At 36.3% G+C, this 121,896-nt stretch overlaps 5 protein-coding genes and 1 long non-coding RNA gene across 14 annotated transcripts in view; 3 read left to right on the forward strand and 3 right to left on the reverse strand.

Moving 5' to 3' along the window:
- The window catches only part of gli1 (GLI family zinc finger 1), a 57,297-nt gene extending 54,476 nt beyond the window's left edge, over positions 1-2,821 (forward strand). For all 4 annotated transcript variants that reach the window (XM_048198681.1, XM_048198680.1, XM_048198683.1 and 1 more), the window contains one exon: positions 1-2,821. This exon is cut by the window's left edge. In XM_048198681.1, the coding sequence (XP_048054638.1) occupies positions 1-893 (893 nt within the window). In that variant the 3' untranslated portion in view covers positions 894-2,821.
- Positions 2,822-5,009: 2,188 nt separating this feature from the next.
- LOC125273392 lies at positions 5,010-7,415 on the reverse strand. Its single transcript, XR_007186064.1, has 5 exons — positions 7,282-7,415; positions 6,891-6,949; positions 6,389-6,516; positions 6,245-6,289; positions 5,010-5,681 (listed from the first exon to the last, which is right to left on the reverse strand). It is a non-coding gene; the product is annotated as an uncharacterized LOC125273392 (long non-coding RNA).
- LOC125273391 (zinc finger E-box-binding homeobox 2-like) lies at positions 7,326-52,479 on the forward strand. 3 transcript variants are annotated; one of them, XM_048198684.1, is made up of 9 exons: positions 7,326-7,438; positions 8,055-8,272; positions 37,357-37,584; positions 40,141-40,341; positions 40,461-40,678; positions 40,763-40,871; positions 44,787-45,841; positions 48,445-48,628; positions 50,514-52,479. In XM_048198684.1, exons 1-9 carry the CDS (start codon positions 7,431-7,433, stop codon positions 51,008-51,010), a joined length of 2,718 nt encoding a protein of 905 aa, XP_048054641.1. In that variant the 5' UTR covers positions 7,326-7,430; the 3' UTR covers positions 51,011-52,479. The 3 variants fall into 3 exon arrangements, with proteins under 3 accessions (XP_048054641.1, XP_048054643.1, XP_048054644.1); XM_048198686.1 differs by lacking the exon at positions 7,326-7,438 and adding an exon at positions 7,446-7,582; XM_048198687.1 differs by lacking the exons at positions 7,326-7,438; positions 8,055-8,272 and adding an exon at positions 32,998-33,354.
- Positions 52,480-59,459: 6,980 nt separating this feature from the next.
- Positions 59,460-95,518, reverse strand: arhgap9 (Rho GTPase activating protein 9). The gene is made up of 20 exons (XM_048198691.1): positions 95,338-95,518; positions 85,240-85,734; positions 82,893-83,218; positions 77,133-77,357; positions 76,963-77,037; positions 74,048-74,104; positions 72,231-72,386; positions 71,797-71,865; positions 69,994-70,055; positions 69,371-69,458; positions 69,192-69,287; positions 68,759-68,857; positions 68,052-68,169; positions 67,859-67,978; positions 66,072-66,170; positions 65,430-65,507; positions 64,861-64,914; positions 64,148-64,279; positions 63,960-64,065; positions 59,460-59,953 (listed from the first exon to the last, which is right to left on the reverse strand). The coding sequence occupies exons 1-20, from the start codon at positions 95,510-95,512 to the stop codon at positions 59,761-59,763; spliced, it is 2,823 nt and encodes a 940-aa protein (XP_048054648.1). The 5' UTR covers positions 95,513-95,518; the 3' UTR covers positions 59,460-59,760.
- A 692-nt stretch (positions 95,519-96,210) lies between these two features.
- Positions 96,211-116,955, forward strand: mars1 (methionyl-tRNA synthetase 1). 2 transcript variants are annotated; one of them, XM_048198692.1, is made up of 22 exons: positions 96,211-96,460; positions 96,669-96,759; positions 99,072-99,150; positions 100,064-100,195; positions 102,466-102,541; positions 102,613-102,779; positions 104,208-104,317; positions 104,401-104,517; positions 104,821-105,024; positions 107,061-107,262; positions 107,415-107,489; positions 107,561-107,731; positions 107,807-107,902; positions 108,787-108,904; positions 109,426-109,639; positions 109,745-109,876; positions 112,796-112,900; positions 113,231-113,426; positions 113,553-113,624; positions 114,820-114,846; positions 115,321-115,446; positions 116,608-116,955. In XM_048198692.1, exons 1-22 carry the CDS (start codon positions 96,358-96,360, stop codon positions 116,755-116,757), a joined length of 2,763 nt encoding a protein of 920 aa, XP_048054649.1. In that variant the 5' UTR covers positions 96,211-96,357; the 3' UTR covers positions 116,758-116,955. The 2 variants fall into 2 exon arrangements, with proteins under 2 accessions (XP_048054649.1, XP_048054652.1); XM_048198695.1 differs by lacking the exon at positions 114,820-114,846.
- Positions 116,956-116,967: 12 nt separating this feature from the next.
- On the reverse strand, positions 116,968-121,665 carry ddit3 (DNA-damage-inducible transcript 3). Of its 3 annotated transcripts, none has more exons than XM_048198699.1 (4): positions 121,442-121,663; positions 120,015-120,080; positions 119,430-119,656; positions 116,968-119,344 (listed from the first exon to the last, which is right to left on the reverse strand). In XM_048198699.1, exons 3-4 carry the CDS (start codon positions 119,568-119,570, stop codon positions 118,739-118,741), a joined length of 747 nt encoding a protein of 248 aa, XP_048054656.1. In that variant the 5' UTR covers positions 119,571-119,656; positions 120,015-120,080; positions 121,442-121,663; the 3' UTR covers positions 116,968-118,738. The 3 variants fall into 3 exon arrangements, with proteins under 3 accessions (XP_048054656.1, XP_048054655.1, XP_048054657.1); XM_048198698.1 differs by having other exon boundaries at positions 119,430-119,633; positions 121,442-121,657; XM_048198700.1 differs by lacking the exon at positions 120,015-120,080 and having other exon boundaries at positions 119,430-119,633; positions 121,442-121,665.
- Positions 121,666-121,896: the final 231 nt, after the last annotated feature.

Raw genomic sequence — 121,896 nt, forward strand, 5'->3', positions numbered from 1 at the left:
TGAGGAACTACGTGCAGTCACAGCAGGCTCTCCTATGGGAACAGCAGCAGGAGCAGAGGGTAGTCGATGGTCTCTCCGGGAAGCCTGACAGCATAGACATGGGAGGACAAACGGCGATGCTGCAGCACAGCCCACAGCATCAACAAGCTAACCAGAACCTTTACCCCGGTAACACTTATCAAGGCTTCCCGAATCAGAACTTGATGAGCCCACCACAAAATCGAGTTCCCAGTTCTGTCAAGGAGCATACAGCCGGGATGCAGGGCTCCTGCTACGGGCCAGACATGGTGCCACGACCACCTCAGGGACGGAAGCCTCTGAGTCGCCAGAACAGCCTCTCCCAGCAGGCAGGTGGGGCTTATCTGGGCAGCCCACCTCACCTCAGCCCGGTCCACTCCACCGCCAGTCCCAGAAGAGGAGTGCGGCTCCCACCGGTTCAACAGCAGCAGCAGCAGCATTCAGAAAACTTCACAAATAACAACAATCCCATGTATTACACAGGCCAGATACACATGCACCATGACATAGAGAAGACTCAGGATGGTCCATGTCTGGCCCAGCAACACCTGACAGGGATAGACCCTAGTACCAAATCCACATCGATGGCCTACTCGGACCCTGCACCCATGTCCAATGCCTTAGAAAACCTGGACTTGGAGAACGCTCAGATTGACTTTGCTTCCATCATCGATGACCCAGAGCCTTCATCTTACAGTCCAATAAACCCACCACTGGGACACCACCAGTGCTCCTCTCAGACCTCCTCCCGTCTCACCACACCCCAAACCTCCATCACCCTTCCAAGTGGCCTCTCTAATATGGCAATCGGGGACATGACCTCAATGTTGACGTCCCTAGCCGGGGAGAACAAGTACTTGAACACGTTATCTTAAAGTGTTTCTACATATAATTGGGCCAAAGTGAGCACGTGGACTCAGAAACTATTGCCCTCACAACACTAAAGGTTCCTCTGAACGTCCCTCTTCTTGTTTGCACGCCACGTACTGATGGTTCTGCTGGTGTCCTACATGGGATCTCGCAGATTTTGCGTAAGAGTTTTGTGTGTGAAATATGTTGCTAAACATTACCACAGAGGCCTAATGACTATTATTACTCAAGGGGCATTCCAGTCACTACTGTGAGACTGTTAAGATGGAAGTCTTTGTTTAAAATGTAAATATGAGCTTTGGACTGTAATTGGTGGGAAGATAGAATCAAAGAAAATTTACTTTTTGATACATATCTGGACTTGGACTGGCAAAAAAAGCCACATGAACACCACATAAGAAGACTGAAATACAAAGTGAGTGAATGTGTAAAGGAAGAAGCTAGTAGGCACATTCTCTAAAAGTATTGGTAAAGACAGGACTCAAGTGCCTTTGACAAATTGTGGCCTCTTATCTTTGATTCCTCACAGGTACGACAAGTTGGAGAAAACGAGATACATGGATAGATGGATAAACACAGCATAAAGCCCAAAGTATACTTCAGTTTTGACACAAACACCTAGCGTATGAGTACAGTCCAATGCATAGCCTTTCAAAGTATACTCCATTTGACAGTGAGCATGAACACAAGCGGTTGAAAGTTACATTTCGTCTGCGCTATTTCTTTCCAGAAGTTTTGAGCAATAAAAAACATTTTTGTACTCTTTTAAACTAGAGTTCTCTGTATCTCTGAACTCCCTCACACAAGCGGGAGTTTATTGTTTTTCCGTCTTTTGGAGTTTGATGTGCCGTCCATTTCTATTTCGACCATGAAAAGGCCAGGCCAGTGCCGCCTTGTGGACCAACTAATTAGTGCAAAAAAATTCAAGGCACATGCGCGAGCTAAGCGCGCAGACTACATGTGGTTAGAAAAAAGGGGCTATGATGATGATGAAATTTGCGTTATATGCACTGTGCACATGAGCGTAACACACACACACACACAAAAGTATACTTTGGGCTTAAGAGAAAGGGTTTTCTCATTAAAACTCATTGCTTACTGTCATAATGGCAGATTACAGAACAGTATTTTAAAGCCTTGTCAATTATCGCTCTAGGTCTAGACAAGTGGCTTTGAATCATAATATTCATTCAAAGTTGTAGTGTTTGTTTTCTGATTGTTTGACTAGTCTGATTTCAGACAGATACGTTAAAGGGCAACGGCACTGAGTTGTGTTTTTTTTTGTAATGTTTCTCTTAGTCTGCGCTGCGCCACATAACCCAAGCTAGCATGCATATGCATTGCACTGACAACAGCACTGAGCTGAGGAGAAGTGATGAATTTTTATTAAAGTTTCCACATAGTATGAAAGTTACAGTGCAGGTACTTGATGTTTGTCAAGCTTTTGGTTTTAAGTCCTCTGTTATTTCAACACATTGTGCCTAACTCATTTTAAGTATCTATTTGTCATTTAAGTGTTATCGAGGGGTGCGGTACGGACACAACCCTTTAAAAATCCCAGTGTTTCCACTTTCTGTGGGCATACCAAAGACGACTGGCACTGAGACGAGGCCACACTTGATACTTGCGAGAAACACCATCATGTGCTTCCATATTGCTGTGATAAAGAATGTTTCCTCTTTTTTAAAGAAAAAAACAAAAAAACATTTTGTGGTTTTTGCTTTTCTGTGTGTTTTTATATCTGTCACAGTTCACTCAAACCTTTTTGCTGGCAAAAGTTCATAAAGTAGTAACAGATTTATGATATTAGCATTTATCTCATCTATTTACAAGGAAACTAAGTGATATTTTTGCGTACCATTTTCTACATTTTTGTACAAAGGTACTATATTATACCAGTTTATAAATAAACAGAGCCTGTGATGGAAGAAGATGATGTGTTGTACTATAAAGTTTCTTTATTCTTATCCATGTACCATTCTGGAAAACACTGAAAATATTGGACAACAACATGACCAGTGTTGGCCACGTTACTTTAAAAAAGTAATTAGTTATAGTTACTAGTTACTTCTCACAAATAGTAACGGAGTTAGTAACTGAGTTACATCATTATAAAAGTAACTAATTACCAGGGAAAGTAACTATTGGGTTACTTTAAAAAAAAAAAAAAAGTCAAATAACTTGAATGCCCCCAATATTAAATATAAGTCTAAGAATAAATAATTCTTGATCCGACTCGTGCTTATGAAATTTCTCTGTACTGTCATTAAAGAAAATGTAGTTTCATATATATGTTTTAATAGTCCTTTGTTATGTTTTAAATTCATTTACTTGATTATGAAACATGAACAGCATGAGTAAGATCATAGATGCATCATAAGATGCGCAATATATCGGGAGTCATGGAGAGGGTCAGACATGATTTTGACCACTTCATTAAGTTTTGTTTTATAGAAAGCCTCTCTTTAAAGTGAATTTCGTTTGGTAAAAATTGTATCTTAATTTTAATCAATGTTTCATCAACCAATTGCCTGGATTTAATAAATAAGAAGCAAATATAGCAGGCAATATAATCATGGCAGGCGCAGGCGCGATCACTGGCGCGTGAACTGGAGCACGACTTATAGGCTAAATGAACCGAAACTCAGCGTATAGGCTGTTTGCCTCGCAGACATGAGAAATATATCTATAGAAAGCTTGAAATATCTAAAAACGAAAAGAAATAGGCTACTCTGATTATGTAGCCTAATCCGAATTAAATGTGCATTCTCTCTCTAGGCGCGTCCAGTATATGCGGAGATGATGAGAGTCAGCAATGTCAACTTCATCTTTGCAGCCGACACTGATTCAGAAAAACATTACTTTATTAATAAACAATTAAAATGTCTCCTTGCTGTTTTTTGTCATATTCATAATCATTACTTTTGCCGGTTCTTTATGGCAAGCATTATGCGTGCGCTTGAGTGCATATATTACATAAACGCTCATTATTAGTTTATTCTCTCCAGTATTTAAGAAATTAAATTAATATAAATGTGTTTAGTCAACTAATGGCTTAAATGAACAACTACTAGTCAACTAGAAAAACTTATTTCACATTTTCGATCCAGCATTTCACAAAGTGTATTCTGGCTTGAGCTCGCGCTCAGCTCGCATGCTCTGACACTGACACACAGTTTAAAATTTGTGTATGACTAACCGCAGCACACACCAGAGAAAAATCTTTGCAGGTCCTGTGGCTGAGAGAGAGCATATACTCTGATGAAAACCACTTCAGTGAGCTCAATTATAGTAACGCGGCATTTTTTTGCCAGTAACGGTAACGGCATTGTAACGGGAGAAAAAGTAATTCGCTTGATTACTTGTTACTGAAAAAAATAACTCCGTTATTCCCATCACTGAACATGACACACCTGAGTGCCTTTTTAATGCTTCAGGATTAGTTCACTTCAGAATTAAAATTTCCTGATAATTTACTCGCCCTCATGTTTGATGTTTATGTCTTTCTTTCTTCAGTGGAAAAGAAATGAAGGTTTTTGAGGAAAACATTCCAGGATTTTTTTCCATATAGTGGACTTCACTGGGGTTCAACGGGTTGAAGGTCCAAATGTCATTTTCAGTGCAGCTTCAAAGAGCTCTACATGATCCCAGACGAGGAATAAGAGTCTTATCTAGAGAAACCATCAGACATTTACTAAAAAAAATAAAAAATTATACACTTTTTAACCACAAATGCTCATCTTGCACTGCTCTGCGATGCTCCACGCATGACGTAATCATGTTGAAAGGTAGGTGGTAGTACCGCGGTAGGGCGAAAAACTCCATCTCATTTTCTCCTCCAACTTCAAAATCATCTGACATCGTTGTTTTACCTTTTTTTGACTTAGTCTTTGCACGTTCGCTTTGAAAACACTGGATCGGTACTTCCGCCTACGTCACGCGTGACCTTTCCTACGTGATTACGTCATGCGTGGAGCATCACAGAGCAGTGCAAGACGAGCATTTGTGGTTAAAAAGTATATAAATTTAAATTTTTTAGAAAATGGCCGATGGTTTCTCTAGATAAGACTCTTATTCCTCGTCTGGGATCATGTAGAGCTCTTTGAAGCTGCACTGAAACTGACATTTGGACCTTCAAGCCGTTGAACCCCAGTGAAGTCCACTATATGGAGAAAAATTACTTTCTTTTCGAATGAAGAACGAACATCTTGGATGTCACGGGTGTGAGTAAATTATCAGGAACTAATCCTTCAAGGTGAAAGCACGTCAGATGTCCTCTAGATGGCGGCAGCACTACAGCTCACGATCTTTGTTAAGTCTTGAGAGCCACACACAGGGTTTGTGTTACACTGGCATATTAGATCCCTCCTCCTTTAGTTACAAAGAGAACATTTTTGCTCACTCATACTGAAATCTCTGCGACAAAGCTAATCCTCTCCATACTTAGCCTTTCCCTGTCCCTGATTATAAGATCAAAAGAAAGATTTTCCTGGACTACATGCCAGTGTGTGTGTTTGAGTGTATAATGCTGTGGCTCTCAGTCCCTGGTACCCTGATTCGGCCCCACGGATCTAATACTGTGTGCGGCGTGTAACCAATGAAGACCTGCCCTCGACTGCCATCGCCAACTCCGCTGACTCAATTCTCCCTGTCTCCCATCTGTTTTTTGCTATATAACTGGCCGGTCCTCTTTTACCTTGCTCCCATCCTCATTTTCGTGACTTGACCACCGTTAGCCATCTCTCATCTTGCCCTCCTTCATCATTAGTGGTTTTTGCTGTCATTTTTCAAACCTGCAAAAAAAAAAGGTCTAGTTTGTGATTGCATCAAATTTAAAATCATTAAACAAAAATGTATGTTTATTTTGTGATGTCTACGAACTCTGACACAACAAAGATCAATGCAAACCCTTACATATGCACTCAATATATAGCAAATGTACTAGTTGTTTAAGATCTGCTGCATGTAGCTTTCAGAAGATTTCTAAAAAGAGAGTGCAGAGGTTTAGAAGATCTACTTAAGCCACAATCTACTGAGCTGAGGTTGCTGATACAAATGGAAATGGCAAAATAAGCGCTGAGGTTTTCACATGCAAAGAAGTGAAACCAGCATAATGACTTTTCTTTTCTTGGTTTGCCATTCAAGTCGAGGCTTTTTATTCTCTTTGTCACAAAGGTTGGCATATAATTAACTCCTGTTTAATATGCTGTTAAAGAAGACTCCTCCCTTTGCTCCCTCTCTGAACCCCTGCCAAACTCCTGCACGCAGGAAACCCCACGGGACACCCCACCCTAGGGCGTCCCTCAGTGCGTAAGAGGTGTTGGAGACCATTTGGTGCCCAGATTCTTGCACTTACCGGCTGTTTTTAGGCTCGCTGCACACAGCAAACTGCACTCTTTGTCTGCACGTAAAGAGACAACGTTTAACATTAATGTAAATAACACTTCCTTACTATCATCTACAGGGGCAGAGGTGAATGAGGCTTTCTTTGTGTCTTTACATCCACAGCAGGGTGTAGGTTTATGACCCATTCCATCTCCTTTCCTCTCCTGGACAAAAGGACTGTGACCTCTCATCCCTTCTCCTTTTCTCTGGCTTTCTCCACCTGAAACTCTCTACTTTATGTCCCTAAAAACAAATGTCCAGTAGAAACAACAAACACAAGCTTAGCATTTTAGCATTTTGCTCTTTATTCGCACAGGATCCAGTATTAAAAGGTACCATCATACAGTGTTAGTTTTAAGATTACTATGTAAATTAATATGGTAATCATGCTGTTTTTTTAATGGAAATTAAAGTACAGTTTCATCTGATATCACTGTACTGTGGTACAGTATTTTTTATAAGAGCTGTAAACACATCCTGTTGTCATGTTATGTAGAATAACTGCAAAAAAAAAAATCCTGATTATAAAGTAAATACAGGTCATGGATAAGGGTGAGTCTTACAACTTAATTTACGACGTTTATGCTAATCAAAATATCCAAGAAAACTATACAAACCGTTTTTCTTTGAAATCTCGGCCACTCTGTGGTAATATTTGTGGGATTTCTTGTAATGTCTGTAAGAAAAGTTTTTTTTCCGCTGTTGTAAAAACAACGATTAAGATAAAAAGATATTTTCCCCTCAGAATCCATCAAGTTCGTTGCCTTGCCGCGCTTTTTTCCTCAGGCGCGAGCCAGGAAAATAGACATGAATCAAAACAACATGAATATAATCGATAGTTTTCAAATAGAAGAAAATAATGTAATATATCACAGATGGCGTGTTATTTTTTATAGTAATTTTAAATTGTTGGCTAACGCAAGACAACAAAATTACATAATAATAATAATAATAATAATAAGCAAGCGGAAGAATAGCTATCATCAAATAGAAAGCAGAATTACTTACCATTAACATAATTTAAAGGGGAAAAATAATTTATTTCGAAGCTTTTAGGGATCAAGCCTCGCGCACCTCAGGAAGTATTGCGCGGGCATTATCATGACACTGCGCGCTCTGGCACCGCTGCGCGTTCAGGTGGGGGTTGGTGCGTGTGAATGCCAAGGTAGGGGTCCTAAAACGGTGTGTTTGAGTTTTCTGATGTTTTTCTTTTTCAGTTGCTAAACAGATTACCGTTCAATTACTCGCACAAAAGAGGTGACAATGCAAAACTTCCTACAGCGATCAACAGGAGGGGGTGCGAGAACAGGTGCGATTCGCTCATAATAAAACGTTTAGTTTTTTTTTTTACAGGTAAAATCGATCAAAAATGTAAAACTTTTGCGAACATAAAAAATTATGCAAATTTATTAAGAGTCTGACGATTTTTAAATCAAGCATATGCTTTATATTTTATTAAGTCAGATTTTTCGCGCGCATAATGAATTGATTTCAAAATGGCGAATATAACGGCCTAACCTTACTTAGGCTATTTATTAATCAAATCGCTTTATTGTCAAAACACAGCTGGTGAAATTCCTTACAATCTCCATATCATATAGTTTATGTCATCATATATATATATAATCTCCACATCATGACAGGATTTAACGGACCAGAAAAATAAGACATGAACATTAAATAAAACAAACAAACAAAAAAGTAGGAGCTGACACACTTTCTAAGTTGTACACAATTTCTCTTTTCTTACAACACACTTCACTGACACGGGCTGACACCAGACCTGCCTCCGATGACATCACCAAAGCCGCTGCTGATCGCGACGCGGGTTTGAGCGCTACTGCAGTCACGCGCTGTAGGGCGCGAGCGATGCGGAGCGACACTTCAGTCATTTATCCAACCGATCCGTACGCGCGATCCCCGGGCAAATACGGCGACGACATGGCAGAGAGGAGCCGAGGAAAGCGGAGGAAACAGGCGAACCCGCGGAGGAACCAAGGTCGGTACTGAACTGAACACAGTTTCCTTGAGAAGTTTGTAAATTGTCCAGGTTTATTTCTGCAGTCATTCAACTGGATTAATACGCCGTTTACAGACGTAGCGACAAAACAGCTAACTTGCTTCCCAAACTGTTATACATGGGAAACATGTTGCTTTACTTTAATACGTTTATTTTTCTTAGTTTGCAGAACTTGCGGTCCGCTTTGCATCATTTCTGCAGTCCTCAGCATCACATTTTCATGGACTTTACAACATTCAGCTGCACTATTTGTTGCACTTCCTCACAGGGTTAATATCCTCGTGTTTTGTATGTTTTTTTAACAATGGACAAAAATTGTTTCGATTTTTATTTGTCAGTTAAATTAAACGATTTTTAATAAGAGCATCGAGATTTTATTTAACCTAAATATTCTATTATATAGGCCATTGAGAAGACTTTGAAATTGACTTTTATGATTTATGTCATTCTTAGTCGCTTTGGATAAAAGCGTCTGCTAAATGACTAAATGTAAAAATGCAAAATGCAAAAACAACCCAAGTTGGGTTGAAAATGGACAAACCCAGCGATTGGGTTGTTTTAACCCAGTGGTTGGGTTAAATGTTTTACCAACCTGCTTGGTAGTTTTATTTAACTCAACTATTGTTTAAAAATGACTGTATTGCTTGCTTAAAATGAACCCAAAATATGTCAGAAATTAACAATGTTTAATTAACATTTACAGTAAGTTTAATTAATAATAATTAAACAGTAAGCATTTATTAAATTGCTTATTAATAAATGTTCACCTTTTGATTATTATTGTTGCCTCTAGTAATTATGTGTCTGATTTTTAATTTCCAGCCTATTTTGGGTTCAGTCATATAGTCATTTTTAAACAATAGTTGAGTTAAATAAAATTTAACCCAGTCGCTGGGTTTGTCCATTTTCAACCCAACTTGGGTTGTTTTTAACCCAGCATTTTTTAGAGTGTATTCAGATCTTATTTAAATTTGATTTTAATTAAATATGCATGCTTTAACGCATTACATTTTTGTATTAATGTCCTGTCCTTGAAGATCACCGCTGTGCACTCTAAAAAAATGCTTGGGTCAAATATGAATAAACCCAAAAATGTAATTGTGGTTGGGTTCGTCCATATTTGACCCAAACATGGGTTGAAACAACAGCATTTTTTAGAGTGTACCTTTGGCGTTCTTGAAGAAATATTGCTCTGTTTGGGCCTATAGTAACAGTTCCTTATCAAGTGAGAACAACACTGAACATCTTCAGATTGAGGCCTCTTTATTTCACGTTTCATCCACACAGCATTTGTTCGTAGATTGCGTGTAGATGCTCATGAATGCGAGACACTCGTTCTCAGCAGTGAGCTCCGATGCGTTTAGAAAAGGTGAAGAAGTGCGAATGTGCTTTGCAAACTATTGTGTATCTTAACAGCTGTAGCATTACAGATGATTTGAAGAGTTTTTGTGCGACTTGCACACAGGACGGTGTGTATTTGAGTACATGTGTGTGGTTAGAGAAGTTCCTCATTTGAATGCGGCACAAGTGTCAGTTTTGTCAAGCTCACACCCGTGTGTGATCCCCAGAGCTAACGGGTTAAAGACGACCCTGTCACCTCACATACACAAACACACTCGCCCTGTGTGTGTTCATGTATAGGTGAGAGATGTCTCCTACCCTTTATAAACTTGCTTCCTTAATTCTTCTATTAGCCGCTGATGCACAAAAATAAAGTACGATGGTTTTTGAGATTTCAGCTGCATTCGATGGTCAGTTTACAAACACTAGTATAAATACGACTTTTAAATATGCCAGTTCACAAACTATCAAAGTGTCATCTAATCAAGCTTCAGTCTGTGTGTTTGAATCAGGTGATTATAAAGTCATCTCTCCTCAAGTTCACACAGGTGTAGAGAATCACATTAATTATCAACATCATCCTCTTAAAAATAAAGAATTAAAAAGGTTTTTTTTGCAGCAATGCTGTACAAGAACCAATTTTAGTTCCCCAAAGAACCTTTCAGTATGGAAGCTTGTTTCTGTCATGAAAAAAAAATTAAAAAGGTAATTGCGACCTTTTATCTCACAATTCTGACTTTTTTTCTCGAAATTGTGAGATATAAAGTCAGAATTGCGAGTTTTAAAGTCGGATTTTGCAAGTTATAAAGTCGGATTTGCGAGTTATAAAGTCGGAATTGCGAGTTATAAAGTCAGAATTGCGAATTATAAAGTCGGAATTGCGAGTTATAAAGTCGGAATTGCGAGATATAAAGTGAGAATTGCGAGTTATAAAGTCGGAATTGCGAGTTATAAAGTCGGAATTGTGAGTTATAAAGTCGGATTTATGAGTTATAAAGTCAGAATTGCGAGTTATAAAGTCGGAATTGCGAGATATAAAGTCGGAATTGCGAGATATAAAGTCGGAATTGCGAGTTATAAAGTCGGAATTGCGAGTTATAAAGTCGGAATTGCGAGTTATAAAGTCGGAATTGCGAGTTATAAAGTCGGATTTATGAGTTATAAAGTCAGAATTGCGAGTTATAAAGTCAGAATTGCAAGTTATAAAGTCGGAATTGCGAGATATAAAGTCGGAATTGCGAGATATAAAGTCGGAATTGCGAGTTATAAAGTCGGAATTGCGAGTTATAAAGTCGGAATTGCGATATAAAGTCGGATTTATGAGTTATAAAGTCGGAATTCGAGTTATAAAGTCGGAAGTTTAAAGCGAGTTATAAAGTCAGAATTGCAAGTTATAAAGTCGGAATTGCGAGATATAAAGTCGGAATTGCGAGATATAAAGTCGGAATTGCGAGTTATAAAGTCGGAATTGCAAGTATAAAGTCGGATTTGTGAGTTATAAAGTCGGAATTGCGAGTTATAAAGTCGGAATTGCAAGTTATAAAGTCGGAATTGCAAGTTATAAAGTTGGATTTGTGAGTTATAAAGTCAGAATTGCGAGTTATAAAGCGGGAATTGCGAGATGTAAAGTCAGAATTGCGAGTTATAAAGTCGGATTTGTGAGTTATAAAATTTGATTTGTGAGTTATAAAGTCGGAATTGCGAGTTATAAAGTGGGAATTCCGAGATATAAAGTTGGAATTGTGAGTTATAAAGTCGGATTTGTGAGTTATAAAGTCAGAATTGCGAGATATAAAGTCGGAATTGCAAATTATAAAGTCAGAATTGCGAGTTATAAAGTCGGATTTGTGAGTTATAAAGTAAGAATTGCGAGATATAAAGTCGGAATTGCAAATTCTAAAGTCAGAATTATGAGTTATAAAGTCAGAATTGCGAGTTTATATCTCACAATATGAATTTTAACACACAATGCTGACATTTATATCACACAATTTTGTTAACTCACAATTGCGAGAGATAAAGTCACTTGTGAGAAAAAGTCACAATTTTTTTTTTTATATTTAGTGGCAGAAACAAGCTTCCATATTTCAGGGATCAGTTCTTAAAAGAACCATTTATTTCTCAGTGTGAAGAACTTTTTAAAAATCTAACTAACTTTTTTCACTATAAAAAGCCTTTAGTGGTTCCAAGGATGTTAAAGGTTCTACTTGAACCACCAATAAAGAACCGATTTTTAAGAGTGTAACTGCAAACAAACACAAAACTGACTGCCTTCATCTTCAGCTCTTCATCTGTTGATTTAGCAGGTCAGGTTTTTTTCTTTAAAAATAAATGACACATGCTTTTATATCTTACATCTAATGCAATGAAATTCACAAGTTTGAAGTGTGTCCAAATATCTCTTGGGTTCACTGTAGTATGAAACACTCGCACTGTCAAGAAATGTTGGAAAATAATGAACAATGATGTGCAAAACACTAGATAACAGCCTTACATTATCTCTCTCCTCCTTGTTCTTTAATAAAAGTGTGTGTGCATATGTAGAACAGATGATTGTGGTGAGAGAAAACACACAATTGTAACAAACACATCTCTGGAACGTGGCGCGTTCGTAGCTTGTTTCATGGCTCAACTGCACTTTTCTCCACTTTTAAGTGTTAAACTGCAGATTCAGATTAATTATGTAAGCGAGACCTACTGTTATCAGTGTGTGTGTGTGTGTGAGTGTGTAATGGGATTCCTGGCTGACAGGGGACAGTGGGATAGATTGCATCCGTCCTAAAACACAAAGATAAAAACGTTTAGTTTTGTGTCTTGCCGAACGCTTTCATCTGACCGGCTACATAAAACAAGCATGAGAAGTGCAGATGTTGTTCAGTCCGACGAGGAATCTACGGAGGAATCCTGTACGGATACTGTGACGTGGGTTCTATCGCTCGCTCTCGTTTTGTTTGTCACAACTAGAGCCAAGTTTGTGTTTGGATGATATCAGATTTCACAGTACGGACATCTAAACGCGAGATGTCATTTGATCTGAAACATCGTATTTTTGTTATCTGCGATTACGGCCTTCGATTTTGCACTTACAGTTCATTTCCTTGCCTATTGTCTCTCTGTGTTCACTCCCGCACGTTTTCTTTCTCTCTCTCGATTGCCTCTTTGCGTTTTCTTTTTTCAAGTGCCAATTTATTTAAACTCTTTTCCCTTTTTCTTCATTCGCCTTCATTGATTTCCAAACCCCAGCCTTTGTAGGCAGCTGGGGTCCAGCTGTGTGTCTGCTGTCGAGTGTGTGTGTGTGTGTGTGTTTCTCTGGCACAGTCTTGTCACAGTGGGCAGAATGCGAGAAAACGACAGACAGAGAGAGAGAGACTAAGAAAAAGTCGCTTGTCATTTTGGACAACAGAAGAGAACTGGGCAAGAAATCAGAGAGATTTGAGTGGAGAGAGAGAGACAGGGCGAGCGAGAGCGAGACAGCGAGGAGTCCAGGCTCCAAGGTTTATTAGTGGCGCTCCCCAAACGAGAGAGCTGAGGCGTCAGACGCAGCGGGAGAGAGAAAGAGGAGAAATAAAATAAAGGACCAGAGATTGGGACAGTAAAAGTGTCTCAGATGATGTGTCTGTTTCTCTGTGAGAAATTAATTAGGACCAAAATGCATTCTATTATTACATTTTAGATATTAAAAATGCATTCTATTTTTATATATTTTAGATATTGGGACAGTAAAAGTGTCTCAGAACTTGTGCATGTTTCATTGTGAGATCAAATTAATTACGACTAAAACATAAGTCATTTTAACACAATATATATCACTTATAATAGGAGTATAATCAAATCATATGAGTATGTTATAATATAAGTATGCAGTACATCACTATTATAACGCAGTATAAATCACTGTTTCTGCTGGAAATTGTATTAAAGAATTTGTTCCATTTTAAATTTTTAGATATTGGGACAGTAAAAGTATCTCAGAAGATGTGCACATTTTATTGTGACATCTCTGACGAAATTAATTAGAACCAAAATATAAGTAATGTTAACGCAGTATAACAGTATATATCACAATAAAGTTATTTCCGCTGGAGACTTTTATTAAAAATGCATTTTATTTTTAAATTTTAGATTTTGGGACAGTAAAAGTGTCTCAGATGATGTGCCTGTTACTTTGTGAGAAATTAATTAGGACCAAAATGCATTCTATTATTACATTTTAGATATTAAAAGCGCATTCTATTTTTATATTTTAAAGATTGGGACAGTAAAAGTGTCTCAGAACTTGTGCGTGTTTCATTGTGAGATCAAATTAATTACGACTAAAACATCATTTTAACACAATATATATCACTTATAATAGAAGTACGATCAAATCATATGAGTATGTTATAATATAAGTATGCAGTACATCACTATTATAATGCAGTATAAATCACTGTTTCTGCTGGAAATTGTATTAAAAAATGTGTTCTATTTTACATTTTTAGATATTGGGACAGTAAAAGTGTCTCAGAAGATGTGCACATTTTATTGTGACATCTCTGACGAAAATAATTAGGACCAAAATATAAGTAATTTTTAACGCAGTATAACAGTATATATCACAATAAAGTTATTTCCGCTGGAGACTTTTATTAAAAATGCATTTTATTTTTAAATTTTAGATTTTGGGACAGTAAAAGTGTCTCAGATGATGTGCCTGTTCCTTTGTGAGATATTAATTAGGACCAAAATGCATTCTATTATTACATTTTAGATATTAAAAATGCATTCTATTTTTATATATATTTAGATATTGGGACAGTAAAAGTGTCTCAGAACTTGTGCGTGTTTCATTGTGAGATCAAATTAATTATGACTAAAATATAACTAATTTTAACACAATATATATCGATAATAATTAAATGAGTATGTTATAATATAACTATACAGTATATCACTATTATAACGCAGTATAAATCACTGTTTCCGCTGGAAATTGTATTCATTTTTTTTTATATATATATTTTTAAATTTTAGAGATTGGGACAGTAAAAGTGTCTTAGAAAATGTGCACATTTTATTTGTGATATCGCTGAAGAAATTAATTAGAACCAAAATATAACACTGTACAACAGTATATATCACAATAAAGTTATTTCTACTGGAGACTGGAGACTTTATTAAAAATGCATTTTATTTTCAAATTTTAGATTTTGGGACTGTAAAAGTGTCTCAGATGATGTGCCTGTTCCTTTGTGAGATATTAATTAGGACAAACATATAAGTAATTTTAACACTGTATATGTCACAATATAGTTATTTTTACTGGATTTTTTTAAATTAAAAATTTGTTCTATTTTTAAATTTTAGAGATTGTGACAGTAAAAGTGTCTTAGAAAATGTGCATAATAACTGCATATGTCACAATATAGTTATTTTTGCTGGAATTATTTTATTAAAAATCTATTCTATTTTTAAATTTTAGATATTGGGACAGTAAAAGTGTCTCATTGTGAGATCACTGACAAAATTAAATTATGACTAAAATATAAGTAATTTTAACAGTATATATCACTTATAGGAGTATAATCAAATTATATGAGTATATATAATATAAGTATACAGTATATCACTATTATAATGCAGTATAAATCACTTTTTCTGCTGGAAATTATATTAAAAAATTTGTTCTATTTTAAATTTTTAGATATTGGGACAGTAAAAGTGTCTCAGAAGATTGTGAGATCACTGAAAAAATTAATTAGGACCAAAATATAAGTAATTTTAACGCTGTATAACGGTATATATCACAATAAAGTTATTTCTGCTGGAGACTTTTATTAAAAATACATTTTATTTTTTAATTTTAGATTTTGGGACAGTAAAAGTGTCTCAGATGATGTTTGTGAGATATTAATTAGGACAAAAATATAAGTAATTTTAACTGTATATACCACAATATAGTTATTTTTACTGGATTTTTTTAATTAAAAAAAATAGATATTGGGACAGTAAAAGTATTTTAGAACTTGTGCTTGTTTCATTTTGAGATCACTGACAAAATTAATTCCGACTAACATTAAAAAAAGTAATTTTAACACAGTATATATCACTTATAATAAGAGAATAATATAATTAAATGAGTATATTAGTATGCAGTATATCACTATTATAACACAGTATATATATATATATATATTAAATGTGTCCTATTTTAAACTTGTGGTTTATATATTTTATAAAAAAATATGCGATAAGTGATAATCATCTCATATTTTATTTTATCTGAAAGCAAAACATCAGATTATGGTAAAATCTTTACTGTTTGTCAGATTTGTATAGTTTATTGTTTCAAAGTATAACCTAACAGAAAATCCTGATGTTAATTGTCATAATATCTTAATGTCTTCATTTATAGCAGATCAGAGCTGGACGACAGATTCTCACGTGAAGCTCTCATATTCCTGATAGCGAATGTAAGCGTGTGTGTGAGAGGCTGCGGTTCATGTGTGTTTCCTCGGGTCACGTCTGTGTGTGGCCGCTCGTGTGACTCACATGTTGAGCTTTGGTCGCATTAAGTCCAGCGTCTTATAAAAAACAGACACAGTTAAAATGTCCTGCAGCATTAAATCGCTTTGGCATTTGCATTTGGTAGTTTTGAGACAGAAAAATCACACATTTGATCTCTTTAGGACAAGAATTCTTTCCAGTTCTATTTCTTTGGAGGAATTTTAGGAGAAACATCTGAGATGAACTTGATTCTTGCATTAAAGCTCCTTTGAGTCTCCTGAGGTTTGAAAGAGCAATAACATTTTCCTGTGCGTTTGTTCATTACTTTAAGTGAACCTTTCCAGAACGTTAGCTGGGATTGGCTCATAATGCCACTCAAACCTCGGATGCGTTTGCTGATATTCATGTTTGCTTGTCAGAGTAAGTCTAAACACACACACCTATGCAGGACTGAGCACTTTAAACATTCACACACATAGTTCGCCGGCGTGGTAAATACACAAACACACACACCCGTAAAGAGTTTTGTTTGTGTGTAATGTGTCGTGATGGACGGACGAGGCTGTAAACTGTGTATCTTTGCTGAGTGAGTCTGTTTGTCTGTTTGCATCTTGTGGTAGTGAGCTGCTACGCTCAATTTACACACACACACACACACACACACACACACACGGAGTGGTCGTACGAAATGGCAGACCTTGTCTCTTTTGGTTTTGTCCTGGATTGACTTGTTCTTATTGTAAAACATACAATGAGCGAAACATCATATTCCACTCGTTCTCTCGTGCCTGTTATTGGAAATAAACCTTTAGTTCATGAGATCAAAACTTTATTTACTCTCGTAATTCATGTTCCGGTGAATGATTCATCGGTGCATGTTATTTTTGTCTTCATAACTTGATTTTCAGCCACATCCTGGTCAGATACTGTGATACTAATTTAATAAGGGGAAGGTCATTTAATAGGTCGTCCTGCCCGTTTAATTTTAGTTGTATGACTTTTTTCTTTCTTCAGAAAAACATGCATTAATGAATCAATCACAATAAGATCAGGATCATGAATTAAGAGCGTAAATGTTTTAGGTTCACGCTCGTAAAGACCTTGAGCTTTGAGAGCGAAGGAGCGAGAAACACTCCCTAAACTCCCTCACACTGTACCTGCAGTCAACAGGTACAAACCAACACACACACACAAACAAACACACTCTCTCACACACACACAAACACATACACACACACTCTCTCACACACACACACTTTATGAAGTCAGTTATATTTGTGATATCCACCTGTAAATCTCAAATCAAGTCAATTTTATTTATACATCACATTTAAAAATAAAAATTTCAAAGCAAAAATCATCATGTTTTTGTTTGTAATTTAATATCTTCACCAGTTATCAGGGAATGTTCTGGCAAGGTTCTCTCAAAGTTATGAACAAACGTTCTTCCAGTGACATTAACTGAATGTTTGTTCAAGTTATCTGGTCTTTAATAATGTTCACAAAACTTTAGCAAAAGAAATGTGCGCATTTTATTTGTGAGATCGCTGAAGAAATTAATTAGAACCAAAATATAAGTATAGTTATTTTTACTGGATTTTTTAAATTAAAAATTTGTTCTATTTTTAAATTTACTGTCCCAATCTCTAAAAAGTGTCTTAGAAAATGTGTGCATTTTATTGTGACATCTCTGATGAAATTAGTTAAGACCAAAATGTAAGTCATTTTAATGCTGGATAACTGCATATGTCACAATATAGTTATTTTTGCTGGAATTTTTTTATTAAAAATCCATTCTATTTTTAAATTTTAGATATTGTGACAGTAAAAGTGTCTCAGAACTTGTGCGTGTTTCATTTGTGAGATCACTGGCAAAATTAATAAAATATAAGTAATTTTAACAGTATATATCACTTATAGGAGTATAATCAAATTATATGAGTATATATAAGTATACAGTATATCACTATTATAATGCAGTATAAATCACTATTTCTGCTGGAAATTGTATTAAAAAATGTTTATATTTTATATTTTTAGATATTGGGACAGTAAAAGTGTCTCAGAAGATTGTGAGATCACTGAAAAAATTAATTAGGACCAAAATATAAGTAATTTTAATGCTGGATAACTGCATATGTCACAATATAGTTATTTTTGCTGGAATTTTTTTTATTGAAAATTCATTCTATTTTTAAATTTTAGATATTGGGACAGTAAAAGTGTCTCAGAAGATTGTGAGATCACTGAAAAAATTAATTAGGACCAAAATATAAGTATTTTTAACGCAGTATAACAGTATATATCACAATAAAGTTATTTCTGCTGAAGACTTTTATTAAAAATGCATTTTATTCTTAAATTTTAGATTATGGGACAGTAAAAGTGTCTCAGATGATGTGCCTGTTCCTTTGTGAGATATTAATTAGGACAAAAATATAAGTAATTTTAACACTGTATATGTCACAATATAGTTATTTTTACTGGATTTTTTTAATTAAAAATTTGTTCTATTTTTAAATTTTAGAGATTGGGACAGTAAAAGTGTCTTAGAAAATGTGCACATTTTATTGAGACATCTCTGATGAAATTAATTAGGACCAAAATATAGGTAATTTTAATGCTGGATAACTGTATATGTCACAATATAGTTATTTTTGCTGGAATTTTTTTTATTAAAAATGCATTCTATTTTTAAATTTTAGATATTGTGACAGTAAAAGTGTCTCAGAACTTGTGCGTTTCATTGTGAGATCACTGGCAAAATTAATAAAATATAAGTAATTTTAACAGTATCTATCACTTATAGGAGTATAATCAAATTATATGAGTATATATAATATAAGTATACAGCATATCACTATTATAATGCAGTATAAATCACTATTTCTGCTGGAAATTGTATTAAAAAAATTGTTCTATTTTATATTTTTAGATATTGGGACAGTAAAAGTGTCTCAGAAGATTGTGAGATCACTGAAAAAATTAATTAGGACCAAAATATAAGTATTTTTAACGCAGTATAACAGTATATATCACATTAAAGTTATTTCTGCTGAAGACTTTTATTAAAAATTCATTTTATTCTTAAATTTTAGATTTTGGGACAGTAAAAGTGTCTCAGATGATGTTCCTGTTCCTTTGTGAGATATTAATTAGGATCAAAATATAAGTAATTTTAACACGGTATATATCACAATATAGTTATTTTTACTGGATTTTTTAAATTAAAAATTTGTTCTATTTTTAAATTTTAGAGATTAGGACAGTAAAAGTATCTTAGAAAATGTGCACATTTTATTGAGACATCTCTGATGAAATTAATTAGGACCAAAATATAGGTAATTTTAATGCTGGATAACTGCATATGTCACAATATAGTTATTTTTGCTGGAATTTTTTTTTAATTGAAAATCTATTCTATTTTTAAATTTGAGAGATTTGGACAGTAAAAGTGTCTTAGAAAATGTGCACATTTTATTGAGACATCTCTGACGAAATTAATTAGGACCAAAATATAAGTAATTTTAATGCTGGATAACTGCATATGTCACAATATAGTTATTTTTGCTGGAATTTTTTTTAATTAAAAATGCATTCTATTTTTAAATTTTAGATATTGGGACAGTAAAAGTGTCTCAGAACTTGTGTGCGTTTCATTGTGAGATCACTGACAAAATAGGAGTTAGGAATTAGTATAAATAAACATCATTCATGTAACGGTTTATTTCTGAAATGTTTCAGTTGGATGTTCATCTAATAACTTTTAAATATTACTTCTCGTTTCAGAACGTTCAGAGAACATTCAAAAGTAACGTTTGCAGAATGATAAAATGGAATGTTTTCTTAACGTTAGAAAAACATTTTTAACTTTGAATGTCCAGAGAACAATCAGAAATTAGTTTTCGTAACTTAATAAGAACGTTCAAAAAACATTCTCACTACGTGTTTTTGTTAGCTGGGTTCATCTCTCACAGTCGCGATAATATATTTACATTTTGTAACGATATAAACATGAGAATTGCTATATATAACTCTAAGTCCAGCTCACACGTGTGTCAGGTTTATCTGACTTTAGTGACACAGCAAAACAAGCCAATGCATCGTCATTAGAAGAGCAGATCAGAACGTCTGTGTCGCAATTCCTCCTGTACGTGTGATGAATATCTGCAGCGCTGCGGTCAGCACTGAGTGTAGATGATGTGATAATGGAGATGGTCAGATTTGATAAGTCCAGGGATCTGACGGGAGGAAGTCGGGTCGTGAGAAAGGAAGCCAGCGCTGAATCCGATTACATCAAACATCAAACACACTTCTGACGGATTCGCGAATCATCGGACACAAACTTAAAAGAGTGCCAGTGTTGTTTCTGATAGGAAAACTAGAAATGGACACAAATGAGAAGATCATTTGATGATAAATATTTCATATTAAGATCTTAGGATTACTGAGCTCTTTCTCAGGAGAAACAATTGTGATTTCCAGAGAGGATCGAAAAACATGTTTTTAATAGCTGCCAAACCAGAGAGACAAAACTGGGCCTTCCTAAAACACATAAATGTCTGTGGTTGATGGCTATGGAAGCTTGTTTCTGCCACGGAGTAAAAAAAAAAAAATCTAACTTTTGATCTCACAGAGTTTATATCTCAGAATTCTGACATTTTGAGGAAAAGGACAGAATTGCGAGAAAAAGTTCTCCGAATTATGATGTGAAAAATAATCAGAATTGTCAGATGTAATCCTGCAATTGTGAGAAAAAATCGCTATTACCTTTTTTATTTATTTATGTATTATTCCATAGCTTGGATAGATGGCAGAGCGACAACCAGAGAGGAAATATATGGATAATGATGAAGAAATTTGGCAGTGATTCACTGTAAATGAGCAGTAATGCATGACTGAGGTGTGATTGTCCATGTACCCGATCCACACACACACACACACACGTGTGATCGGAGGGAAGGAGACTCCTGAGCTCCGTTTGGGTCCCACTGACGCCACACACAGCTCCCTTCCCCCCGAAACCACATCACACACACATCAAACACACACACGGCCCACGAGCCCTTCTGCTTCGACTTACAGTAACACACACACACTCACACACACACAGTCCTCCAGTGATACACATCAAAGATTCTCTTAAAAACCCAGTTTGCCTTTTTAAACTTCCCATTTTTCCAACCCACTCAATTTCATTTTATTTAGTTCTTTTTCCACTTTTCTTTCTCTCTTTTTTTTTTTTTTTTTGGCAACAGAATCAGCAATCACACACACACACACACACACTTAGTTCCTTTAGGGTTTTTTGCCGTCTCTGCACTTTCAGTGACTTTAATTAGTGTTTTTAAGACTTTACTTTAGATTCACATTCACATGCAAATTAAATCAAATCAAATGAATGTGGACTGTGATATATATACACACACAGACGCAATTACTCACACAGTCTATCTAGACTTCTGTGTTTATTACAAATAGCTACTTTGTGGCTGACATGGATGGAGTATATATATATATATATGTATGTGACGGGTGAAGTGAATAACGCTGATCATCTCTTCATCACGGCACCTGTTAGTGGGTGGATATATTAGGCAGCAAGTGAACATTTTGTCCTCAAAGTTGATGTTAGAAGCAGGAAAAATGGGCAAGCGTAAGGATTTGAGCGAGTTTGACAAGAGCCAAATTGTGATGCTAGACGACTGGGTCAGAGCATCTCCAGAACTGCAGCTCTTGTGGGGTGTTCCCGGTCAGTATCTATCAAAAGTGCTCCAAGGAAGGAACAGTGGAGAACCGGCGACAGCGTCATGGGTGGCCGAGGCTCATTGATGCACGTGTGGTCCGATCCAACAGACGAGCTGCTGTAGCTCAAACTGCTCCAGAAGTTAATGCTGGTTCTGATAGAAAGGTGTCAGAATACACACAGTTTGTTGTGTATGGAGCTGCATATGCCCATGCTGACCCCTGTCCACCGCCGAAAGAGCCAACTGGACACGTGAGCATCAGAACTGGACCATGGAGCAATGGAAGAAGGTGGATGGCCGGGTGCATGTGCGTCGCTTACCTGGGGAACACATGGCACCATGATGCACTATGGGAAGAAGGCGAGCCAGTGTGATGCTTTGGGCAATGTTCTGCTGGGAAACCTTGGGTCCTGCCATCCATGTGGATGTTACTTTGACACGTACCACCTACCTAAGCATTGTTGCAGACCATGTACATCCTTTCATGGAAACGGTAGCCTATTTCCTGGTGGCTGTGGCCTCTTTCAGCAGGATAATGCTCCTGACACAAAGCAAAAATGGTTCAGGAATGGTTTGAGGTGTTGACTTGGCCTCCAAATTCCCCAGATCTCAATCCAATCGAGCATCTGTGGGATGTGCTAAACAAACAAGTCCGATCCATGGACTTAAAGGATCTGCTGCTAACATCTACAGATGCACACCTTCAGGGGTCTAGAGGAGTCCATGCCTCGATGTGTCAGGGCTGTCTTCAGTGTCACATGATCCTTCAGAAATCATTCTAACATGATTAATTGCTGCTCGGGAAACATTTATGATTATTATCAGTGTTGAAAGCAGTTTCATATTTTTGTGGAAACCGTGATACATTTTATTTTTAAGGATTCTTACATTTAAATTTTTTGCTTGACAAAAAAACCTTGTTTTCAGCTCTGAGATGATGTTTGTGTGCAATATCCAAACATTTCCACAAGGTGGCGCTCAGTCCTGAGTTATGCTGAACATGAGAGAACACAGAAACCTGCCCTGCAAAGATCAAACACGCTTGATGTTCTTCACGGAGCGAGTGGTTTGAACCCTCGCATTAAACTACACAAGCTGCACAACTGCAGATCCTGTAATGACTTGAGGTAGAAATGCCTTTTGAGTTTGTAAAAGCTCTCGCCACGGATAGCAGGCATATTTGTGAAACCCCAACACTAATTTCTCAGCGAATGTTGCAACTGATGTGCAGCAAACCGACGTTCACATTATTGCGCTCAAAGAGCTTTATTTAGCCCCCGCCCCGCCGTTAAAACTTCAAAACCCGCTTTTTCCCTCTCGCGCCGGGCCCTGAGAATGTTTTAATATTCACCCACCGCTATTGTGCGGTCTGAGCAAAAGTACAAAATAAAGAGCCACATCAGAAAGCCTGGAAGATGTTGCAAACATTTTCTTGCGTCGGGAGATTGGAAAAAAAGACGAGGAAAACAAATTTGGGGGGGAAGCAAAGGTATTTATAGTGTGGTGTGAGAGATTTGAGACAAGACAGTAATGACGAGGGATTGGTTTGAATCAGAATGTGGTGTGTATTTGCGATCATAGACTCGCTGCGACATTCCTGGACTGCAGCGCTAACCAGAGACACACACACATGCAACGCAGCTGCACACACACACACACATGTAAAACAAGCGCATACAGTACACACAGATACACTGTGCACGATTGCGGTTCAGATTGTCTCCGGTTTACAAAAATGAACATTTGAAAACAAAATTCACTTTGAAATCTCTATTGTTTCTCTGCAGTGAAATTAAATGCTTTCTCCTGCTTCTCGGATGTTTCTCAAACGTTTGTCTGCAAATCAAAAGCCAGAGATCTCAATGTGAACATTTCCTCATGACTAATGACCTGAGCTATGCATGGCAATAATTGACTCATCAAGTAAAGTCGAGCGACCTACATTCACACACTGAACGCATTTTTTACACATTGAGAGTTTGTGGCAAACTTAAATACTGATGCTTTATATTTAAAACCTGAGACCAGAGAGGCATGATATTTTCTATACACGTATATGTAGATGCAAAACCACAGAAATGCCAAATGAAAGTAAAAAACTGCCTTTGGCAAGTCAATAAAACAGTTGGCTCGTCAGCATTTTATTAATTGCAGCATAAAATACATGGTTTAAATTACAGTCCGAGAGCGATAGAATGATCCGCACGGAGGTCATTAAATGACGTGAGCTAATCAAATCAAAATCAAAGACACGAGCGGTTACTGAAGAAAACATCTGTCTTAAATTGTGTCTTCTTACTATTTTTACCTCATCATGTATCTTCAGTTTATCTACGGAGCCCAAAGTTTTTCTGTCCGAACTGCGACGACACATTCTTGACTTTGAGCCACCGGGACAAAAAATAAACATCTTAATTTTGTTTGCTTGTATTTTCCCAGCTAACAGGGACGTTCTCAAAGTTATGAACAAATGTTCTTCCTCTGACGTTAATAGAATGTTTGGTCTGGTCTTTAAAAAATGTTCTCAAAACGTTAGCACAAAAACATTATTTTTACATTGTTCATAGATCGTATGAGCGTTCGTCGTTTTTTTCCTGAAACGTTTCAGTTGGACATTCATCTTACACTCTAAAAAATTCTGGGTTAAAAACAAACCAAGTTGGGTTAAAATGGACAAACCCAGCGAATTGGAACTTTTAACCCAGCAAATGGGTTGTTTTTAACCCACTGAATTGGATCTTTTAACCCAGCAATTGGGATGTTTTAACCCAGTGAATGGGATGTTTTAACCCAGCGAATGGGATGTTTTAACCCAGCAAAAGGGATGTTTTAACCCAGCAAATGGGATGTTTTAACCCAGCGAATGGGTTGTTTTTAACCCAGTGAATGGGTTGTTTTTAACCCAGCGAATTGTATCTTTTAACCCAGCGAATGGGATGTTTTAACCCAGCAAAAGGGATGTTTTAACCCAGCGAATGGGATGTTTTAACCCAGCAAAAGGGATGTTTTAACCCAGCGAATGGGTTGTTTTAACCCAGCGAATGGGATGTTTTAACCCAGCAAATGGAATGTTTTAACCCAGCGAATTGGATCTTTTAACCCAGCGAATGGGATGTTTTAACCCAGCAAAAGGGATGTTTTAACCCAGCGAATGGGTTGTTTTAACCCAGCGAATGGGATGTTTTAACCCAGCAAAAGGGATGTTTTAACCCAGCGAATGGGTTGTTTTAACCCAGCGAATGGGATGTTTTAACCCAGCAAATGGAATGTTTTAACCCAGCGAATTGGATCTTTTAACCCAGCGAATGGGTTGTTTTAACCCAGCGAATGGGATGTTTTAACCCAGCGAATGGGTTGTTTTAACCCAGAGAATGGGTTGTTTTTAACCCAGCGAATGGGTTGTTTTTAACCCAGCGAATGGGTTGTTTTTAACCCAGCGAATGGGATGTTTTAACCCAGCAAAAGGGATGTTTTAACCCAGCGAATTGGATCTTTTAACCCAGCGAATGGGATGTTTTAACCCAGCAAAAGGGATGTTTTAACCCAGCGAATGGGTTGTTTTAACCCAGAGAATGGGTTGTTTTTAACCCAGCGAATGGGTTGTTTTTAACCCAGCGAATGGGTTGTTTTTAACCCACTGAATTGGATCTTTTAACCCAGCAATTGGGATGTTTTAACCCAGCGAATGGGTTGTTTTTAACCCAGTGGGGGTTTTTTTTTAACCCAGCAAATGGGATGTTTTAACCCAGCAAATGGAATGTTTTAACCCAGCGAATTGGAACTTTTAACCCAGCAATTGGGATGTTTTAACCCAGCGAATGGGTTGTTTTTAAACCAGTGAATGGGTTGTTTTTACCCACCGACTGGGATGTTTTAACCCAGCCAATGGGATGTTTTAAGGCAGTGAATGGGATGTTTTAACCCGCAAATGGGTTGTTTTTAACCCACTGAATTGGATCTTTTAACCCAGCAATTGGGATTTTTTAACCCAGCGAATTGGATCTTTTAACCCAGCGAATGGGATGTTTTAACCCAGCAAAAGGGATGTTTTAACCCAGCAAATGGGATGTTTTAACCCAGCGAATTGGATCTTTTAACCCAGCGAATGGGATGTTTTAACCCAGCAAAAGGGATGTTTTAACCCAGCTAATGGGTTGTTTTTAACCCACTGAATTGGATCTTTTAACCCAGCAATTGGGATGTTTTAACCCAGCGAATGGGTTGTTTTTAACCCAGTGAATGGGTTGTTTTTACCCACCGACTGGGATGTTTTAACCCAGCAAATGGGTTGCTTTTAAGCCAATGAATGGGTTGTTTTTAACCCAGCCAATGGGATGTTTTAACCCAGCAAAAGGGATGTTTTAACCCAGCAAATGGGATGTTTTAACCCAGCGAATTGGATCTTTTAACCCAGCGAATGGGATGTTTTAACCCAGCAAAAGGGATGTTTTAACCCAGCAAATGGGATGTTTTAACCCAGCGAATTGGATCTTTTAACCCAGCGAATGGGATGTTTTAACCCAGCAAAAGGGATGTTTTAACCCAGCGAATGGGTTGTTTTTAACCCACTGAATTGGATCTTTTAACCCAGCAATTGGGATGTTTTAACCCAGCGAATGGGTTGTTTTTAACCCAGTGAATGGGTTGTTTTTACCCACCGACTGGGATGTTTTAACCCAGCCAATGGGATGTTTTAAGGCAGTGAATGGGATGTTTTAACCCAGCATATGGGATGTTTTAACCCAGCAAATGGGTTGTTTTAACCCAGCAATTGGGATATTTTGTTTTAACCCAGCAATTTGGTCATTTTAACCCAGTGAATGGGATGTTTTAACCCAACATTTGCTGCTGGGTAGTTTTATTTAACTCAACTATTGTTTAAAATCACTATATTTGTTGCTTAAAATGAACCCAAAGTATGTTGGAAATTAACATTTATTAATGTTTGATAAATGATTTATGAATATGTTTAATGAATAATAATTAAACAATAAACATTTATTAAATTGCGTATTAATAAGTGTTCACCTTTTGGTTGTTATTGTTGCCTCTAGTAATTATGTGTGATTTTTAATTTCCAACCTATTTTGTGTTCATTTTACGCCAGCCATATAGTCATTTTTAAATAATAGTTGAGTTAAATAAAACTGACCAGCAGGTTGGGTCAAACATTTAACCCAGCATTTTTTAGAGTGTATGTTTTTTTTAAATGTTACACTTGTTACATTTGAATGTTCTTGGAACACTCTAAAACGTTTCCATAATGAATGATAAAATGGAATGTTCACTTAACGTTCGCATAACCAAGAAAAAACAGTAAACATTTAAAAATGTCGAACATTCAGAGAACATTTAGAACTAATGGTCACATGACGTTTGCCAAACATTCTTAGAACAAATTTTTGTCAGCTGGGTTTGTTTTGGTGGCTTGAAGTGGAAATAGTGACAGATATTTTCTTTTGTATCATGGCAATCATCCAAATGATTATCTTAAAAACCTTTTTCAGATCATCAGTTGTTCACTGGATTTTGAGTTGTCTGCATTAAAAAGTGAAGGCAGATCTGAATGCAGTGGATTATAAGATCAAAAATGAAACGTGCATGGATGAATCGTTCACAAAAAACATGTATTTACAAAATAGATTTGAATTTTACATGCAATCAGAGAAGTGACATGAAGAGAGATAAAATTCAACAAAAAAGTATTTATTAATGAAATAATACGAAATACACTTTCATGGCAAATGTTAAAATATTTCTTCTCCCTGTATGTGCACACACCATACATAAACTGCTGTATGATGTTGTTTTTTAATGATAAAATCTACTGATATCATTTCCTTTTTCACCCACAGCCCCAACAAGCCAAGTTAGGTCAGTTCTAACCAGTTTATTTCGAGCCATTTCACACTCCTGGTTTGAATGATCTCTATAGCAGAAAAAGAAGCCGAGATCTGCTCAATACGGCATGCTGTCATAAAGCACAGCGCCGTGTGCTGCGAAAAACTCTTTGTCATCGTGCTTCTGGCCAGATTTCAGCGCAGGGAATTTCCGCCGCTGTCGTTTGAATATCTCGCACCATCTGAGTCAGGGGTCGAGCGTCTCTCCCTTGTCATTTTCACTCACACACGCTCGTGACATACTAACATCCTACTCCTCTCATCTTCATGCAAACACTTTCTTAACAGCATGTTTTCAGGTTTTGGTTGTTGTTTTTTTTTGGTTTGCTAAATCACACCTTTGCAGTCTGTCGTTCTCTGCGCTCGCCGGGTCTGGTCAGAGCTGAAGGTGTTTCTTCCCGTGGCATTTACGGGAAACCCTGAAATATGTGATTCAGCGGGGCCAACCCTGATGGAGAGTGTTTTGCATTCTCAGTTCAGTACTTGCTGTCATCAAGTCACTGTGTAGAGTTGAGCGACGCAGCAGCAGATCCAGAATCGGGCTTTCTGTGTGGAAAAGGATTGGATAAAAAGTCACTTACTTCGCTTGTGTATGTTTAGGGCACTTCTTCAGTTCACTAAACCAGGGACTGCGAACACAGAGGTGTTTTACTGCACTTTACTGTAATCGAAGGCCTCATGTGATCATGCATAACTAATGAAAACGTGCATTTACACACCAGAAAATGTCCAAGTAGAATAAAATGAATATTGCGGCATCATTTAGTCATCCTCAAGTTGTTCCAGTGGATATTTTGAAAATATATTGGTGGGGTTTTTGTTTTTCATTCAATGTCAATATAAAAAATCAAATATACTTTACAAACAAAACTTTTCAGAAAAAGACATTAGTTGAGATTTAACTGTTTAAAACTGTTTAACTGCACACTTTAAAAATGAAACATATTTTATGGGTTTTGACTGCTGTTTAGTTTTAATAATTAACTTTAAACTATCAAATATCAAGTGTCAAAGAAAGATGCACAAACAAAACATTTCAGAAAAAGATTTAACTGTTAAAACACTAGAAAACTCTGGTTTGTGTTTGTTTGTTTGTTTGTTTGTTTGTGGCTGGTGTTGCTAGTGATTCTCTACACCTATGAACTGACTTTATACAGATACTAGAAATCACCTGATTTAAACGCACTGACACTTCAGACGTGAGGAAGAACTGTGATGTTTGTGAAGAGAAAAAATCATGTTAGACACTCGATCTGATGAATCACATTAACATTTACAAAACTGACAGATTTGATGACTGGGTATTTGTTTGTGTGGCTTTAAAAGAAAACAAACTGAGCATGAAGCGTCTATAATTATTGATGAGGCGAAAGAAAAACACTTGAGAAACAGCGGCGTGTGTGTGTGTTTAAGTAGAGCACATTTGAACTGGATTGCAGATTTCTTCTGAACACAAATGCACAGACGAACATCATTTCACTATTCCTAGAGTACAGATGTATTGCTCTTTCATGGAATTATATCTGTTATCTTTTACTGAAATATCAGTTTGGTTTCAGATGTTTCTCCTAAAATCCCAGAGGACAGAAAAAAACGCTGGGTTCGAAGAAAGAGAAACAGAAACATCATTCAGGACCAGCTTGATCTGAAACATTGGTTTCTGGGCAAACAAGAGCCTCGTTTGAGACATTGTTGAGATCTCTTCTGACAGACACACATGAGATTCATTGGCTCTCCATTAATCTACTGCTGTGCTGGAGATGAAGGGATGTCATGAGTGATTCATTGTTCTTACGGGTTTGGAACTCATCTGATGAAGCTTCACACACTCCCAATATCTCTGTCACAAGAAACAAATCTTTTTAATATCTCAGTTGTTTCTTTAAAACAAAAAAATTAATGGAAAACAAATGTGGTTATCAGCTTTTTGTCCTAATGAAAAGACCCCAGCAATCTCACACGTGTCTCAGGAGAGATCTCAATAATGTCCAGAAAAGTTTTGCTTTGCCAAGACGTCAAAGTCTGCCATTAAACGTCAGAGATCTCAAAACTAAACCACTAGATGGCAGAAGAACTTGCTGCACTTTCCAAAACATCCATTTTTTAAGATGAACGTGGAAATTTGGCCGATCTTTAACGTGATCGCGGACAGCAGATCGAGGGAACGAATTTACTAATTCGTTCCCTCGATTTGATAAATCATACACACAGTTTATAAATCAAGGAAACAAAATAGCAAATCATGCTCACAATTTAGCAAATTGAGGAAACGAAATAGAAATCATGGCCACGATTTAGGAAATCAAGGAAACAAAATAGAAATCATGCGCACGATTTAGGAAATCGAGGAAATAAAATAGAAATCATGCGCACGATTTAGGAAATCGAAGAAATGAAATAGAAATCATGGCCACGATTTAGGAAATCGAGGAAACGAAATAGAAATCATGTGCACGATTTAAGAATTCGAAAAAACTAAATAGAAATCATGCGCACGATTTAGCAAATCGAGGAAACGAAATAGAAATCATGCGCACGATTTAGCAAATTGAGGAAACGAAATAGAAATCATGCGTACGATTTAGCAAATCGAGGAAACGAAATAGAAATCGTGTGCACGATTTAGCAAATCGAGGAAACAAAATAGAAATCATGTGCACGATTTAGCAAATCGAGGAAACGAAATAGAAATCATGTGCACGATTTAGCAAATCGAGGAAACGAAATAGAAATCATGTGCACGATTTAAGAATTCGAGGAAACGAAATAGAAATCATGCGCACGATTTAAGAATTCGAGGAAACGAAATAGAAATCGTGTGCACGATTTAGCAAATCGAGGAAACGAAATAGAAATCATGCGCACGATTTAACAAATCGAGGAAACGAAATAGAAATCGTGTGCACGATTTAGCAAATCGAGGAAACGAAATAGAAATCGTGTGCACGATTTAGCAAATCGAGGAAACAAAATAGAAATCATGTGCACAATTTAGCAAATCGAGGAAACGAAATAGAAATCGTGTGCACGATTTAGCAAATCGAGGAAACGAAATAGAAATCGTATGCACGATTTAGCAAATCGAGGAAACAAAATAGAAATCATGTGCACGATTTAGCCAATCGAGGAAACGAAATAGAAATCATGTGCACGATTTAGCAAATCGAGGAAACGAAATAGAAATCATGTGCACGATTTAAGAATTCGAGGAAACGAAATAGAAATCATGAGCACGATTTAGCAAATCGAGGAAACGAAATAGAAATCATGTGCACGATTTAAGAAATCGAGGAAACGAAATAGAAATCATGTGCACGATTTAGGAAATCGAGGAAACGAAATAGAAATCATGTGCACGATTTAGGAAATCGAGGAAACGAAATAGAAATCATGTGCACGATTTAGGAAATCGAGGAAACGAAATAGAAATCATGTGCACGATTTAAGAAATCGAGGAAACGAAATAGAAATCATGTGCACGATTTAGGAAATCGAGGAAACGAAATAGAAATCATGTGCACGATTTAGGAAATCGAGGAAACGAAATAGAAATCATGTGCACGATTTAAGAATTCGAGGAAACGAAATAGAAATCGTGTGCACGATTTAAGAATTCGAGGAAACGAAATAGAAATCATGTGCACGATTTAGCAAATCGAGGAAACGAAATAGAAATCATGTGCACGATTTAGGAAATCGAGGAAACGAAATAGAAATCATGTGCACGATTTAAGAATTCGAGGAAACGAAATAGAAATCATGTGCACGATTTAGGAAATCGAGGAAACGAAATAGAAATCATGTGCACGATTTAAGAAATCGAGGAAACGAAATAGAAATCATGCGCACGATTTAAGAAATCGAGGAAACGAAATAGAAATCATGTGCACGATTTAGCAAATTGAGGAAACGAAATAGAAATCATGTGCACGATTTAAGAATTCGAAAAAATGAAATAGAAATCATGTGCACGATTTAAGAAATCGAGGAAACGAAATAGAAATCATGTGCACGATTTAGGAAATCGAGGAAACGAAATAGAAATCATGTGCACGATTTAGCAAATTGAGGAAACGAAATAGAAATCATGCGTACGATTTAGCAAATTGAGGAAATGAAATAGAAATCATGTGTACGATTTAAGAATTCGAAAAAACGAAATAGAAATCATGTGCACGATTTAAGAATTCGAGGAAACGAGATAGAAATCATGCGCACGATTTAGGAAATCATGGAAACAAAATAGTAAATTGTCCATGTGATTTAGCAAATTGAGGAAACTAAATAGTAAATTGTCGGCACGATTTAGAAAACCGAGGAAACGAAACAGTAAATCATGTGAACAATTTACTTTTTTCCTGCGTGTAATGTGCGTGGCTCCGTAAATATTTGATGTTTTTAAAAATGTCGTAGATTTATGTAGCAAATGAGAATTGCTGAAATAATTGACTATATTTTGAGACAAAGGTCTTGTTAATGGTTTTCAGTTTTGTTCAAGGTAATTAAAGCAACAGAAGAACATGTAAAAGTATGGTGTTTGGGGTAAACAGCGCCCCCGCTGTCAGGGCAAAAGACAATAATTAACATGATAATAAACAGCTGGATGAATTTTCTTTTATTTATCAAAAAAAAAAAAAAAAATAGTCCAAATGTTGCTAAAGTGATTTGATCAAGTATTAACTTAGACATTATTAAAAACATCATTTTAGCTGAAGTATTTTTATCAATACTGTGTCTGTGGGGTAAAAGGCCCTCGCCACCTCATACATTTATACGATTTCTAAACAAAACAAACCACTTTTATGATTCATTTTCACACAAAATCTGTTGCTCCATAAATTTTGTTTTGCAGTCATACACTATGGGAGTAATGAAAAGCAAATTTTTCTTAAGGTGTGCCTCTAGCCCCGTTGTACCATATATATACATATATATATATATATACATACATAATGAAATAAAGCAAAATACATTCTCATGTCCAATTGAATATTCAAGTCCTGTAAATTGTCTGTAAGCATGTTCACAACCCTTGAGCCATTTGTGTCTATTTTTATTTCTCTTAATGAATTTTAGGAGAAACATCTGAAACCGAGTCAGTACAGTAAGTGGAGTGTGAAGGAGAAATAAGCCCTCTCGCCCCGCACGTCCTGCGAGTGACACACACTGAAAGAAGGTGATGCTTGTCATAAGCGTCGGGCACCTGCGTTCAGCTGAGGAAGCAGGCTGTTATCAGACCTTATCAGAGCGTACGTGAAATGACTGACCTTCCCCATGACTTACAAGACACTCGTATGCAAACAGCAACAAACGATAAGTACGGTGTGTTTTGGCACATGTGACCCCGGCTTCTGGGACAAGCGGAGGCTGTGCCGTGGATTGTGCGGATGACGTTTCTATAGTATGAGAGCCGTGGGAGGCGTTGAAGCTGTGATGTGGTGTGTCTGTGACTCATTGTCATAATGTGAAAATAGCCGAGTCAGACAATTCACTGCGTGTTGTTGAACTTCTCCGAGACGTTCGAATTGTTGGATATTTTCTGAAAGGATACTAATCACGGATCGCGGCGCACGTGACCTCGCCGAAGGTAAAAGTACATGTGGTTTGGCTTTTAATGCAGATTGTGTCTGCTGTGACCTTTGCTATTTTCTGTGTGGCGAAGCTCTTGTTGCTCATCATAATATTTGCAACTTGACCTTTTAAACCAGCAGCTTGTTCTAGTAAGTTGCACGGGTTAAAATGACACATCTTCTTTTTGAACGCACTGCTTCCTTCTTGTGTTCTTCGCCTCACACTTTCATGCTCATAATTCATGTTTTGTCATTCAACGGCTGTTTTAGGTGAGTAAATAAATGAGAGTAGAATGAAATAGTGTGGATTTTGTGTTGGCAAGAAACGAAAGTTTTGAAACGCCTCCATCCAGCATCAAACGACACCGATACTCCTACTGCTGCTCGTTTCTAATTCCCGTCTGATGTTTTCACCTCAATGTAACCACATGCTTTTAAAAAGGAAAAGTAAAGGTGTGAAGTGCATACTGAACTGTTTCCTGAGATAAACTATAAACTCACTCAGATAAGAATATCTACTTCACTTTTTATTTTCCAGCTGAACACGTAAAATATAAGTGGATGTTTTGTAAATATCTTCAGAACATGGATCAGATAGAAACGCAGCAGTTCATGATTCAGATAAAATTACTAAAATAAGATGAGAGAAGAAAACACCTTGTTTTTTTTACATGCAATTTTCATTTAGTAAAGATTGGGACCAAAAAAAAGCATTAAACTTTAATTGGCAAAGAGAAATAAAAACATAAAGATATTTAAAAATTTCAATATTTTTTTATTATGTGACAGTTCAACTATCACCGATAACAAATATGCATATTTTCCATGACGTCTGCCATTAAACCATCATCTGAGAAGCGGTTCAGTGATTCACACACACACACACACACACGCAGTGAGGAATGTGTTTGAATCAGACAGATAATGTGAGCCGTCCTGATGGATGCGGCCGCTGTCACTCCAGCAAATTACTCTGTAATGCGGAGCAGGCCCGGTTCTGCTGCGCTCACAACCCCTGCTGCGCTGACAGGGAAACCCCTGCGCCATCGCTTATGATGACATATTCATTTAAAACACATTAATGCATGGAAATACTCAGATCAGACAGCCGAACAAAAAATGTATAAATAGTTCTGACACTAACAAAAACATTCTCAGGGCAAAAGCATGACATTGATCACTAGTTTAGATTCATCCATTTATTCTTTAATATTAATAATATACACAACTTTCTGAAAATTCTAAAATTATCACAAACGGGAATGATGTAGAAAACACGACACAAATGAAAACTCTCGTCTGTTTGAGCTTCTTCGTTGTTGTTCAGATTCCAGCTCTGATCGCTCATTCATCAGGTGCATCATGGGATATCTGAAACACGAGTGAAGACGAACAGAGATCTACAAAACTATATATATTAGTACATGTTACACACACACACACACACACACACACACACAAATATAATACAAAAATATATTAGTGCTGTCAAATTTATTAATCATGATTAATCACATTTAACATAAAAGTTTGTAAATGTGTGTGTGTGTGTGTGTATATATATATAATATACATACATATATACATATACCTATATAAACGAATATTTACAAACTTTTGTTAAATGTGATTAATTGTGATTAATTTGACAACACTATATATATATATATATATATATATATATATATATATATATATATATAGTACATTAAATATATATATATATATATATATATATAACTATAGTATATAATTATAATATATAAGTATATATATATATGTATACATATATATATATACATATATATATGTGTGTATATATATATATATATATATATATATATATATATATATATACAGCTATGGAAAAAATTAAGAGACCTCTTAACATTGATTTCTGAACTTGGAGTGGTCTCTTAATTTTTTCCATAGCTGTATATATATATATATATATATATATATATATATATATATATTAGTCCAAAGCTCTTTTTTGACCCATTTTTTCATCAGACCAAACGTTTGTTAAATTGAAAATAGTAGATAGTAGTGAACATACTCAGTGCAGTATTCAGGAAGTACACTTCATTCCAAACACATCAAAAAATAGGGTGAATTCAGTTCAACCTCATATGCATAGACACACACACACTCTCTCTCACACACACACATGCAATATATCATTGAGATCAACATGTTTTTAAGGTCATGACAAGCAAATTCCGTCATTGTGTCGATAACACACATACAAACATGTGTTTCCATATGAAATGAAAGCTGCTGGGTTCGATCGCCGCTGATTTGCACAGTCATAACTGGAAAGACCCTGATCAATATATGCAGTGTGTGTGTGTGTTTGCATGCTTCCGCAGCGAACCGGTGGGAACAGCACGTGTTTGACATATACGTTGAGCAGAGGTGTATTACTCATGCGTTAGCAGCAGTGGGTCTTCACACACACACACACACACACACTGCATGCGTCAGCACTGCATTGTTTGTTCCATTACAGTCGAATTGAAACTCTAGCTTCCTGCTCTGCAGTACCAACTGATTAGAGACACTAATAAACTCACACAGAATGATGAAAGATCGACCACAACACAGTCCTGCGCTGTTTTAACGCCACTGGTATTTTTACACTCGAGTGTACTTGAAAGTTCAGCTCTTTTACGTGAGTGCCAACAAGTATTTTATATGCATTAATCAAGTTCTTTACATTTGCATTTTTGACATTGAGGAAAATATTTATGTGCCACGATACCAGCAATATTTCAGAGATTTAATTAAACATTGAAAGCACAGATGCATCACAAAAACACTTTACTGCTGTTTATGGGAAACAAAAAAATAATGCTTATAAAAATGATAATTTTATAGTGAGTGATTGCAAAAATGAATTGATGATTAAATGTCATATTTACTAGTTAAAGTTGATCAAAGCATGAGAAATAATGTCCAGTTTCACGATGTGAAAGCGTTCGCTCTCGATTTCGCTTCGCCCACGGATGCTCAGTCATATGGTTCTTGATGAATATATAAAAACATTAAATAGGTTACGCGACTGAACTTTAAAAAGCTGCGATCTCGTGTCTCTTGCAGACTAAATAAAAATATGTCGTCCTCCTAACAGCTTTCAGGCCTTCGTTTTCTCAGGCGCTCTTCACCCAAAATACTGCACACCCCAATTCCCATTTGGGAAAATTATAATGCCGTGATTCTGCGGCTGCCAATCCATTCAAGTGTATTTATAAATGTATAAAAGCCAGCTGATGTAAATCACAGCCTGTTCTCTGTTTAATCAACTTCATGTTGCACATTTGTGACTTTTTACGAGGTTTAAGCGATTAGGCCGAATAAAAATTCAAACATTAAACACACATCTGTGTGTGTGTGTGTGAGGATTCATTCTTTTATCTAATGCTGAATCACTCAAAAAAGTCTTTACAGTCTCATTGCTCACATTTTCACTCATTTGCTTTAAAAACACGTTGCATTTGTGCTTTCTGAGAAGTTCACACTTGTCGTGCTTTTTCATCTATTCCGTTTTTTTTTCTCACAAGATCTTAATCTTCACAACTAGGGTTGAAACTGCTTATATTAAATTCCTGAAACTCTTTACATGTTGTGCATGAAGGTTAATTTTGTTATCATCATTACTTTTTTATAATAATTCAATAAATAATATAATAATAAATAATTATTTTCAAATAAATGAGTGAATACATAAATAAATACTGTGGCAAAACTTCCTTGGAATTGATCAATATATACTGTACCTTCATGAATTAATGCAATGCAAGTCAATTTGGATAAAATCATCAAAAGATTTGATAGATACTGAAACGAATGTATTGCTCATGTTAACTAATGAGACATTACCTGTTGATGTTACACTTATAAAAGTCATTCCTTAGATCGAATTTCTGCAATGCAATTTAATTTTTTTTGAATTGTAAAATGTTTGCATTCACACTGGATACTGAGCATTGCTGAAACGCTGTTGTCTGTGTCGTCAGGTGACATCGAGCGCTGTCTGGGCTCTGAAGGGGAGGATGAGGGCAGTGTTTGGGGGATGGAGGTTCTGGACAGCAGAGATGCTCAGGATAAAGTAAGCCTGACGGCCAGCGAGGGGACGGAGCCCGGCAGTCCCGCCCCGTGTGCCCTGAGTCCCCCGGCGGAGAGCTGGATCCACACCCAGAACACGCCCCGCAAAGACCCCGAGCGCTGCGACGGCAGCATGTTCAGTAAGTCTCTCTCTGGCCGACAGGAATTTGAGGTGAAACAAAGACTCCAATTAAAACCGAAAGGGTTTTTACAGTCTGTTGTTACACGAGAATCTTTTGAAGAACTTTTTATACTCCAGAATAAAAGATCTGAAGAAACTATAATGAAACATCAAGAACCATTTCAGGACGCTATACCGCATTAAAAATGGATGAAAACTCTTTCCCCACTCATTACTTGATCAGACCGAAAGTTTGTTTGCACAGATCAAAAATGCAAAATAATAAAAAACATTTCCACAGTGATGTCTGGATGCCACACATATGCTGCACGTCTAGGTCAAAGTCGCAAAAATAAAAGTGTTAAATGTTTCAGACGGCTTCATATCATTTCGAGGAAATATTAGTGTACATTTTCAGTGCAGCATTCAGGAAGTAGTACACTACACTCCAAACACAGTGGACAAGGATCAAAAAATATATTTTAATTTAATAAATATATTTATATATATATATATATATACCCATTCAAAGGTGAGAAAAACACTAATTTTTCTTTAAAATATTTTTAAAATTGGCATGATTCTTTATATATATATATATATATATTTATATAAAATTAAAATATATTTTTTTGATAATTGTCCACTGTGTTTGGAGTGTAGTGTACATACTCAGTGCAGCATTCAGGAAGTAGTACACTACACTCCAAACACAGTGGACAATTATCAAAAAATATATTTTATTTTAATAAATTTGCACCTTTGAATGGGTCTGTACAAAAATTAAAAATGCAAATAAAAAAGTATGTTAATAATAATGTCATGTAACAACAATGTGCTACATCAGTGACATGCATTTTTATTTCACATTTTTAATTTTGACAATGTCAAATATCAAGTTAAAAAATCACACACACACACATATATATATATATATATAATGCCAATTTTAAACACTTAAAAAAACTAAAGTGTTTTTCTCACCCTTGCACAGGTCAGTACTTTGTACAAAAATTAAAATATAATGTCATGTGACAACAATGTAGCATACTCAATGTAGCCTACACTCTAAAAAACTGGGTTAAAAACAACCCAAGTTGGGTTGAAAATGGACAAACCCAGCGATTGGGTTAAATGTTTTATTTAACTCAACTATTGTTTAAAATTACTGTATTTCTTGCTTAAAATGAACCCAAAATATGTTGGAAATGAACATTTATTAATAAATTTAATGAATAATAATTAAACAATAAACATTTATTAAATTGCGTATTAATAAATGTTCACCTTTTGATTATTACTGTTGCCTCTAGTAATTATGTGTCTGATTTTTAATTTCCAACACACTTCGGGTTCATTTGAAGTCAGCCATATAGTCATTTTTAAACTATAGTTGAGTTAAATAAAACATTTAACCCAACCACTGGGTTAAAACAACCCACTCGCAGGGTTTGTCCATTTATAACCCATCTTGGGTTGTTTTTAACCCAGCATTTTTTAGTGTAAAGTGATCTAAAGTGCCATTAAAACCCAGTTTTAATGAAGCGTTTTTCTCACTCTTGAACAGGTGTGCACTTTGCATGTGTTTTTTATTTAATCAGGGACTTTTAGAAGCATGTCAAAGACCAGTGCCCTACATTCATGTGAGCTTCCTGTGTGTGTAATCACACAATATGACATGACACATTTAAGAGTAATTATCATCATCATCGCTGTAATGACTCTCATTTCCACCGCCTCCGTGATTCTGACGATATTCGTGTCAGTGACGCTCAGATAAAGTTTAAACATAAAACTGCTGTGCTCATCAAGCTCCACGAGAACCGTCATAATATTTCCTCACATCAAACGAGGTGATGGTCCTCTCTTCTGAAATCAAAACTGAGCGTGTGAGCGTTTTCCCTTTTGTTCGACGGAGATCAAACGCTCGCGGAGTTCGCCTACAACAGCCTATTTACGGCGCTGAACCGCGCGGACTCTTCCACGGCCACATGAGAGAGAAACGCGATGCCAACATCTGCAAACATTTGACAAATCGTCCTCAGTCGCAGCGCTGGCATCCCTCCTCACGCCTTTCTGCTTGTATTTTAGTCTTATTGGTTTCAAGGGAGAATTTGTGCAACATTCGAGAGATTTTCTCTCAAGTTAAAGCATCTTTCATAACGAGAGTCACACAACCTCACAAACATCTAAATGAATGACAACAGGCTGATACGAGGACACAAATTACTGATAAAAGTACAAAACCGTGTTTAAATGCTTTCAAACAACCGTTCAGATTGTTGAATTCACTGCTCTGTTTATTTTATTTTATTATTTTTTTAGGGGGTAAATGTACTGTAATGCAAGTAATAATAAATGATTAAAAAATATAAACACTCTATAAAACAAAAAATGATGTACCTTCAAAAAATATTGTACATTTTATTGTATGTTGTTTTGTTGCGTTTACAAGATCAGGGTTCTTTTTGTTATCAAAAAAAAGAGGACATCACCTGTTTTTGTACTGTGATTCATTACCGTGTTGAAAGCTTCAGAGATTGTGGTCATACGAACAGCCGTGTGTCTCTCTCAGGTCAGACTGACGCCCATGTGATCGACGACGCGCCGCATTACGAGTCCATGGTGCAGCTGAGGAAAGTGTCGCACCTGCTCAGCCCGATTCACGTACAACAACACAACGGGTCCGTGAGCGCGTACCATTTAGACGGCGTTCACGACGACATGTCACCTGTCTGCTGGTCACCGGGAGAACACGGGTCACCTGAGGGCAAAGGTAAAGGTTAAAGAGCCGCTGCTTTGATAGCTGAATCAAATTTGCTTCATGATTGAACTGAACTGAATCAACACTGAACCGAAATGTACAAAACCGTCACACAATGTCCCTTTCCTCAGACGGCGGACCCTTAAACTCTGACGGCCCACAGGCGCCCGTTCAGACGTGCCCGTATTGCCAGCGGACGTACCGGCGAGACGCGTCTCTGAGGGAACATATGAAGTTCTGCCAGGACCGGGACGGAGGAGACAGCGTCTGCCCTCTCTGCGGGTTCAGTACGCCGTACCGCGCGCAGATGGAGCGGCACCTGACGCTGCACAGCCAGACCCACGAGAAGGTACAGCAGACACACGCATAACCAATGACACGCATGCAGACGCGCAACATGTGCTAACTGCTCATGATTCCACGTATGTCCCAGAATTCCTTGTCTGAGACCAGTATGGAGAACAGGAAGTTCAAGTGTAATCAGTGTGGAAAGGCCTTTAAATACAAGCATCACCTCAAAGAGCACCTGCGCATTCACAGCGGTAAGAAACTCAACCAGTGAATCTCACCAAAAATAACCACGTCATGTTCACCCTGAATCACATTCTGCATAAAGAACATCAGTATAAGCACTTCTCTGCCTCGACATTATTTTTAGGCAATTGAAGCACATTTATATGCTATATTATTATCGCTGTGAGGGGGAAAAACTATAAATAAAAATAAAAATATTCTTCATACTAATTACCCTGTCTGGACACAATTTATTACAATTTTAAAAAATCATGCTTTGGTAAATCATATGTATGACATAAAAGTCAGAAGTATGGCGTATAAAGTTAGAAATATGACAAAAAAAACAATAGAAATATGATAAAATGTCAAAATATTGGATATAAAGTTAGAAATATGGCATAAAATGTTAGAAATATGACAAAAAACGTCAGAATTATGGGATATAAAGTTAGAAATATGACAAAAAATGTTAGATATATGATAAAACGTCAGAATTATGGGATATAAAGTTATAAATATGGCATAAAACATTAGAAATATGACAAAAAACGTCAGAATTATGGGATATAAAGTTAGAAATATGACAAAAAATGTTAGATATATGATAAAACGTCAGAATTATGGGATATAAAGTTATAAATATGGCAAAAAATATTAGAAATATGATAAAACGTCAGAATTATGGGATATAAAGTAATAAATATGGCATAAAACGTTAGAAATATGACAAAAAATGTTAGAAATATGATAAAACGTCAGAATTATGGGATATAAAGTTATAAATATGGCATAAAACGTTAGAAATATGACAAAAAACGTCAGAATTATGGGATATAAAGTTAGAAATATGACCAAAAATTATAGAAATATGATAAAACGTCAGAATTATGGGATATAAAGTTATAAATATGGCATAAAACGTTAGAAATATGACAAAAAACGTCAGAATTATGGGATATAAAGTTAGAAATATGACCAAAAATTATAGAAATATGATAAAACGTCAGAATTATGGGATATAAAGTTATAAATATGGCATAAAACATTAGAAATATGACAAAAAACGTCAGAATTATGGGATATAAAGTTAGAAATATGACAAAAAATGTTAGAAATATGATAAAACGTCAGAATTATGGGATATAAAGTTAGAAATATGGCATAAAACATTAGAAATATGACAAAAAACGTCAGAATTATGGGATATAAAGTTAGAAATATGACAAAAAATGTTAGAAATATGATAAAACGTCAGAATTATGGGATATAAAGTTAGAAATATGGCATAAAACATTAGAAATATGACAAAAAACGTCAGAATTATGGGATATAAAGTTAGAAATATGACAAAAAACGTTAGAAATATGATAAAACGTCAGAATTATGGGATATAAAGTTTGAAATATGGCATAAAACGTTAGAAATATGACAAAAAATTTTAGAAATATGATAAAACGTCAGAATTATGGGATATAAAGTTAGAAATAAGACAAAAAATGTTAGAAATATGATAAAACGTCAGAATTATGGGATATAAAGTTAGAAATATGACAAAAAACATTAGAAATATGATAAAATGTCAGAATTATGGGATATAAAGTTAGAAATATGGCATAAAACGTTAGCAATATGACAAAAAATGTTAGAAATATGATAAAATGTCAGAATTATGGGATATAAAGTTCAAAATATGGTATAAAACATTAGAAATATGACAAAAAACGTCAGAATTATGGGATATAAAGTTAGAAATATGACAAAAAATGTTAGAAATATGATAAAACGTCAGAATTATGGGATATAAAGTTATAAATATGGCATAAAACATTAGAAATATGACAAACGTCAGAATTATGGGATATAAAGTTAGAAATATGACAAAAAATGTTAGAAATATGATAAAACGTCAGAATTATGGGATATAAAGTTAGAAATATGATAAAACGTCAGAATTATGGGATATAAAGTTAGAAATATGGCATAAAACGTTAGAAATATGATAAAACGTCAGAATTATGGGATATAAAGTTTGAAATATGGCATAAAAAGTTAGAAATATGACAAAACATCAGAATTATGGGATATAAAGTTAGAAATATGGCATAAAACGTTAGAAATATGATAAAAAGTCATAATTATGGGATATAAAGTTAGAAATAATGGCATAAAACATTAGAAATATGATAAAAAGTATGATAAAAAGAATTATGGCATAAAATCTTAGAAATGTGGCATAAAAAGTCAGAATTATGGGATATAAAATTAGAAATATGGCATAAAAAAGTAAGAATTATGGTATATAAAATTAAACGTTTTGTCATAATTATGACCTTTTGTTATAATTTTACTTTGTAAGTTATAATTTTGACTTTTTCTCATAATTATGACTTTATGAAATGGGCTTCCATAGAAAAAGTGACCTGGAGATATTTTGACAGTTCTCATGAGATTCAGTGAATTCCTCAAACACATCCATTATGATTCTGAACAAAACAAAAAATAAAAGATGATGATAAAGAAACATGCATAAGAATAAAAATATACCAATCAGATACTGTTAATGAAAATCAAGTGTTTAATTTGGTGTTTTTAATATGCTTTAAAACAAGCCATGTGTAAATTCATCAGTATTTTCTCATTTAAACTGCAGTGAGCCAAAAAACACCCGTTTCCTACCATCACAAACATGTGACCAATCCCGTCAGCGAGAGGGCGGAGCTTTTCTCCACTGACTTTCTGCTTCAAACATGCAGTGTATGGCTGAATTAAACCAATATTTCCACTCGCCACTGTGTAGAGTTTACTAGAGCTGAGCGAGTGGATCAGTTAATCTGAGCTGCTGTGAGCGAGTGGAGGCGGGGCTAATTTGCATATTCATGAATCCGCGTATACTAAATGAAGCAAGGGTGTCGAGTTACATCCAAGCTATTTTAAGGCATTAAAGTATTTACACAGGAAAAAACATTTAAATATGTCATTTTGATAATCGAAGAAGAGTTTTAAGCAGGGCTTAAAAAATTCAGTCATTTCACTCCGAGCAGAATCGGTATTTTAACGTTTCTGTTCCAGCATTCCTTCTGTATTATTAACGTATTAATTATTATTATTTTGTTTGCATGTAACCTACTTAATAATAATAATAATATTAATACATACAGAATTTTATTTATTTAAAAACAAAGAGAGAATTTGCCGTCTTAGCCAATAGGCCTACAATTATCTTTAATAACAAGATTCTGTCCAAATGTAAACCTATTAAACCAAAGGAAAAACTATCAGAGGTTTATAAAGTATTTTTTCAAGATATTTTAAAATGTTTGCTGCATGGTTAAAAATACCGACGCTATTCCTGAGAGGAAAAAAGATATGTCGCGTATATGTCACATTATTACATTCAGAAATAATGTCAATTATCGGTAAATAAAATAAAATGTTTACAAATAGCCTAGCCTATATATAATATAGGCTAATAATGTTTATAAACATAAATTATGAATAAAAGTGCCATATTTTATTTGACCACAAAACCTCTAAAGTTAACAGCCTATTCAAGCTATAGCTACGTCAAGCCAAAACAATTTCTTTTCTTTTTTAACGCCATTCCAGCTACTGCTATATTCAAGACGAGAAACGGGTTTATTTATTAGAAATAAAACTAAATAAGATGCTAAACGAATTATTTAAAGTGAATCTGAAGCCTAACTTTGGTTGACTGCCAAATTAAAAATATTAAAAAGAACGAAAAAAGAACGTTTTAATGGCCATTTCATATTAGCGTTTCTAAATTTGATTAAATTACGATTAAATTTGATTTCGTTTCCGTTTCTGGTTATGTTCTGGTAAAAATGTAGTTTGTTTCCGGTTTTCGTTTTCGTTCCTTGAACCTGTCCAGTTTTAAAGGATAAAATGACGATCTTTGTATGTTCGTTTCTCCTGCGCAGGTGAGAAGCCGTACGAGTGCTCGAACTGTAAGAAGCGTTTCAGTCACTCGGGCTCCTACAGCTCACACCTCAGCAGCAAGAAGTGCCTCAGCGGCGGCGCGGCGGCGAACGGAGCTCATTTCAACGGACACTCCCATCACGCGTACATCTTCCCATCGCCCACGTCGCCCCCTGTGGTCGGCGGGAGAAACGGCAGCCGAGGAAAGGGATCTCCGTACGGCGCGCTGGGCCAGTACCCGCTGGAGTCCGCCGTGCCCGTTTTGAGCCGGTCGTGGGACCCCGCGGAGGATCTGGCCATGAGGACGGGCGTGTTCAAAGGCACCACGCTGCTGCCGTTGCTGCAGTCGCGCAGTAAGTTCGAACACCTGCTGCAGGAGATGCTCCGCCGGGAGGTGGGAGACGAGGCGCGCAAAAACGACAGATCGCCCGCGCGCAACAACGCGCACCTGTCGTCGCCCCAGCGCGCGTCTTGGCATTCGGTCCCGCAGCAGATCCTCGTGCCTTTACCGACGCCCTTGCAACTAGCGCAAGATTCCCCGCACAAACACTGGCCGGGTGAAGAAGGCGGCCCGACGTCACCGACGTTACCTGAACGCCAGCACCTGATTGGCTCGCGGTTTGGCTCTCCTCCTCACCTGGACCTGTCAATCAACACATCGCCGCGTCAATCAAGTCATCACATTCAGAACGAACCTTTAGACTTGTCCATCCCTAAACCTCATTCGGCCTCCGCCGTGCCACGAGAGACCAGAACTTGTAACGGTTACTCGCCGCACCAGGAAAGACGCAACGGCGAGACCGCGTTCAAGAGACTGACTCCGCCCTCCCAGCAGCAGGTGGGCGGGGCTTATGCAGCATCGCCGCTGTTCAGCAGCACGGTGTTCAGCAGCTACCCTCTCTTCAATCACATGATCCCGGGACACAACGGCCTGACATCACTTCCTCTCACGCCACCAACACCGAGCCCAGGCTTCCTGTCTCCAGTGGCGTATATGGTGGAGGCGGAGTCAGAGTCGATGCTGAAGAGAATCCAACATGAAAGACATTCATTTATGGTGAGAGCAAACACTCATAACGGCACACAGATATATAATACTGAAAATAAAGACTACTGCAGAAATGTAATATGTGATATTCGTTATATCAAAGATGTGTTCTAAATATGTATGATACATTATAAAAATAAGATATTCAATACAATAGAAATTGTTTCTTAATATGTAAAATACAATATAAAAAATAAAAATAATATTCATTATAACAAAAATGCATTCTATATATGTATAATAAATTATAAAATTAAAATGACATTCATCAGAACAAAAATGTATTCTAAATATGTATTATAAAATTTAAAAATAAAAATATGATATTCATTATAACCGAAATGTATTCTAAATATGTATAATAAATTATAAAAAATAAAAAATAAGGTATTCAATACAATAGAAATTGTTTCTAAATATGTATAATACAATATAAAAATAAAAATATAATATTCATTATAACAAAAATGTATTCTAAATATGTCTAATAAAATTGTAAAAATATATAATATTCTTCTTCACATTTTATTCTATATATAATAAAATATAAAAACTAAAAATAAAATATTCATTATAACAAAAATGTATTCTAAAAATGTAGAATAAATTATAAAAAATAACATGATATAAATGTATACTAAATATGTATAATGAAATAAATAAAAAATAATATGATATTCATCATTACAAAATATTATTCTAAATGTCTAATAAATTGTAAAAATATATAATATTCATCTTCACAATTTATTCTATGTATAATACAATATAAAAATAAAAATATAATATTCATCAGAACAAAAATGTATTCTAAATATGTACACTAAAATATGAAAATAAAAGTACGATATTCATTATAACAAAAATTTATTCTAAATATGTCTAAAAAAAGTGTAAAAATATATAATATTCATCTTCACATTTTATTCTAAAAAAATATAAAATAAATAAAAATATAAAAATTGAAAAAAAAAATATTCATTATATAACAAAATGTATTCTAAAAATATATATAACAAAAATGTATTCTAAAAATATACAAACAATTATAAAAAAGAACATATGATATAAATGTATACTAAATATGTATAATAAAATAAAAAAAAATAATATGATATTCATCATTACAAAATATTCTATGTATAATAATATAAAAATGTAATATAACAAAAATGTAGTCTAAATATGTATAATAAAGTATAAAAATATGATATTAATTATAATCAAAATGTAGTTTAAATATGTATAATAAAATATAAAATTGATTTTAAATATGTAAAAGATCATCCATGTAATGGTTTGATGGTTTGACAAGCATATAGTTTCCTATCCTGTGTAGATATATTTCCTGTTTAAACAGGAAGTTGGGGCAAAACATATTGACATTATTTACTCTTTTTTAAATACCCAAAAGCCTTTGATTTGCATCAAAGTGAGCAATAAAACGCCCTCGAGTGCAAGAAGTTTTTGGGTTTTTTTTTTTTTTTCATGGAAGACAATTTTTTTAATTATTTGTATAGCTCTTTTCACAATACACACTCTTTAAATATCATGCTTTATAGTTGCATTTAGAAAATTATAGCTGGACGACAATATAATTCAGTTTATCTGCTAAAAAATATTAAATATGATGCAATTTTAGCAATCAGACGCTCTTAAACTCGTCAGAAATGGACTAAAAGCCATAAAAGGTTTGATTTCATGTGAAGTATTTACAGTTAATGATCTGAACACCAATTATTTAATTAAATTAGCAAAGGCAACTTATAAAAATGAATTCAAAATGAATTAATTATATTTTGTTAATTAATATAATATCAGATTTATTGAATTTTCTTTGACAATACTAGTAGTCGGGAATCAAATTAAATGATATTAGAATGAGAAAGACTGATTTTACACTCTTAGTCATAAAAGGAGTATATGAAACATTTACACACACACACACTCGTGTGTGTTTCACTATATTAGTGAAGATATTGCATAGACTAACATCGATTTTATATCAGGTTAATGATATAAGACTTTTGAACTTTTTAACAACGTCTTCACTAGTCGGTTGTCGTAATATTTCACTATATAAGTGAAGTGACATTTGGCCCTCACAAGTACAGCCAAACCTGCACACACACACACACACACACACACACACACACGTACCCAACACCTCATATTGCAACACCTGCAGCATCCCGGTGCCCTTTTCTCCTCTGAGCTCGCAGTTTTTGATGAATTAGTTTCCTCTGTTTGAGCTGTAAACAAACACGCGACGCTGAGGGAAATTCCCTCCACACGATGTCAAAGGGCAAAAGAGCTTGTGTCCGCTTCCACACGCCTGCACACTGATATCATCAGCCAACATGACACCGTTTCACTGCGGACACTGTAAATACTTGACATTTAAATTAGTAAAGATTGTTTATCTAGAAAGAAATGTCATCTAGTCTTACTGGATGGAGCGTAACAATGACGATATTGTGCATCTGCTAAATGAATCTGTCATATTGTCTAATGCACTCTCATATGCATGTGCATTTTAATCTAATTAAAACAGAAATGAATGCTACACTGAATAATAATAACAACTCAGAATTTTTCTCGTCTGCGTCCAGACTGAAGCGATGAATCGTGGTGGTCTGGAGTATCTGTCGCTGATGGATGATGGGATGGATGGAGAGATCGGCCCCGGGAGAAAGAGACTGAAAAAGACGGAGGAAGGACTGTACGCCTGCGATATCTGCGACAAAACCTTCCAGAAGAGCAGCTCTCTGCTGCGCCACAAATATGAGCACACAGGTACGGACGCGAGCGCAGCGTTCACAACACACTCAATATCTGCAAACATCAACAACTTCTGTGAAAGAATGAAAGGTTCAGACAAACATAAAGATTCTGTCATCATTTACTCTCACCTTCATGTTCAGGCGAATGAATGAAATGAATTAAAGTCAATGAGGATGAACACTGTTAAAAATGAATTAAAAAGTAAATATAAAAAATACTTGAAATTATATATATACACACAGTCAAACCAAAAATTATTCAGATATTTTTGATATATTTTGACTAGTGTGTGCAGGACACTATAGTTCATTTCTGTAAGTGAGGATAGCAAAATAAACTGTGACATATTATACCCAAAAATTCTTCATACAGTGGATTAGCAGTAAAATTGATAAAAATTTGGGACTAATAATTATTCAGACACTTTGACCTGACCATGTTTTGCTGAAGTGTTATCTGACATAATTAAGATTATTTTTTTCTGACACAGTTTAACTCTGAGATCGTCATATTTTATTACCATTTTTTAAACTATAAACTAAACTTTATTTAAACTAAACTTATAGTGAATAAACTGTACATATATATGTATGTTAAAAATATATTATATTTATATATCATTTATATATTTATTTTTCACACATATATATATATATATATATATATATATATATATATATATATTTTTTTTTTTTTTTTTTTTTTTTTTTTTTTTAGCATTAAGTATCTTAAGTAAAATAATATAAATATATATAAACCAAAAATATTATATGTATATAAACTAAAATATATATTATTTATAATACTTAAAATAAGTAAAAAAAATTATTATTTATATATAATGTATATAATATTTATTATATATATATATATATATATATATATATATATATATATTACTTAAAAATATAGTAAAACAGTAAATTAATACATATATAAACTAAAAAGTTTATATATATATATATATATATATATATATATATACTAATTTCAAGCATTTTATATAAATATATATAAAAATACTTATATATGTATAAAAATATATAGTGTTTTAAGTGTATATATAGTCAATTAAATTTACATATATTAATATATAAACATTTTGATTTTTAAAATATCATATACTTTTTATCATGTTATATATATATATATATATATATATATATACATTATCATATATAACTAATTTCAAGTATTTTACATAAATCTTTACAAATCGTATACAAATATTTAGTATTGTGAGTATATACAGTATATATAGTCAATTAAATTATTTATATATATATATATATATATATATATACACACACACACACATTTTGCTTTTTAAAATATCATATTTTAAATATATATTTATTTTAAGTATTACATGATTTTTTAGCATGTCATTTTTTTTTTTTTTTTTTGCATGTTTAGCATGTACTTTTTTATCATATTATATATATATATACAGTCAAACCAAAATGTATTCAGACACCTTGAACATTTCATTCATTAATACAGTTTATTCACTAATAAAATATGACAAGATCTCAGAGTTAAACTGTGTCAGAAAAAATTAATCTTAATTATGTCAGATAACACTTCAGCAAAACATGGTCAGAACAAAGTGTCTGAATCATTTTTAGTCCCAAATCTTTATCAGTTTTACTGGTAGTCCACTGTATGAAGAATTTTTGGGTATAATATGTCACAATTTATTTTGCTATCCTCACTTACAGAAATGAACTATAGTGTCCTGCACACACTAGTCAAAATATATCAAAAATATCTGAATAATTTTTGGTTTGACTGTATATACTTATTCTTAAGTATTTAGATACACGATACTTAAAAACACTATACATAGACAGAGAAAGACAGAAGTCTAACTACACGTTCTCTTTGACCCCTGTAGGAAAGCGACCCCACGAGTGTCAAACCTGTAAGAAGGCCTTTAAACACAAGCATCATCTGATTGAACACAGCCGTCTGCACTCAGGAGAAAAGCCGTATCAGTGCGACAAGTGCGGCAAGCGCTTCTCTCACTCGGGCTCGTACTCTCAGCACATGAACCACCGCTACGCCTTCTGCAGTCGCGACAGTGACCCGGACGGGCCCGGAGAGGACGCGGCCGTTCCCTACCTGAGCCCCGTCACGCAGCGCAGCGGCACCGAGGGACGCGCTTCGGCCCTGGAGGACAGCGGCGCCTTTCTCAGCGACTCCAGCCTGGAGGGAGCGGCGCTGGAGTTCAGAGACGACGAGGAGGACGAGGAGGAGGAGGAAGAGGAGAACTCCCTCAGCAACCACGTTTACAGTCGAGGGATGAGAACGGAAGGGGTTTCCCTACAGATGAAGGAAGAGACTGAGGAAAAACCCTCTGGAAGCGAGCAACATCAAGACGAGACGGAGTGAGAAGAGGGACTCTTCACCAGTGTTTACCAAAGATGTGAAAGACGCACATTCACTGACTGACACTCTGGGATACGCTTCGTCTTTAGTGTTCAAGCCTGTGCCTCGCGCCAGTCGGACCGAACTGTGAACAAACACAATCCAGTGCCAAATATAATCCAACACACGCTTCTCCAAAGACTTGATTCGTCACCACAATCCAGAGCGGAAAATCACTGAGAGGCAGAAATGAGTCGAGTTCAGAAGAAATGATTAAATATATACTAAAGAAATCAATAAATGCCAACGGGCAAAGATGAGAATGAATGATCTCAGAAAAACTGCCAAGAATAGGTCATTTTTGCATCAAAATAATGAAAAAAATTAAATATGATATAATTATATTTTGCATAAAGAAAATTATGCCTGTTTTTAGGACCATTAAGAGTTTTCACACTGGCATTAAAATCCCATTACTGTAAGGGGAAAAATTCAATATTATATCATTTTTATATCAATCTAATATGATAAAGCAATATATAAAATCTCATCTTTATTATGCAAAAGTAATGCAAAAATATTTATTGCACATGCATCATGGTATTTGTACTGCCTTTAATTTATGCTGATATAAAAATGCATTATAAAATGTTGATGCAAAAATCTTAATGGTTTTAAAAGTAGGCTTCATTTTTTTTTATACTATATATATATATATGTGTGTGTTTTTTTCGTTTGATTTTAAATTGAAACATGACCATATTTACACAAGATATTGAAATCTGAAATATTTCATCATAAAACAAGTATTTAGAGTCCAGTATTTGAGCAGCATTCACAGGCGAGCAGCAGCAATCGAGGGTTTGTTAATGACTGGTTAGATTATGGATCATTCGGATGGCTTTTATGGTTTTCTATGTCATAATTATCTCAGACGGCACTATAACTCAGAACAAGATTAAACACAGATTTGACATCTCTGAACTGGAAAAACAGTACAATTGGCCTGATAATGACAGACATAAAAACCTCAAACCAAAGTTTTACCTTCTTTTCAGCACGAGCAGTTCAACAAACACAGACCAAATATTTGCATCAAATAATGTGTTTTTAAATAGTGTTCATGTTGCAATACTATCATAAAGTGTCTTTTTGAGAAAGAAATAAGCTGGAATACATATGCATATATAGTCTGTTATGTGTTGCTCTGAATACGACCTCAGAAACAGCTTCATTCTGCCACTTATGCAAGAGTTTCATTGACAGAACAACATCAAAATGAAAACGGTGCTTTTAGTCTGTCTTCATTCATTTATTACTCTGCTTTTCTTCTTTATAAATTCTGTTTACCTGTAAACATGGACCAAAATGCTTCTTGCACACGAGAACCGTGCAGTATTTTCACCAGTGTTATTTTTATACAAATTTTAAGCTTTGTTAAAATGTTAATACATAATCTTTGTAATAAATTTGTACATATTTTGAAAAAAAAAGTCACAAGTTTTTATTTAGCTCTTCAAAGAGTGTTGCACTATAATCATCTTGCTCTAAAAGTCAAATCTCAAGAAACAATATTTGTAATGACTGAAGAATGCAGTTTCACGATTATTCACGCAGGTCGTAAATCGGACGGCAGGAACGCTGGACTGAACTCACCAGTCGTTTCTTTTCATTTTAATGATTTCCTTCTAATGACATGAAATGACTGGCGTTGAGGTAAGTGTGTCACTTTACCGTGGTGGGGGGGGGGTCCCGTTTACACTACTGACTCAAATCTGCACTGATTTCAGGCCTCCACCTAAACACGCTAAACAGTGTGGTTAAAGTCAGTCAGTCTGCAAACGGATGTTGTTTTACATTTTTATAACATAAATAGTGGTCTCTGGGTTCAGAGAAGAGACCAAGACACTCAAAAGAGAAGAAAAATCGCCCACACTGTAAAAAAGAATGAGTCATGGCAGCTTGTTTACTTCAACTTATCAATATAATTTAAGCAATTTCAACTTTTTTTTAGCCTATAATTATTACAAGGTACTTTACGCACACCGCTGGATTTTTGTAACCATGCATACTTTGTATGCACAGGTCGTACGTGCGCATTTAATTTGTTTTGCAGTAATTAGTTTATCCACAATGTGGCAACCGTGTCCGGGGGCGTCAATTAGTCGATGAAAAACGTCTCAGGTTATGACTATAACCATAGTTCCCTGAGAGAGGGAACGAGACACTCCGTCCCGAAGGGGGCGTTCCCATAGCACCCCCTTCAGGACGCAGTGCGAGGAAAGGAAACTACATAAACAGACAAGACAAATTGGGTCTCCCCAAACTGTCAGTTAATGATTATCCTAAGTATACACAAATTATATTAATTTAAAATAACTATATAGCTTATTATATAACGAGTAAGAAAACTAATTAGTGCATAATAAAACCAAGCCAGCCTATAAAGTGAATAATTGAACATCATTCATTTATTTTATTTATAACTGAAATATTTGAAACACTTAATCTAACATGATTACATTAAAGATGATTGTGAATACATGTAGGGTAAGTGCAAATGCATGTATAAACTGAGCTATCAGGCTAATCGGGTATCTGTATGCTACGTTAGTACATGAGCATTTTGAGAACAGTACATTTTGTAGGAATTGTAAAACCAACTTGAACCAACGGGGTCCTAATGGAGACGGGATTTCAGGGGGGACCCAATTTGTCACTTCACCAGAACGCATGCAAGCTACAGCGACAACGGAGGCCTATATAGACGACAGATTGTGCGAAGAGATTAGAAAGTGCCCTCGTTTGAACAACTTTAGCATGAAAGAATACTGAATTGTTTACATGGGTTGTAACTCATGGCGAGAGATTGCGCAAAACTGTACGCATACGAGTCAAATGATGTGTATTTTGCAAGGCTGTGCGTTCGACTAGCGTACATGTGAAAAAACGAAGTATAATTTTAGCTTGAATCTCCAACTTCTGGGGAATCACTCATTTCAAACAAACGCCAAACAGAGGGTCTGCTGGGTAAAAGAGAATGTGACAGAGCTCGTAATAAAACAAGAATCAACATCGGCTTGGCTTTTCAGAGATGGCGAGAACTGAGGGATTTGAAATGTTGTAAAAGCAACGCAGAGATGATGGTGTTTTTATTACTCAACAGGTGAGTAAGGTGTTTTATTGAACAGATAAATTGCATATGTAGCTCTCTAACAGAGTTCACTGTAAAACATGATCTATTGTGCAGGATTATTTCAATGTCAGCTTGAGATCCTTTCCATCTAACTGCTTATATCTCGTAGGCCTAGTAGTGAATGTTTTATGAGCAGCAAGATAATATTCATCCTCACACCATGTCCAGATGCGACGCGACGACACGCGATAAAAGTTATCTTTTCAATGTTAATCTGAGTTTTTGTCCTAATTAGCCGCGAAAGCGACACGCGATGATTCTATTTTTGAAACGGTTTCTATTTTTCTTCAACGTCGCGGCCTGAACAACAACACTGTATGGCAATGATAATATCAGGTGCTGTTTATGTGCTTTATTTAATGTTTAACGTGCTTTATTTAATGTTAAAAGCGTCTAATGTGAGTTTAAATATCATTGTGTCTTTTATAGCCGTGTACTGCAAGCAACAATGGACAATTCACCTCAGATCTTCAAAATGAATTAAAGGAAACGAGAACATTCAAACGATCAACTCATTGTAAACAGGTAAGTGTATTCTATGACGAAGATTGTTTCAGTGACCCAGTATGTATTTTTAATAATGTTAAAATGGTGTAATGTTCATGAATTTGACTATGTAGTTGCAAGTGGCAGGAACTTGCCAAGAGCGCCCGCCCACGCGCTCTTCTGATTGGCTATGATTTTTGATTAACTTGATCACGTCTTATAGTCGCGTCGCGTCAGGTGTGGACAGACAAATTGTTTGTCGCTGGAATCTAGTCGCATCGCGTCTGGTTTTCAAGCTTTGTTTCCATCCAAAGTTGTAAATTTAACTTGTGCGCAAATTTTGAATATTGCATAAAACATTTGCAAATAAAGCAAAATTGTCACTTCCAGAAAATTGTCACTTCCAGATAAATTGGCGCTGAATAGCATTAAGAAAAATGGCAGTTGCTGCAGTAGAATCGACTGTATAATTTTCATATATTAAATTGCACAGATGAACCGCAATAATACTTTGTACGCGCAGGTCGTACATGCGCATTTAATTTGTTTTGCAGTAATTAGTTTATCCACAATGAGGCAACCGTGCCCTGGGGGCGTCGACTCACAAGGTAGTCGATGAAAAACGTCTCAGGTTATGACTATAACCATAGTTCCCTGAGAGAGGGAACGAGACACTGCATCCCGAAGGGGGCGTTCCCATAGCACCTCCTTCGGGACGCAGTGCTAGTTCCCTCGAAAGGAAACTACATAAACAAACAAGACAAATTGGGTCTCCCAAAACTGTCAGTTAATGATTATCCAAAGTATACACAAATTATATTAATTTAAAATAACCATATAGCAAATAAAGCAAAATTGTCACTTCCAGAAAATTGTCACTTCCAGATAAATTGGCGCTGAATAGCATTAAGAAAAATGGAAGTTGCTGCAGTAGAAGCGACTGTATAATTTTCATATATATTAAATTGCGCAGATGAACCGCAATAAACGCTGTCATGTTATCTTGCATTCAGATGCCTGGTGTTTGTGAACGCAATCATGTGAGATGCTTCTGGGAGGGAATTATGTTAAACCACTTTAATGAAAGACCTTTCTCAGGCATTATAGAATGACCAAAAAAGCATTTCAGATGTTGTGCAATAAGTCCAGTTATGCCGTCCCATCATAAAGTCACATGTCTTTTTTGATGCACATCAAGAATTCGGTAAAAGTTTTTGCATCGTAGTTTATGCATGTTTTCATATTGCATGAAAAATTTATCCAACTTAGTTGAGTGCATACGTTTTTTTATGCTCATTTTTAAAATTTATGCACATATTGGCGTTTCCATCCAGCGTTTTTTTTTTTTTTTTTATATCCCAAAATGCGCATAAAAATAGGTGGATGGAAACAGCTATAGTCACACAGAGCCGAAGCACAACCAAAACAATGTTTTTGTGCAAAATGCATTCAGTTTTGATTTTTAACTGCTAGAGGGACAAAAGTTGATTTTTTTTTACATTGCAGTAAACTTGTATAAATAATAATAAATCCTTTATTGAACAAGTAATACTTAGATCATAATGTAATTCATCTGCTCATTTCTGAACCATTATTAATGTGTGTGAACCGCCTTATAAACCGATCCGAGATGATTTTCTGTGTCACTTCAGAAGAAATCAAAAACAGAAGCTCTTTCCAGATAGATTTTCTGTTTCTTTTTATTGTCATAATTCTGAAATACAGAATTTAAAGGGAGACAAAAGCAAGTTACAGCGACTGAGGCCTCATGAACGGGTGATTTATGACTAGTCATCTTCATCATGGACAGATAATGAAAGGAAACGTCACACAAAACTGAGAGTTCTGACATTAAAATAAAGTATTCAGAGACTCTGAACAGTTTTCAAAAACACTGAGAATATGAGGAGAAACAATGAAACCGAATGAATCACGCTTCATCCACAAACCTCTTTCTCTTTAAAGAACAATTTCACCTACAAATCATCGTTTACTCACCCTAATCTCACTTTCTTTCTTCTGTATATGAACACAAAAGGAGATGTTTAGCACAACGTACACAATCCTGTTCAAATATATACGGAAATGCAAACAAGATTTGAAAGCTGCAAGAAAGAGAATATTTCCAGTTTCATTTTCCATTTAGGAGTCGCATGCATGAAAATAACTGCATGAAAACTCACAGAAGAAAGAAAGTCAAACCGGTTTGGAGTGACATGAAGGAGGGTAAATGATCATTTTAAGCTTATTAACAGGTTCATCTAATTATAATGAGCTTCTTCGAAGGGCAACAACACTGAATTATTTCAGAAATAACAGTATAACATCAGTCCTTTCTGTTCTGCTTTTGGAGAACCTTCTTTGCGGCCCCTTGTGGAATTGAAATAATAAGAAAATAAAAAATGAATAAATATATAAAATCAAACATTAAAAAGTGTGTACGCGTTCCCGGTTCTTTTTCCTCTGCCTGGCTCTTTTTGTCGAGAGCCAAAGCCACAGTCCATATAAAATTACCAAACCGCGGCGTGGGGCGGGTGGGGGATGCACATTTTTTAAACATATGCATTTTTAGTTCCTCTTTTGTTCTGTTATTAAAAGCAGAGTTTTGGACAAATGGCAGCGGAGCTCCACCCGCTCTGAGACTGGCACACACACACACACACACACCTCTGAACTTCCTCTATCTCACACACACACACACTCGGCGACCGCATCGGAACAATGGAAAGGGAATTACGTCGCATTCTGGAGCGAATTGCACCCAGTTTTATTTCTCCATTAAAAGGCGATTAAATGACTCAAACTTTTGACCTGTGCTGATCTTTCTGATTATGGAGTGACACGTACAGCTTTATTTGGAAGCTTTTTGTCTTTTGCATTGTGCATTAAATCTACATGAGCTCTGAGAGGGGAATCATTTCAGATAAAAACACTTAAAAGGCACTAGGGATGAAATCTGTTGAAAGACGGATTGCCACACACACACACACACACACACACACACACACACACACACACAAACAAGTTTGAGTGAATCTCACAAAACCAGTCACTTTCAGGTCACCCAAAAACATCATATTTTTGCATAAAATCTTACACTCTAAAAAATGCTGGGTTAAAAAAACCCAACCCAAGTTGGGTTGAAAATGGAGAAACCCAGCGATTGTGTTGTTTTAACCCAGGGATTGTGTTGTTTTAACCCTGCGAATGTGTTGTTTTAACCCAGGGATTGTGATGTTTTATCCCAGCAATTGTGTTGTTTTATCCCAGCGATTGTGTTGTTTTATCCCAGCGAATAGGATGTTTTAACCCAGCGATTGTGATGTTTTAACCCAGCGATTGTGATGTTTTAACCCTGCGAATGGGATGTTTTAACCCAGCGATTGTGATGTTTTAACCCTGCGAATGGGATGTTTTAACCCAGCGATTGTGATGTTTTAACCCAGTGATTGTTTTATTCTAACCCAGCGATTGTGTTGTTTTAACCCTACGAATGGGATGTTTTAACCCTGCGATTGGGATGTTTTAACCCAGCGATTGTGATGTTTTAACCCAGGGATTGTGATGTTTTATCCCAGCGAATGGGATGTTTTAACCCAATGATTGTGTTGTTTTAACCCAGCGAATAGGATGTTTTAACCCTGCGAATGGGATGTTTTAACCCAGCGATTGTGTTGTTTTAACTCAGGGATTGTGATGTTTTATCCCAGCAAATGGGATGTTTTAACCCAACGATTGTGTTGTTTTAACCCAGCGAATAGGATGTTTTAACCCTGCGAATGGGATGTTTTAACCCAGCGATTGTGTTGTTTTAACCCAGGGATTGTGATGTTTTATCCCAGCGAATGTGTTGTTTTAACCCAGCGGTTGTGATGTTTTAACCCAGCGATTGGGATGTTTTAACCCAGCGATTGTGTTGTTTTAACCCAGCGAATGGGATGTTTTAACCCAGCGAATGTGTTGTTTTAACCCAGCGGTTGTGATGTTTTAACCCAGCGATTGGGATGTTTTAACCCAGCGATTGTGTTGTTTTAACCCAGCGATTGTGATGTTTTAACCCAGCGAATGGGATGTTTTAACCCAGCGATTGGGATGTTTTAACCCAGCGATTGGGATGTTTTAACCCAGCGAATGGGATGTTTTAACCCAGCGATTGTGTTGTTTTACCCAGTGAATGGGTTAAATGTTTGACCAACCTACTGGGTAGTATCAACTATTGTTTAAAAATTACTGTATTACTCACTTAAAATGAAACCAAAATAAGTTGAAAATTAACATTAACACTTTAATAAATGAACGTTTCCAACCTATTTTGGGTTCATTTTAAGCCAGACATAGAGTCTGTTGTTTTTAACCCAACATTTTTTAGAGTGTAATTTATCATTATCAGTGTTGGGTATAATGCATTACTAAGTAATTAATTACTGTAATTTAGTTAAGTAGGTAAAGTATTACTCTTCATTTCTCTGTAATTTAATTACTGTTACTTCTGATGTAATTGCATTTATAAAGAACATTTCTATGTAAAACAACAGTGGATTAAACATCAAAATGTTACATTTTCCCTTTAAATACTTTCATCAGTTCAAGAATAATTTATGCAATTTATATTATTTATTTGAAAGAATAGAGCAGTTTCATGTCTATCCTTTACTTTTGGATTTAGAAAGCATTAATAATTAATAATGCTTTTTAGAGAGAGTAATTAGTACAGGAATCTAATTACACTGTTGAAGATGTAATCAGTAGCTAGAGATTAATTACTTTTTTAGAGTAACTTACCCAACACTGTTCATTATTATTTTTTATTATTACTATTATTTATGTAGTACAATAAAACAAAACTTTAGAGAGCTTTGGAGAATTTTTACAGTAAAAAAAAATAAAAAAAAAACATCTGAAAATGTGTGGCGAAAATGATCCGTCTTTATGCAAAATATTGTTTGTATTTTTCAAGCTACAGTGACGTGACCCGGCTGTGCTTTCATGAGATCCACCCGTTCACAAACAGCTCTCGTATATCGTGAGTTTGTCGACTAACAACGCAGATCTCGTGAAGAGCATCCGTGAATCCGTCCGTGTGTCCCTGATCTCAGTAAGATCCCGTCTGCTCGGCTCCGAAGATCCGCTCGTATTCGCTCAGCAGCAGCTCGATGGCCTGGTTCTGATACACCATGTTGATGGCCATGTTTCCGCACTCGTTCTCCGGACGCATCAGCGTGGGGCCGAACACGATGCCGATGTTCTGAGTCGTCATGCGATTGCTGTCGGAGCTCTCCATCACCCTGAACACACAGAGACGGACACAGCGAAGGGTTAACGTCACTGTACAACACATCTTTCCCACTTAACTGCTGATCCAGAGAGAAACGGCTCAAAACTTCCACTTTATAAATAGAAAAAGCAAAGGAGAAACGAAGCGTTTCCTGTGGGTAACTTCCTCCAGAGATACCAAACCACAGGAAGATGTTTCTACTCATCATGTTCTCCATCTTTTAGTTCAACTTTGATGTTTCAGCAAACATAATTTGAAGGTTCTTTGAAACAAGCAGTGAGATTTAAAGTGTAATTTCCCTGCATGATGTATTTTCTGTATTTATTATGGTGCAGACTCAATTCAGGCTGATAATAAATGACTGGTGTTGCTTTAATTGTGATGCGTCTTTATATTCTCAGTCCCATCAGTCTGCTTGTAATGAAGACACACGGCGCCCTCTAGTGTCTCAATCACAACACTTTCTGCAAGGTGGATTTCATTGCATTTCCAGCTCAAACAAATGTAACTGCACAATATATAAACCCAGAAGAGATGGTGAGATCCCAGAGGGAAATATTTACCACCATAAACTAAAGAGAAGAAAGACAAATAAATAAAGAGGTTGCCAGGTTTTCACAACAAAACCCGCCCAATTGTGTTTCAGGGGGGTCCCATGGTAAAAATTGGGTTCCGAAGGGTAAAATCCACGTTTTTGGCAAGGCTCCCCTGGTAAAATTCACATTCCAGGAGTTAAATATCATGTCATTTGGGGTCGCTTCAACCCGTGGACATGAAAACAATCTGCGGTAACAGTGTGAAAGTGAGTGTCCGTGTCGTTATGAATCGAGAAGAGTAGAACACTTAAAAGTGAGCGATTGTTTGATTTGGAAATGATAAACTTAGAGATCTACTGTTAAAAGTGAACACACAGATTATTTTGTGGTTGTGAATAGTGAAGGGAGGCTTCATGAATATTTGAATCAAATGAATCGGTTGCTTTGCAACCCAGAAAATGGGATGTTTTAACCCAGCGAATGGGATGTTTTAACCCAGCGATTGGGATGTTTTAACCCAGCGAATGGGATGTTTTAACCCAGCGAATGGGATGTTTTAACCCAGCGATTGGGATGTTTTAACCCAGCGAATGGGATGTTTTTAACCCAGCGAATGGGATGTTTTAACCCAGCGAATGGGATGTTTTAACCCAGCGATTGGGATGTTTTAACCCAGCAATTGGGATGTTTTAACCCAGCGAATGGGATGTTTTTACCCTGCGAATGGGATGTTTTAACCCAGCGATTGGGATGTTTTAACCCAGCGAATGGGATGTTTTAACCCAGCGATTGGGATGTTTTAACCCAGCGAATGGGATGTTTTAACCTAGGGAATGGGATGTTTTAACCCAGCGATTGGGATGTTTTAACCCAGCGATTGGGATGTTTTAACCCAGCGAATGGGATGTTTTAACCTAGGGAATGGGATGTTTTAACCCAGCGATTGGGATGTTTTAACCCAGCGAATGGGATGTTTTTACCCTGCGAATGGGATGTTTTAACCCAGCGATTGGGATGTTTTAACCCAGCGAATGGGATGTTTTAACCCAGCGATTGGGATGTTTTAACCCAGCAAATGGGATGTTTTAACCTAGGGAATGGGATGTTTTAACCCAGCGATTGGGATGTTTTAACCCAGCGATTGGGATGTTTTAACCCAGCGAATGGGATGTTTTTACCCTGCGAATGGGATGTTTTAACCCAGCGATTGGGATGTTTTAACCCAGCGAATGGGATGTTTTAACCCAGCGATTGGGATGTTTTAACCCAGCGATTGGGATGTTTTAACCCAGCGAATGGGATGTTTTAACCCAGCGATTCGGATGTTTTAAGCCAGCGATTGGGATGTTTTAACCCAGCGAATGGGATGTTTTAACCCAGCGAATGGGATGTTTTAACCCAGCGAATGGGATGTTTTTACCCTGCGAATGGGATGTTTTAACCCAGCGATTGGGATGTTTTTACCCTGCGAATGGGATGTTTTAACCCAGCGATTGGGATGTTTTAACCCAGCGAATGGGATGTTTTAACCTAGGGAATGGGATGTTTTAACCCAGCGATTGGGATGTTTTTACCCTGCGAATGGGATGTTTTAACCCAGCGATTGGGATGTTTTTACCCTGCGAATGGGATGTTTTAACCCAGCGATTGGGATGTTTTAACCCAGCGAATGGGATGTTTTAACCCAGCGATTGGGATGTTTTAACCCAGCGATTGGGATGTTTTAACCCAGCGAATGGGATGTTTTTACCCTGCGAATGGGATGTTTTAACCCAGCGATTGGGATGTTTTAACCCAGCGAATGGGATGTTTTAACCCAGCGAATGGGATGTTTTAACCCAGTGGAGGGTTTTTTTTAACCCAGCGAATGGGATGTTTTAACCCAACAATTAGGATGTTTTAACCCTTTGAATCGGTTGCTTTGCAAATGATTCACTGCTTTGAAACTGCTCAAACTGAGGTAACGTATGGCTCAACAAAACAAGCAAGTATTTTCATTAAAAATGTAATCTACATGATTAAAATCACTAGTTGCTCATCATCACTAGTTAGTGAAGGTCAATTTTTACTCTCCCACGGCCTCATGGGATAGTAAAGTGTCCATGGAATGCGCACTTCAGAATCTCGCCGGAAGTAGTAGGTCATCTGGTGACTTTTCGCCGACTGTTTTTCGAATACTATGAATTCGGACGTACTATTCTGTTGGCGTACTATTTTTCGCATACTATATAGTAGAGAAGTATTAGATTTCAGATGCAGGGAGAGTCTTAACATATGCAACTGGCCCCAGATAACACTCGCCAAGTGCCAAGTGCGAGTAGAAATCAGTGTTCGCAAGTATTTGAAACGGTGTCACTTGCTAGTTAGCCGGTAACATTTTTATGAATTCTAAAGTCTCGTTCACACAGAACACGTTTTTGCGTCTAGAAATGCAAGACATAGCGCTCAGGAATGTTTTTTAAAAAAGCACAGCGCGGAACGTGCTTTGAGATGTGATGCAATAGCGAACAAATAAAACAGTTGCCATGCCAACTTCTACTGCCAGGCTACTGTAAACATAAGCATGCAACGCTTGCCCCGCCTCTGAGTTCTTCTGATTGGTCCACTGTTTTGGAACTGACATTGATGAGCGGTCCTGCGTTTAAAAGTTGAAATTCTTTTAATTTGACTCTGCGTCTTAAAAACATGGCACTCATGTGTGAGGCGGAGCAAAAGACGTGAGCGTAACAGTCATTCAAATCCATCTAGCGCATGTTTACATGTGTGAACTTGCTCGGGACAGTTGACGGGTCAGCACTGCATTGTCACGAAAGTTGAAGCCTTGATAATTTAAATATTCAAGCGCAGAAGATGCGAAAGGGAGCGTCAGACGGCGTGTGAATACTGAATTAAGCTCTCTTTCACAACTTCTTGCATTTGAGTGGACAAATTCACACAAAATGATGTCAAAAAATAGCTAGTATCCATGTAAACACAGTATATTATGTCTCAAGTGAACGTAAACAGTTGAGAAAGTACATGCATGTGTACAGTATCAGTATATTAGATCTGTGCATTCGCTCTTAAAGTGACAGCAGCCTAATATTCTGTTTTTAATGTTAATCAAACAACAAAAGACAAAGATGAAATCACTCACTGCTCTTGACTGAATAACTTTTGTAACTTTAATAAGGATTCATTAATAAGGATGTTTAATTTATACAGTGAAGACTATGCAGTGATACTTCACATTTGCTTACTTACCTGAAAACTACTGTTTGTAATTTTGTAATATTTGCTTGTAATTTGATTATTTGTTTTTAAATTTGTAATGTTTTAAATTTATATTAGTTTTAGCTGTGGTATCGAAATTGGACTAGAGTATTGTGAATTTTCACTGGTGTCTAAAATATTGCAAAATTATAAATAATTTCTAAACAAATATAATCACCTGATTCAAACACATTAAGACTTCAAGCATGAATAAAAGCGTGACAGTACCGTTTCAGATGGCGTATCATGTGACTCAAGGTGTCGTGGTTTGGTGGAGGCATGCTGATGACCAGAAGCTTCAGTCGGTCCACCTTATCCAGGTAATCAGATATTTCTACAGGACACAGACGAATAAACAGTCATTTATAATAAATCATTAATCATGCATCGTCTATCTCTTTCTCCGCGTCACTCACTGACGGTCTCGACGATGTCGTGGAAGAATCCGTACGGGACGAGCGGCTCGGGTAGCTCTCTGAAGAACAGTTTGAGCGCTCCAGTGATGACGTGAATGTCCTCCCACTGCGGGTCGTCCAGATCCAGACGCTCTGGAGGAAAGATGATGGAGGGAGTGTAAGTGTTAAAGCTGAATCACACACACACACACACACTCAGAGATGCTGCAGAAGAAGAAGAGAAGAAGAGAAGGTGAAGAAGCGAATCGTATTGCATCTCAATTCTGCAATGGATTTTTCCAGGTTCAATACAACTTTATCTGTGATATAAAAAGTATATATATATATATATATATATATATATATATATATATATATATATATGGTGAATATATAGTAAAGTGTAATTTATTTCTGTGATCAAAGCTGAATTTTCAGCATCATTACTCCAGTCTTCAGTGTCACATGATCCTTCAGAAATCATTCTGATATGATGCATATGAGTTTTATTTAATTTACTTAATTTTTAAATTTTTTATTTTATATTATATATTGAACCTAGAAAACTCTTGATCTAAACCCATGAGCGCTTCGGTCAAACCCGCCACAGAATTCTTGCGCCAAAACATCAAGCGAGAAGCATCAGAGAGAAGCAGCGAGCGTCAGAAAGTAGCGAGATCTTCATGATTGACAGGTTTGCGATTGTGAAGCGTTCCGGTTCACAGGAGACAAACCTTGCACTAAATCCACAGGGAAGAGATAGCGTCCGTCTGTGGTCACTGCTCGCTCTGGAATTACAGATGTGACATCATACATACACGTCTAATGACATCATTCACACACTCTTTACCAGCTGATGATGTCACACGTTCTTTTGTAACATCTGCTCATCATCTGATGAATAAATCAATGAATCATCTAATGGAAATTTCCCCCAGTTACAAAAAAAGAAAGTAAAATTCCTTAAAACTGTAACACAAAGGAAGTGACATCATTTGGGCCTTTTCTACAGCATGATGAGAACAAGTAAAAAATCTAATAGTTTTTGCATACTATACATTGCAGTGTTCAAACCTATTAATAGTTATTGTAATAAACTGGTATTGTTCTATTGTACATTTATCAATAACTACAAACCAACAATCTGATCCCAAATTAACTTTCAAGCCAGTTCATAAATTATTTAATTTTGATGTTTATTCAATGTTTATTGCTAGAAAATAAATGTATTTAGTTTTGCATTTAATTGGAATGAATAACAGAATCTCATCATGACACTTATGGTTATTATATTGAGTCTCACCATGATTGACAGCAAAGCGCAGTTTCTGAATGACGGCAAGATTCCCACTGACTCTGTAAATCCCATCGGTCTCCAACCCTGAATACACACACACACACACACACACACACACACACACACACACACAGAGATTATTTATTATTTCCAGGAACAGAACGGCAGTCCTACAGAACATGACTGTGTAAAACAGAGACACTTTTTATACACTGATCTTCTATGACTGGTTAAGATCAGCAGATAAAAATAACAATTTGCTAATGAATCATGCTGACCAATCTGAGACGATTCATTCTGATTCAAAAGAAAGATTCAGTCACAAATCGAGCATCATTTTGACTCACAATCATGTTTTACTTGACACAAAAGTCAAGTTCAGCATAAATACAAAAATGCATTTTCATTATAGTAAATTCTATAACTTTTAAAATGTAACTTATTTCCATGGCTTTTCCAGGCCTGGAAAAAAATGTCACCATGAAATCTACCATTTTTAATGGAATATTGCATGATTTATCGTGCACATCATTACTGTGTTAAATTCATGTTCCTTGTAATCTTGAATCAGAATATCTTCCCCTCCCTGTTACTTAGGATGTGTTCCTGCTGAAGTGAGTGAATGAATGAGTGAATGAGTGAGTTTACCTCTCCTCTCCACGGCTTCAGTGCATTTCTTGACGAACTGTGGAACGGTGCATTTCTCCCTCTCACACAGCAGCTCCAGTCCGCAGCCAAACACCTGATCTGAAGCACAAACACAATAAAGATGCTTTCAAAGCACTGACACCTCCAAGATAGACAAAATGATTGAATGACTGCATGCTACTTCATTTTATATGGAAATCTAATATATTGGTATAAAGTTTGTTTTATAAAGCCATGCTAATTAATAAATGTTCACCTTTGAACCCTGATTATTATTGTTGCCTCTAGTAATTATGTGTCTGATTTTTAATTTCCAACTTATTTTGTGTTAATTTTACACCAGCCATTTAGCAATTTTTAAACAATAGTTGAGTTTAATAACACTGCTTAAACATTTAACCCATTCGCTGGGTTAAAACATCCCAATCGCTGGGTTAAAACATCCCATTCGCTGGGTTAAAACATCCCATTCACTGGGTTAAAACATCCCATCCGCTGGGTTAAAACATCCCTTTCGCTGGGTTAAAACATCCCAATCGCTGGGTTAAAACATCCCAATCGCTGGGTTAAAACATCCCATTCGCTGGGTTAAAACATCCCATTCACTGGGTTAAAACATCCCAATCGCTGGGTTAAAACATCCCATCCGCTGGGTTAAAACATCCCTTTCGCTGGGTTAAAACATCCCAATCGCTGGGTTAAAACATCCCATCCGCTGGGTTAAAACATCCCATCCGCTGGGTTAAAACATCCCTTTCGCTGGGTTAAAACATCCCAATCGCTGGGTTAAAACATCCCATCCGCTGGGTTAAAACATCCCAATCGCTGGGTTAAAACATCCCATCCGCTGGGTTAAAACATCCCATCCGCTGGGTTAAAACATCCCTTTCGCTGGGTTAAAACATCCCAATCGCTGGGTTAAAACATCCCATCCGCTGGGTTAAAACATCCCAATCGCTGGGTTAAAACATCCCATCCGCTGGGTTAAAACATCCCATCCGCTGGGTTAAAACATCCCTTTCGCTGGGTTAAAACATCCCAATCGCTGGGTTAAAACATCCCATCCGCTGGGTTAAAACATCCCAATCGCTGGGTTAAAACATCCCATCCGCTGGGTTAAAACATCCCATTCGCTGGGTTAAAACATCCCAATCTCTGGGTTAAAACACCCCATTCGCTGGGTTAAAACATTCCATTCGCTGGGTTAAAACATCCCATTCACTGGGTTAAAACATCCCCAATCGCTGGGTTAAAACATCCCATTCGCTGGGTTAAAACATTCCATTCGCTGGGTTAAAACATCCCAATCGCTGGGTTAAAACATCCCATTCGCTGGGTTAAAGCATTCCATTCGCTGGGCTAAAACATCCCAATCGCTGGGTTAAAACATCCCCTTCGCTGGGTTAAAACATCCCAATCGCTGGGTTAAAACATCCCATTCGCTGGGTTAAAACATCCCAATCGCTGGGTTAAAACATCCCATTCGCTGGGTTAAAACATCCCAATCGCTAGGTTAAAACATCCCAATCGCTGGGTTATCAGTGCAAATTTCAGATCAGAAAGACACATGAAGCATGAGCTGAAGGATGTTTGTACAATTACACTAAAAGACTTTTACTGGATAAAAGAGTGTAAACTCTCAGTCAGAGACAGAAGGACTGGAGGAGATTGTGTGCGACAGGTTTATCAGATCATCTTCATCATTTAGTGGCATTAGAAATTCATGCATCTTTATAGGGTTAAGATCCATTTGATCCTAAAAGTTCTTCCACTGTTGGACGGTTCACCTTTGATGAGTCCTTTCTCCTGCAGCGTCTGCAGTGGAGGTCGCCTGAGGATCAGCTTCTTCAAACGGCTCTTCACACGCTTGCGTTCCGAGTTCTCCATGTAAGAGGTGGAGCGAGGGACTGCGGACACAGAGACTGTGAGTCCAGTGAGTGACGCAGCATTGGGAATCTCAGATGATTGTTTGAAACTTACGCGATGCCTTGAATCCTCCACGGTTCTCGTCCTCGTCTCCGCTCTGGTCCAACATCTCGACGGATCCGGCTCTCCTCAGAGAATACAGCAGCACGTTATCTAGAGGATTCTCTTTATCCTGCAACACAGAGGATTTGATGCTTTAAAAGAAATTAATACATTCATTCATCAAGGACGCATTGATCAAAAGTGACAATAAAGATGTTTATGATGTTCTAAAACTATTGTATTTCAAATAAATGCTTTCTATTCATCAAAGAATCCTGAAAAATAAAATGTATCACAGTTTACACAAAAATATGAATCTGTTTTCAACATTGATAATAATCATAAATGTTTCTTGAGCAGCAAATCATCATATCAGAATGATTTCTGAAGGATCATGTGACACTGAAGACTGGAGTAATGATGCTGAAAATTCAGCTTTGATCACAGGAATAAATTACACTTTACTATATATTCACATAGAAAACAACTGATTTACATTGTAAAAATATTTCACAATTTTTACTGTAATTTTGATCAAATAAATGCAGCTTTGGTGAGCAGAAGAGACTTCATTAAAAAAAAACATTTAAAAAAATCATACCAACTTCAAACTTTTGAATGTGTGAGTGCGTGCGTGCGTGCGCGCATATGTGTGTGTGTGTGTGTGTGTGTGTGTGTGTGTGTGTGTGTGTGTGTGTGTGTGTGTGTGTTTCACTCACCAGTCTGTCGATGACGTTCTGGATGGTTCTGTACCATTCTCTGATGAGAGAGTCCGTCTCCGACTGCAGCAAGAATTCATTTCCCGTAATCGTCCTCAGCTTCAAACACACACACACACACACACACACACACACACACATATGAAGTGTTGTTCTGTTCAGCGTTTTATCAATTCAAATTTATAACAGAGGAAGTTACTACATACAGAGGAAGTTAATGAACACTAAATAGTAAAAGTTGCGCTGTTAACAGCTCACCCAGAAACACACTAAGACTGTTTTAACTTTGCGTCAGATGTTTCTTCTAAAGTTTCTTTGGGGAAATAAAAATGTTTTGAAATCTGATTGCAGATTTTAGTATCTTGGCAAGTCTGAGACGACATCTGCTCTAGTAAAAAGTCTCTGTTTAATCTCATTTCTGTCTCTTTTTCACCTTGAAGACGTTTTTTTTGCTGGACAGATCATTGGCCCACTGAAGCTGAGCTCCTCTCAGATCCACGCTGCTCTCCGGACGGCTGTTACCCGGCTTCTGCATGTAAACACACACACGTTCAGCAATATCTCTCTTTTAAAACATAAGATACGTCAGTGATTCCATGATATTAGTCTCACCCAGCTGTCAGGATTCTGGCTTTTAGGGTCTTTGAAGAAGACGAGACTGTTTCCCACCAGCACCACCCATGAAGGGTTCCAGTTTTTCCTGCAAAAACAAGAAAATAACCCGAAAAAATCCAGGTAAGTTGAGCAAAGAGACGCCATTTAGGTCAAAATGGGTCAAAACCACTAATTTATTGTCCTTTATTGTTTCCTAAATGGCTCAAAAATGCTAGTAATTAAAAAAACACCATCTTCTGAACCACTCTTTGTTCATCATATCTGACTGGTTAACATTAACCAGCGTAATCTTCATCTGGTTAGATTTATGCTTACAGCAAGACAAACATGAGCCAATTTGGTGCAAAAAATACATATTCTGTGAAAAAGTCTTCATATCTCTCGCAATTTTGCTTCTCAAGTAAATTTGATCTTGTTTTAAAGATGTTGAAACACTTTAAACAGAACAAAAGTGCTGATGAAGAAGCAGTTTTTTTGCAGCACAAGCCAAAATCTGCCTGTAATCAAGATTCATCTACAGTGACTCATTTTATTAAAGGTCTCGTGTGTGTGTGTGTGTGTGTGTGTGTGTTTGCATGTTGCAGATCAAGGTGTGTGAGTGTGTGTGTAGATAAGCTCACCTCAGTTTCCTGCCTCCTTCTGCTATCTTGGTTTTGTTAAGCAGACCGGCCTTTTCCAGTTCCTGTCATGACACAGTCGGTCAGTGTGTGTGTGTGTGTGTGTGTGTGTGTGTGTGTGTGTGTGTTCAGTGAAAGTTTTCGGTGTAAATGGGTTTTAAATGACATAATCAGAACCAGTGTAGATTAAACCATTTGTGTGTGCATCTACCCAGCTGAAAAGAGCAGATTAGACCAGCTTGAATTCAGCTTTCAGGTTACTATTATTATTATTATTAATTATATATTTTATGAAAGCTTGTTTCTGCCACGGAATAAAAAATAAAAAAGCTAATTGCAAAATTTGATCTCTTAATTTAGAGTGTTCATAACTCACAATTCTGTATTATGAGTTTATATCTCACAGTTCTGAGAAAAAAGTCAAAATTGTGAGTTATAAACTTGCAATTGTAAGAAATAAAAAATAGAATTGTGAGATTTAAATTAGTAATTCCAAAAAATATAGCTGCGAGCAACAATTATCGGGGTTCAAGCGCTTTAAGCACATGCGTAAAAAGATATTATGTTTTAATTAGCAAACCTGTAATCATCTCGATCATAGATGGAAAAGACCATTTACAGCAAATACAGCCAATTTATCATAGGAAATATATGGTTTAAAAAGCTTTTTAACAGTTTTCGAGGTTGAGCCAAAATCCTAGGACTAGTTCGCCAAAGTTGTTTTTTGAAATAATCTCTGATATTTAACGATCGATTTGATGGACAGCGGCGGTCCTAGAGACAAAGTTGCTCAGAATGAGGAGTTCTACCATGTGGTACAAAAGTCATGGGTGTGTGCGAAAAATCACGTGATACACAATACTTTACAAACGTGAAAAACATGAAGGCCGTGAGTCAAACAGGCCCAGCGAGTTTCATTCTGATTGGCCTCCGTTAACCTTGTCTGATAGCTGCTCAAAATTCATTGGCCGATGGCGGACATGTTTTTTGAGATACGTCAGTGTCCTCACAGACAATCATGGCACCTTGGACGAAGACACTGCATGCCAATTTTCAAGTCAATCGGAATAACGGTGAAGTAGTTATAGCCATTTTCAAGTTTTTTTTCCTGTTATAGCGCCACCAAGTGGCCAGTCGCTGCGTCCTTTTTCATGCGACCACAGAATGAGCTCTTACATATGTGCACCAAGTTTGGTGAAAATATCTCATTCCGTTCACGAGTTATAGGCATTTTAGTAAAAGTGGCTCCGCCCACTTCAAACGTTTTGCCGGCCCCTAGAGATCGTGAATTGAAATTTCAACTTTTTTTTTGATAATTATTGACAATCAGACTCCGGAGAATCTTACTGCATTGGTTTGGTTACGGGCAAAAGTAGATTTTTCAAAAAATCCAAAACACCCGAAAATTTCGTCAACAACAAACGACGTTTGGAGTTATGAGTTATGATCCATTTAGTACTTTTGTCAACTGTAGCGCCCCCGTCAGGCCGATCGGAGCGAGTCTTGGTGACGTTGTAGACGGTGTGAGTACTACCAGCCCTCAAAGTTTCAAGTATCTACGACTTACGGGTTGATCTGACCGATCACTTTTAGGGGAGAATGATGATCCTTGGAAAATGTAACAATTACAATAGAGTTTCAGCTCTTGAACCCCTAAAAAGTCAGAACTGAGAGATTAACATTACCTTTTTTAATTTTTTTTATTCTGTGGTTGAAACAACCTTCCAACGTAATATACATATTCTTTTTACAGTGTCTTTTCAGCTGGATTTTTGCTTAATCTTTGATTGATTGATTGATTCTCACCGGTGAGACACCTTCACTATCTGGTGAGCTGTCAGATGAAGGCGCTTCCACCACCAGCCTGTAGTCTGACTGCAGAGAGGAGAAGAAATATAGAGATATGGTGAAGACTTTTTCTGTTTTTGTTAATGGTTACCACCTGCTGTTAGATGCTGTAACTACACCACATGTGTACAGTACAGTACATGTGTCTTTTGATGGAATGTTTTTTTCATGCATATAAATCACAAATTTCACTGATGACTGATTCGTTTTAGGAGCTCTTAAAAGAGTGAAAATGTGTTTTTCTCTGTCTGCTGCCCTTCAGCCGGTCAGCACTGACAGGACTTTGTCTTTCTTGCAGCATTAGAGTAATTAATCACATGTATTTTTACAGCTCAGCTTCAAGAAACAGAAGCAGTAGCGTGTGAGACGGTCTGCGCTCGCGTCACTCTTGCCTTTCCGTTTGCGGATGTCCTCTGTGCCTGTGACTGCAGGAACATGGAGTAGGAGTGGCTCATGTGGGCCACGCCCCCGGAGTCCTTGCGGTGTGAATCCTCAAAGACGCTCGAGGTGGAGCGGGGCGTGTCAAACGACGAGGTGCGCTGCATGCTCTGCCAGAGGAACACGGCAGGTTAGATTCACTCACTTCAGATTCAATTACATTACATTCAGCCGCTTCATTTCAGTAATGTTCAGGTTAATTTGATTATCCTCCAAGCACTCAACTCAATTAGCAAACTCGTTTACAGCAGCAGCGGTCAAAAGCAGCTTATCAGACCCCCATGTGACCGCGGCACGCTAACCCGGGTCAACATGCCCCGATTCCTCCATATGCTGCGGATTATTCTGGGATCACATGCAAACGGCCCAAAACCATCAGAAAGACTCAAATACAAGGAAATAGAAAGAAAGAGGCAATGCCTGCTTCAGCTCGTTCTGTCACGTCCAGACTTTAAATGACTTGAAAATATACACAAAATATGAACATTTTTACCACTTTCTTACAGTTAATATTTTGGAATGAATGTTAAATCACTTTAAAAAACTAAATTATTAAAATTAATACTTGGTTTTAATAAATATAGCATTAAATACATTGTTAATGTAGATGGATTATTGTTTTTCATAGTGCAAGAAAAAGAGCATTTTTCATTATTTATTTATTTATTTCACCTGAAAAATGTCAGAATTACGTGAAATTGGAATATGAATTTACAAAAAAGTAAAAAAAAAATGTAAATTTTTTTAAGATAAGATAATCAAAAATAAAAACAATAAAAACAACAAAAAATAACAATAAATACACAATAAAAACAATAAAAACTCCAAATTATTTAGATTAATACTTGGTTTTAATAAATATAGCATTCAATACATTGTTAATGTAAATGTATAAAATATTATTGTTTTGGTTGTTTTTTCAAAGTGCAAGAAAAAGATAATTTTTCATTATTTATTTATTATTTATTTATTTATTTCACCTGAAAAATATCAGAATTACGTGAAATTGGAATATGAATTTACAAAAAAGTAAAAAAAAAAAATGTTTTTTTAAATTTTAAGATTAGATAGACAGATCAAAAATAAAATAAAAATAAAAACAACAAAATATAACAATAAATACTCCAAATTATTAAGATTAATACATGGATTTAATAAATATAGCATTAAATACATTGTTAATGTAAATGTATTATTGTTTTTCATAGTGCAAGAAAAAGATAATTTTTCATTATTTATTTATTTATTTATTTATTTATTTCACCTGAAAAATGTCAGAATTACGAGAAATTGGAATATGAATTTACAAAAAAGTAAAAAAAAATATTTTTTTAAAATTTTAAGATTAGATAGATAGATCAAAAATAAAATAAAATAAAATAAAAAATAAAAACAACAAAATATAACAATAAATACACAATAAAAACACCAATTTATTAAGATTAATACTTGGTTTAAATAAATATGGCATTACATACACTGTCAATGTAAACATAAAATACTATTGTATTTGTTGTTTTTGATAGTATAAAGAAAAAGAAAAGTTTTTTATCATTTATTTTACCAGGAAAATGTCAGAATTACGTGAAACTGGAACATGAATTCCAAAAAAGGTAATAGATAGATAGATAGATAGATAGATAGATAGATAGATAGATAGATAGATAGATAGATAGATAGATAGATAGATAGATAGATAGATAGATAGATAGATAGATAGATAGATAGATAGATAGATAGATAGATGGATAGATAGATAGATAGATCTCACCTGATTCAGCTGCCAACCATTGGCATCATGGGTAATGTAGGTGAGGTCAGGTGACAGCTGTAAGAGAATGTGAAATGGTTCGTGTCAGAAATGTTCACGATCACAAACTGCAGCAAAAGGAACAAACAGTCAGATTGAAACTAGCCGTTTAAGTTCAGTGGAAACACAGAAAAGAGTCATCGAGAGCAGAACTGGGTCGAAACATGAGTCTAAAACACACCGACACTCACTGTATGCTTCAAATCAGAAATAATGACCTGTTTCTGTCCTGATAAGGACGCGTCGTTAAATATGACCAGCTGTTTGTTTATCAGTGTCAGTCGTGTCAGATGTGAAGCAGCGTCTCTTCCTCTTTCAAAATGAAAAGCATCCGTCTGAACTCACAGCGCAGCAGATCTCAGTGTCCGTCAGGAGATTATAGTCCAGCGTCTTCATCAACACATTCTGACGGTCAGAGTCACATTCAGTTCAGCTCAACTCACTGCGATCGACTTCCTCTTCACAGGAGGAAGATGCAACATCTCTCTCTATTCCTCACTTTAACTGTTTGCGCTTAGAAGGAAGTTGAGTTGTGAAGGGTGTGAAAGACACATTGACACGTGCGTGAAGGAAGCAGCTCTTTAACTGACAGACTGAACCGTTCGTTCACACAGTTTACTGCTGATCTGACTGATGTTCGAATAGAAACGGTTATTAAAAGAAGAGAAAATATACAATCCAGCCAAAATGTATTCAGACACATTGAACATTTCATTCATTAATACAGTTTATTCACTATAGTAATAAAATATGACAAGAGTAGAGACAAGAGTATTTGTTGTATTTTGTTATTGATTGTGCAAGAAAAATAAATGTTTTCATTTTACCTAAAAAATGTGAAACTGGAACATGAATTTGAAAAAAAAGAGGAAGAAAAAAAAGAGACACACAGATAGATAGATGACGGCTGGACGGATAGATAGATAGATAGATAGATAGATAGATAGATAGATAGATGGATGGATAGACAGATGATGGATAGATAGATAGATAGATAGATAGATAGATAGATAGATAGATGACGGCTGGACGGACAGATGATGGATAGATAGATAGATAGATAGATAGATAGATAGATAGATAGATAGATAGATAGATAGATAGATGACGGCTGGACGGACGGATAGATAGACAGATGATGGATAGATAGATAGATAGATAGATAGATAGATAGATAGATAGATGACGGCTGGACGGACGGATAGATAGACAGATGATGGATAGATAGATAGATAGATAGATAGATAGATAGATAGATAGATAGATAGATAGAAATTTTGAATTCACTTTTATTTTTATATTGTAACTTTTTTAATGAATTTAAATTTACTTTTTATTTTATTAAATTTTGTACGTTTGTCATTTGTTTTAGTTTTTTATATTTCTTATTTTTTAGTTTTAGTCATTTAAATACTTCAACTTAAAAATATTTTACGTAAGTTTATGGTTAAATATTAAATAAATATTAAATATGGTTAAATATGAATATTTTATTTGAGCTTTATTTCTATAGTTGTGTGGTTTAGTCATCAGTGCAGCGCTGGACTGAGAATGATGAGAATCAGTGATTGAGATCGTCAGATGAGCTGATCTCAGATCTGTCAGAGAGATTCAATAAATAACATAAATCAGCATCAGTGAGTGTAATCCTCTCTTTCATTTGACCGTCTTTCCTTCCTAATCCACGACATGAGCAGATTCTCCCGCGGCTCCTGTGAGTGTGTGTGTGTGTGTGTGTGTGTGTGTGTGTGTGAGTGTGTGTGTGTGTGTGTGTGTGTGTGTGTGTGTGTGTGTGTGTGTGTGTGTGTGTGTGTGTGTGTGTGTGTCCAGGGTCCTGGAGGTTGGGTGTTAGGGGGTTAGGGTTAGGGCGAGTGTGTGTGTGTGTGTGTGTGTGTGTGTGTGTGTGTGTGTGTGTGTGTGTGTGTGTGTGTGTGTGTGTGTGTGTGTGTGTGTGTGTGTGTGTGTGTGTGTGTGTGAGTGTGTGTGTGTGTGTGTGTGTGTGTGTGTGTGTGTGTGAGTGTGTGTGTGAGTGTGTGTGTGTGTGTGTGTGTGTGAGTGTGTGTGTGTGTGTGTGTGTGTGTGTGTGTGTGTGTGTGTGTGTGTGTGTGTGTGTGTGTGTGTGTGTGTGTGTGTGTGTGTGTGTGTGTGTGAGTGTGTGTGTGTGTGTGTGTGTGTGAGTGTGTGTGTGTGTGAGTGTGTGTGTGTGTGTGTGTGTGTGTGTGTGTGTGTGTGTGTGTGTGTGTGTGTGAGTGTGTGTGTGAGTGTGTGTGTGTGTGTGTGTGTGTGTGTGTGTGTGTGTGTGTGTGTGTGTGTGTGTGAGTGTGTGTGTGTGTGTGTGTGTGTGTGTGTGTGTGTGTGTGAGTGTGTGTGTGTGTGTGAGTGTGTGTGTGAGTGTGTGTGTGTGTGTGTGAGTGTGTGTGTGTGTGTGTGTGTGTGTGTGTGTGTGTGTGCTTTCCTTATGTAAACGAACACGTCAAAATATTCCTTATTTAAATAATTCATGCGCAGAATAAAGGGGCGGGGCCTGGTTGAGTTAAGTTGAAACTGGCGGTTATGGTAAGGGGCGGGGCATTTCCCAAACATCAATCACAACACACTGCTCCAGCCGACCAATCAGAGCACATTGTGCTTTTCAGAAGGAGGAGCTTCATAGAGACAGAGCGTTACTGACAGACTGGAAAGAGAGGAGCTGCAACAATGGAGAATATGAGGAAAATAATCAACATTCAAGCAGGAAAACCTGCTCTAGTGGAGCACAAGGGTATAATACATCCTCTTTAAGCAGATATTTATCACTTTCATACATCATAAAACCATGATCACATGCAAACCAACTGAACTTCACACATCTATAATGTGTGTCATTTGTGCCGTACCCTGTGCATCGAGCTGCTTCCTGAGTTCTGTAAGGGGAGCGACAGGTGCCTGAAGTCACGCTGAACCACATTACCCTACAAACACAGAGACAGACAGGAAGATGCATTAGAAAAGAGTGTCTCTGATTGGTCGATGATGGTCTGGTTCCAGGATCCGATTGGTCGCTCACCCTGCTTTCGTTGCTCTCGCGGGCTCGGCGCGGAGGTTTCCACGAGCGCTCCTTCGTGACGGTGTTGACGTAGTAACAGCGTCCGGTGCCGGGGTCGCGGTACTGCTCCCACTGCTGCAGCGTCTGGAGGGGCTTCTGACCCGGTGACGGCTTGGGAGGCTCCGCCCACTGTCTTTTCCCCTGCTCTGACAGAGAACTCTGGGAAATGTAGTCTGATGATGAGAGCTGAGGAGAGGAAACAGAGAGATTATAAAGAAATATGGCTTGTATTTCACAGAAAATGCACTTTGAATTGCATGTCATTTTAGTATTATTTATAGATCATTATATTATTTAATAATATTTGAATTATATATATATATATATATATATATATATATATACACACACACACAAAAATATATATTTCTATATGGTTTACATTTCATCAATTTTAGTACTTAAACTAAAATTAGAAATTAGATATTTTATATTTTATCTTATTTCAGTTTTAATATTTCAACAAAATGTTCACTTTTTTCTATTTCAAATTTTTTTAAATTACCAACATCGATTTTTAATAACACTCTAAAAATTAACTAAAAAACTAAACAAATTTATACAGTAAAATACCGTTTTCCATCGAAACAGTAATATACTGTAAAAATAATGCATTCTGGGTAATATTATTTGATGTTTTCGAGAAAGTAGCCTATAGGCCTCTTTTCTTAAAATATTACCCAGAATACATTGTTTTTACAGTAATGGAAAAATGGTATTTTACTGTATAAATTTGTTTCAGTTTTTGACATGTATTTTTAGAGTATAGTTAAAAGTTTCAGGTTTCCTATTTCAGTTTTAGTTTTAATATTTTAGCCTTTTAGTAACAAAAATTAGAAATTAGAAAACTAATATTAAAAAAATCTAATATTTTATATTTTATTTTATTTCAGCTTTTCAATTACCGACAATTAATTTATCTTATTTCAATTTTAATATTTCAACACAATTATTTCCGTTATTTTAGATTTTTTCAATTATCAACAACGATTTTTAATTACACTCTAAAAATTAACTAAAAAACTAAACAAATTTATACAGTAAAATACCGTTTTCTATTGAAACAGTAATATACTGTAAAAAAATAATGCATTCTGGGTAATATTATTTGTTGTTTTCGAGAAAGTAGCCTATAGGCCTCTTTTCTTAAAATGACAAATATTACCCAGAATGCATTGTTTTTACAGTAATGGAAAAACTGTATTTTTTTTACAGGTATTTTTAGATTATAGTTAAAAGTTTCAGGTTTCTTATTTCAGTTTTAGTTTTAATATATTTTAGCACTTTAGTAACAAAAATTAGAAATTAGAAAACTTTTCATTTAATATTTTAATTTTAGCTTTACCAAACTATTTAATAGTTTTCATTTTAGTTAACAATAACAACACTGCATGAAATAAAGTTCACAGAGGAAGTTAAACTTTAATGGTGACATCATTTTTGTTTTCAAAACATTGTTCTATTTCAGCAACACTGACTTGACCAATCAAATGCTCTGAAACCTGTTTAAAAAGTAACTGCTGTTCTTTTTGCAGAATGCAAGCATGATTTCTGGCTCAACCCTCTTAGTGTGCGTCTAATTTGTGTAAATGAGACTAATTAGCACATGTGCAAGATTATCCTGGTTTAGAAGTGAACTTAAAAGGGACTACATGTGAGCAGTGTGTGTTAGTGTGGTTATAGGCGTACGCGTCTCTAAGTAAGAAAACAGCTTGAAGCCACAACTGTCAAGAGGAAGTGGCCTAAAACTCAGGCAGACGCGACTGTGAACAATACAGAGAAGGAAGATAAACCATTAGAAGCCACCGAACAATAAATCAGGGTTGCATGTAAAAGGCTTTCTGATGTCATTTCATGCACTTTAGTTGAGTTCGAGTGCACTTAAAAGCTTTGAGCGATGGATTACGGTTTGTTTATGTGCTTTAAATCTCCAGTGGAGATGCTGCATATGGAGGGATGTTTTCTGAGGTGAGAACAGTGTGGATCTGGATTATGTAACTCGTCCCTATGATGCCATATGGCCACGCGGCGTGTGCGGGACGAGAGTCATACTGTAGACGACCAGCAGGTGTCTCTCGCTCTGACATCAGACACGCTCGACGACTCTAACAGCTCCTTCAACAGAGAATAAAACATGCTGCACTCAAACAAATACTTTAAAGAACCGAGTTTTTATGTTGTTTATGTGTGACCCTGGAGCACAAAACCAGTCATGAGTCACATGGGTATATTTGTAGCAATAGCCAACAATACATTGCATGGGTCAAAATGATCAATTTTTCTTTTATCCAAAAAATCATTATGATTTTAAGCAAAGATCATGTTCCATGAAGATATTTTGTAAATTTCCTACTGTAAATATATCAAAAATGTATTTTTGTGAGTGGATATGCATTGCTAAGGACAACTTTAAAAGCAAATTTCTCAATATTTTGATATTTTTGCACCCTCAGATCTCAGACAAATATTGTCCTATCCTAACAATGGAAAGATTATTTATTCAGTCAATCTCAAAATTGACCCTTAAGACTGGTTTTGTGGTCCAGGGTCACATTTGTGGTATTTTTAATAAGACAAACCATGTGTAAATTCATCAGTCAGCACCACAGCTGAGTATTTTCTCCTTAAAATTGCAGTGAACCAAAAAAAACACCCTACGGCTGGAATTCATGTGACTGGTAAAGCCCCGCCTTCTTTGATTTGATTGGCCATCTCAGTCATTTTGACAGACATGATGTCAGTTTGTTTCAATCTTTTTAACTAGTTGAATGTTGCTTGTTCACAGCTGTAATTTTCACATTTATACAGATTCTAAGCCATCTGAATCAATGCATTTTGATTATTTAAATAAAATCAAATACATGCAAATAGTTAATAATAAACAAAGGTCAGATTTCTGCACTCAAGTTTCATTTATGTATAACTAACATCTTTATGAATCACATTAAGATTGTTTGTTTGTTTATGTTACAACCGTGTCGTCCAAACAGATGGGAATTTTATACGCAATTCAAATACATTAATCCTAAATTTATGCCTGAATATTTTTGTTGCAGCATCCGTGACAGCGAGGCAGGTTGTTTGAAGCGTGCTGCAGGGGAAACAGCTGGCGGTTGAAATGAAGCCTTGAACTTTTTCCACCGAGGGCACGTTTGCTCTCGCTGTGTGTGTGTGTGTGTGTGTGTGTGTGAGCGTTTGGGTGTGAACGAGAGTTTGAGAGTTTGTCGCACCCTGGAAACAAAAGCATGTGCACAACAGACGGCAGTGAGAATCAATAGAGTTAAACAAACTGATGCATGGAGAGATTTAAAGATACAGTCGCCCATATTTCAGACCAGATAAACTTCTTTTCGTCTGATGTTTGGGTTATAAAGTGTGCGTGTGCAAATCTTTAAGTGTCCAAATACTTTTTGAGGCTGCTGACGATTTTATTGTGCACATTCAGAGTGACATCACTTCCTGTCAGTTATCTATGTGGCAATGGCTCACAGTGTCAAAATGATTGAGATGGCCAATCAAATCAAAGAAGGCGGGGTTTTACTAGTCACATGAATTCCAGCGCATGTTTTAATGGTGAAGGAATGTGAGGAAAGACGCAAGTAATACTTGACAACTCTTTTATCATAGAAATGTTAAATGATTGACAAACTACTCAGATTTTGCTGTTTTGATTATTGATTTTTGAAATTTTCTAGTGTTTTGGATTTTTTTAAAAAACCTACTTTTGCAAACTAGTCCTAAGTTTCTAACCTGATCGAAACCAAACCAGTGCAGCAGGATTCTCTAGAGTCTGATTGTGAATAATTATCAAAAAAAAAAAAAAAAAGTTGAAATTTCGATTCTCAGTCTCTAGGGGTCGCCAAAACGTTAGAAGTGGGCGGAGCCACTTTTACTAAAATGCCTATAACTCGTGAACGGAATGAGATATTTTCACCAAACTTGGTACACCTATGTAAGAGCTCATTCTGTGGTTGCATTAAAAAGGACGCAGCGACTGGCCACTTGGTGGCGCTATAACAGGAAAAAAACTTGAAAAGTGGCTATAACTACTTCACCGTTAGTCCGATTGACTTGAAAATTGGCATGCAGTGTCTTCATCCGAGGTGCCGTGATTGTCTATGAGGACACTGACGTATCTCAAAAAACATGTCCGCCATTGGCCAATGAAGTTTGAGCAGCTATCAGACAAGGTTAATGTGAGCCAATCGGAATGAAACTCGCTGGGCCTGTTTGACTCTAGAGACCTGGGAGAAATTCAAAAGAAATCGGCCACCAGGGGGCACCTTCACGTTTTTCACATTTGTAAAGTATCGTGTATCGCGAGATTTTTCGCACACGCCCACAACATTCGTAACACACTCTGAGCAACTGTCCATCGAATCGTTCGTTAAATATTGGAGATTATTTCAAAAACCAACTTTGGCGAACTAGTCCTAGGTTTTTGGCCTTGATAACAAGCTTTATAAACCATATATTTCCTATGATAAATTGGCTGTATTTGCTGTAAATGGTCTTTTCCATCTATGATCAAGATGATTACAGGTTTGCTAATTAAAACATTGTACCTTTTTACACATGTGCCTAAAGGCCTTAAAGCGCTTCAACCCTGATAATTTATACGGTAAAACCGACACCATCATTACCGTTCATATCACTGTGTATCAAGAGCTGAGATTCAGATATGATAATGAGCGTTTGGTTTCCAATCACAGCAGCCTGGGCCATCTGACCAATCAGAGCAGAGCAGCTCTCAGAAAGGCGGAGTTAGAGAGACCGAATCTTTGATCAAACCATTTCAGACACTGTCCGACTGGCACTGGGTGTGTGTGAGTGTGTGATTGTCGACAAGAAAAAGTATTTTTCAGGCACGCCTCAGCTTTTAGCAGGAATTGTATTTAAAGATCTGCTGTATTTAGAGAAGTGGTTAAAAATTCAAACTTGAGACCCAGTGTGAGACCGGCACTTCTGTGAGAGATTCTTGCCTAAAACTCCTGAACTGAACAAAAAAATTGGTTATTATTGGAGTGTGTTTCAAGAAAATATTATTTCAGTTTTAGGTACAATAAGATCACATTAGGTAAATTTAGTTAATGCATTACCTAAAGTTTACTAACATTGAGTAATACATTTGTTACAGTATTTATTAATCTTTGTTAATGTTAGTACATGTCCATTAAATCATATTAACAGATACAACGATTTTAATAATGTGTTAGTAAAAATTAAAATTAACATTAACTAAGATTAATAAATGCTTTAGAAGTATTTATTATTGTTAGTTCATGTTAACTAATGTTATCTTTATTTATATAGCACCTTTTAAAAACAGTGTTTACAAAGTGCTTTACAGAAGAGAAATTCACAGAATACACAGAGATAAGATAATGAAATACAATAACAATAATAAAATCAATGAAATATGCATCAGCGCATTCACAGAAAAGATTGTAGTTATGTAATGTGAACAAATGCAACCTTATTGTAAAGTGTCACCTCAGCTTTTCTACTTCATGTTTAATTCAATGTTACTATTAAAAATTGGCATTAGTGTGTTTGACGAGAAATGAGTATCATGTGACCTGAATGTGTCTGAAATCCCTGATTATCAATCTTAAAGACACGAGGAAACAAGAAATAGACAGAGAAAAAGATAAAGCGAAAGAACAAATTTGGATAATAATGAAATATGCACATGTAAGCATTCCTCACACACTCTGTTACCTGTATGTGTCCGTGTGTGTGTCTGCGTGCGGCCGCGCTCACGTCCCACTGGCTGTACGATCGGGTCGGGCTGCTCACGCTCGCCGTGGAGCGGCTCGTGTCCTGGTACGGGTTCTGGGGCAGATTGCTGGAGCTTTGGCTGCGGGCGATGGGAGCGCCTGGACTCGAGTATCCACCTGGGATCGTCAGGTGACCTGAGGGCGAGGTGGAGGAAGCGGGGAACGCTGGGAAATGTCCTCTTACTGAGACTCGGCCTGTGTGTTTGTCCATCAAGGCACTGCTGCAGCTGAGATTCTCCATGGAACGACAGAACTGCTTATCAGGCACTGAGAGGAACGACACACAAATCAGACCTTAAAGAGACAGTTCAGCAAAAACGGAGAATGATGTCATTATATTTAGATATTTAGAGGTTCAAGAGCTGAAACTCTATTGTAATTGTTACATTTATTTTGGGATTTTTTGAAAAACCTACTTTTGCGAACTAGTCCGAGGTTTTTGCCCAGAACCAAACCTGTGCAGCGAGATTCTCCAGAGTCTGATTGTCAATAATTATCAAAAAAAGTTGAAATTTCGATTCACGGTCTCAAAACGTTCAAAGTGGGCGGAGCCACTTTTACTAAAATGGCTATAACTTGTGAACGGAATGAGATATTTTCACCAAACTTGGTGCACATATGTAAGATATCATTCTGTGGTCGCATGAAAAAGGATGCAGCGACTGGCCACTTGGTGGCGCTATAACAGGAAAAAAAACGTAAAAATGGCTATAACTACTTCACCGTTATTCCGATTGACTTGAAAATTGGCATGCAGTGTCTTCATCTGAGGTGCCATGATTGTCTATGAGGACACTGACGTATCTCAAAAAACATGTCCACCATCAGCCAATGAATTTTGAGCAGCTATCAGACAAGGTTAACGGAGGCCAATTGGAACGAAGCTCGCTGGGCCTGTTTGACTCACGGCTCTAGCCTTCGCGTTTTTCTCGTGCATAAAGGATTGTGCATTGTGCGATTTTTCGCACACACCCACAACATTCGTAGAACTCCTCATTCTGAGCAACTTTGTCTCTAGGACCGCCGCTGTCCATCGAATCGTTCGTTAAATATTGGAGATTATTTCAAAAACCAACTTTGGCGAACTAGTCCTAGGTTTTTGGCTCAACCTCAAAAACTGTTAAAAAGCTTTTTAAACCACATATTTCCTATGATAAATTGGCTGTATTTGCTGTAAATGGTCTTTTCCATCTATGATTAATTAAAACATAATACCTTTTTATGCTCGTGCTTAAAGGCCTTAAAGCGCTTGAACCCCGACAACTGCTGTTCGCAGCTATATTTTCTATTATATTTAAACAGTAAAAATCTGCACACTGATATTTATTTTTAAATCATTTAATATATATATATATATATATATATATATATATATATATATATATATATATATATATATATATATATATATAGAAATTTTACACACAATAAAATATATTTTATTGAATTTATTTCAAAATTTCAGTGCACAACAGCAAAGTATTCATATCTACGTTTTCACCTCCATATCTTTGCCAAAGCATAAATAAACATTGTATATTTCATTAGTAATATATATACTTTAATACTTTAATTCAGCAGGGATGCATTAAATTGATAATGTTACAAAATTCTATTTCAAATAAATGCTGTTCTCTTGAACTTTTTATCCATCAAAGAATCCTGAAAAATAAAATGTATGACGGTTTCCACAGAAATATGAACTGTTTTCAACATTGATAATAATCATAAATGTTTCTTGAACAGGAAATCATCATATTAGAATGATTTCTGAAGGATCATGTGACACTGAAGACTGGAGTAATGATGCTGAAAATTCAGCTTTGATCACAGGAATAAATTACACTTTACTATATATTCACATAGAAAACAGCTGATTTACATTGTAATAATATTTTGTGATTTTTACTGTATTTTTAATTAAATAAATTCAGCTTTATCACAAGAATAAATTATATTTTACTATATATTCACATAGAAAACAGCTGATTTACATTGTAATAATATTTTGTGATTTTTACTGTATTTTTAATTAAATAAATTCAGCTTTATCACAAGAATAAATTATATTTTACTATATATTCACATAGAAAACAGCTGATTTACATTGTAATAATATTTTGTGATTTTTACTGTATTTTTAATTAAATAAATTCAGCTTTATCACAAGAATAAATTATATTTTACTATATATTCACATAGAAAACAGCTGATTTACACTGGAATAATATTTCACAATTTTTACTGTATTTTGATCAAAAATGTATATAAGCATCACGTGACTCTACCTGAGCAGTGCGTTTGCATGCAGGGTGTGAGGGAACCTCGTGGAGCTTGGAAGAACATCTTGAGACTCTCAGATGCTGATTGGCTGCTGGGCAGCGATGGGCGGAACGTGCTGACGGGCAGCTCAATGACGTATGTAGCCGGCACATATATTGGTTTGACCTTCACGCCCACCCCGATCCTCCGTGCCTGCCACCAGTCCGCATTAGTCTTCTTCAGGAGCAGAAAGCGCTCGCCCTCGTGTATGGAGACCAGACGGCCGTCGGCGCCGCGGTACGAATAGTCATACTGAGCTTCTAGAATCACAGTGCTGCCCAGTCTCGACCCGCCTTTACTCGTGCCCGGCCCGCTCGCAGACGGGATGATGGTTCCGCGGCGCCAGCTGCCCGACAGCATGGTTCTTCTCAGTTGCACGCAGAGGGTGATAGTTGGACACGGACACCACTGGAGCGAGACGAGAGGACGGCAGTGCAGGGACACAACACAAGAGCCATGTTCTGGAACAGAAAGACTCGTTTCATTCACCAAATAGCATGCTTATAATTCCAATAATCACATAATATGTTTACGATTACTTATTTGGAAGATGCTTTTATCCAAAGCAACTTCATGATGTACATAGATCATGCATTACCTGGGATTCGAACCCACAACATTGTTTCAATACAGTTCACTTCAGAATTCAAATGTCCTGATAATTTACTCACCTCCATGTCATCCAAGATGTTTATGTCTTTCTTTCTTCAGTTTTTGAGGAAAACATTCCAGGATTTGGGGTTCAACGGGTTGAAGGTCCAAATGTCAGTTTCAGTGCAGCTTCAAAGAGCTCTACATGATCCCAGACGAGGAATAAGAGTCTTATCTAGAGAAACCATTGGACATTTACTAAAAAAAAATAAACATTATATACTTTTTAACCACAAATGCTCGTCTTGCACTGCTCTGTGATGCTCCACGCATGACGTAATCATGTTGGAAAGATCACGCGTGACGTAGGTGGAAGTACCGATCCAGTGTTTACAAAGTGAACGTGCAAAGACTAAGTCTTATCAGACAATATCAGACAATTTTGAAGCTGGAGGAGAAAATGCATGAAATTACGTCATGCGTGGCGCATCTCAGAGCAGTGCAAGACGAGCATTTGTGGTTAAAAAGTATATAATGTTTATTTTTTTTAGTAAATGTCCAATGGTTTCTCTAGATAAGACTCTTATTCCTCGTCTGGGATCATGTAGAGCTCTTTGAAGCTGCACTGAAACTGACATTTGGACCTTCAACCCGTTGAACCCCAGTGAAGTCCACTATATGGAGAAAAATCCTGGAATGTTTTCCTCAAAAACCTTCATTTCTTTTTCGACTGAAGAAAGAAAGACACAAACATCTTGAATGACGTGGAGGTGAGTAAATTATCAGGAAATTTGCAATAGTCCAATAATCTATTATCTAGCTTCACTTCTGAACCTCAGTGAGCTTCTGTGGAGTTTGCAAACATGACATCACTTCCCTCAGTTCCCAGCACTGACTCTGAGGGGGAGTTTGAGGCGACTGATATTTGTGGTGTGTGAACTGATCTGCCAATGGACTTCCCTTGTATAAGACAGAGAGAGAGAGAGAGAGAGAAACCGCATGCTGTCTGTTAACAACACAGAAAGGCTTTTAGCAAACATTACAAAGACAGCATTGCACTGAAGAATGATGAAGAGTCCCTCTGTCTCTCTGTGGCTCAGAGGAAGTTCACTGCGGATGGACGACAGGTTAATGCTCACTGCAGGACACAACACCAAGTGACTGGAGAAAAGTGTGTGTGTGTGTGTGTGTGTGTAGGGTTACTGATAATCCTCATATACATATAAAGCACGATGCTAAATGACCCTTAAAGTGACCTATAATGCTCAAAATCCCCCACAGATCCTTTATTATAGCTTGTCAAATTTGCCCCTATTTGGGTGTGTCCCTTTAAATGCAAATGAGCTGCTACTCCAGAAGAGGGCGGAGCTTTAACAGCTCAACAACAACAAAGCTGGAGAATCTCACGCAGCCAAAATGACGAAAGTGTTCAGCCTTACATTGTTCAAACCGGAGTCGACACTGATGGAGAGACTCAGGGAGAAGTTACAACTTTTAGGACGTTTCTGAATGGTTAGTGGATAAATTGATGTAGTTGCTGTGGAGTTGATTCAACTCATCCACTAGCATGTGCCGTCATGTTCATCTTTTGTGTTGAATTGACCCTCGTTTGTGAAGCAGTCCGGCGTAAAATGACGGTATTTACAAAAACAACTCTTCCTCTTCTCTAAAGCAGCCCAACATGGCCCCGCCCCCTTTGTTGCGTGTTCTCGGGGGCGGGGTTTATGTAAATTTTAGGCTTTGTGATGTCACTAACCCGGGAAGAAGCTCATTGTAGTTCCTACCAGCCGTTTCTGTAAAAGAAAATATCTCTCTTTGCATTGAACTTTGAGCGTCGTAACTTTGCAGATGTTGTTTATGATCAAACAGCAACATTACACACTAACTACAGTTAAAAAAGTCAAATCATAATCAAACACCCCTTTAATGCAAGTCTTGTGAAAATGCTTCTAGTATGCATTTCTTTTCATTTCATATTTTCTTTACAAACAACACTTATAAGCATAACAATTTGAGTTAAGTTGTTCTAAAATGGATCTGTATTTTGTCTCTTTTGCTGTAAAATGGCTGATGACACTCATTTACTTGCATCTGAACATGTTTTGTTTTTTTTTATTTATGAAAATCCTAAAACATTCAGTTTATTTCCAGGTTTTGAATCTCAGGTTTTCAGTGCATGTTTTTGTGATTCTTGAACGCCTCTTAAAATGTCTCAGTGGCGCGGTTTCTCTCTCCATGTGACTGCGAGAGTGAACGTTATTGTCTCTGCGAGAAATAAGGAGCTGAAATGCAACGTGCAGAAAACAGGAAACCACATGCGCTTTACCATCACCAAAGTCCAACAGACTCACAGCGGCTCCAGAAACACGTCGATCTAACCAGAAAATACTCTGAAATCTCTTTTTCCGTCATCATTGGATGAGTGCAGATGATGTCGACGTGACTCACAGTTCACACATATGCTTACAAACACACGTCTGGTCTTCACAAACACACACACACACACAGAGAGAGAGAGAGAGACAAAAACAGACGCACACATTGTGGCAAAAACAAGTGATTTCCTACAGAGAGGCTCAGATCTGCTGTAAGCTCCATCTGTGCCAAGAGTGAAGGTCACAGATATCAGCCTGACCTTAAATGAAGAAAACAAGACATGAACCGTCTCAACAGTGTGTGAACGCTACATGCATGTTAAATAACATCAAACGAGACATCATGCACACCTCATCAACTTTAGCATTAACGGCACACAAGTCAGAACAGCGTGAACATTCTGCTAAACATCTCCTTTTGTGTTCCACAGCAGAAAATCCTACAGATGACAGAATCTTTATTCTGTTTTAATCTTTAACTTGTTTTGAAAGCAGAATATTGTGTTCGTGTTGTCGATTTGTGGCATTGAGCTCCACTTTTGCCCTTCACTCTTTCTGCCCTGTTGCTGTGTTTCTCTTCTGATACTACTGTCAGATTCCACCAATAGAATTCTAGTTCCATTCATTCGGGGCCGTTGATTGGTCAGTCGTGGAAGATGATGTTGCTTGATGTGATGCAAAGATTGGGACATTTGTACACTCACTTTCACCGGCTTCATAATTAGAGGGTTTGCTTTGGTGCTCGTCTTCAGTGAAGTGATCTCAAATCAGGTGGACATTTAGCCAACACACACACACACACACACATCTACAGAACATTGTGTCATTCGGTCGCTGTACAGTGAGTCGTTATCATCCATTTGACTGGTGAAGCAATTGATTAACCTCATTTACAGGCACAAAGTGTATGACTGCATGTGTGTGTGTGTGTGTTCTCTCTATACTGATCAGGTAATATGGACTGAGGTATGAGGTTGTGGTGTAATGTGTCGTTTACCTCTTCATGTTTTCCCAGCAACCACAAATACACAACCACACACACAGTCTAATGATATCAGGCATCAGATGGTGGTAAACTTATGGTTAAACATCTGAGCTTCTAAATAAATACGTCACAATTGGTCACACCCGGAAACTAGAGATCTGCAAAATTCTTAAACTTCACTAATCATCATTACGCAATTTCAAAAAGGCTTCAAAACTTCTAGATTTATGTTTTATCAAAAGTTTGGAGTCAGTGATATTTTTTAAAGAAAGTAATACATTTATTCAGCAAGGATGCATTTAATTTATCAAAAGTGACAGTAAAGACATTTATAATGTTATAAAAATGCTGTTCTTTTGAACTTTCTATTCATTAAAGAATCCTGAAAAATAAAAAACTATTTCTTGAGCAGCAAATCATCATATTAGAATGATTTCTGAAGGATCATGTGACACTGAAGACTGGAGTAATGATGCTGAAAATTCAGCTTTGATCACAGGAATAAATTACACTTTACTATACATTCACATAGAAAACTGTTTTAAATTCTAAATTTTTACTGTATTTGATCAAATAAATGCAGCTTTGGTGAGCAGTAGAGACTCTTTCAAAAACATTAAAAACGTCTTACTTGTAAATGTAGTTCATCTGTAGTTTTTGTAAAGACACTGACATTGATTAACACTCTGACGCAGCTCTTTATAGATATCAGACATCATAACCATCACATACAGCAAACTCAGAGAGCCACAGGCGTCATTGATGCAGAACGAAGGGTGATAACATGCAAATACATCACATGTCAACCATGCCAATACAGCTGGTGGAAAAGTGATGGTATTTGCATGGGAAAGATCAAAAGCCCTTCTCAATTCACAATACAGTGCTTATGTAACAGCGTTTAATAAGTCAAATTTAACCCTGGGTTAAAGCCACTTGTTAAACCTGGGTTAAAGCTACTGGTCAAACCTGTATTAAAGCCACTGGTTAACCCTGGGTTAAACTCACTGGTTAACCCTCAGTTAAAGCCACTGGTTAAACCTGGGTTAAAGCCACTGTTTAAACCTGGGTTAAAGCCACTGGTCAAACCTGGGTTAAAGCCACTGGTTAACCCTGGGTTAAAGTCACTGGTCAAACCTGTATTAAAGCCACTGGTTAACCCTGGGTTAAACTCACTGGTTAACCCTCAGTTAAAGCCACTGGTTAAACCTGGGTTAAAGCCACTGTTTAAACCTGGGTTAAAGTCACTGGTCAAACCTGTATTAAAGCCACTGGTTAACCCTGGGTTAAACTCACTGGTTAACCCTCAGTTAAAGCCACTGGTTAAACCTGGGTTAAAGCCACTGTTTAAACCTGGGTTAAAGTCACTGGTCAAACCTGTATTAAAGCCACTGGTTAACCCTGGGTTAAACTCACTGGTTAACCCTCAGTTAAAGCCACTGGTTAAACCTGGGTTAAAGCCACTGTTTAAACCTGGGTTAAAGTCACTGGTCAAACCTGTATTAAAGCCACTGGTTAACCCTGGGTTAAACTCACTGGTTAACCCTCAGTTAAAGCCACTGGTTAAACCTGGGTTAAAGCCACTGTTTAAACCTGGGTTAAAGCCACTGGTCAAACCTGGGTATTAAAGCCACTGGTTAACCTTGGTTAAACTCACTGGTTAACCTCAGTTAAAGCCACTGGTTAAACCTGGGTTAAAGCCACTGTTTAAACCTGAGTTAAAGCCACTGGTCAAACCTGTATTAAAGCCACTGGTTAACCCTGGGTTAAACTCACTGGTTAACCCTCAGTTAAAGCCACTGGTTAAACCTGGGTTAAAGCCACTGTTTAAACCTGGGTTAAAGTCACTGGTCAAACCTGTATTAAAGCCACTGGTTAGCCCTGGGTTAAACCTGTTAAAGCCACTGGTTAAACCTGGTTAAAGCCACTGGTTAAACCTGTTAAAGCCCTGGTTAAACCTGTGTTAAAGCCACTGGTCAAACCTGTATTAAAGCCACTGATTAACCTTGGGTTAAACCTGGGTTAAAGCCACTGTTTAAACCTGAGTTAAAGCCACTGGTTCAAACCTGTATTAAAGCCACTGGTTAACCCTGGGTTAAACTGTTAAAGCCACTGGTTAAACCTGCGTTAAAGCCACTGGTTAAACCTGTTAAAGCCACTGGTTAAACTGTGTTAAAGCCCTGGTTAAACCTGTTAAAGCCACTGGTTAACCTTGGGTTAAACCTGGGTTAAAGCCACTGGTTAACCTTGGTTAAACCTGGGTTAAAGCCACTCGTTAAACCTGGGTTAAAGCCACTGGTTAAACCTCAGTTAAAGCCACTGGTTAAACCTGGGTTAAAGCCACTGTTTAAACCTGAGTTAAAGCCACTGGTCAAACCTGTATTAAAGCCACTGGTTAACCCTGGGTTAAACTCACTGGTTAACCCTCAGTTAAAGCCACTGGTTAAACCTGGGTTAAAGCCACTGTTTAAACCTGGGTTAAAGTCACTGGTCAAACCTGTATTAAAGCCACTGGTTAGCCCTGGGTTAAACTCACTGGTTAACCCTCAGTTAAAGCCACTGGTTAAACCTGGGTTAAAGCCACTGTTTAAACCTGGGTAAAAGCCACTGGTCAAACCTGTATTAAAGCCACTGATTAACCTTGGGTTAAACCTGGGTTAAAGCCACTGTTTAAACCTGAGTTAAAGCCACTGGTCAAACCTGTATTAAAGCCACTGGTTAACCCTGGGTTAAACTCACTGGTTAAACCTCATTTAAAGCCACTGGTTAAACCTGGGTTAAAGCCACTGTTTAAACCTGGGTTAAAGCCACTGGTTAAACCTGTATTAAAGCCACTGGTTAACCTTGGGTTAAACCTGTTTTAAAGCCACTGGTTAAACCTGCGTTAAAGCCACTGGTTAAACCTGTTTTAAAGCCACTGGTTAAACCTGTGTTAAAGCCCTGGTTAAACCTGTGATAAAGCCACTGGTTAACCTTGGGTTAAACCTGGGTTAAAGCCACTGTTTAAACCTGTGTTAAAGCCACTGGTTAAACCTGTGTTAAAGCCACTGGTTAACCTTGGGTTAAACCTGTTTTAAAGCCACTGGTTAAACCTGCGTTAAAGCCACTGGTTAAACCTGTGTTAAAGCCCTGGTTAAACCTGTGATAAAGCCACTGGTTAACCTTGGGTTAAACCTGGGTTAAAGCCACTGGTTAACCTTGGGTTAAACCTGGGTTAAAGCCACTCGTTAAACCTGGGTTAAAGCCACTGGTTAAACCTGGGTTAAAGCCACTGGTTAAACTTGTGTTAAAGCCACTGGTTAAACCTGGGATAAAGCTACTGTTTAACCCTGGGTTAAAGTCACTAGTTAACCCTGAGTAAAAGCCACTGGTTAAACCTGTGTTAAAGCCACTGGTTAATAAAATAGTCATTGATAAATCTGTTGTAACGGATGATATTGCAGTGTGTTCGTATAAAACACACTGACATCAAGCTTTAGCTGATAAGCTGCTCTCTGCTGGAGACTGAGGCTTTATCAGACACCATGTGTGTTTATTTGGCTTTGGCTTCAGGATAAATCTGCCTGCAGGAATGAGCTAAAACTCCTTTTGTATGGAAGCTTGTTTCCAGCATGGAATTAAAAAGGTAAAGTGACTTTTTATCTCACAGTTCTGACGCAGTTTTTCGCAATTCCAAGTTTGTATCTTGAAATTGTGAGATATAAACTGGCAGTTGTGAGTTATCAAATCAGAAATGTGAGATAAAAAGTTTCAGTGACCTTTTTTGGTTTTTATTCTGTGGCTGAGAGAAGCTTCCATACTTTTGGGACATGTGCTCAATCAGAAAAACTATTCTTAAATAAAATATGTTAATAAGTGTAGGCGACTTAAGTGTATAAGGTGTAATTATACATTTACGTACTGTGTAATAATAATGAACTACATACTTAATAGTGTTAGGGTGAGGATGAGGGTTTGGTTTGAGTTAATTGCATGTAATTCTGCATAATTTATAGTTATTACTACAGTAACTACATGTAACATGTAACAATGACACTGTAAAATAAAGTGCTCTAAACACACGCCTATGATGTGTGTGTGTGTGTGTGTGTGTGTTCCAGCAGGAAAAGCCCATGGCTGTGAGATTTTTCCATTACGGTCTTTTGAACACAAACGCTCGACTGACAGCGAGAGACAGACTCGTCCAGCACTGAACGCTGCACAGAACTCTAGGGTTCTACACTCAATCTTTATGCCAAAGAGGTTCTATATAAGAATAAATGTCTTAAATGATTGTATAATACTTATTTTTAGATATAAAAACACAGAAAAGCTAAAAAAGAAGAAATAAACTGATCAATCATTCAAATATCAATGTGATGAGATTTCGTAGAAAAAACGTTTGCATAGGCACTGAAACGAACCATTTTAACAGCATCTAAAACTTAAATTATTTACGAATCCGAAACTTTACAGACATTCTGAATTCATAGATTATGTTGCATTTTATGATAAATAATACTATGTTTTCAATTGCATTGATTGACTTGAAAACATTTCATTCTGTTCAGTGTGCAACTCCTTTCACAGCATTACATAATGTTTAACCTTTGCTTCATGCAATATTTTCCCATGGAACACAAAAGGCATTTTATCAATACAAACAATGACTATAAAATACACCAAAACCACACAATGCGCTCTAATGTTTCTGTCAATATTTCAGCATCTGTCCAAACGTACATATAAACAATGAGACCAGGCTGAAAATACATGAGCCTTAATAAAATATGGTTTTATCCTAGTTTATCTCACACAGTCATTTCTGTCATGATTTCATGAGCATGTCGAGTTTCAGCTATGAGTAATTAAAGTCAAAGTAGGTCAGCAATTGAACCAAAGTTTCAAGTATAGAAGGTTTAAATGTTTTACAGCATTTCCTCTTCCTGTTTATATAGGAACTACAGACACATGAACTTCTTTGAGAAACACAGAAGATCTTCATCACTAAAATCTCAGACAATGATGTCAAAATATTGATAAAACAGATCAGATCAGCTCGTTCTAGTGTCACGAAACCGACCGGATGGACCGATGCAGAAAACAGCAGGCGTTCAGCAGATCTGATGAAGCCACAGTCAATCTGAAACCAGCGCTGCAGAAAATAATCTGCTCCATTCATGGGATTTTCAGAAAGAAATGCATTTATGCAGCAGAATTATACAGCAAAGAGCTTTTGCTTTGTTCTGCAGTCGTGCAAAAGATTGTTACGCAACTGTACGTTTAATGTGGCGCTCGGCTGTTCTTATATAAATGAAAAAATCTCATCAATCACAAATATCTGAATCTCCATTTCATGCTTTCTCAAATCTGCAAATCAAAAGTCATTGATGAACTCATTGTTGAGGATCTGAGCTTTATACTCTTACTGGACTCTGTTATTTGACTTCAGAAAGTCTCAAAGCACTATAGATCATAAGGTCACGTGGGCTGGTTCTGGTTCTGGCCCGTGGCACTTCAGATATTTCACTCTGAATCTCAAACTAGAGTTTCTCTCAGCGGCTCAACTGTGTTTCTCTCAGATTGGAAGTGACAGACAGAGTCTCACTAATACAAACTGATAGTATGAGCCTAATATATATGTGTATATATATATATATATATATATATATATATATATATATATATATATATATATATATATATAATCAGTAGCCTATATAATATAATATAATATAATATAATATAATATAATAACATATAATCTGTGTTTCCAAATGCAATCTTTTAAGAATCAGGTCATCATTGTTTAAAACACTAGATAACATCAAAATATTATGAATCTGTATTAATGTAAGTGAATTACTGAACAATAAACTACTGAATCACCTCATTTAGACACTGTTTATACTTAAATAACATGCACACTATATAATAACATTTCTAAACAATGCAAAATGTCTCATCAGTATCTAGTTCAGGGTGATTAAATAATTAAGAGTAAAATGTTTTGTTTTTCTTTATGCATCAGGATGTTTTAGTCTATTTAATCAGTGTTTTATTTTATGTATAATATTCTTGTTTGGTCGGTTTAAGAGCTTCTCTCTAATAGAGTTTGTCTGATCGTGGCTTACCGGTAACTGCAGGTGCATCCGCGCGCTTTATTCCAGGTGTCACTGAACCGGACGGCGCGCGAGCTCGAACTCTCACGAGCGGCCTCGGAGGGGAGGGGCGGGGCTTTGTGGGTTCTGACACGTGACCGAGAAGAGCCAACCAGAGCGAAGCTCCGTCAGCCAGCATTATTTGCATCTTGTTTGATTTTTTATTTGTTTCCTGTACTATTTTTATTGTGTGATTCTTTGGTAATGCTGTGCATAAAACACCGCGACAATTCGGCTGAAAATTGTTTGTGTTGTCCTGTTTTTTATTTTTATTTTTTTCTAAAAAAGAAGAAATAATGTATATTTCATACATTATGGTTTAAAAATGTTAGAAAAATGTGTAAATTTAGCTGTATGTATAAATGTTCGTCCCGAAAGTATGATTGACATTGAAAATGTGGTTTTTTTATTTTTATTTTTTTAACCTACCCCAGGAAATAAAAAGAAAGTATAAAAAAGAAAAGAAAAACACATAAAAATGTAGTATTTTCTAGCGCTAATAATAAAACACATTGTAATAAACAACTATGATTAGAAAACTATGCAAAATATAAGTTTTTTTTACTAATCCTCTCAGATATTATTATTATTATTATTATTTGGACCAGTGTAGATATAAATATGAACAAAATTAGAATCAGAATTATAAATAATATTGTTCTAAATGCAAAACTTGCTTAAAATTAAAAGATTTGACATCGAGGCGTGCCGCTTTTTAACCAATGAGCGTAACGCTCTCATGACTGGACGTTTACGCCGGCACTGTTGCATTATGGATATTGTAGTCTTCCGCCAGGCAGTTCCGATAGGCGAACGACAATTAAAAACTACAATTTCCTCTGACGCGGACACGTGGTTTGACGCGCGGTTGCATCAGCGTAAATAGTTGCTTCACAGACCGGCTCTGATCACTTTTCTGGTTTAAAGCGCATTGTCTGTCTGACCTGTCAAAGTAGATTCATTCAACAGCGTCCTAAAGTGACAGAGGCTCAAATGAAACTGTATATTAGCGAGGGGAACCCGCACTGTATTAAAGCTCTAGCGGCGCTGGAGATCACTGGAGTGAAATGTGAGATAGAAGTGATCAGCCATGAGGGTGAGAGACATTACTATCACTTTCTGTTGGTGTTGTTGTTGTTACAGTAAAGACGCTGCTCAATGTTTTTACTCTATCATGATGGCTATACATGTAGTAAACAAAAAGTACTAATACTATACCATGGTAATACCTCAGTACTATAGTTTAATCAAAGTACTCACCATGGTACCATACATTTTCTCAGTGTGTTTCTGTGTCCCTCCAGAGAAAGTGGTCCCTCACATCACTCATCCCGTGTCCCCCGTCCTGCTCTTGCCCAGCGGTCAGCATCTCTTCAGCCCCAACAGCATCTGCCAGTGAGTGCTGGACATCACATTACACACACCCAGGGATGGGCAGCATTTATGATACATGTATTTCAAATACAAAATAGTATTTTGTAATTTGTATTTGATAGGGCAGATGAAAATGGCTTCAGTTAGATGTTTTCAAAACTGTATAGCTTTGTAGACAGGAATTTTATATCTTGAAGTTTCGGCTACTTCCTGTAGCCTTCTTCAGAACTTTAGTGTTTTGTACGTGTTTTTGTAGTTTTAAAATAGGCCCTTTGTTACCAAACATAAGTAACTAAATTAGGTCAATTATAAGTACATGTTAAAATTAAACTGTTGTTACTTTAAAACTAACCTTCACATCATGAATATTTGATCTGTTAAAGCCACAAAAATGCTAGAGGTCACTTATTCAGCCTTATCTGATTTTTGGAATCATGGTTTGAAACAGACAGTGGAAAAGAATCGGGACTCGGGTAGAAATCATGTTTGGATGAGATTATTAATGTTACGGTAGTATTCAGAGCAGGGCGAGTGATGTTGGAGCTGAACGAGACCGCTAGCGAAGCTAATGCTAAATAGTTTACCAATTTACATAATGTTCTCGAAAACTTTCAAGTAGATTCATACTGTCTTCTTTACGTTAAGTACTGTATTAGTTCCTTTTAGATAGACAGGAACGTTTTTTTGTTTACCTGCTTGTCTAGTTTCGGCTACTTCCTGTAGCCTTCGTCAGAAGCGCCACGTGATGTTGCTGTGACGTGTCTTGTAGGCTGCCTAGTCAAGCAGGTAAACAAAAAAACGTTCCTGTCTATCTAAAAGAAACTAATACAGTTCTTGAAAACTATTTTACCGATCAGCCCTCTATATTTATGATTAACAATCAATTGATTAATTAGTTATAAACTAGTTGCTATGAATACAGGAGCCATCAGTTGTCTTCTTATGAATGACGTGTTTGTCAGTGAGTCAGTGTTGCTGAGGCAAAGTAGGCCCTTTGTTACCAAACATCAAGTAACTAAATTAGGATACAATTATAAGTCATTCGCAGACTGTTAAAATTAAACTGTTGGTTACTTTAAAACTAACCTTCATCTGGGAGATCACATGAATATTTGATCTGTTAAAGCCACATTATGTAAATTTTCGCCACTAGAGGTCACTTATTCAGTCGCTTATCCTTGATTTTGTGGAATCATGGGATGTGTGGAAACAGACAGTGGAAAAGAATCGGGACTCGGGTAGAAATCATGTTCATGGATGAGATTATTAATGTTACGGTAGTATGAATCAGAGCAGGGCGAGTGATGTTGGAGCTGAACGAGACTGCTGGAGCGAATGCTAATGCTAAATAGTTTACCAATTTACATAATGTTCTCGAAAACTTTCAAGTAGATTCATACTGTCTTCTTTACGTTAAGTACTGTATTAGTTCCTTTTAGATAGACAGGAACGTTTTTTTGTTTACCTGCTTGTCTAGTTTCGGCTACTTCCTGTAGCCTTCGTCAGAAGCGCCACGTGATGTTGCTGTGACGTGTCTTGTAGGCTGCCTAGTCAAGCAGGTAAACAAAAAAACGTTCCTGTCTATCTAAAAGAAACTAATACAGTTCTTGAAAACTATTTTACCGATCAGCCCTCTATATTTATGATTAACAATCAATTGATTAATTAGTTATAAACTAGTTGCTATGAATACAGGAGCCATCAGTTGTCTTCTTATGAATGACGTGTTTGTCAGTGAGTCAGTGTTGCTGAGGCAAAGTAGGCCCTTTGTTACCAAACATCAAGTAACTAAATTAGGATACAATTATAAGTGATTCGCAAACTGTTAAACATTAAACTGTTAGTTACTTTAAAACTAACCTTCATCTGGGAGATCACATGAATATTTGATCTGTTAAAGCCACATTATGTAAATTTTTGCCGCTAGAGGTCGCTTATCCTTGATTTTGTGGAATCATGGGATGTGTGGAAACAGACAGTGGAAAAGAATCGGGACGGGACTCAGGTAGAAATCAGGTTGTAGTCCCTACCAGCTGTTTAAACAGAGATTTCTGTAAAAGAAAATATCTCTCTTTGCATTGAACTTTGAGCGTCATAACTTTGCAGATGTTGTTTATGATCAAACAGCAACATTACACACTAACTAAAGTTAAAAAAGTCAAATCATAATCAAACACCGCTTTAAATGTGCAGATTGTCTGACAAACAGTGTTCCTAAAGGATAGTGAATGTTTTGGTTTATGATGTGGTACATTATTTATTAAAAAGGGAGTTATTATACCAACATGTTTTGAATATGTCAGCTCAGATGTACTGAATGTGTGTCTCCACAGATACCTGTATGACATCAGCGGTCAGCCGGCGACTGATGCCACTAACCAGTGGCTGGAATGGGAGGCGACAAACTTACAGGTGACAATCTGCAATGTCAAAAATTAAAGCAATAGTTTGATTCTGTCATCATGTCGTTAGGACTTACGTTCATCTTTGAATCACAAATAAAGATATTTTTAATGAAATCTGAGTTAAAAGTCTGTTCACCCATAAAAAAAATGAAAGAAGAGACACGATCACTTTATATGATCAGCGTGTTTAATTTCTGTTTACTGTGTTTGCTGCTCTATGTAATGTTCACTGATCTGTGATTATATGTGAATAAAAGCCTGAATTAAATCTGTTCAATTAAACGATTACATGAAATCTCCTTCATTTGTGTTTTGAAAATAAATGAATAAATGATGACAGAATCTCTTTTAGGATGTTTAATAATACTGGAACTTTAGATAATTATAGCAGGTGATAAAAACATGATACTGTAAGTGGAAATGGAGTTGAAAGGTGTCTCAGATTTATTTATCAGATTCGCTGGATCAAACACAATTACACAGATTTATAAGTTCTGCAAACAAAAGCATAATCTTCTCGTGCTTTAACAGATGCGTGTGCTTTTTGTGTTTAATGCCTTTTCCTCAGTGCGTAACTTATATTTTATGGTTATATCTTTATCTGTAAATGTTTTTACAAGTATTTACATTTTGCATAATCTGACGACGAGCATCACAGACTTCACTGAAAACAGATCGAGCGAAATAATTCACATTTTGCTAAAAATGTTTTGTTAGAAATTAAGTGTAGGTTTAAAAATATACATTAATGTGTGTGTTCCTCATTGCTCGATTAATCTGAAAAAATTATCAACTGATTAATCGATTATCAAAATAATCATTCGTTGTAGCCCTATAAAAAGACCATTAAATATAAGATCAATGGAAGTCTCTGCAGTGTCCTGACTAATATAGTGATGTGTGTGTATTTGTGTGTTCAGCCTGCAGTGCTACAGTCTCTCCACATGGTGGCGCTGCAGGGGAAGCGTGTCGAGGCGGCCGCTGTGATGAAGGAACACCTGAACTGGCTGGAACAGAGTCTGAGCAAGAGAAACACAGCGTTCTTCATGGCAGTGAGTCCAGTTCATACACACACACACACACACACACACACACACATGATCTCACACACACACATGATCAAACACACACTCTCTCTTGATCACACACACACACTCACACAAACACACACTGACCGACAGCTTCAGTAATTATAAAATTTTACATTAAAATTGGTTCATATTTAGAGGTTTGAATTGCTGGATAAAGTGTGAAGCTCTGCGACTATGATTACAGTTAGTGTTCCTCACTGGAGAACCTTATATAACTTCATTCATGTTTTTTTTGGTTTTATAACATGATTACTTAGCATATAAATACCTTTATTTAAAATTGTGAAGATATTCATATTAATGAGAAAAATTAAAGCTGATATTCCTGCACTGTTAATCAATTGTTTACTTTACAAAATCATGATAACAGTTGTGCAAAGCAATAATATATATATATATATATATAAAAAAAAAAAAATATATATATATATATATATATATATATATATATATATATATATATATATATATATATATACAGTACAGTCCAAAAGTTTGGAACCACTAAGATTTTTAATGTTTTTAAAAGAAGTTTCGTCTGCTCACCAAGGCTACATTTATTTAATTAAAAATACAGTAAAAAACAGTAATATTGTGAAATATTATTACAATTTAAAATAACTGTGTACTATTTAAATATATTTGACAAAGTAATTTATTCCTGTGATCAAAGCTGAATTTTCAGCATCGTTACTCCAGTCTTCAGTGTCACATGATCCTTCAGAAATCATTCTGATATGCTGATTTGCTGCTCAAGAAACATTTATGATTATTTTCAATGTTGAAAACAGTTGTGTACTTTTTTTTTCAGGATTCCTTGATGAATAGAAAGTTCAAAAGAACAGCATTTATCTGAAATACAAAGCTTCTGTAGCATTATACACTACCGTTCAAAAGTTTGGGGTCAGTAAGAATTTTTATTTTTATTTTTTTGAAAAGAAATTAAAGAAATGAATACTTTTATTCAGCAAGGATGCATTAAATCAATCAAAAGTGGCAGTAAAGACATTTATAATGTTACAAAAGATTAGATTTCAGATAAACACTGTTCTTTTGAACTTTCTATTCATCAAATAATCCTGAAAAAAAATATTGTACACAAATATTTTGTACAATTGTACACATTAAATGTTTCTTGAGCAGCAGATCAGCATATTAGAATGATTTCTGAAGGATCATGTGACACTGAAGACTGGAGTAATGATGCTGAAAATTCAGCTTTGCATCACAGGAATAAATTACTTTGTCAAATATATTCAAATAGAAAACAGTTATTTTAAATTGTAATAATATTTCACAATATTACTGTTTTTACTGTATTTTTAATTAAATAAATGTAGCCTTGGTGAGCAGACGAAACTTCTGTTAAAAACATTAAAAATCTTAGTGGTTCCAAACTTTTGAACTGTACTGTATATATATATTATAATATATATGTATATGTAAGGCTGTTTTTCAGTAGCAGTTTCGAGACACAAGATGGCAGCGATTAGCTATTATTCCTCCTTGTGTTTGTATGTAAAGAGAGAGAGAGATCCTCAGAGTGAGGAAATGATCTGACAGATTCAAGAGTCTTTCTGATCGATTCTTTCGAAGAATCAGTTCATAGGAGTCATTAGATCTTGAATCGGTTTGATTTTGAGTAGAGAAACCGAAGAGAACACGATAAAACGTAAAATTACGAATTTTCGAATGAGCTTTTATTTTTATATGGCCATTTTTCAGTTTAATTTTAGTCATTTTGATTGTGTTTTTGTTCATTTTATTTATTATTTCAGTTTTAGTGTTAGTAATTTTAGTACTTTCACTTAAACGTATTTTAATCAGTTAATTTTTAAGTTTAAATTTTTCATCTAAAATTTTATTGGTGACACTTTACAATAAAGTTAACATTAATTAATGCATTAACTAACAATGAGTTATACATTTATTGCAGTATTTATGCATCTTTTTTAATGCTAGTTAATAAAAGCAAAACTGTTCATCATTAAATAATATTAACAGACACAACTTTTGATTTTAATAACGTATTAGTAAATGTTGACATTAATATTAATTAAGATTAAAAAATGTGTTTTTTGTGTTCCATTTCCATGAAATCTTGTTGCAAAGCTTTTCCATAATTTAATTCAATTATTTGCCAAGGAAACATTTCTAATTTTTCATAAAGTTTTTCATCTAATATTGATTTGTAATAGAATAAAGCACTGATAATAAGATGTGTGTTTCAGGAGGAGATGTCAGTAGCAGATGTTGTCCTGTGGGCGGCGCTCTACCCTCTGTTATCTGACGCGGGTGTTGAAGCAGGTAAGCGCTCGATCGTGTGTGTGTGTGTGTGTGTGTGTGTGTGTTCTGTCTGACGCTGCTGTTCTCTGCAGGCGAGCTGGTGCGCGGATGGTTCCAGCGTGTCGGTGTCCTCTCCGCGTGTCAGACGGCCGCTCAGACGGTCCTGCGGGGAAAAGGTGCCGAAGCCCTGAAGACGTTCCTGCAGAAGCACACGTCCGCGCACACACAGCGCCGGGACAGTCCCACCAACACCGGCGACGTACGCATCAATCACTGATTTACATGAGCATCTTTCAGATTTTAGATACGTCATCTTTTAGTCTAATTCAGCTTTTCGTATTATTAATTATAGTACTATGACTTAAACATTTTAATTAAGTCAGTTTGCAAAGAAAACATTTCTCATTTTCAGTTTTTATTTTTTTTAGTTTAGTTTTTCATCTTCATTTTCATTACTTCAATTAACATTAATATATTGAATTGGCTTTTATTTTTATATTTTAATTTTAATTTGTTTTGGTAATTTTGTTATGTGCTTTTGTAATTTTTATAAGTTTTATTTTAATATTTTAAGTTGTAGTACTATAACATTTTAATTAAGTTAGTTGCCAAAGCAACATTTCTCATTTTCAGTTTTAATTTATTTGTTTTTTTTAAGTTTAGTTTTATTTCAGCTTAACTTTAGTTAATGTTAATATTTTGAATTAGCTTTTATTTTTATATTTTCATTTTTAATTTTAGTTTGTTTATATGCTATTGACATTTTTTTTTTTTTTAATATTTATATTTGGATTTATTTTTATTTCAGTTTTAATATTAGTAATTATAGTACTTAAAAATATTTTAATATTCAGTTAATTTAAATAATTCAACTAATATTTTTTATTTCAGCTTTACATCAGTTAATATTTGAAATTAGCTTTTATTTTTATATTTTCTGTTTTAACTTATTTTGTGCTTTTGTCATTTTTATTTATTTTTTGTTTTATCATTTCTATATAGTTGTAATTCATTTCAGTTTTAGTAATTTAAGTACTTATTTTCTGTTAGTTGTCAAGACATTTATATTTTTTGTTTACGTTGAAGTCTTCTAATATTTATATATTCCAGCTTTATTTCAGTTACTAATTTAAGTTTCAGTAAACACGTCCATCTCATATTTCTCAAGAAAATATAAGAAATTATATTTTGCATAATGAAACTTAAGCTAATTTTTGGTTTTAATAATTATAATCAGTATAATTAAGCAGCTCGTCCCGAATTTAAGCAAAATTTATTGAATCTCATAATGGTCACAATTCAGACTAACATCTTAAAATCTAATGAAATAAATGCATTATGATTAAAGTTTAATTGTCATGCAAATGATCCTAAAACAGGCTTAATTTTTTCATGAAAAATATTATTTATTATTTATTTATTCCATTTTGGTGTGAAACATGACTGTCAACATATTTTCTTTATAAGAAAATTTGGGGTATTAAAAATAAAAGTTAAAAATTACATTTATTTATAATGAACATTAAATATGCTTAATTTTCTTTATGCAAAATTTATTTTTGATGTAAAGTATGACAGACATTTTACAAATATATTTATGAACAGATTTATTTTGTTCTGTTCTTCATGAGATGTTTAGTTGGTCGTCTCACACACTTCAGTAAGACTGTGATGTGTGTTTCGTCAGGCTGAAGACGGCGAGCGCGTGATGAGCGTGGAGGAGATCGAAGGAGCGGCTCAGGTCTGGTCTGAAGGACTCAAATCTGCTCCTGCCGTCACTGAGAGGAAACACCCAATGTACGATCATAATCGCTGCACACAAAACACTCACGTCTGTCCGTCCGTCTTCCGTCAGTGATGTCATGGTGTGTGTTTCTCAGTCTCCCTCAGGAAGGAAAGAGAAACGTGCTGCTCACGAGCGCTCTGCCGTACGTCAACAACGTGCCGCACCTGGGGAACATCATCGGCTGTGTGCTCAGTGCTGACGTGTTCGCCAGGTAACGTCACTTCCTGCTTGAATGTTGATTATTCTCCTCATATTCTCCATTGTTGCAGCTCCTCTCTTCCCAGTCTGTCAGTAACGCTCTTAGTTCCTGTCTCTATGAAGCCCCGCCTTCTGAAAAGCACAATGTGCTCTGATTGGTCGGCTGGAGCAGTGTGTTGTGATTGGTGTTTGGGAAATGTCCCGCCCCTTACCTTAACCGCCAGTTTCAACTAACTCAAACAAGCCCCGCCCCTTTATTCTGCGCATGAATTATTATCACAGTCACATGTGAGCGTCTGTCGGTGTTTGTTTGCAGATATGGGCGTTTACGAGGCTGGAATCTCTTGTACGTCTGCGGTACGGATGAGTACGGAACAGCCACGGAGAACAAGGCTCGGGAGGAGGGCCTGACGCCGCAAGAGATCTGCGATAAATACCACACCGTCCACGCCGCCATCTACCAGTGGTTCCAGATCGACTTTGATTTCTTCGGCCGCACGACCACTGAACGCCAAACTGAGTAAGAACGGTTCGCTTAGTGAAGCTTTTTAGACTTTTTAGTGTTTATTTATGGTTACGTTTAGTTTATTATGTATATTAGGTTTCTTTTTTGTCATTTTATCATCTTTTTATTATTAATTTTAAATTTAAACATTTATCATTTTACATTTTTATACATTTTGAATTGAATTGACAATTTTATTTTATTTACAAATGTCATATGCATGAATTTAAGGTTGATGTTTTTGTTTTGTTCATTATTTAAAAGGATTCAACCAAAGATTGTGATGCCGACTTTAATCCATTCTTAAATTATATTTTCTTTCTTCTATAAGTTATTTTATCATCTTTTTGATCAATTTTAAATTTAAAAAATAAAAATTTTAAATGTTTATAAATTTTGAGTTTATTTGAATTGGCAATATACTGAATCAATATCACCACAGCAGAAACATTTTATTTTATTTTATTTTCAAATTTCATATGTATGAACTAATTGCTGTTGTTTTTATTTTTTTCATTATATGAAATGATTTAGTCAAAGTATTTGATAACATAAAACAAATTACTTTGGTTTTTAACATGTATTTTCTTTCTTTTATCTTATTTTATTATCTTTTTTGGTTAAATTAAAAAATTATAATTTTAAATTTTTATAAATTTTGAATTGGCAATATGTCAATATCACCACTGCAGAAACTTTATTTTGTTTTATTTTTATTTATTTATTTATTTACAAATATCATATGCATGAATTTAAGGTTGATGTTTTTGTTTTGTTCATTATTTAAAAGGATTCAACCAAAGATTGTGATGCCATAAAACAATTTAATGACTTTAATCCATTCTTAAATTATATTTTCTTTCTTCTATAAATTATTTTACCATCTTTTTAATCAATTTTAAATTTAAAAAATGAAAATTTTAAATGTTTATAAATTTTGAATTTATTTGAATTGGCAATATACTGAATCAATATCACCACAGCAGAAACATTTTATTTTATTTTCAAATATATGAACTAATTGCCATTTTTATTTTTTTCAATATATAAAATGATTTAGTCAAAGTATTTGATAACATAAAACAAATTACTTTGGATTTTAACATATGCATTTTCTTTATTTTATCTTATTTTATTATCTTTTTTATTAAATTAAAAAATATATATAATTTTAAATGTTTATAAATTTTCAATTGGCAATATATCAATATCACCACTGCAGAAACTTTATTTTATTTTATTTTTTAAATTTATTTATTTATTTATTTATTTACAAATATCATTTGCATGAACTGATTGCTGTTGTTTTTGTTTTGTTCATTATATAAAAGGATTCAACCAAAGATTGTGATGTCATAAAACAATTTAATGACTTTAATCCATTCTTAAATTATATTTTCTTTCTTCTATAAGTTATTTTATCATCTTTTTTATCAATTTTAAATTTAAAAAATGTATTTGAATTGGCAATATACTGAATCAATATCACCACAGCAGAAACATTTTATTTTATTTTATTTTCAAATATCATATGCATGAACCAATTGCTGTTGTTTTTATTTTTTTTCATTATATGAAATGATTTAGTCAAAGTATTTGATAACATAAAACAGATTACTTTGGATTTTAACATATGCATTTTCTTTCTTTTATCTTATTTTATTATCTTTTTTTTTTATTAAATTAAAAAAAATAATTTTAAATGTTTATAAATTTTGAATTGGCAATATGTCAAAATCACCTTTATTTTATTTTTATTTATTTATTTATTTACAAATATCATATGCATGAACTGATTGCTGTTGTTTTTGTTTTGTTCATCATATAAAAGGATTCAGTCAAAGCTTGTGATGCCATAAAACACTAGATAAAATTACTCTGGATCTTAAAATATATTTTCAAAATACTTTTTTTTTTTTAAGTCTGACACTGAATGTTTATCCGCAGGCAGGTTGTGTAGTTACATCATTGTTGGAGATCTAACTGAGCTCTGCCACCGTATCAGACGAGCTAAAGTTGTTTTTAACTAAATCACGTCTGCGTCTCCTCAGAATCGCTCAGGACATTTTCTGGCGTCTGCACGAGAGGGGCTTTCTGCTGGAGGACACGGTCGAGCAGCTGCGCTGTGAAAGCTGCCAGCGTTTCCTGGCCGACCGCTTCGTGGAGGGCGTGTGCCCTCACTGCCATTACCCAGAAGCCCGCGGGGACCAGTGTGACAAATGTGGCCGCCTCATCAATGCTGTGGAGCTCAGGGTACGGTTCAAGACCACTCGTTCCTCTACATCCTTCAGGGGACACTATCAGTGTCAATATTGATCATGCTAAATAAAAGTATTAATTTCTCACAGAGTAGTGTATGTTTACTATGGGGTGTATATTTGATTATCATATGGTCTCTCCTGTAGAATCCTCAGTGTAAGGTGTGCAAGGAAACGCCGGTGATCCGCTCCTCTAAACACCTGTTTCTGAACCTGCCGAAGGTAAAATAACACCTGTGAGATGTTGTTGATCTCTTTATCTTCAGCTCAGTCTGAGTGTGTGTTTGTGACAGCTGGAGGACGAGTTGGAGCAGTGGCTGGAGAAGTCGATAGGCTCCGGCGACTGGACGCTGAACGCGCGGCACATCACGCGCTCGTGGCTCCGTGACGGCCTGAAGCCGCGCTGCATCACGCGTGACCTGCGGTGGGGGACGCCCGTGCCGCACCAGGATTACAAGGAGAAGGTATGAACGCACAGATCAGATGTTGTTTCACTAATATCATCCATTAATCCCAACTGTATCCGTCTGTCCATGAAGGTGTTCTACGTGTGGTTCGACGCTCCTATTGGCTACCTGTCCATCACGGCAAACTACACCGACCAATGGGAGAAGTGGTGGAAGAACCCTCAGCAGGTGACACTCCTCAGTTTAAAGGATTAGTTCACTTTCAGATTAAAATTTCATGATAATTTATTCACCTCCATGTCATCCAAGATGTTCATGTCTTTCTTTCTTCAGTCGGAAAGAAATGAAGGTTTTTGAGGAAAACATTCCAGGATTTTTCTCCATATAGTGGACTTCACTGGGGTTCAACGGGTTGAAGGTCCAAATGTCAGTTTCAGTGCAGCTTCAAAGCTTTTTACACGATTCCAGACGAGGAATAAGAGTCTTATCTAGAGAAACCATCGGACATTTTCTAAAAAAATACAAATTATATACTTTTTAACCACAAATGCTCGTCTTGCACTAGCTCTCTTCTTCTTCTCCACAGGTCAAAGTTTGAACTAAATTGTCATATTCAATATGCTAGTGCAAGTATATAACAATTAGTTCAAACTTTGACCTGTGGAGGGCAGTAATACACTTAGCAGTGTCTACACTGACGGAATTCAAATAGAGAAGAAGAAGAAGAGAGCTAGTTCAAGACGTAAAAGTACATAATTATTCTTTTTTTTTTAGAAAATGTCCGATGGTTTCTCTAGATAAGACTCTTATTCCTCGTCTGGGATCATGTAGAGCTCTTTGAAGCTGCACTGAAACTGACATTTGGACCTTCAACCCGTTGAACCCTGAAAAATCCTGGAATGTTTTCCTCAAAAACCTTCATTTCTTTTCCACTGAAGAAAGAAAGACATGAACATCTTGGATGACATGGGGGTGAGTAAATTATCAGGAAATTTTAATCTGAAAGTGAACTAATCCTTTAATGAATTCTCTTAATTCTCCCACTGATTGACGAAACGCTGCTGTCTGTAACAGGTGTGGTTCAGCGTGTGATTGTCATGTGTGTCCTGTAGGTGGAGCTGTATAACTTCATGGCGAAGGACAACGTTCCGTTCCACAGTGTCGTTTTCCCTTGTTCACTTCTTGGAGCTCAAGACAACTACACACTGGTCAATAATCTCATTGCCACCGGTGAGATTTTTTTAAAATTCAGATTATTAAAATAACATCAAACGAAACAGCAGTCTAATATTATCAAAGATGCATATTCCACTTCACATTGACCCTTTAAAATGCGAGTTTGGATTTTTAATATTTTTGAAAAGTCTCTTCTGCTCATCAAATCTGCATTTATTTGATCAAAAATACAGTAAAAATTGTGAAATATTATTCCAATGTAAATCAGCTGTTTTCTATGTGAATATATAGTAAAGTGTAATTTATTCCTGTGATCAAAGCTGAATTTTCAGCATCATTACTCCAGTCTTCAGTGTCACATGATCCTTCAGAAATCATTCTAATATGATGATTTGATGCTCAAGAAACATTTATGATTATTATCAGTTATTTTTTGTGGAAACTGTGATGCATTTTATTTTTAAGGATTCATTGATGGATAAAAAAGTAAAAAAAAAGAAACAGCATCTGACAACACTGATCAGACTGATTTTGTAGCATGTAATTGGCTGATTTCATAATGAATGTTTTTCCAGAATACTTGAATTATGAGGACACCAAGTTCTCCAAGAGTCGTGGTGTGGGTGTGTTCGGTGACATGGCCAAAGACACCGGCATCCCGTCCGACGTCTGGCGCTTCTACCTCCTGTATCTGCGGCCTGAAGCTCAGGATTCAGCGTTCTCCTGGGCCGACATGGCTCTCAAGAACAACTCTGAGCTCCTCAACAACCTGGGCAACTTCATTAACAGGTTTGTGTTGGTGGATTGTGAGTTAGAATTATTATTAATGCATTATTAACGCTTTATTATGGTAAAGCGTTACCGTTTTCTTTAACGATGCTGATGTTTCCACAGGGCAGGGATGTTTGTGAGCAAGTTCTTCGACGGCTGCGTTCCTGAGATGATTCTGAATGAAGACGATAAGCGGCTCATCGCTCAGGTGTGCTGGGAGCTCAAGCAGTACATCCAGCTGCTGGATAAAGTCAGGTCAGGAGTTACCCACAATTCCTCATGGACGTGTGTGCATGGAATGAAATGCAGAGATTCACAGATTTGGATTGTGCAGGAGCCTGCAGAGCTGCACGATAAATCGTTAAAAGACGGCGATCTTGATTTAAACACCCACAAGAGATTAATTCAAAAATGCTGATTCATCCAGTAATGAATCAAGTGAAGTGTTTATTAGTGAGTCATTGAATCATTTATTCAAGAGATTAATTCGAAAATGCTGATTCATTCCAGTAATGAATCAAGCAAAGTCTTTTAATGAGTCGTTGAATCATTCATTCGAGATTTGTTCAAAAATGCTGATTCATCCAGTAATGAATCAAGTGAAGTCTTTATTTGTGAGTCATTGAATCATTCATTCAAGAGATTCATTCAGAAATCACTGATTCATTTACATTTACGCATTTGGCAGACGCTTTTATCCAAAGCGACTTACATTACATTATACTATACATTTGTGTCTGAGTATGTGCAATCCCTGGGATCGAACCCATGACCTTGGCATTGTTAGTGCCATGCTCTAACCACTGAGCTACAGGAAAGCTGTAGCTCATTCATCCAGTAATGAAGCAAGTGAAATGTTTATTAGTGAGTCATTGAATCATTCATTCAAGAGATTAATTCGAAAATGCTGATTCATTCCAGTAATGACTCAAGCAAAGTCTTTTAATGAGTCGTTGAATCATTCATTCGAGATTTGTTCAAAAATGCTGATTCATCCAGTAATGAATCAAGTGAAGTCTTTATTTGTGAGTCATTGAATCATACATTCAATAGATTCTTTCGAAAACGCTGATTCATGCAGTAATGAATCTAGTGAAGTCTTTATGAGTGAGTCATTGAATCATACATTCAATAGATTCTTTCGAAAACGCTGATTCATCCAGTAATGAATCTAGTGAAGTCTTTATGAGTGAGTCACTGAATCATTCATTCGAGATTCATTCAAAAAAACACTGATTCATCCAGTAATGAAGCAAGTGAAGTCTTTTTGAGCGAGTCATTGAATCATACATTCAAGAGATTCATTCAAAAACGCTGATTCATCCAGTAATGAAGCAAGTGAAGTGTTTGTTTGAGTCATTGAATCATTCATTCAAGAGATTAATTCGAAAATGCTGATTCATTCCAGTAATGACTCAAGCAAAGTCTTTTAATGAGTCGTTGAATCATTCATTCGAGATTTGTTCAAAAATGCTGATTCATCCAGTAATGAATCAAGTGAAGTCTTTATTTGTGAGTCATTGAATCATACATTCAAGAGATTCATTCAAAAAAACACTGATTCATTCCAGTAATGACTCAAGCAAAGTCTTTTAATGAGTCGTTGAATCATTCATTCGAGATTTGTTCAAAAATGCTGATTCATCCAGTAATGAATCAAGTGAAGTCTTTATTTGTGAGTCATTGAATCATACATTCAAGAGATTCATTCAAAAACGCTGATTCATGCAGAAATGAAGCAAGTGAAGTGTTTGTTTGAGTCATTGAATCATTCATTCAAGAGATTCATTCGAAAATGCTGATTCATCCAGTAATGAATCAAGTGAAGTCTTTATGAGTGAGTTATTGAATCATTCATTCAAGAGATTCATTCAAAAAAACACTGATTCACCCAGTAATGAATCAAGTGGATTCTTTTTGAGTGAGTCATTGAATCATTCATTCAAGAGATTCATTCAGAAAATGCTGATTCATCCAGTAATGAATCAAGTGAAGTCTTTATGAGTGAGTTATTGAATCATTCATTCGAGATTCATTCAAAAAAACACTGATTCATCCAGTAATGAAGCAAGTGAAGTCTTTTTGAGCGAGTCATTGAATCATACATTCAAGAGATTCATTCAAAAACGCTGATTCATGCAGAAATGAAGCAAGTGAAGTCTTTATGAGTGAGTCATTGAATCATTAATTCAAGAGATTCATTCAAAAAAACACTGATTCACCCAGTAATGAATCAAGTGGATTCTTTTTGAGTGAGTCATTGAATCATTCATTCAAGAGATTCATTCAGAAAATGCTGATTCATCCAGTAATGAAACAAGCGAAGACTTTAGGCTTGTTCAAGATGCATCGGTGCTACGCAAACCAATCGGTGTATGACATCAAAGTACCGCGAGAGCGATTGGAGAGAATATATGACTTTTGAATCGCTTTCGCGGTACTTTGATGTCATACACCGATTGGTTTGCGTAGCGCCGATGCATCTCGAACAAGCCTTTTATGAGCGAGTCATTGAATCATTCATTCAAGAGGTTCATTCAAAAACACTGATTAATCCAGTAATGAAACAAGTTTAGTCTTTATGAGCGAATCACTGAATCATCATTCATTCAAACCGATCTTTTTCTTAAAGATTCAAATTAATGAAATATTTGTTAAGTAGACTGCAGTAATTAACATGTTGTCAGAACCTTCTAGTAAATTTATTTTGGGTGTCTGTTCAGAATCATGGGAGAATCGTGATCTCCATTTTAAACCATAAAGGTGATTCTCAGTTTACCCAGAATCCTGCAGCTCTACCACCCTGTAACTGAATTTGTCTAGTTTTGCTCAGCTCTGTATTTCAGCAGCTTGTAATTCCTCAATAAATCACAGTTACCTGGAAACATCAGGCAATCTGTGATTTCCAAACTCACAGAAAATAAATGTATAAAATGATAAAATGATTCCTAAAAAATCCTTATCCAATTATCACAACAACAGCTAGAAACGTCTTGGAAATTAATTGTGAAACAAAAGCCGCTGTAACCCTGATTATGAAACTACTGGACGAAGAAGCCTTTATTTCTTACAGTAATCTTCAGCAAGCATGCGTTTGTCTCGTAATATTGCACATGTGAACAGATGTAAGTGCATTAAACTCTCATCATGTGGCTTATAATGTGTTTGTTCCAGGATCCGTGACGCTCTGAAGTGCATCCTGAACATCTCTCGTCATGGGAATCAGTACATCCAGGTTAATGAACCCTGGAAGAAGATAAAAGGGGGAGACGGCGACAGGCAAGTCGTCACATGATCACGTCTGCCGCATCAGTGTGTTTGCTGAAGTACGGCAACACACTGCAGAAATACACACAAATTATTGATAATTTCTAATTCATAACTTTCTAAAATGATTATTTAATGCTTTAACTAACGGACCTTATTGTAAAGTGTCACCATTATTTCTAAAATATACAGAGATAATAGTTTTGAGAAAAAAAAAAAAGTTTTTAAGTACAATTTCCTGAGAACACGCAAATGAGTTCTCGCCCTCGGCATGTTAATTGGTTCTGCCGGAGGTTGATTGTGTGTAATGAAGGCGTGACGTTTGCGTGTGTTTGGCTGCAGGCAGCGCGCCGGTACCGTGACGGGCGTGTCGGTGAACGTGGCGTGTCTCCTGTCTGCCGTGCTGGAGCCGTACATGCCCACCGTCAGTCACACCATCCGTGCCCAGCTGCAGGCTCCGCCCACCTGCGCCAGCGCCATGCTGCAGGGGGCGGGAACCTTCATCTGCACACTGCCAGCCGGGCACCGCATCGGCACGGTAACGCCTGACTTCTCCTGATATTAAGTGTTACCATGTGACTGTAAGAGCACTGCATTATTACATATGCAAAATCTCAAATTAATTTTTTATATTTTTTACTTTTGTTGTTGACCTCTCCTACAGGTCAGCCCTTTGTTCCAAAAGTTGGAGAACGAACAGATTGAGGCTCTGAGGAAAAAATTTGGAGGACAACAGGTTCGTCAAAGACATTCATCCATTATTAATCAGAGTTCTCGGGCAGAAACGGGAATTGGGATTTCCAGGCCAGACTTATTTATGGAAATTAACAATATCCTGAAAATACATCAAAAAGTCATTGAAATTTAAAAAACAATTAAAAATAAAACATAAATATGAAAAAATAATTATATAAAATATTAAAAATAAAAAATGTATATGAAAAAAATTATATAAAATATTAAAAATAACAAATGTATATGAAAAAAGTTATATAAAATGATCTTAAAAATAACAAATGTATATGAAAAAATAATTACATAAAATAGTATTTCAAAATATATATGAAAAATAATTATATAAAATATAAAAATGAAAAAAATTATATAAAATGATATTTAAAAATAACAAATGTATATGAAAAAATAATTACATAAAATAGTATTTCAATGTAAAAATTTCTAATATCTGTTTTTCTCCCACTCTCTCCATTTATTTTTTATTTAATTCTTTTTATAATTAAAAAATATGTAAAATAATATATTTATGAACAAATAAATATATAAAATATTAAAAATAAAAAATGTATATGAAAAAAAATTATATAAAATATTTCAATATAAGAAATTCTAATATCTCAGTTGTTCTCCCACTCTCTATCCATCTATTTTTTTAAATTAATTTTTATATAATTTAAAAAATATATATTATAATTATTATATTATAATTTATTTATTATATAAAAAAAATATTTTATCAGCTAGAAATTGCTCTTTGTGAGTGTGATCTCTCTAAAATAATTAATAAAAATGCTTATGAATAACTGGAAAAATTCTCATTTTCTGAGAATTATTTTGGAAACTGCATCGATTAACCGCTCCTATAAATATGCAACAATCTTTTTTAAAATGCAATGAAATCTGTTTAAATTATTCTTTTCAAAATACAATAAAATCTATGAATTACCCCTGTTTCATTTTCTGCTTTGCTGGTACAACCACATATTTTATTCATACAATCAATACAAATATATATGTGATATTTGTGAGTGTACGACTGGAACAGATGTGGAAATTCATCGGGCAGAAGGTGTAAGAACCCTGATTAATTAAACCGGCTCTGATGAAGATCAGCTCGATGTTATTCTCTCTAATGAATGAAAGAACATTTACATGTTCGGTTGTTTATCTGTCTGATTCTCGGCCTCTTTCAGCCAGAAGACGAGAGTCTGGAAGCGAAGGTAGACGAGCGTGTGACCGCTCTCTGTTCTCACGGCTTTGTGTCTGTTTTCACTAAAACTGACTGTGAAATCGATTCAGTGATGATGTCTGTATTCAGAGAACGGCAGCTCTGGATCAAAGCCTGCTGCTGTCAGTCACGCCGCGCCGTTTCTATCAACCCAGAATGCAATCTGCCCCCGGCCGCCCGTCTTAAAGACAACAAACCTCATTTTACATTCTTCTTAACGTTTGTTTAAGAGCAATGATTTCACAGAGCTCTTCAGTGCTTGTGTGTACTAACAGATGTTTCTGCATGCGTGTTTGTGTGGTTGCTCTTATGAATTACCAGATTATTTTATCTTTAATATTATTATTATTATTAAAAATCTTTTTAATTAAAACAAACAAATGCAAGTCATTTTTTGCTTTCTTTTTAAATTCTGAAACATGCACATAATATACTATTTGATGAAATATTATTTTTCTGTTTCTAGACCCCGAGTTCCAGCGCCGCAACAGTCGAGACCAAACCCAGCGTTAGTGCCGCGCAGGACGCCTCGCTGAACGTCAGCGCAGATCCAGAGAGAGCCAAACAGCTGACGGCTTTAGTGGCAGAACAAGTAAGAACTCACACACACTCATGTTTCACTATATTAGTAAGGACATTGCATAGACTTGCATTGATTTTATATCAGGTTAATGATATTTTCTATGGTTTAACCCAACCACTACCCCTAAACCAACCCGCCACAGAAACGTGATTTTAAAAAACACTAGATTTTAAAACAAACGTGTTTTGGCCGATTTATAAACCTTTTTAACTAGTGATCACCAGTAAAATGTCTTCATAGTAGTCATAATATTTCTCTATATAAGTGAAGAGAGACATTTGGTGATCATAAGTATAGCTAAACCTGTACACACACACACACACACACAATACTGGTCAAAAGTGATGTCTGGAGGGGATATTTGTTTTTTATGACCCTAGAAGGGCGATTTAAACCATCAAAATATGAAGAAAATACTTTTTTTAATATATATATTTTAAATATGAGGGAAGAACAAAACACTAAACTCGGTTAAAGTGTTTTTCTGACAAAATTATGTGGCAAAAAAGGCAAAAACTACCGCTGCAGGTTTTATTTTACTATACAGTAGACTGCATAGAAAAACCAAAAGCTGGGAGGAAAAAGCAAACATCGACTACAACATAATCAGTTATTAATATTTGGCTTGATTTTGCATGTTTATAATTTGTTTCTATGACAGCCTGCACAAAAATTATGTCACACAATATGTCATGTTTCATTATCGCAAATAAAACAATCGACTCCAAGCACAATACGCAATGTGATTACAAACTCTTTAAAACATTTTTAATAATATTTTGAGTAAAAAGTGTCAATTTTCCGGACCGGACCTTGTGACTGTTAAAGCTTTTTTTATCTTTTCAATATAATCTAGTAGGAAAGTTCAAGAACGCCGCCCTTTTCTTCCAAAATACGCATTGTGGCGCTTTAGTAGCTGCATTTATTGTCTATTGTTTATATCTTTTATTAGAATTTTTTAAAAAGGAAAATGAATAAAGGTGAAATTTTAGAAATATTTAATACATGTAAATATATTTTATTTCCATGTTTAACATGAAATTATTCTTTTTTTCTCATTTAATTTCATTTTTTCGCCTCGTTTTATGAAAGTCTTTAACTGAAGGCGTGATCATCATTATTCATATGTAGTGCTCATATGTGATTCACTGGTGTGTGTTTGTGTTTCAGGGCGATAAAGTACGAGCTCTAAAAGCTCAGAAAGCCGAGAAGTCAGTCATCGCGGAGGAAGTCGCCAAATTAATTGAGCTGAAAAAACAACTCTGTCTCGCGGAGGGCAAGAACCCAGAGCCGGCCGCTCCGAAAGGGAAGAAGAAATAAGAGGTGAACATGAGGAAGAAAACTACTTTATATTTTAGAATATTTTCTGGGAACTATTTTCTTGGATACTGCACTGTTTAACCACTCCTATAATAATCCAACCAATCCAGATTTCACAATGCAGTTTCATTTTTCTGCTTTGTTACAACCATGTATTTTATTCATACACTCAATAAACACCAAGACAAAAATCACAAAGACTGGATTCAGTTCATTTTAAAAAACTTTAATAACAAAATGTGTGTAATACAAGTCCATATTAAGTAAGGCTAAATAAAAATTTGCTACGCTAATACAGTAATTCGGCATGCATGTTTATTTTAACATTAGGAAGGTAAATGATTACATGTAATGATGATCATGTGATACACATATAGAAAAATAGGCATAGATCAGAGGCAGAGAGTGTTATAAACTGCTAGTTCTAAAAATTCTGAAAAAGTTTCAAGAGAAATAAGTGAGAGCAAAATCGCCATTCATCATAATCTTCCCCTTCATCTCAACACACACACACACACACACACACACACACACTCACACTTAGAGGCCTCGGGTTGATGGTGAGCGCAGAGAGAAACGGCTCACAATCGTTCAGAATAACAGTCCTGAGCTACTAATCTCTGTCATTGACACGTTTAAAAGCCCTGTCATTAACACATTAGACCAATCAGAGCAGGCTGGTTACAGTGAAACACACCTCCATTCGCTTCTACAATCATGTTACTGATACAATCACGTTGCTTCTTCTACTTCCTTTTTATTGCAGTTCTGCCGTTTCTTCCATCGTCTCTGCTACATTCCCTACAGACTCCTCTCCACAGACGAACAATCAGCTTTCAATTACACAGAAAGTTGATTAACTTTGGGTAGTTTAATAAGATTTGGTGCTTAAACCAAGCGTTTGCGATATCACCAGGTGAATCTCGAGGAAACCGGTCTTCGGAAGTTATATTTTGCTTAAAATAAAGGTGTTTTTTTTTCATAAGTTAATTGCATACTGCATTTTTATTACTGTAATGCAAAATATCTCATACTTTGTGTTCTCTTTTGATAATCTTAAAAATATTTGTATTTGTTTTACTGTCTTTTGCTGATTACAGTCGTTTTGTGTTTGTAAAAAGTTATTTGCTTTTGATATTTTTATTGCTATAATGCAATCTCATTCTTTAATTGATTCGTAACATTTAAACGCCATATTAGTACTTGCCTTAAATTTTTGCTGATTTAAATGTTTAAAAAAAATGCATTGGTCATTTTAATTTACTGAAAAAAATTAGGCTTTATTTTTTTCATTTATATAATTTCATATCCGCTTTCAATATTTTTATTATCATTTGCGATATCATTCTTTAATTTGTGTCCTCTTTTGATAATTTAAAAAATATTTGTATTTGTTTTACAGTCGTTTTATGGAGGTAAAAACCTTCGTTTTCTAATTTATCTAATTTCTTCTTTGCTTTTGATATTTTTATTGCTTTAATGCAATCTCATTCTTTAATTTATTCATAGTGTCATTCGTTAAATTTTAAGATTTAAACACTATATTAGTACTTGCTTTTAATTTTTCCTGATTTTTTTTTTTAAAAAACACATTATGGTCATTTTAATTTTAACTTCGTAAAATCAGGCTTTTTCTCATTTATCGAATTTCATATTTGCTTTTGATATTTTTAACATTTATCATAGTAGAATTGGCCTGATTGAAATGCTTTAAAAACATTATATTAGTAATTTTAATTTACTGAATAAAGCTTTATGAAAAATCTAATTGGTTTTGGATGAGGTTCGACCGGGTCGTGTTTCCGTTGGGCTCCGCATTCCTCCTTTTCTTTACGGCTCAATCTGACTTTCTCTTTCTCTCTCGGTGGGAAACGCTCTCCCCTCTCTCCCCCCCGTCCCACGTGTCTTTTATCTCCTTCTAAATGTGCATTTCACGGTCAATTGTTCGCTTCCCTTCAACCCCTTCTTTCCTGTTGCTCCTTCACCTCCTGGTGTTGACGAGTCTCTCGATGAGCGCCCGGCGCGTCCTCTGCACCTCCTCTCCCAATCGCTCGATCTCGGCTTTGAGGCGCTCGTTCTGATCCGTCAGCTCCTGCACCTTCCTCTCGTTCTCCTGCTCGCGCTCTCTTCTGCTCTTCTTCCCCGGGGACGGCGAGCACAGCGCGCCTCCTTTCTCGCCCCCTCGCTTTCTCTTGCCCGGCCGCGAGGAGACGGGAGGGGACGCCGGAGGGGAGCAGTTGAGGGAGGGCGAGCGGGACGCCGAGGAGCAGGACGACGTGTCGGGAACCGTAGGGAGCTCCTCCTCGCTGGCGGCCGGAGACGGAGGCGGGTGGAGGTGGTACCCGCCGCTGACCATCGTTTCCACCGACCCCACGCCTCCTTCGCTGAGGAGCTCGAAGAACTCGGGCGGAAGCAGGTCTCCTCCGGACGAGGTGTGCTCCGAATCGCCGCCTCTCCGGTCCTCCTGTCGCGGAGGCGTCGGCGGCGGGTCGTCGGTGACGCGTTGCACACCGTCGCCCCATACCTGCCCCTCCGTCAACCAGGTGAGCGAGCAGCTCTCCAACACATCCAGAAACTCGGGCTCCTTCTGCATAAGAGGCGAAGAAGAGAAACCGTTAGGGGGAAAAACGTCGTACGGACGAGATTGTAGAACGGTGTTTGACGTTACTGACCTCGGAGCAAGGCGGGGCTCGCGTAAGTTTGGCCCCGCCTGCGTCGGAGCCCAGTATATCCTGTAGGTCTTCATACCACGCCTCCAACTCTGCACCACATAGCGGCCCCACACCAGGGGGGTACAGCCACTCCGCAGTCATCGCACCAATCAGTCGCTATCCACAGACACAATACGATATGCTCCCACACCTAGCACACCAGACCTGACCCAGAAAAAATACATAAACTGTCCAGAAGAGGAAATGAAAACAAACCTGCTGTTGCTGCACACCGATACGGCTCAACACATCAGAGTAAAGCTTCACCTGCACCGCAGGTTTTGGGAATAGCCGATTTATCTGGGTGACCCGCTATTATACGCGATATTAAGATTGACTGCTCGGCCACCGGGTGCAACAAGGACACACAGTGGCCGGACGGTGTTACTGCACAATAAATATTCAGAAGAGTTTCAGAAAAGCGTGCATGCATGAACAGAGGAAAAAAGGTTTGTGTTGTTCATTATTATTTACTATATAGCCGGTTTAGTGCTTATGTAAGATTCACTCAAATAAAAATAATAAAAACTTTAAAAAGGTGCTCACCTTTAAAGTGTCTCTTGTCAATCAAGTTTGAATGTGAGTTGGTGGCGATATTTTGTCCCAATAATTCTAGAGAAATAAAACATTGAACAGCTCAAGCCACAGTACTTGGTTACAAAATCTATTTAAAAATTAAAAAAAAAAAAATTAAAAATATTTATATCTGTTATAAAAGCTATTTAAAAATTAAAAAAAAAAAAAAAAATCTGAAACAAACACGTGCAAGTGATACAAAAGCATCATAGAGGGGCTTGTGGACGATCGGATGCTCGTAAAAATAACCCGTAGCAATTATTAATTCTTTAATCTTGAATCTAAAATTAGGTCATTGTATTTTTTTATGTAAACAAAGGCGCATTGTGTGCTCGAGGGCGCCCTCTGCGAGAGTCTGAGCAGACAGCGTCTGTCAAAACAAGCTGAAGGACTCGATCTCAACGCGAACACATTCAAGTTCAGCTGAAATAACATCGCAGAACTCATGTGAGGAAAAAACGCGATAATCAAGCTGCTTTAGATGCCCGTGTGAGACAATGAAAACAGCCCTGACATATGCACCTGAGGCACTCCCACGTGTTTTGTTTTTATATATATAAATCGTAATGCGGTGTAAAGCGATATATAACTAAAAAAAAAAAAAAAAGAATAAAATTTGTATTATCTATTATTATTATTATTATTATTATTAAATCATGAATAATAATATTAAGGAGTTTATTTGATGTATTCAGGCTCCAAATGTGACTAAATCGAATATTTTCAAAGGGCTCGACAGTCGTGAGATTATACGATAATTCACTTAAAATTGTTTCAAATTAATTTACTATATAAACTAACTTAACTGCCCATCTGGAGCTGGGATTTACGAAACTGACAGCGAGCCAATGACGTCATGGAATCAAAGTACAGGAGTGAGGAAACAAAGGGCGAACGCTCCGCACCAAAATAACACTTTAAAAGTACTTTAACGATATAAAACACAACGAGTTAGCCATCGTGACTACATCCATTTGATTTCCTAAACTGTAAAAAGTTGATGTAGCGCAGTTCCGTTGACGAAGCGTTATCGATCTTACAAAAAACCGTTAAAAATAAAACGTTCGCAAAAAAGTTCTCGCGTGCGCGTCTAAAATGCCGCGATCGTAGCGAAATGACAGCTGTCATCGCGTAGTTTTGTAAACAAGTAACTATTAAAGTAATAAAGCAGTTAAGATGGTGCCTTAAATAAGGAAAACGGACGGAGAAAGAGAGAAAAAAATCCAGTGAAATTTGAGTTGAACAACTGTATTCCAAAAACAGCCTGGGATAGTCGCCAAAACATGCGCATTCCTGTTTTCCAAAAGGAAAAGCTTGACACACATCTATATACCAGCGAGAAAAGTACATCAGATCACAATATAAAGAATAGAGAAATAGATAAAGATGACACTCACCCTTTTCTTTTTATTATTTCTTTTCCTCGGCTGTTTCGGATTCAGGGTTTGTGTGTGTTTTTGTAGAGATTGGTGATAGCTCATGTTAACCATTGTTCAGTTGAAGTCACCGAGTGTGGATTTCGGAAACTCCCGGGGACATTTATAGAGTGACTCCAACCGAACTCTGGGGGAAGGATCTCAAGGTGCAACCTAACTGAGAGTACGAGAACCTGACAGGAGATGGTCGGCCGAGCGCGCCAATCAAGCGAGGCGGTCGAAATTCTTCTGCTTAGAGACATCCAATGAGCAGACGCGCTGGGCGGGAGGGGCGGGACTTGGTGACTCTGCTGGTTGTCTCGCTCTGCGAGAGTTTGTGTGAGCGGGAAGATGTGATGCAGTCATAAGACGGCCAGGACGAATTTGGGGCGTAAGGGAGTCACATGAAAGGAATGATGCAATCGTTGGCAACCGGT

This window comes from Megalobrama amblycephala, linkage group LG8 (assembly GCF_018812025.1).
Source record: "Megalobrama amblycephala isolate DHTTF-2021 linkage group LG8, ASM1881202v1, whole genome shotgun sequence".
Lineage (NCBI taxonomy): Eukaryota > Metazoa > Chordata > Actinopteri > Cypriniformes > Xenocyprididae > Megalobrama > Megalobrama amblycephala.

What these genes read in the sequence shown, in the direction of transcription:
- arhgap9 (XM_048198691.1), bottom strand. Translation starts at nt 95,512, where the DNA reads ATGCAAATAATGCTGGCTGACGGAGCTTCGCTCTGGTTGGCTCTTCTC. An exon ending in ACACACACGGACACATACAG is followed by an intron (nt 77,358 to 82,892) that starts GTAACAGAGTGT and finishes TCCTCTCCTCAG; the next exon opens with CTCTCATCATCAGACTACAT. An exon ending in ATAGTGAAGGTGTCTCACCG is followed by an intron (nt 70,056 to 71,796) that starts GTGAGAATCAAT and finishes GTGTCATGACAG; the next exon opens with GAACTGGAAAAGGCCGGTCT.
- mars1 (XM_048198692.1), top strand. Translation starts at nt 96,358, where the DNA reads ATGAAACTGTATATTAGCGAGGGGAACCCGCACTGTATTAAAGCTCTA. An exon ending in CAATAATCTCATTGCCACCG is followed by an intron (nt 108,905 to 109,425) that starts GTGAGATTTTTT and finishes ATGTTTTTCCAG; the next exon opens with AATACTTGAATTATGAGGAC. An exon ending in ACGAGAGTCTGGAAGCGAAG is followed by an intron (nt 114,847 to 115,320) that starts GTAGACGAGCGT and finishes TTCTGTTTCTAG; the next exon opens with ACCCCGAGTTCCAGCGCCGC.
- LOC125273391 (XM_048198684.1), top strand. An exon ending in CTGCGACGGCAGCATGTTCA is followed by an intron (nt 37,585 to 40,140) that starts GTAAGTCTCTCT and finishes TGTCTCTCTCAG; the next exon opens with GTCAGACTGACGCCCATGTG. An exon ending in ATGAAAGACATTCATTTATG is followed by an intron (nt 45,842 to 48,444) that starts GTGAGAGCAAAC and finishes GTCTGCGTCCAG; the next exon opens with ACTGAAGCGATGAATCGTGG.
- ddit3 (XM_048198700.1), bottom strand. Translation starts at nt 119,570, where the DNA reads ATGACTGCGGAGTGGCTGTACCCCCCTGGTGTGGGGCCGCTATGTGGT. An exon ending in GAGCCCCGCCTTGCTCCGAG is followed by an intron (nt 119,345 to 119,429) that starts GTCAGTAACGTC and finishes CCTCTTATGCAG; the next exon opens with AAGGAGCCCGAGTTTCTGGA.